At 45.3% G+C, this 144,179-nt stretch overlaps 1 protein-coding gene across 1 annotated transcript; it reads right to left on the minus strand.

Moving 5' to 3' along the window:
- Window positions 1-8,204: 8,204 nt before the first annotated feature.
- LOC311120240 (transient receptor potential cation channel subfamily A member 1-like) lies at window positions 8,205-89,220 on the minus strand (the record flags this gene model as incomplete). The annotated part of the gene is made up of 27 exons (XM_084194858.1): window positions 8,205-8,421; window positions 9,118-9,218; window positions 10,899-11,000; window positions 11,286-11,354; window positions 17,571-17,753; window positions 17,928-18,057; window positions 21,845-22,014; window positions 24,030-24,119; window positions 30,401-30,560; window positions 30,968-31,038; window positions 31,335-31,433; window positions 31,643-31,702; window positions 32,621-32,711; window positions 36,424-36,590; window positions 36,938-37,052; window positions 37,381-37,545; window positions 43,121-43,290; window positions 52,224-52,324; window positions 52,446-52,545; window positions 52,958-53,006; window positions 54,978-55,114; window positions 57,249-57,394; window positions 66,216-66,324; window positions 72,639-72,746; window positions 86,525-86,700; window positions 87,261-87,423; window positions 89,092-89,220. The coding sequence occupies 27 exons, from the start codon at window positions 89,218-89,220 to the stop codon at window positions 8,205-8,207; spliced, it is 3,378 nt and encodes a 1,125-aa protein (XP_084050984.1).
- Window positions 89,221-144,179: the final 54,959 nt, after the last annotated feature.

The raw sequence follows: 144,179 nt of genomic DNA on the forward strand, positions 1-144,179 counted from the left end.
CAGCTGGTGATAGCAGGCTACTGTCTTTGATATATACAGTTGAAGTCGGAAGTTTACATACACCTTAGCCAAATACATTTAAACTCCGTTTTTCACAATTCCTGACATTTAATCCTAGCAAAAATGCCCTGTTTTAGGTCAGTTAGGATCACCACTTTATTTTAAGAATTTGAAATGTCAGAATAATAGTAGAGAATGATTTATTTCAGCTTTTATTTCTTTCATCACGTTCAAAGTGGGTCAGAAGTTTACATACACTCAATTAGTATTTGGTAGCATTGCCTTTAAATTGTTTAACTTGGGTCAAACGTTTCGGGTAGCCTTCCACAAGCTTCCCACAATAAGTTGGGTGAATGTTGGCCCATTCCTCCTGAAAGAGCTGGTGTAACTGAGTCAGGTATGTAGGCCTCCTTGCTCGCACACACTTTTTCAGTTCTGCCCACAAATGTTCTATAGGACTGAGGACAGGGCTTTGTGATGGCCACTCCAACACCTTGACTTTGTTGTACTTAAGCCATTTTGCATCAACTTTGGAAGTATGCTTGGGGTCATTGTCCATTTGGAAGACCCATTTGCGACCAAGCTTTAACTTCCTGACTGATGTCTTGAGATGTTGCTTCAATATATCCACATAATTTTCCTTCCTCATGATGCCATCTATTTTGTGAAGTGCACCAGCCCCTCATGCAGCAAAGCACCACCACAGCATGATGCTGCCACCCCCGTGCTTCACGGTTGGGATGGTGTTCTTCGGCTTGCAAGTGACCCCCTTTTTCCTCCAAACATAACGATGGTCATTATGTCCAAACAGTTCTATTTTTGTTTAATCAGACCAGAGGACATTTCTCCAAAAAGTAAGATCTTTGTCCCCATGTGCAGTTGCAAACCGTAGTCTGGCTTTTTTATGGCGGTTTTGGAGCAGTGGCTTCTTCCTTGCTGAGCGGCCTTTCAGGTTATGTCGATATAGGACTCGTTTTACTGTGGATATAAATACTTTTGTACCTGTTTCCTCCAGCATCTTCACAAGGTCCTTTGCTGTTGTTCTGGGTTTGATTTGCACTTTTCGCACCAAAGTACGTTCATCTCTAGGAAACAGAACGTGTCTCCTTCCTGAGCGGTATGACGGCTGTGTGGTCCCATGGTGTTTACACTTGCGTACTATTGTTTGTACAGATGAACGTGGTACCTTCAGGCATTTGGAAATTGCTCCCAAGGATGAACCAGACTTGTGGAGGTCTACAAATTTTTTTCTGAGGTCTTGTCTGATTTATTTTCATTTTCTCATGATGTCAAGCAAAGAGGCACTGAGTTTGAAGGTAGGCCTTGAAATACCTCCAATTGACTAAAATGATGTCAATTAGCCTATCAAAAGCTTCTAAACCCATTACATCATTTTCTGGAGTTTTCCAAGCTGTTTAAAGGCACAGTCAACTTAGTGTATGTAAACTTCTGACCCACTGGAATTGTGATACAGTGAATTATAAGTGAAATAATCTGTCTGTAAACAATTGTTGGAAATATGACTTGTGTCATGCACAAAGTAGATGTCCTAACAGACTTGCCAAAACTATAGTTTGTTAACAAGAAATGTGTGGAGTGGTTGAAAAACGAGTTTTAATGACTCCAACCTAAGTGTATGTAAACTTCCGACTTCAACTGTAAAAATCTCCTATTCTATTTTGCCCTCACATTTGCACATTTCACTAATCAATTTGTGTAAGAAAAAATTGCTGACACCGTTGGTACAGATTCTTCAGATTGCACACTAGGAGAGATGCAATGGTTCTGTGGCATTTACTGTGACCTTCTGGAAAATGACCTTAACCAAAAAAAGGTTTCCCATAAATTCCTATTTGAGTGTTCCTCAAATCAGGAAGAATTGAGAACGGAGTGAATCCTTCCAACTAGGATTCTGGAAAACCTGGGAATTTTGTGGGAATGTTACAGGAATAGGGCGGCATATGGGATGCATCCTTGGGCCGCAAACTTTATGCTGGAATCCATCTAGATGATGTCAGAATGTTCTACAAACACGCTATCATTCCCACAGTGTGTTTCCTAGCCCAGGGCATAGAGAACCACCGTTCAGCTGAGAGAACCACTTTCGACTCTTCCTTCGGAAGCTAGTGTTGCGGACAAAATACAGAGAAAATATAAACTCTTTCAGACAAGAGCCCACATCTGTCTGTGATCTGTACGCAGCATCAGTCAGTTAATCACTACACCCTTTTACCCAGCCCTGGCTAGCCTTTCCCTGCACCAGCCTACTGTACCCCCCTTTCACCCAGCCCTGGCTGGCCTTTCCCTACACCAGGCTACTGTACCCCACTTTACCCAGCCCTGGCTAGCCTTTCACTACACCAGATTACTCTACTTTTGCTACACCAGCCCACACTCCCTGGCTCTTACCCAGCTCTGTTCTAAAACCAACAAGCTAACAGGCTAGCCTTTTGCTACACCAGCCCACACCCCCTGGCTCTTACCCAGCTCTGTTCTAAAACCAACAAGCTAACAGGCTAGCCTTTTGCTACACCAGCCCACACCCCCTGGCTCTTACCCAGCTCTGTTCTAAAACCAACAAGCTTACAGGCTAGCCTTTTGTAATGCTCAACAACTGTGTCAAGGATCTGGAATAACACCAGGGTTCTCACACGCACACACACCCAAAAACAAAAGTGACTTGCACACAAAATGGCAAATATGTGAAGATCCTTCTCAGTAAATTTTATTGGGGTTTCTTCTTGAAAACAGAGCGCAAGGGGAACAGGCTCACACAGACTTAATGGCTAACATCCCTCTACAGTGTCTAAGGCTGTCACGAATCCCCCCAGTACTGCTGCTCATTCCGTTCACCAGCTCCGGAGGTCAACGTCACCGGCCTTCTAGGCATCACTGACCTGGTTCATTACCACCAACCCCAGGACTGTCTTGTCTCACTACGCACACCTGGTTCCCATTCCCCCTGATTAGTACGTGTATACATGTGTGCCGTCTGTTCCCCATTGTCCATTTTTGTCCCATGTCCGTTGGTCTCGTGAGTACCGTGTATTGTGCTCTGGTAGTTTACGGGTCTCGTCCCGTGTATTGTGTAGAGGTTACACCTCGCTCTCTGTTTGGGTTACATCCCATTTGTATATATACACATGTTTGTGTTAGGTGGAGTAAATTAAACCCCTAATATGTATTCCTGCGCCTGTCTTCAAATCATTATACAACACGACAAAGTCTCAACCACTGTCTGTCCGTAGAGTATATAAGCAGGGTCTCCCTTGAACCAACCCGACCCTCAAACTCAGTGTCTGTCAACGGTGAACCAGGACCTTAACCAACTACACATATCATTGTCATGCATAATACTGGTCAAACGTGAGTCAGAGGAGTTTCCAAAAATGTTCTCCTTTACTGACTGCTGCTGCTGCAGGTGACCATGGGAACCAAGAGTCAGTTGGAGGAGTTGCTTAGGCAACCAAAGACTAGTTTACTATTGTAGTGTCGAGTCAATGTTGCTAATTATGCTGTAACAAAGGAGTCCGCTTATACCTAGCTTTGATCATAAGTTTTATTCATATCACAAGATTTCAGCATAAGTTTACAGATGTCATGATCACCCGGAGAGCAGTGTTTTCCAAATTACAATGGCCGCTCTAATGTTCTCTGTTCAAACCCAGTACTTATAATATTCCCCAAAATATGGGTGGCTCCCTCTACTGTCCAATCCCCTGTCTACAACACACACTCCCTCTGTTCTATGGGGCGTCACTCTAAAACAACTCCCTCTGAAACTGAATAAACATCCTCTCAGGTTCCACTTGAAAACATTAGCAAAGTCATAATTCTTAATACACTACACTATAACACCATGTTTCAGCAAGGAGCAACAAAGTTTAATCATGTCGTAAAGAGTCCATGTTACCGCAGGAAAGGTCAGCAGCTCCAAGTCAGCTGTTATTTCCATACAAACAAAATATGATATTTTTTGTAACGTTTATGCCATAAAAGTTGACTTAATGTTTAATGGATTTAATTTTTTTTGGGGGGGGGGATTTAAAAAATAAATAAATGTGACCCCTTGTAAAAGTACTAAACAACCTTATTACAAAACCTATCGACCTTACCAAGATATTTGATCCTTTTAGTTTAATGGTTTTGGAATGACAGTCACAGGGACCAGGGTTTGAGTCCTGGTCAGGGTAACCCCCTAATTAACTACATTGGTGTCAGGAGTTGGATAGCACCATTGAAAACCTGTCCTGGCTGAGTTTTAGGCACAGTTCATTTTTCAGAGGCAAAGCTTTACAATTTTTTTATAATTGATGTGCTGAAATATATATCAGTCTACTAAAGTAATCAGACCTATTCTTACTATAACTAACAAAATAAAAACGCTAAGTGTTTTCATCTTTCATGAGCTAAAATAAAATATCCCATAAATGTTGCATTAACACAAAATGTGTATTTATCTTAGGATTTTGTGCACACATTTGTTTACATCCCTGTTAGTGAGCATTTTTCCTTTGCCAAGATAATCCATCCACCTAACAGGTGTGGCATATCAAGAAGCTGATTAAACAGCATTATCTTTACATAGGTGCAACTTGTGCTGGGGCCAATAAATAGCCACTCTAAAATGTGCAATTTTGTCACACAACACAGATGTCTCAAGTTTTGTGGGAGCGTGCAATTGGCATGCTGACTGCATAATGTCCACCAGAGCTGTTGCCAGAGCATTGAATGTTCATTTCTCTACCAACGTCGTTTTATAGAATTTGGCAGTACGTTCAACCAGTCTCACAACTGCAGACCACGTGTAACCACGCCAGCCCAGGACCTTCACATCCGGCTTCTTCACCTGCGGGATCGTCTGAGACCAGCCACCCAGACATCTGATGAAACTGAGGAGTATTTGTGTCTGTAATAAAGCCCTTTTGTGTGGAAAAACTCATTCTGAAGTGGGTGGGCCTATGCCCTCCCAGGCCCACCCATGTCTGTGCCCCTGCCCAGTACTGTGAAATCCAGATTATGGCCTAATGAATTAATTTCAATTGACTGATTTCCTTATATGAACTGTAACTCAGTAAAATCGTTGAAATTGTTGCATGTTGCATTTATATTTGTGTTCAGTATAATTCAGTCATATTTATAGGTCTCTATAAAATCCAATAAATTTTTCTGAAAATTCTGTTGTGTTATTTTCCAAATTCCGTTTTCTCTGTTTTATTTTCTCAGGTTTCAGATTTGTCCAAATCCTTTCAGGTTTTCACTCTCAAATACACTTTTTTAAAATAGAATGACAACAACATTTGATGTTCTAAGTCCAAATTTTTGAGTTCTGGGAAAAATATTTTCAAAAATGTAAACTTTTTTGTAGTTCCCTTTAATTTAACTGTGCACTTAGCAAGGCCTTATTCATTTGGTTGGCCTTATTCATTTGGATGGCATTATGACTGTTATTTTATCCATAATCATTGGTTACATGATTTGACAGTAAATGTGGCAGCCCTACTCAATACACACATAACCTGTTCCCTTTGAGAAAGTATTTTGGGGTCTATAAGAACTGGGTTTATACCGACTAGGTTAGTGTTTATAGTTCGGTGTCACGTGGATAGACCCAAGTAGATGGTTTGTAGATGTTTAGTAGATGTTCAATAACTGTCAACAACATTTCAACTAACCCTAACCTAATCCTTATCCTAACCTTAACCCTTACCTTTACACTAACCCTAGCCCTAACCCTTACCCTAACCGGAACCTTAGCAAGCAGTTGCATATCAACCGATAGTTAGTTGATAGTTTGACCATCTGTAGATCATCTGTTGGGACTATCCAGACCATCTGTAGATCATCAGTTGGGACTATCCAGACCATCTGTAGATCATCAGTTGGGACTATCCAGACCATCTGTAAATCATCTGTTGGGACTATCCAGACCATCTGTAGATCATCAGTTGGGACTATCCAGACCATCTGTAGATCATCTGTTGAGACTATCCAGACCATCTGTAGATCATCAGTTGGGACTATCCAGACCATCTGTAGATCATCTGTTGGGACTATCCAGACCATCTGTAGATCATCTGTTGGGACTATCCAGACCATCTGTAGATCATCTGTTGGGACTATCCAGACCATCTGTAAATCATCAGTTGGGACTATCCAGACCATCTGTAAATCATCAGTTGGGACTATCCAGACCATCTGTAGATCATCAGTTGGGACTATCCAGACCATCTGTAGATCATCTGTTGAGTCTATCCAGACCATCTGTAGATCATCTGTTTGGACTATCCAGACCATCTGTAGAGGATCAGTTGGGACTATCCAGATAAAGTGGGACTAATTGTTCCATTGTGATTTCCCCCCACATACACAACCGTTCAACATTTTCGGGTCACTTAGAAATGTCCTTGTTTTTGAAGAAAAATACATTTTATTGTCCATTCAAATTACATCAAATTGATCAGAAATACAGTGTAGACATTGTTAATGTTGTAAATGGCTATTGTAGCTGGAAATGGCTGCTTTTTAATGGAATATCTACATAGGCGTACAGAGGCCCAATATCAGCAACCATCAGTCCTGTGTTCCAATGGCACGTTGTGTTTGCTAATCCAAGTTTATCATTTTAAAAGGCTAATTGATCATTAGAAAACCCTTTTGCAATTATGTTAGCACAGCCGAAAACTGTTGGGCTGATTAAATAAGAAACTGAAGATCTCGTACAACGCTGTGTACTACTCCCTTCACAGAACAGCGCAAACTGGCTCTAACCAGAATAGAAAGAGGAGTGGGAGGCCCCGGTGCACAACTGAGCAAGAGGACAAATACATTAAAGTGTCTAGTTTGAGAAACAGACACCTCACAGGTCCTCAACTGGCAGCTTCATTATATAGTACTTGCAAAACACCATCTCAACGTCAACAGTGAAGAGGTGACTCTGGGATTCTGACCTTCTAGGCAGAGTTGCAAAGAAAAAGCCATATCTCAGACTGGCCAATAAAAAGCCAAGATTAAGATGGGCAAAAGAACACAGACACTAGACAGAGGAAGATTGGAAAAAAAGTGTTATGGACAGACGAATCGAAGTTTTGAGGCATTCGGATCACAACGAAGAACATTTGTGAGACGCAGACCAAGTGAAAATATGCTGGAGGAGTGCTTGATGCCATCTGTCAAGCATGGTGGAGGCAATGTGATGGTCTGGGGGTGCTTTGGTGGTGGTAAAGTGGGAGATTTGTACAGGGTAAAAGGGATCTTGAAGAAGGAAGGCTATCACTCCATTTTGCAACGCCATGCCATACCGTGTGGACGGCGCTTGATTGGAGTCAATTTCCTCCTACAACAGGACAATGACCCTCCAAACTATGCACTAACTATTTAGGGAAGAAGCAGTCAGCTGGTATTCTGTCTATAATGGAGTGGCCAGCACAGTCACCAGATCTCAACCCTATTGATCTGTTGTGGGAGCAGCTTGACTGTATGGTACGTAAGAAGTGCCCATCAAGCCAATCCAACTTGTGGGAGGTGCTTCAGGAAGCATGGGGTGAAATCTCTTCAGATTACCTCAACAAATTGACAACTAGAATGCCAAAGGTCTGCAAGGCTGTAATTGCTGCAAATGGAGGATTATTTAACGAAAGCAAAGTTTGAAAGACACAATTATTATTTCAATTTAAAAAATCATTATTTCTAACCTTGTCAATGACTACATTTCCTATGCATTTTGCTATATTTCCTATTCAAACTGATTTCATGTATGTTTTCATGGAAAACAAGGACATTTCTAAGTGACCCCAAACGTTTGAACGGTAGTAACGGTAGTTGAGCATGATTTGGCACTTTTTATTAGTTCCATGAAAAATATTACCTTTCAGTTACAGACGGGTTAAAATATAAAAGATACGCACTATTTCAAATTATTTCAATCTTATGCAATCATTATTACATGCATACAAGCATACAGTAGGTATGACGTCACAGAGACAAGTATAGCATTTGCCGAGAGAGAGAGAGAAGAGATACAACAAGTATCCCTACTGATAGCTCATTCATGCTAATCATAGTATCCTACAAGAAGTTTGAAATCAGTTACATTATTGTATATATACAGATGATAATCTACTGTATTTTAAATCGGCTATAATAATATGGTTTAAGTTCACTAACGGTAATATCTTAGTTGTCATATAGTTGATGGTCACCAGTTAAGGTGAAGTACTCAAAACGTTTTTGCCCTTGATGGCCTTCATCAGCGGGATCCACTTAGAGCCCTTGGCCTGACCCCAGTTTGACCTCTGCCTGTCACCTTTGACCTCTGTGGGCCCGTCATGTTCGTCTGCCTCCGAGGTGATCTCCATCTTCTGGATCATCAGCTTTATCAGGTCGTGTTGCTTCTCCAGCACACTGGATATCTCCTTTAGTCTGTATAGGAACACATAGAAACATATATACTGGATATCTCCTTTAGTCTGTATGGGAACACATAGAAACATATATACTGGATATCTCCTTTAGTCTGTATAGGAAATGTGAGAGCGAGGGACACTGTTTTTACACACAAGACCACTAGAGGCTGCTCACACACCGTCCAACCCCTAGCACTCCTTCACACACCATCCAACCCCTAGCACTCCTTCACACCCCATCCAACCCCTAGCACTCCTTCACACACCATCCAACCCCTAGCACTCCTTTACACACCATACAACACATTTGAGTCATTTAGCAGACGCTCTTATCCAGAGCGACTTACAGTTAGTGCATACATTACGTATATATTTGTTTTCATACTGGCCCCCCGTGGGAATCGAACCCACAACCCTGACGTTGCAAACGCCATGCTCTACCAACTGAGCTACATCCCTGCCGACCACTTGTGCGCCGCCCCATGGGGCTCCCGGTCGCGGCCGGCTACGACAGAGCCTGGATTCGAACCAGGATCTCTAGTGGCACAGCTAGCACTGCGATGCAGTGCCTTAGACCACTGCGCCACCTAGCACCCCTTTACACACCATACAACACCATACAACACCTAGCACTCCTTTACACACCATACAACCCCTAGCACTCCTTTACACCATACAACCCCTAGCACTCCTTTCTGATCGTACGTGTCACCTGTACTTCTGTTTGCGTAGTTCAGCTTCGACAGGGGTTGAATTGGATGAGTTGGTCAATAGACGAGTTCGCACTTCGTTGGCCTCTCCTCGACTCCAGAACTTCAGTATAGAGGCCATTTGAACAAACAAAACAGGTAACCAGTGATTACTGCACAGCTCTTTAATTATTTAGCATAGAGATGGAGAAAGTCTAAGAAGATCATATATGTTGAATATATATATATACATACTGTATACAGTGTCCTGACTAAAACAGAGATCAATAGACACCTGCATACTGTTAGCCCATAACTAATCATAATTTTTTGCCTCTGCTATTGAACGCTTTCGTCGTTTTGTACACTCAGTGTATAATCTACATTTATCAACTATCTCTATATCATTTGCTATTGAAGACCTCAAAAGACAATCTAAATATTACAATAATATAATAATAATAATAATAATAATAATAATAATAATAATAATAATAATAATAATATGCCATTTAGCAGACGCTTTTATCCAAACCGACTTACAGTCACGTGTGCATACATTTTTACGTATGGGTGGTCCTTGGGATCGAACCCACTACCCTGGCATTACAGGCGCCGTGCTCTACCAATTGAACTACACCAGTCACCTGTTACAGGAGGGGGGGGTCGCAGTTCCGGAGCGACCCACTAGGTGTCATCCTCCGACAACCTTTAGGCACCTCCTCACGCACAGTCTGGACTAATCATTATCCTATTGGTGTCGCCTGGGTCTACCTGTTCACCTGTGTCTACCTGTTCACCTGTGTCTACCTGTTCACCTGTGTCTACCTGTTCACCTGTGTCTACCTGTTCACCTGTGTCTCCCTGTTCACCTGTGTCTACCTGTTCACCTGTGTCTACCTGTTCACCTGTGTCTACCTGTTCACCTGTGTCTACCTGTTCACCTGTGTCTACCTGTTCCCCTGTGTCTACCTGTTCACCTGTGTCTACCTGTTCACCTATGTCTCCCTGTTCACCTGTGTCTACCTGTTCACCTGTGTCTACCTGTTCACCTGTGTCTCCCTGTTCACCTGTGTCTCCCTGTTCACCTGTGTCTCCCTGTTCACCTGTGTCTACCTGTTCACCTGTGTCTACCTGTTCACCTGTGTCTACCTGTTCACCTGTGTGTTTATGCCCTCAGTTCCCTGTGTTCCCTTGCTCAGTTTTCTCTGCTAGTTTCACTATGCCAAGCAGTACTACTCGGTGTCTGATCGGAGACCTATGTACAGGTACTTGAGAAGTGTTCTCCCTGTTTAGTTATTATTTCAGTCACAGTATTTCATATTTTTGGCTGTCAGGCGGTTTTTGAAGTCTTATTTGCTCCAACTTTCTTTTATCGTGACAAGTCCGTTGTTTTGTATCCTGGCTTCGGGACCACCAGTAAAGATCCTTGTTTCACCATCTCTGCCTACTGCCTACTGTATATCCTGCACCGCACCTGGGTCACACCTCACACCAACCCTCACAGTCACCAATAACTCTACTTCTCCTTTTAAGTCATATTTTGCACATCTATCATTCCATTGTTAATACGAAATTGTAACTATTTTTCACTATGGCCTATTTATTGCCTTACCTCCATAACCTACTACATTCGCACACACTGTATATATATATATATTTTCTGTTTGTATTTTTGACTTTGTTTTGTTTTTAGGGCCATGTTTAAACAGCGTACTGGTCTACTATAGCATCCATTTTGTATTTTAGATTTTAATCCTACTCTGAGATGCTTTATGAATACAGGCCCAGGTACCACACCCACCCTGGAGCACTTGCGGTTGGGGTAGATGGTGATGGATGACTGGTCCACTCTCTTCAACAACCAGTACGGCATCTTCTCCTCCAGGTTGGTGTGGAGCTCAATCTGACATAGAAAAAAACATCAATGCCTTCAGTCAACAATATCCGCAAGTATGGCATTTCGTCATATTGAGTACGTTGAGAAGGGTTGACCTATATCTTGGTATACTAGTACAGTATGATGAGGAAGTGATGTTGACCCAATCAGAACAACTTTACAATGACACTAAAACAAGTGCCCATTAGCTGTTCAAAATGTGTAACATTCCTCAAAACACCTTAAATCACCCTAAAATAAAAATAAATAAAAAATCTTATCAAATGGACAGAGTGTTATCCAGCTCCGTACCTGCATGGCTATTCTCTTCAGAGCGGCACTTCTCTGTACCTCAGCGATGTCTCCGACCGCCAAACCAATCTACAGCACACCCAAAGGGACACCAATAGGAACCATCAATACTTCTCTGTACCTCAGCGATGTCTCCGACCGCCAAACCAATCTACAGCACACCCAAAGGGACACCAATAGGAACCATCAATATTTGGGTTTGGCAACTATCCATTGACAATTAGCATTGACCTCCCGTAGTCTCTTTCCTGTGAAAAAGTGGGGCTGCATTTCAATAGTCTGAAGCGGTTTCCCGTCCATGTCTCCTTCCATTCATCAATACAGATCTAAAGAAAGGAGACCAGAGAGGAAGCCACTTTAGATTGTTGAGATGGGATCCCTTAGATCGATGGTGTCAAACTCATTAATCTGCCAAAATGAAGATAAAATGCAATGCAGACATATCACTATTCAGCCTGGTCTCATTGACTACACGTAACATAGTAAAGTAAATCCAGGGCACCCAAATTAGAGTGAGTGAGAAAAGACGAGTGAATTCTACTAGATAAAATGCCAAAATGAGCCTAGCTAACGTTAGCATTAGCCACCTAGCTAATGTTAGTGACAACAAATTGTAATTCGTAACATATCAGAAGTTTTGTAAATTCGTAACATATTGTACAAATTGTAATTCGTAACATATCATACGAAATGTATGATGGACATCCACAAATTAATACATACCAAACAAAGCGTAACATATCATACTAATTGGAGTGTCCCGGATGTATGTTTACTATGTTAAATCTGAGTATGACAGTGACATTACCTCATTCGCTTCCCGCTTCCAGAGCATTGGCGTCCGAATACCGATACTAGCTAACTAAATAGTATGCTAAAAAATAACATTTTGTAGTACCTGTATGTGAAATGTTCAAAATAGTACTCCAAATGCGTTATTTACATTTTACATTTTAGTCATTTAGCAGACGCTCTTATCCAGAGCGACTTACAGTTAGTGAATACATATTTTTTTTATACTGGCCCCCCCGTGGGAATCGAACCCACAACCCTGGCGTTGCAAACGCCATGCTCTATCAACTGAGCTACATCCCTGCCGGCCATTCCCTCCCCTACCCTGGACAACGCTGGGCCAATTGTGCGTCGCCCATGAGTCTCCCGGTCGCGGCCGGCTGCGACAGAGCCTGGATTCGAACCAGGATCTCTAGTGGCACAGTTAGCACTGTGATGCAGTGCCTTAGACCACTGCGCCACTCAGGAGCCCCATCTAATGCGCGATTGGGTTGACTCCCGCCATTCATTCATTTTGTTACAGCATGTCAATTTATCTGATTATCATCTGTTGTCAAACAGGTGAGTGGGAAAAGACTAGTGAATTCAACTAGATAAAACACCAAAATGAGTATGCATTTTAAGTATGTAGTACGCTAGTATGGTTATTCAGACAAGGCCAGTGTCTTAAACAACACAGGAGGAGAGCACATGACCGCAGCGAACTGAAAACCATAAGTAGCCCAGCTTTAGAACAGGACATGTATTATTGGGAAAATGCTCTAAATAGCAAGTTGTTCAGTTCTGTTTATTTTCATACCAATAGATGAAACGAAAATTGAACTAGCCTACTGGTCGAATGAATGGAAATAGCAATTAGGCTACAACTATCAAAACCTATATTTTTATAGCAATAAAATTGCTTTTGGGTTTCAAATGGTCACCAAAAAACAAGGGCTCCCCCACCTCCCAATTCCCAATTAAATGAACCCCTGGCTATGACATAACAACAAGGCTTATGCCTACAAGGAAGAGTTCAAGCTGGCAGCTGCTCTCGCAACCAAATATTAACATTTAAAAGGAGATGTACAGTGCCTTCAGAAAGTACTCTTGTTTTATTACAGCCTCAATTCAAAACTGTTTAAATTGAGATTTGAAAATAGTTTTTCTTTCTCACCGATCTACACACAATTCCCCATAATGACAAAGTGAAAACATGTTGAGGGGTGTGACGTTTTCCACATTTTGTTGTGTTACGGAATGAATATAAAATTGATTAAATTGAGATTTGAGAACCCCTGAGTCAATACTTTGTAGAAGCACCTTTGGCAGTAATAACAGCTGTCTTTCTGGGTAAGTCTCTAAGAGCTTTCCACACCTGGATTGTGCAACATTTGCCCATTTATTATTTTCAGAATTCTTCAAGCTCTGTCAAATTGATTGTTGATCGTTGCTAGACAACCATTTCCAAGTCTTTCTATAGATTTTCACGTAGATTTAAGTCAAAACTGTAACTCAGCCAATAAGGAACAGTCACTGTCTTCTTGGTAAGCAACTCCAGTGTAGATGTGGCCTTGTGTTTTAGGTTATTGTCCTGCTCCCAGTGTCTGGTGGAAAGCAGACTGAACCAGGTTTTCCTCTAGGATTTTGCCTGTGCTTAGCTCCATTCAGTTTATGTTTCATGCTGAATAACTGCTCAGCCTTTATCGATTACAAGCATACCCATAACATGATGCAGCCACCACTATGCTTGTAAATATGGAGAGTGGTACTCAGTGATATGTTTGGGGCAAATCCAACACAACACTTTGTATTCAGGACAAAAAGTTAATTGCTTTGCCACATTTTTTGCAGTATTACTTTAGTGCCTTGTTGGAAACAGGATCCATGTTTTGGAATATTTTTATTCTATACAGGCTTCCTTCTTTGTACTCTGTCAATTAGGTTTGTATTTTGGAGTAACTACAATGTTGTTCATCCATCCTCAGTTTTCTCCTATCAGAGCCATTCCACTTTGTAACTGTTTTGAAGTCACCATTGGCCTCATGGTCAAATCCCTGAGTGGTTTCCTTCCTCTCCGGCAACTGAGTTACGAAGGACGACTGTATGTTTGTAGTGACTGGGTGTATTGATATATCATCCAAAGTGTAATTAATAACTTCACCATGCTCAAAGGGATATTCAATGTCTGCTTTTTTTTTTTACCCATCTACCAATAGGTGCCCTTCTTTGCGAGGCATTGGAAAAGCACCCTGGTCTTTGTGGTTGAATCTGTGCTTGAAATTCATTGCTCGACTGAGAGACCTTACAGATAATTGTATTTGTGGGGTACAGCGATGAGGTAGTCATTCAAAAATCAGGTTATACACTATTATTACACACAGACAGAGTTCATGCAACCTATAATGTGACTTGTTAAGCACATTTTTACTCCTGAACTTATTTAGGATTGACATAACAAAGGGGTTGAATACTTATTGACTCAATACATTTTAGCATGTCATGGGGTGTGAATACTTTCTGAAGACACTATCTACTGATTGGATAGTTCCATCTGAGCTACTGGTGTTAATCTCATCCTTTAACTTTTATTTTTGGTTGAGTTGGAGATTTGAATCAAACATATAATTTGTTAATCTGTCAACAAGGTAATAGGCTCTTTTTTTTATATTTTCAAAAGTGATATTGAATTGTGTTTGGTTGTCAATGAAACCAAATATCAACATTAAAATATATTAATATTATGCTTCCATTTGTGCCACTGACTTCTGGCTTAAATTCCAGTTTGTCTACATATTAATAATTGATATTTTGGATTCACGTCTCTATCTCAACCCAAAAATCTAAGTTAAAGAATGATTAAATCAAATCAAATGTACTTTACATTATTTCATTTAGTCCTATTGTTTAACTTTGATTTTTGTTTGAGATGGAGACGTGAATCCAACATATTGTATTAGTTTGTAGATAAACTGGAATTAAAGTCAGGCTACTGTAAGTCAAAGATGGAACTATCCAGGCAGAAGATACACCTCTTTTACATGTTGATATTTGGTTGTGTTGACAACCGAACACAATTCAATATCACTAAATATCATTACATTTGATATCAACCAGAGCTTGAAACCCTAGGCCTATTGTAAACTGTTTTTTTTTTTTTTTTTGAATTCTGGGTTGAATTGAACCAATAGCTGTTTATGGTTTTGCAAATGCTATATTGACATAAATAACATCATTGATTATATACAGTCGTGGTCAAAGGTTTTGAGAATGACACAAGTATTGGTCTTTACAAAGTTCGCTGCTTTAGTGTTATGAGATATTTTTGTCAGATGTTACTATGGTATACTGAAGTATAATTACAAGCATTCCATAAGTGTCAAAGGCTTTTATTGACAATTACATTAAGTTTGTGCAAAGAGTCAATATTTGCAGTGTTGACACTTCTTTTTCAAGACCTCTGCAATCTGCCCTGGCATGCTGTCAATTAACTTCTGGCCCACATCCTGACTGATGGCAGCCCATTCTTGCATAATCAATGCTTGGAGTTTGTCAGAATTTGTGGCTTTTTGTTTGTCCACCCGCCTCTTGAGGATTGACCACAAGTTCTAAATGGGATTAAGGTCTGAGGAGTTTCTTGGCCATGGACCCAAAATGTATTTTGCCTTATGGCAAGGTGCTCCATCATGCTGGAAAAGGCATTGTTCGTCACCAAACTGTTCTTGGATGGTTGGGAGAAGTTGCTCTCGGAGGATGTGTTGGTACCATTCTTTATTCATGGCTGTGTTCTTAGGCAAAATTGTGAGTGAGCCCACTCCCTTGGCTGAGAAGTAACCCCACACATGAATGGTCTCAGGATGCTTTACTGTTGGCATGACACAGGACTGATGGTAGCGCTCACCTTGTCTTCTCCGGACAAGCTTTTTTCCGGATGCCCCAAACAATCGGAAAGGGGATTCATCAGAGAAAATGACTTTACCCCAGTCCTCAGCAGTCTAATCCCTGTACCTTTTGCAGAATATCAGTCTGTCCCTGATGTTTTTCCTGGAGAGAAGTGGCTTCCTCGCTTCCCTTCTTGACACCAGGCCATCCTCCAAAAGTCTTCGCCTCACTGTGCGTGCAGATGCACTCACACCTGCCTGCTGCCATTCCTGAGCAAGCTCTGCACTGGTGGTGCCCCGATCCCGCAGCTGAATCAACTTTAGGAGACGGTCCTGGCGCTTGCTGGACTTTCTTGGGCGCCCTGACGCCTTCTTCACAACAATTGAACCTCTCTCCTTGAAGTTCTTGATGATCCGATAAATGGTTGATTTAGGTGCAATATCCTTGCCTGTGAATCCTTTTTGTGCTTAGCAATGATGACGGCACGTGTTTTCTTGCAGGTAACCATGGTTAACAGAGGAAGAACAATGATTTCAAGCACCACCCTCCTTTTAAAGCTTCCAGTCTGTTATTCTAACTCAATCAGCATGACAGAGTGATCTCCAGCCTTGTCCTCGTCAACACTCTCACCTGTGTTAACGAGAGAATCACCGACATGATGGCAGCTGGTCCTTTTGTGGCAGGGCTGAAATGCAGTGGAAATGTTTTTTGGGAGATTAAGTTCATTTTCCTAGCAAAGATGGACTTTGCAATTCATTGCAATTCATCTGATCACTCTTCATGACATTCTGGAGTATATGCAAATTGACATCATCAAAACTGAGGCAGCAGACTTTGTGAAAATTAGTATTTGTGTCATTCTCAAAACTTTTGACCACGACTGTACAAGTGATAAAGTATGGTCACATTATAATTTGCTCTGTTAAACCTACCCTTTGGAGTTACTCTGATAGCAACAGTAAATCTATTTAGTTTTTTTAATGGAGATCTCTCAACAATCATTCTCACGATAGCACATTGGTAATAGTCAGTGACAAATACCAATAAATACCAGAGATGGACTTGGACCCCTGGATGGGACAGGATAGCTGCAGATCAGGGAGGGGCAACTTTTGTAGGCCCGCCGATCAATTTCCAAAGTAAAAAAAAAAAAGTTATATTATTTTTTACTCAGTCAGGGTCTCAAATTACTGTTGAGAGTTAGAATAGTCGAATGCACAAGCTGAAATTTCGAAATGTGTTTGTGCATCAGCATTTTTTCTGTTGTTATGTCAGTCACTGACAGTCACTCAATTAGCCCATGACAGCTAACATTTTTTAGATTGGTAAATCGGCCAGCTCTCTAAAATTGCAGTAATCATGGTGAAATTACCGACCGGGGGGGGGCCCATTGATTTTGTGAGTCACTCTTAGATATCATACTAAAAATGGCAAACATTTCTCTCTTCCTTAATGGCAACAGAATTGCAGGAAATTAGCTGTAAAACTGCTAATTTTTCTCTCTTCCTTAATGGCAAAATGGGTAGAATTGCTTCTCTCCTCCCCATGGCAAAATGTGTAGATTTGAAGGAAATGTAAATTGGATGAGTTATTTTTTTGTGCAGGCCAGGACATCATCATGGAGAGGCTTACCATCATGTTCATCAGCAGGATGGGCATGAAGATGATAAACATCACCAACAAATAGAAGGTGAGGAAGGGAAATGGAAATTTGTTGTCTAGGTATATGTCCAGAAAGTTGCTTTGGTAATTCAGTTCTCCGACCATCATCACAAAGATCTGGATCACCGACAGGTCCAGTCGCTCAAACTCTTTCTAGAGAGCGAGAGAGAGCGAGCGAGAGCGAGCGCGAGAGAGAGAGAGAGATTTTAGTTCCATCATATCTCATATCTTCATTGATTTGAGGAAATTACAGATGACCTATGTAGGCCTTATACAAAACAATGTGTTGTTTAAAGTGGGACCAGTGTTTCTAATGTCTCTTCTCACCTGGTTGAGCATGAGAGCGTAAAAGCCCAAGGCGAAAGCCAGCATCAGAAAGCAGAACAGCAACAGGATTTTAAACAACGTCCTCGCAATCTCCTGAAACATCACCACGTAGATCCCAAAGTGCTCAAACCTGGAAAGAAAAAAATACAAGACCCATGAGCACCAACATGTGAAGTAAAAATGGTACATAGGACATAGGAGCATGTACATAGGAGCATGTCAAATTGGGTGTCAAATGAAAAGCGAAGAGTCTTATTTTGGAGAAATGAAGGCATAGATACTTTTTTTTTTAAAAACATTTTCCATTTGAATAATTAGGAACAAGTAATGGCTTTGATATCTGGTCAAAACAAATGGAAAAGGGGTCTTGGAAACCATATACCAGAAAAAGTCTTAAAAGGTATCAAATACATCAAAACCCAACTATATTGAAGTAAAAAGCCCCTCCAAATAATATATTATATATTTTATATATATAATACATCTTATATTTAGTTTTGGACAAATTATTTTCCTTGTAATTCCACTACCAAAAACCCACATATCTTTATGATATTTTTCAGATTTCTCTCCTTCATGAGGAGGGATAATGAACGTTAACTGAAGTCACAAGTAAAGGTAGACCTAACATTTAGTTCTAGTGTTCATGAATTATGAAGTGATTAAAAGTCGTAATTCTGTTACCAAAGTATGACAGAATTACAGAAAAATCTTTCACGGAATTACTGCAGGTGAATTGGCTACAATGGAAATCACAGTAGTCACAAACCACAGTGGGTCTCCTGCTACTGTCCTCCTGCTACTGTCCTCCTGCTACTGTCCTCCTGCTACTGTCATACTGTTATGTTCAGCTCATAGGGTCTCCTGCTACTGTCCTCCTTCCACTGGTATACTGTTATGTTCAGCTCATAGGGTCTCCTGCTACTGTCCTCCTTCCACTGGTATACTGTTATGTTCAGCTCATAGGGTCTCCTGCTACTGTCCTCCTTCCACTGGTATACTGTTATGTTCAGCTCATAGGGTCTCCTGCTACTGTCCTCCTTCCACTGGTATACTGTTATGTTCAGCTCATAGGGTCTCCTGCTACTGTCCTCCTTCCACTGGTATACTGTTATGTTCAGCTCATAGGGTCTCCTGCTACTGTCCTCCCTTCCACTGGTATACTGTTATGTTCAGCTCATAGGGTCTCCTGCTACTGTCCTCCTTCCACTGGTATACTGTTATGTTCAGCTCATAGGGTCTCCTGCTACTGTCCTCCTTCCACTGGTATACTGTTATGTTCAGCTCATAGGGTCTCCTGCTACTGTCCTCCTTCCACTGGTATACTGTTATGTTCAGCTCATAGGGTCTCCTGCTACTGTCCTCCTTCCACTGGTATACTGTTATGTTCAGCTCATAGGGTCTCCTGCTACTGTCCTCCTTCCACTGGTATACTGTTATGTTCAGCTCATAGGGTCTCCTGCTACTGTCCTCCTTCCACTGGTATACTGTTATATTCAGCTCATAGGGTCTCCTGCTACTGTCCTCCCTTCCACTGGTATACTGTTATATTCAGCTCATAGGGTCTCCTGCTACTGTCCTCCTGCTACTGTCATACTGTTATGTTCAGCTCATAACTGTTTTCTTTGTCTTTCTGTTGTCTGGTGGACAAAGCAAGAGGGTTAAAACAGTCTGGAAAACTCCTCCTTCTCTGTCTTTCTCTGTCTCTCTCTTCTCTATCTCCAGTTAAACGTTACCTCTCCCGGCTCTTACTGACGCCTACCCATGAGCCCCCTCTCTTTCCATTTACTGTAACCCGCAATTGACCCACTTAGCACCGACTGAGACCGGACGTCCATTACATTTGGTCTGTCCACCCTGGCTTTCATTTCAAAGTCTACAGACGTCATTTTTTGGTCCGGACCCGGCCTAGACTTCAACGTCTACAGACATTGATTTTTTTGGTCCGACCAAGACCGGCCTTGATTTGGCCCAAACATAGACGTCCGTGATTGGTGACCGGACCAAATCTGAAGCGATCATAAACGTCTTGGTTTCACAGGTTTGACAGCACAGTACAGTAATGAAAAGCAGAGCAGAGTATAGTACAGTAGAGTATAGTAGAGTAGAGTTCAGTACAGTAGAGTATAGTACAGTAGAGTATATTACAGTAGAGTATAGTACAGTAGAGTTCAGTACAGTAGAGTATAGTACAGTAGAGTATAGTACAGTAGATTATAGTAGAGTATAGTACAGTAGAGTATATTACAGTAGAGTATAGTACAGTAGAGTTCAGTACAGTAGAGTATAGTACAGTAGAGTATAGTACAGTAGAGTATAGTACAGTAGAGTTCAGTACAGTAGAGTATAGTACAGTAGAGTATAGTACAGTATAGTATAGTACAGTAGAGTTCAGTACAATAGAGTATAGTACAGTAGAGTATAGTACAGTAGAGTATAGTACAGTAGAGTTCAGTACAGTAGAGTATAGTACAGTAGAGTATAGTACAGTAGAGTTCAGTACAGTAGAGTTCAGTACAGTAGAGTATAGTACAGTAGAGTATAGTACAGTAGAGTTCAGTACAGTAGAGTTCAGTACAGTAGAGTTCAGTACAGTAGAGTATAGTACAGTAGAGTATAGTACAGTAGAGTATAGTACAGTAGAGTTCAGTACAGTAGAGTATAGTACAGTAGAGTATAGTACAGTAGAGTATAGTACAGTAGAGTTCAGTACAGTAGAGTATAGTACAGTAGAGTATAGTACAGTAGAGTATAGTACAGTAGAGTTCAGTACAGTAGAGTATAGTACAGTAGAGTATAGTACAGTAGAGTATAGTACAGTAGAGTTCAGTACAGTAGAGTATAGTACAGTAGAGTTCAGTACAGTAGAGTATAGTACAGTATAGTATAGTACAGTAGAGTATAGTACAGTAGAGTATAGTACAGTAGAGTATAGTACAGTAGAGTATAGTACAGTAGAGTTCAGTACAGTAGAGTATAGTACAGTAGAGTATAGTACAGTAGAGTATAGTACAGTAGAGTACAGTAGAGTATAGTACAGTAGAGTATAGTACAGTAGAGTATAGTACAGTAGAGTATAGTACAGTAGAGTACAGTAGAGTATAGTACAGTAGAGTATAGTACAGTAGAGTACAGTAGAGTATAGTACAGTAGAGTATAGTACAGTAGAGTATAGTACAATAGCGTTCAGTACAGTAGAGTATAGTACAGTAGAGTATAGTACAATAGCGTTCAGTACAGTAGAGTACATTAGAGTAGAGTACCGTATAATGTACTGTAATGTACTGAACTCTACTCTACTTTTCTACTGTATTGTACTTTATTGAACTCAGTACTGTGATGTACTGTGATGTCCAAACTTGTGAAACATAGATGTCTATGATTGGTTCATATTTGGTCCGGTCCAACCAAATTTGGTCTTGTTTGGGGGCGGAACTCATTACAATAATAACCAGTGTGTAGAATATATACATATTTCTACCTTTTGTGTTCCCATTCTCACCATGAAGAGCACGACATTCTTATCCATCATTATGTATTGCTGTATAGCACAGATCAGGGACCCATGATGAAATTCCGTTGCCGTAATTCCGTTATCGTGTGTAAATCCACTTCACTTACTGTAGTTCAATAACCAAAATAGATTTTTACAAAGCCAAGGTGTCATGTCATAGCTGTAAGTAGTCCTTGTGCATAGAGTTGTATGTTTTGTTAAACTTTGAAATCAATGTTTTTTGTTGAGTCTCAGCGTATTTCCGTTACCAATCAATCAGTCAGTCAGTCAATCAATCAAACAACTCCATTGATTTGTGCACTAACAATCATCATAAAAATTTACAATCTGTAAATGACAGTAAAACAACATTGTAATCTCGCTAGACAGAGACAAATCGGCTACATTGTTTGTTGGTAAATACCTTTGGAGATAGAGGAGGAAGTTAACCCATGACATGATAATGGCCAGCGCCCCAGCCTGCCAGTACCAGGACCCCTCAGCGTTGAGGAACAGGGCGATTACGAAGACAAGAGAGAAGATGATTGAGTACCAGTCCTGAATGTTGGAGATGTCCTTCAAGTAACTCAAACGCTATTGAGGGAAAACAAGAGAATGTTATTTACACTAGGCCAAAACTAGAACTTAGAGCTTCAGCACCCAATGGACTTCAATTCATGAGTTACAACACTTCTCTTTTGAGTGTTTTTCAAGTTAGGATAAGGCCTTCAAATTCTAAATTACCGTAGCTTTACTGAACACACCTTTCACTGATTTTGTATTACGAAACTCTGTTGAATGTCCTGACTGTAAGTCACTCTGGATAAGAGCGTCTGCTGTACGACTTAAATGTAAATGTAGCCCGAAAAGATCCAGAACGACATTCCAACCTTTCAAACAGATTTCCGTACAAACATCCTATCACAGAACGCTTTCATGGATTCGTCATGATGAGTGATGGTCTGCATGTGTCACGCCCTGACTCATGGGACTCTAGTATGTTGAGTCAGGGTGTGGATATTCTATGTTAGTATTTCTATGTTCTCATTCTAGGTGTTGTGTTTCTATGTCTGGCCGGGTGTGGTTCCCAATCAGAGGCGGCTGTCGCTCGTTGTCTCTGATTGGGGATCATACTTAGGCAGCCTGTTGGCACTCATTAGTTGTGGGATCTTGTTCCGTGTAGAGGCTTGTTTTGTGTTTAGTCTGAGGACTTCACGTTACGTTATTTTGTTAAATAAACATGTACGCGTTTCACGCTGCGCCTTGGTCTGACCCGTCCTTCAACGTCCGTGACAGCATGTCCTCCACCCGCTCATACTGTGTGAAGGTTTCACCACGCAACATATACAGTTGAAGTTTACGTACAACTCCAACTGACTAAAATGATGTCAATTAGCCTATCAGAAGCTTCTACAGCCATGACATCATTTTCTGGAATTTTCCAAGCTGTTGAAAGTCACAGTCAACTTAGCATATGTAAACTTCTGACCCACTGGAATTGTGATACAGTGAATTATAAGTGAAATAATCTGTCCGTAAAAACAACTGTTGGAAAAATTACTTGTGTCATGCACAAAGTAGATGTCCTAACCGACTTGCCAAAACTATAGTTTGTTAACAAGACATTTGTGGAGTGGTTGAAAAAAACGAGTTTTAATGACTCCAACCTAAGTGTATGTAAACTTCCGACTTCAACTGTATTTATGGATCTGGGCACTGTGATAAAGGCACATTACTGTACCGGCGTAGGACAATGTTTTTTCCCCCTAATGTGCCTGACTATGAAAAGCCAACTGACATTGACTCCTGAGTTGTTGAACTGTTGCACCCTCTATACCCATCATGGTTATTATCTGACCCTGCTGGTCATCTATGAATGTTTTGAATGATCAAAAACAATCTGGCCATAATGGCCATGTACTCTTAAATCTCCACCCGGCACAGCCAGAAGATGACTGGTCACCCCTCAGAGCCTGGTTCCTCTCTAGGTTTCTCTCTAGGTTTCTTCATCTTGTCAGATGTTTGAATACCTTGGGAGTATTCTAAAGCCAGATTGTCTCCATGTACCATATAACAATACATTCACATTTACATTTACATTTACATTTACGTCATTTAGCAGACGCTCTTATCCAGAGCGACTTACAAATACATCATTTAGCAGACACTCTTATCCAGAGTGACTTACAAATTGGTGCATTCAATTTATGGGAGTATTCTAAAGCCAGGCTGTATTCCATGTGTCCATAATTTTTTTTTAAATAAAACTCAGCACTCTTTATTTCTCAGGAGGAATGGAACAAATTGGCACAAGCTAATTCCAGTACTGCTCGGATTTAGAACACTCTCAAGGGTAAGAATAAAGTTTGATTTTAGATTGAAATGTCTTCCTAAGGTTAAGACTTCAGGAAGGTAAACTGATTCTAGATCAGTGCTTAGAGCAACATTGTCCTAATCTGGTATAGTAATGCACATGCAAGGTTAGGATTTTTTGGAAGGTAAACTGATTCTAGATCCGTGCTTAGAGCAACATTGTCCTACTCCAGTATATTAATTTGCATGCAATTTTAGGATTTTTTGAGGAAAGTAAGCTGATCCTAGATCAGTACCTGATGGTACATCTGCATCACTTCCTTCCCCATGGAGTAGATGTTCATCACTAGCACCATCACCATGCAACTGGACAGGAAGGAATCTTGCTGTGGGGCAAAGGAAAAAAAAAAAAAAAAAAAAAAAAGTTAGATTCAGATTGTGAATGTTGCTTCCATCAAAACGTAGTGTATGTTCAACCAGAGGATTGTGAATGTGTGCTTGGGGTTATTGTCTGGCTGGAAAATCAACTGGAAGATCAACTTGCGGCCAAGTTTCAGTCTCCTGGCAGAGGCAACCAGATTTTTGGCTAAAATGTCCTGGTACCTGGTAAAGTTCATGATGCTGTTGACCTTAACAAAGCTCCAGGACCAGTGGAAACAAAATAACCCCATGGGGCTATTTTGCTTCCACTGCCAGTTTCTGCAGAGCGTTAGGTGTGAGTGTCGTGATGAATCAATTCCAGTTCATAATGAAATCGAGTCGTTATGAGTCGTTTCCAGTTCATAATGAGAGGTGTGATCAATTGTTTCCAGTTCATAATGAAAAAGATTCATGATGAATCGTTTCCAGTTCATAGTGAAAGAGAGTCATGCTGAATCGTTTCCAGTTCATAATGAAAAAGAGCCGTGATGAATCGTTTGCAGTTCATAATGAGAGTGACTAAATGAAGTAATAGGACATCAGAATGGCGCCGGAGGAGAGGGCTGCCGTTTTACGGCCGCTTAACCAATTGTGCTATTGGGTGTTTCTAATCATTATTTGTAACTTATTTTGTACATAATGTTTCTGCCACCATCTCTTATGACCGAAAGAGCTTCTGGATATCAGGACTGTGATTATTCACCTCGTACTGGACAAAGATTTTCTATTTAACGAGTCGGACGCGAAGGATTTACTTCAGACACTCGACAAGGCCCAAATCCCCGTCATTCACATGAAGAAGACACAGTGATATCGGGGACGTAGGTCGGGGTGCCTTGTAAGGATCCGACAGCGAGTGGGTAATCTGCCTCTACCATCAGTCCTATTAGTCAACGTACAATCATTGGATAACAAAATGGATGAGCTCCGATCAAGAATATACTACCAACGGGAAATTAATAACTGTAATATCTTATGTTTCACCGAGTCGTGGCTGAACGACGACATGGACAACATACAGGTGGCAGGGTTTACGCTGCTTCGGCAAGATAGAACGGCTGCCTCCGGTAAGACAGGGGGTGGCGGTCTGTGTCTATTTGTAAATAACAGCTGGTCCGCCATTGGACTCTGGAGCAATCAATCACGCTTCACCATCTGGCAGTCCAACGGTCGAATCTGGGTTTGTCGGATGGCAGGAGAACACTATCTGCCCGAATGCATAGTGCCAACTGTAAAGGCTGTTTTTCATGGTTCGGGCTAGGCCCCTTAGTTCCAGTGAAGGGAAAACGTAACGCTACAGCATACAATGTACTTCCAACTTTGTGGAAACAGTTTGGGGAAGGCCCTTTCCTGTTTCAGCATGACAATGCCCCCATGCACAAAGCGAGGTCCATACAGAAATGGTTTGTTTAGATCCGTATGGAAGAACTTGACTGGCCTGCACAGAGCCCTGACTTCAACCCCATCGAACACCTTTGGGATGAACTGGAACGCCGACTGCGAGCCAGGCCTAATCTCCCAACATCAGTGCCTGACCTAGCTAATGCTCTTGTGGCTGAATGGAAAGCAAGTCCCCGCAGCAATGTTCCAACATCTAGTGGAAAGCCTTCCCAGAAGAGTGGAGGCTGTTATAGCAGCAAATGGGGGACCAACTCCATATTAACACCCATGATTTTGGAATGAGATGTTCGATGAGCAGGTGTCCACATACTTTTGTAAATGTAGATTAGGACCGTTTGAGCGGTTACACTTTTATATGATGTGTTAAATTGCTTACAACATAAAAATCATTGTGCTGCCTTATTTATAGACCTTTCGAAGGCCTTTGACATTGTTGACAATCACATTCTCATTCAAAGGTTGACTGAAATAGGCCTGGATCAGCCTTCTTGCAAGAGGTTTGAGAATTATCTGTCAGACAAGGACACAAGCTGTGATTTCTGATGGTGTCAAGTCAAGGTATCTCGATATCACTAAAGGTGTGCCACAGATGTTGACTTTGGGACCTGTCCTCTTTACTATTTATATCATTTAATATTGGTCTATATGCAAAAACTTGTGCCATTCATCTGTATGCTATTGCCCCTACGGCTAAACAGGCTATTTTGTCGCCTTCCAGAAAGTCCTTCTTGATTGAATATTGGTAGTTAATGCAGGAAAAACTAAATGTATGCTGTTTTCTAATTCTCTTAGAAATATTTCAGATGGCTTACACATTTATGCCTTGGATGGTTCTTTTCATTGAGCAGGTTCCCGCCTATAAATATCTCTGCTTTTGGATTGGACAAGGAATTCATGTTTAAAAAAAACATACTGATGAGCTAGTTAAAAAGCTACGATTTCAAGTGGGCTTCTTTTTTTTTTTTTTTTATAGATCTTGCGTCTTCCTAAACAGCAGGAAGCAGATTTTACAGTCAACTTCCCTGCCAGTTCTTGACTACGGTGACTCCATTAACCAGAATGCAGCAGCCACTACTCTTAAGCCTTTGGACCCCGTCTGCCATAGCGCCCTTCGCTTTATCACAGGAGACAGTTATAATACTTACCACTGCGTCCTGTATCAAAATGTTGGCTGGTCCTCATTAAAGTCCCCCTAGATCACTTCACTATTCCCTTTTTTTGTTAACAAAGCTCTACTACACAAGCGTCCAACTTACCTCACTATGTTGTTGAAGTATAAAAACATGAGATACCAAACCCCGTTCACGGGGTTGGTTAACTCCTGAGGTTCCTCGGGACTCCACCAAAATTACAATTAATCTGCTTTTAGTTTTTACCGCTGGAACAACTTGCAGAACTAATTACAATTAGATGTTCTCGGGCAGTTTAGAGTGTTAATTGAGGACATAGTAGTTGAGGACTGTAACGATTTTTTTCTTATATTTTTTATTTTATTTTACAGCGCATTGATCGCCGTTTTGTTTCATATTGTATTGTGTTGTTGTGTTATGAGACCCTGGTGTCAATTTGTTTCCCTGAATAAATAAAGAATAATAATAAATGCTTACCATTCAGCACGTTCTTACACATCATGAAATATATTGAGGCACAAATGACAGACAGTAACCCTAGAATTTAGCTAAATAGAATTCAATTGAATGAAAATATATAGGCCCTACGTAGCCTGTAATGTATTCATCTTTTGCAGTCATCTCGGTTTTCATTTGAAGCACAGTTTGATTCTTCGCTTGTTTGCAACAATTGCAAAGACATTGGTAACTTTGTATTTGTAGTAAACTTTCTTCTGAAGTTATCAGCGGTCACAGAGAGACGGATAAACCTCTTGATTCTGTGTTTAGCGGAGATCTTCTGTGTATAAAGTGGCCTGCACACAATACTCCATAATGTCAAAGTGGAATTATGTTTTTCAAAATTTTTACAAATTAATACAAAATCAAAAGCTGAAATGTCTTGAGTCAATACGTATTCAACCCCTTTGTTATGGCAAGCCTAAAAAATGTACTTAACAAGTTGCATGGACACACTATGTGTGCAATAACAGTGTTTAACATGATAATAATAATATGCCATTTAGCAGACTTTTTATGACTACCTCATCTCTGTACCCCACACATGCAATTATCTGTAACATCCCTCAGTCGAGCAGTGTATTTCAAACACATTTACGTCATTTAGCAGTCACTCTTATCCCGAGCGCCTTACAGTAGTGAGTGTATACCTTTTTATATTTGTTCGTACTGGTTTCCAGTGGGAATCGAACCCACAACCCTGGCGTTGCAAGTGCCATGCTCTACTAACTGAGCCACACAAGACATTATGGCTCAGAATCAACTGCAAAGACCAGGGAGGTTTTCCAATGACTCACAAAGAAGGGCACCTATTGGTAGCAGCCATTGACTATCCCTTTGAGCATGGTGAAGTTATTAATTACACTTTGGATGGTGTATCAATACACCCAGTCACTACAAAGATACAGGCGTCCTTCCTAACTCAGTTGCCGGAGAGAAAGGAAACCGCTCAGGGATTTCACCATGAGGCCAGTTACAGAGTTTAAATGCTGGGATAGGAGAAAACTGAGGATGGATCAACACCATTGTAGTTACTCCACAATACTAACCTAATTGGCAGAGGGAAAAGAAGGAAGCTTGTACAGAATAAAAATATAGCAAAAAATGCATCCTGTTTGCAACAAGGCACCAAAGCAACACTGCAAAAAAATGTGGCAAAGCAATTCACTTTTTTGTCCTGAATACAAAGTGTTATGTTTGGGGCAAATCCAACACAACACATCACTGATTACCACCCTTCATACTTGAAAGCATAGCGGTGGCTGCATCATGTTATGGGTATGGTTATAATCGTTAAGGACTGGGCAGTTTGTCAGGTTAAAAAATAAACAGAATGAAGCTAAGCACAGGCAAAATCCTAGAGGAAAACCTGGTTCAGTCTGCTTTCCACTAGACACTAGGAGATGAATTCACCTTTCAGCAGGACAATAACCTATAACACAAGTCCAAATATACACTGGTGTTGCATACCAAGAAGACAGTGAATGTTCCTGAGTGGCTCAGTTACAGTTTTGACTTAAATCAGCTTGAAAATCTATGGCAAGACCTGAAAATGGTTGTCTAGCAACGATCAACAACCAATTTGACCGAGCTTGAAGAATTCTGAAAAGAATAACGGGCAAATGTTGCACAATCCAGGTGTGGAAAGCTCTTAGAGACTTACCCAGAAAGACTCACAGCTGTAATCGCTGCCAAAGGTGCTTTTACAGAGTATTGACTCAAGGGTGTGAATACTTATGTAAATGAGATGTTTCTGTATTTCATTTTCAATAAATGTGCACAAAAAAAATGTCAACATGTTTGCACTTTGTCATTATGGAGTATTGTGTTTAGATGGGTGCGATTTTTATTTATTTTCGCATTTTGAACGCAGGCTGTAACACAACAAAATGTGAAATTAGTCGACAGGTATGAATACTTTCTGAAGGCGCTGTAGGTGGTTGTCGGGAGGCAGTCGGTAAATAAGAATTATTTTCAACTTTAGTAACAACGGTTTTGGGAAACAACTCGGCTACTAAAAATATATCATAAAATATGGTTCTAACGATGATCTTAACGCTACGAAGGCTCTGGGAAACGAGGCCCAACAGTGGGGGTCTTCCCTTCACCTTCTGGACAAGGGAGTAAGTTATTTTAGTTATCAGAGTTACACATTATCTCTGCCATGACGTCACCTACTGTGTCCCCCAAATGGCACCCTATTCCCTATATAGTGCACTACTTTTGACCAGAGAATGGCACCCTATTCCCTATATAGTGCACTACTTTTGACCAGAGAATGGCACCCTATTCCCTATATAGTGCACTACTTTTGACCAGAGAATGGCACCCTATTCCCTATATAGTGCACTACTTTTGACCAGAGAATGGCACCCTATTCCCTATATAGTGCACTACTTTTGACCAGAGAATGGCACCCTATTCCCTATATAGTGCACTACTTTTGACCAGAGAATGGCACCCTATTCCCTATATAGTGCACTACTTTTGACCAGAGAATGGCACCCTATTCCCTATATAGTGCACTACATTTGACCAGAGAATGGCACCCTATTCCCTATATAGTGCACTACTTTTGACCAGAGCCCGATGGGCCCTACATGGGAATATAGTACCCCTATAGTGTCTCCTGTCAGACCTCTGGGTGTCATCCTTCTTATATATCTACAGACAGTTGCAGTGTGTGTGTATGAATCGACTCGATAACCTGGTCCCTGGACTTTAGACACCTGTCTTTATATAGCAGCGTTTTTTCCCAAACTCGGCTCTCGGGACCTTAAGGTGTAAACACGTTGGTTTTAGCCCTATAGCACTACACAGCGTGTTCAAATGTTCAAAGCTTAATGATGAGCTGATTATTTGAATCCTCAGGACAGAGATGGTATCTATGGTAGTGTGTTGTTTAAATAAATGAAAATCCCCTCCATTAATCTGTTTGCCCACTAGACCTTGTACATAGTAACGATCATACGTTATTTTTAATCCCTCTTGTGTTATTCACTAGCCAATCCATGTAGCTCTCCTCCCATGCACTCACTTTATTTTTGTTGGTCAACACAAAGCATCTGCTCTTTTCACTACACACACACACACACACACACACACACACACACACACACACACACACACACACACACACACACACACACACACCATTACAGCTGAGTCCACAGCACCTGGCGGTTGACAGCCATGCAGCGGGTATCAGCGTGCAGTACCTCTCTGAAGGAAATGGGCACCATGGTGACAGCTGTGGTGTTGTCAGGGCCGGTGTAGTCCAGGCTGGGTCTCAGTCTCACTATGAGGTGGGTGAGAGGAAGCAGGCCAAGCAGGTACAATAACAGGTTCAGAAGGTGAGCAGCGCTCCCGTAGGCCACCCTGCAGTTGGGAACAGAAGAATCGTAACCGCTTCAATTAACAGAAGAAGAAAAAAAAAACATCCCACAGCAAGTGGAAAACCAACGTTCATCACTCTGATGTAGGGTGTTTCTGGTAATTTTCTCAAAATTCCTAGGTTTTCCAGAAATCTTGGTTGTAGAATTCCTGAAACTTTCCCCAAATTCCCAGATTTTCCAGAAATCTATGGTTGTAAAATTCCTGAAACTTTCCCCAACTTATTCCCTTCTTATTCCGCCGGGAATCTTTCAACCAGGATTTCTGGAAAACCTGGGAATTTGGGGAAGGTTTCAGGAATTTTGCAACCCTACTCTGAATACTAACCACTTCATAGAATAATTGTAATACATGTAGGGAATAGGGGACCATTTAGGATGCAGAATACTAACCACTTCATCTCCAGGTATTTCTTGCAGACGGGGTGTGTGAGGAGCGACATGCTGTTGTAGTTTACCATCGCCTCAGAGAGAGAACAACAACAGGTTGGTGATTATGTGGATCTTTGAGATCGGATAATAATCTCTGTCTGAATAGCAAGGGAAAAACCCCCAGCAAACTGGTTGGTCTTTGATGCTTCCAACAGTTTATGGATCTTTTGTACCCCAACGTTTCGTTCTCAATAGACCTTCACCAGACTGTTTATAGATCTGTCTGTCGCAGGGATCCCCGTTCTGTTACATGCATGCTTGCTCTTAACAATAGATCTACAATAGAAATCTAAGGAGAGAGCATTGTACTTGTATTGAAGCTACTTACATTCAGAGCGGCGAGTGGCTGGATCTTCACACTTTTGTCAATATTTGAGTGCTTCTTCAGTGCTATCGGTGCCTGAAGCCACTGGAAATTGTACTCAATCTACACAACAGAAAGAAACTGTATGAAAATGATAGCAAATACATCAATCCCTTTTTCTGTAATTATACAGTATTGAGTGTGTATCGTAGTGTAAGGCTGAGGATAAGAATGGAAACCTGGCAGGGACGCTGCGACTTCACGTTTCACAATAAAAGTCCCACACATTATGTTATCACAATAAAAAAAGTCTCACAGTAGAATTTACACACATGATAGTCAGGACTGTTGCTGTCATCGTCTGACTCTCTGATGCAGCGGTCCAGTAGGTGCTGAGCAGGTTACAGGGAGATAACAGGGGACATTATCATCAGGGAGATAACAGGGGACATTATCATCAGGGAGATAACAGGGGACATTATCATCTGGTTAATCATCTGGTTAGCGCTGCAAAATTCTAATAACATTCCATAAATTCCCAATTTTTCCAGAAATCCTGGTTGGAGGATTCCGGATTTCCTGCTGATTTCGGGAAACTTCCAACTGGGATTTCTAGAAAACCAGGGAGTTTTGGGAAAGTTTATGGGAATTGTATTTAAAAATAAATAAATAAAATATTATCCCAATTTCGAACTTGTCTCATCGCTGCAACTCCCCAACAGGCTCGGGAGAGGCGAAGGTCGAGTAATGCGTCCTCCGAAACATGACCCGCCTAACCACGCTTAACCCGGAAGCCAGCTGCACCAACGTGTCAGAGGACACACTGTTCAACTGACGACCGAAGTCAGCCTGCAGGCGCCCGGCCCGCCACAAGAGCGTGTTGAGCCAAGTAAAGCCTCCCCCTGGCCAAACCCTCCCCTAACCACGCTGGGCCAATTGTGCACCACCCCATGGGACACCCGGTCAGTAATGACACAGCCTGGGATTGAACCCCAGGCTGTAGTGACGCCGCAACTCTGCGATGCAGTGCCTTAGATCACTCCACGACTCGGGAGGCCCAAGTTACCAAAATGTTGCAATGCCACACACTGGTTAAATACTTTTCCTACACATTAATTTATAAAGGCAATGCCCAAGCACAAGCCTATCATCGCAAAACCTTATTTTATCAAGTCAGTTGACTGAGAACAACCCCAATGATGACTACATACAGTGGGCATATATAAGTATACACAGTTTCATTGCTACATGTTGCTATCATTTCACAATAACATACTGTATTGGAATTGTTCAGGTGTGAGAGGGCAAACCTTGAAAGACTCTGGGAGCAAGTCGACCAGGTCCAACACTGGACAACGTTGGCCAGCATCACATCTGAACGTCCTCAGGGTGTCACTACATCTGCAACGAAACAAACAAATATGCGTGGACACACCACTGTGTTTATCTGGAAGGATCCAAAAAACATTCAGAAGTCTTTGAAAGCAGCCAGACTACAGGGCCCAGAGTTTTTCCTGTCCTGATGACCTGACCTACTCGTGGCACAAAAGGGTCATCAGGACAGGAAAAACTCTGGGTTAGCGACACACTGGACTAGGGTTGTGAAATACCAGTAGCTTTCTCAAAATCTGTTCCAGAAATCTCGGTTGGAGGACTATAGATTACCTACCTACTCCCTCTTAATTCCGGGAAACTTCTAACCTGTCACTGTTGATGATGACCTGACCTAACCCTCTGGAATCTTCCAACCAGGAACCAAAACCTAAGGGATATGGGCAATCTGTTTGGAGCCGGAGAAGATGGCTGCCGTTTTACAGCCAACTAACCAATTGTACTATTATGTGTGTGTTTTTCTGCGTTATTTTGTAATTGATTTTGTACATAATGTTTCTGCCATCGTCTCTTATAACCAAAAAGAGCTTCTGGATATCAGGACAGCGATTACTCACCTCATATTTTTCCTTCATGAGGCGGCCGCGAAGGATATCCTACAGACACCTGACAAGGCCCAAATCCCCGTAATTCGCAGGAGAAAGATACGGAGATATCGTGGACGTATGTCGGGGTGCCTTGTAAGGATCCGACGGCGAGCGAGTAAACTGCCGCTCCCATCAATCATATTAGCCAATTTTCAATCATTGGAAAATAAATTGGATGACCTAAGATTACGGTTATCCTACCAAAGGGACATTAAAAACTGTAATATCTTATGTTTCACCGAGTTATGGCTGAACGACGACATGGAAAACATACAGCTAGCGGGCTATACGCTACATCGGCAGGATAGAACGGCTGACTCCGGTAAGACAAGGGGTGGCGGTCTGTGTATATTTGTAAACAACAGCTGGTGCACAAAATCAAATACTAAGGAAGTCTCAAGGTTTTGCTCGCCTGAGGTAGAGTACCTTATGATAAGCTGTAGACCACACTATTTACTAAGAGAGTTTTCATCTATATTTTTCATAGCTGTCTATTTACCACCACAAACCAATGCTGGCATTAAGATTGCACTCAATGAGCTGTATAAGGCCATAGCTAAACAGGAAAACGCTCATCCAGAGGCAGTGCTCTTAGTGGCCGGGGACTTTAATGAAGGGAAACTTAAATCCGTACTACCTAATTTCAACCAGCATGTTAAATGTGCAACCAGAGGGGAAAAAAACTCTAGACCACCTTTACTCCACACACATAGACGCATACAAAGCTCTCCCTCGCCCTCCATTTGGCAAATCTAACCATAACTCTATCCTCCTGATTCCTTCTTATGAGCTAAAGCAGGAAGCACCAGTGACTTGGTTAATAAAAAAGTGGTCAGATGACGCAGATGCTAAGCTACAGGACTGTTTCGCTAGCACAGACTGGAACATGTTCCGGGATTCTTCAGATAGCATTGAGGAGTACACCACATCAGTCACTGGCTTCATCATTAAGTGCGTCGATGACGTCGTACCCACAGTGACCGTACGGACATACGCCAACCAGAAGGCAACATCCGCACTGAGCTAAAGGGTAGAGCTGCCGCTTTCAAGGAGCGGGACTCTAACCCGGACGCTTATAAGAAATCCCGCTATGCCCTCAGACGAACCATCAAACAGGCAAAGAGTCAATACAGGACTAAGATTAAATCATACTACACCGGCTCTGATGCTCGTCGGATGTGGCAGGGCTTGAAAACTATTACAAACTACAAAGGGAAGCACAGCCACGAGCTGCCCATTGACACAAGCCTACCAGATGAGCTAAACCACTTCTATGCTCGCTTCGAGGCAAGCAACACTGAAGCATGCATGAGAGCACCAGCTGTTCCAGATGACTATGTGATCACGCTCTCCGTAGCCGATGTGAGCACGACTTTTAAGCAGGTCAACATTCACAAGGCCGCAGGGACAGATGGATTACCACGACGTGTACTCCGAGCATGTGCTGACCAACTGGCAAGTGTCTTCACCAACATTTTCAATATGTCCCTGACTGAGTCTGTAATACCAACATGTTTCAAGCAGACCACCATAGTCCCCGTGCCCAAGGACAATAAGGTAACCTGCCTAAATGACTACCGACCCGTAGCACTGATAGCCATGAAGTGCTTTGAAAGGCTGGTCATGGCTCACATCAACACCGTTATCCCAGAAACCCTAGACCCACTCCAATTTGCATACCGCCCCAACAGATCCACAGATGATGCAATCTCTATTGCACTCCACACTGCCCTTTCCCACCTGGACAAGAGGAACACCTACGTGAGAATGCTATTCATTGACTACAGCTCAGCGTTCAACACCATAGTGCCCTCAAAGCTCATCACTAAGCTAAGGATCCTGGGTCTAAATACCTCCCTCTGCAACTGGATCCTGGACTTCCTGACGGGCCGCCCCCAGGTGGTAAGGGTAGGTAACAACACATCTGCCACGCTGATCCTCAACACGGGGGCCCCTCAGGGGTGCGTGCTCAGTCCCCTCCTGTACTCCCTGTTCACCCATGACTGCATGGCCAGGCACGACTCCAAGACCATCATTAAGTTTGCCGACGACAAAACAGTGGTAGGCCTGATCACCGACAACCATGAGACAGCCTATAGGGAGGAGGTCAGAGACCTGGCCGTGTGGTGCCAGGATAACAACCTTTCCCTCAACGTGACCAAGACAAAGGAGATGATTGTGGACTACAGGAAAAAAAAGAGGACTGAGCACGCCCCCATTCTCATCGACGGGGCTGTAGTGGAACAGGTTGAGAGCTTCAAGTTCCTTGGTGTCCACATCACCAACTAACTATCATGGTCCAAACACACCAAGACAGTCGTGAAGAGGGCACGACAAAGCATATTCCCCCTCAGGAGACTGAAATGATTTGGCATGGGTCCTCAGATCCTCAAAAAGTTCTATAGCTGCACCATCGCGAGCATCCTGACTGGTTGCATCACCGCCTGGCATGGCAACTGCTCGGCCTCCGACCGCAAGGCACTACAGAGGGTAGTGCGTACGGCCCAGTACATCGCTGGGGCAAAGCTTCCGGCCATCCAGGACCTCTATACCAGGCGGTGTCAGAGGATGGCCCTCAAAATTGTCAAAGACTCCAGCCACCCTAGTCATAGACTGTTCTCTCTGCTACCGCATGGCAAGTGGTACCGGAGCGCCAAGTCTAGGTCCATAAGGCTTCTCAACAGCTTCTACCCCCAAGCCATAAGACTCATGAATAGCTAATCATGGCTACCCAGACTATTTGCACCCCCACCCCATTTTTTTTTTTACGCTGCTGCTACTCTGTTAATTATTTATGCATAGTCACTTTAACTCTACCCACATGTACATATTACCTCAACTATCTCAACTAGCCGGTGCCCCCGCACATTGACTCTGCACCGGTACCCCCCTGCATATAGCCTCCCTACTGTTATTTTATTTTACTTCTGCTCTTTTTTTCTCAACACTTTTTTGTTGTTGTTGTTGTTTCATTTTACTTTTTTATTAAGAACTAAATGCATTGTTGGTTAAGTGCTGTAAGTAAGCATTTCACGGTAAGGTCTACACCTGTTGTATTCGGCGCATGTGGCAAATACAATTTGATTTGATTTGATTTGAATTTCGCAACCCTCAGCCCACATGACTGATCAAACCTGTCACTGTCGATGATGGCGTTGACCACATCCTTCCTCCCATGTTGCAGTGCTTCGTGGAAGAAGGAGGCGTGGTTCTTGTTGAGGCTGATCTCCGCCCCTCTCCGCAGCAGCAGTCTTACTGCAGCTACATGGCCCTCCCTGGCTGCCACGTGCAGGGCAGAGCTCTGATCACAACAACAACACACATCATCACCTAATCAACACATCACGTGCAGCACAGAGCTCTGATCACAACAACAACAACACATTGTCACCTAATCAACACATCTCCAGGAATGTTTAATGATTCATTCATTCATTGAGAAGCCTCTGAAGAATAAAAGCATTTAAAAATAATTAATCTTGCTTCCAAAGGGGGTGCTTATTGCTGTTAGAATGTCTAGGTCGGCTACATATCATAGCATGGCAGCTAAAAACGGAATTGTCCTGAACTTAGCGAAAGACAGAATGAAACATAAAGGTTGTCTGTCTGAAACGTAAAGGTTGTCTGAAACATAAAGGTTGTCCGAACCCCATCCTCATCCAGCATGTCCAGTAGTTTGATGTTGGCGGCCAGGACGATCTTCACGGTCCGAGTGTACCCCTCCGCCGCCGCATGGTGTAGACAGGTCCACCCTTTGTAATCACTAAGGAAGAGAGAGTAGAGACACAGACAGCACCCGTGACAATAACACACCATCACATCCTCCATGTAGGGTTTCAAAATTCAGCTAACTTTCCCAGAAATCCCAGTTGAAGAATCCCAGATGACCTATTGATACCCTCCTGATTCTAGGAATCCGTGATTTCAGGATAACCAGGGACATTTACAGAAATGTTGGTGACCCTACTCCTACGCTAATATTTACAGATTGACTTTAAATACTGTTGCAAACCTTTAAAAGACAAGAATCAGTGCCACTGTCTTTCTCACTGTGAACAGTATGCCCAGTCATGTACAGATGTTGTTAGTACCAGTGGAAGAGAGCTCCTTTACGAAGCAGCAGCTCCACCACCTTGGTGTGTCCCCCTCCAGAGGCCAGGTGTAGCGGGGTCAAGCCTCTCTCGTCCCCCTCGTTCAGCAGGCGGGAGTCTGTGATGGTCTCCAGCAGACGCTGGCAGGTGTTAATACGACCATACCTGATGAGAGGAGAGGAGGGTTAGGGGTATACTTAGGGGCATACGTGGTGTTAATACGACCATACCTGATGAGAAGAGATTGAGACGCAGCCCATGCAACAAAAAAAAAACATATCTCCAGCTTAAACAGACAGATTTTTATGGGAATGTTTACAATATGCTAATTAGATTTGGGCAGGGGCACGGACATCGACTCTAGGGGGTTCTTTCATTTCACACCATCAGGAGCTCATGGTAATCAGCTAACATTGGCTAATGTTCCCTCATTTCACACCATCAGGAGCTCATGGTAATCAGCTAACATTGGCTAATGTTCCCTCATTTCACACCATCAGGAGCATTCCATTACATGTTCATTCATCAGTAACTGGATCACCATTGTGGTGAGCACTCCATTGTGTATAGATGACTAATCGATTGTTTAATGATCAAGGCATGCTCGTTAGCGTTCACCTAGCTGTAATGAATCAGCGATAAAGGAGGCGTCCCCAATGGCACCCTATTTTCTACATAGTGGTCAAAGTAGTGCACTACAAAGGGAATAGGGTACCATTTGGGATGCCACCAAGCTCTATGGGTGCAACTCAACAGTCTTAAGTGGCCTCCTCCCTCAATACCCTTCACCTGTGCTGATGGGAAAAGCCAGATCAAAGCGATGTGTTGGAAGCCTGTAGTGCACTACAAAGGGAATAGGGTACTTGCTGTCTTGTGTATTTTCTTTTAGATACATGAAGACGATGTCGTATATGAAGATTATGACGTTGTTAATGTTTTTAAGTGGAACCGAGAGGACGTTTATTTTAGTGTCAGAGGGAATGGTTTTAATGTGACACCCCGGATAGGACAGAGAAGTCTGTGTGTTGTAGACAGGTGATTGGACAGCAGAGGGAGCAACCCATATTTTTGCATTGTTTATAAGTATATGCTGGACGAAGAAGAGGTTAGAGCAGACATTACAATTCGAGGACACTGCTCTCCGGGTGTCATGACATCCGTCACTTATGCTGGAATCTTGTGATATTAATAAACTTATGATCAAAGGTTCAGTATGAGCGGACTCCTTTGTTTATCGGCAATAATTGCCAGCATTTACTCGATACTACAACGATTTAGCCACCAAAGAGAATCCCACGATGGTTCTGGATACTGTAACAAATACCTGATCGACTCCGTGCACAGACATTTGTTTGGAAAACGAAAATGGCTATTGAAGGCAGGTTTGACGGAAACCAGAGGCCTCATTTATAACCAGTGGGTAGATTTCACAGTAGATATCTGCGTGTGCCATTTCTGGAAAGAATACATACAGCAACAAAAAAAAGTGAAATGTATAAACTTGGCGCACCCGCATGTTTCCCTCTATAAATCCAACCTGTAGTAAAACTGTGTGTGGTTGGTGGCACCTTAATTGGGGAGGACAGGCTCATGTTAATGACTGGAACGGAATTAGTGGAATGGTTTCAAATACATCAAACACATGGTTTCCATGGTTTCCAGGTATTTGATGCCATTCCATGTACGCCGTTCCAGCCGTTATAATGAGCTGTCCTACCCTCAGCAGCTTCCACTGGTGTGAAGGACCATTAAAACTCAGCCCTGAATACGACCTCCATTCACCGTTCATTCACTGTACCATTTTGTGTTTGTAGAATGCGTGTGTCTGGAAAAGGACTGTCAGTTTCTGAAGGAGAACACGATGGTATACTGTCGTGGGCCTGTCAGCAGAAAGAACATTTGAATTCAACAATGTTTTTGCATCAGCTTTTCCCCCAAACTAGATATGATGGACTGCCCACCAGGGACAGACTGGGACACTAATTAATGCACTCGCCACCAACTATCTATATGTCTGCCTGCCTGTCTGCCTGCCTGCCTGCCTGCCTGCCTGTCTGTCTGCTTGTCTGTCTGCCTGTCTGTCTGCCTGCCTGCCTGCCTGCCTGTCTATATGTCTGCCTGCCTGCCTGCCTGCCTGCCTGCCTGCCTGTCTGTCTGTCTGCTTGTCTGTCTGCCTGTCTGTCTGTCTGTCTGCCTGCCTGCCTGCCTGCCTGCCTGCCTGCCTGTCTGTCTGCTTGTCTGTCTGCCTGTCTGCCTGCCTGCCTGCCTGCCTGCCTGCCTGCCTGCCTGCCTGTCTGTCTGCTTGTCTGTCTGCCTGTCTGTCTGCCTGCTTGTCTGCCTGCCTGTCTGCTTGTCTCCTTAAACCTTATACTTTATGAATACCAAGAGTTAGGCTATAGTGCCTGCCATACAGTGCCTTCAGAAAGTATTCACACCCCTTGACTTTTTCCACATTTTCTTGTGTTACAGCCTGAATTTAAAATTGATTACATTTAGATGTTGTGTCACTGATCTACACACAATGTCAAAGTGGAATTATGTTTTTGGAAATGTTTAAAAAGTAATACAAATGAAAAGCAGAAATGTCTTGAGTGAATACGTATTCAACCCCTTTGTTATAGCACACTTAAATCAATTCAGGAGTAAAAATCTGCTTAATTTAACAAGTCACATACTATAAGTTGCATGGACTCACTCTGTGTGCAATAATAGTGTTTAACATGATTTTTAACTGACTATCCCATCTCTGTACCCCACAAATACAATTATCTGTAAGGTCCCTCAGTCGAGCAGTGTCTCGCCCGGGCCTATAGAACTCTAGCTAGTTTGGTCAGGGTGTGAATATTATTTGTGTATTTCTAGGTTTGGCCGGGTGTGATTCCCAATCAGAGGTGGCTGTCGCTCGTTGTCTCTGATTGGGGATCATCCTTAGGCAGCCTGTGTTCCTGACTGGGTTGTGGGATCTTGTTTGTGCTCGGTGAGTTTGGGCTTGTTAGTGTACACAGCCTTCCGACGTCACGTTTCGTTGCCTTTTGTTGTTTTTTTGTGTGTTTATTCAGTTTAATAAACATGTATGCATTTCACGCTGCGCCTTGGTCTGACCCGTTCTTCAACGACCGTGACAAGCAGTGAATTTCAAGCACAGATTCAACCACAAAGAGCAGGAAGGTTTTCCAATGGTTCGCAAAGAAGATTGGTAGATGGGTAAAATAAAAAAAGGCAGACATTGAATAGCCATTTGAGCATGCCGCAGTTATGAATTACACTTTGGATGGTGTATCAATACACCTAGTCACTACAAAGATACAGGCGTCCTTCCTAACTCAGTTGCCGGAAAGGAAGGAAACCACTCAGGGATTTCACCATGAGGCCAACGGTGACTTTAAAACAGTTACAGGATTGAATGGATGTGATGGGAAAAAACTAAGGATGGATCAACAACATTGTAGTTACGCCACAATAGTAACCTTATTGACAGTGAAAAGAAGGAAGCCTGTACAGAATAAAAAATATTCCAAAACATGCATCCTGTTTGCAATAAGGCACTAAAGTAACATTGCAAAAAAAAAAAGGCAAATGAATTCACTTTTTGTCCTGAATATGAAACGTTATGTTTGGGGCAAATCCAACACATCACTGAGTACAACTCTTCATATTTTCAAGCATGGTGGCTGCATCATGTTATGGGTATGCTTGTCATCGGGAAGGAGTAGGGATAGAGCTAAGCACTGGCAAAATCGTAGAGGAAAACTTGGTTGAGTCTGCTTCCCAACAGGCACTGGGAGACAAATTCACCTTTGAGCAGGACAATTATAAAAATAAAAAAAAGGCAAAATGTACACTGGAGTTGCTCACCAAGAAGACATTTAACTTAAAAAGCTTGAAAAAGTATGGCAAGACTTGAAAATGGCTGTCTAGCAATTGTTAAAATAATATTCGGCAAATATTGTACAATTCAGGTGTGGAAAGCTCTTAGAGACTCATCCAGAAAGACTCACAGCTGTAATCTCTGCCAAAAGTGATTCTAAAATGTATTGACTCAGGGGGTTGAATACTTATCTAATCAATATATATATATATATATATATATATATATATATATATATTAGTGTTTTATTTTCCATAATAAAAAAATAAAAATGTTCTTCCACTTTTACATTTTGTGTAGATCGTTGACAAAAATGAATCCATTTTAATTCCACTTTGAAACACAACACAATGTGGAGAAGAAAAACGTCAATGGGTGTGAATGTACTGTGTATGTGTGTTCCCCTGTATCAACCGTAAGTGTCATTCACAGGGCTCCAGACTTACATGTTCCCTTGGTGTCACGGGCGCACTAACTAGTAAGGCTCATACACATAGCACCAAATGTGGATCTGACGTTTGTTTGCCAATCATTCAGTGAGTTTTAGGGACATCCCGCTGTAGACTGCCTACATTTTTTCACACTTTCACTGGATTCTACATGTAAAATCGGTTCCGCACTTGGTTCGCAAATTACGTTGGTTTGCAAATTAAGTTAAGAGGTGTTAAGTACTCTCGGGCCGGCAAAGGCTACTGGTGTGTCTGACCCTTACAGTTGGTGGCACCAGCCCATGATTTGGTCAGACCGAAATCATGAAATAATAATCTCATAAAGTCATTCATAGCGCTTTATTAAGAAGTGTAACAAATAGACTACTGAGGTATTCAATAAATAAGTTGTTTAGTCTAACATATTCAAGATATTTTGACTTAATCCAGAGATTGTCATGAATTTCGAGATCCCAATTAGACTATGGTTGTTATATTTTACTGTCAAGATAGGACTCCAGAATTAATTACATCTTTATGTGCACTAACTAATATCATAGGTTAATTACTTTAGTTTTCCAAGGGAAGTGGAAAGTGAAAACTCAAACCATGAACTAGGTCGCTAACTAAATATAATACCCATGTTTGTAGGCGTAACCGGTGTGAATTGGCTAGCTAGTTAGCGGGGGGGCATTTCAATCGTGACGTCACTCGCTCTTAGACCTTGATGTAGTTGTTTCCCCGTGCTCTGCAAGGTCGGCGGCTTTTGACGATGCATCGAGGGTGACTGTGGTTGATGTGTGCAGAGGGTCCCAGTTCAAGCCCAGGAGAGATGATAGAGGCAGTACTTTTACATAGGCACCCTATCCATTTGTTTCACTATCCACGATCTTGGCTGTCTAACTCATGACGGAGTCGGAGCAGGTCTCGTTTGACTTTGAATGTGAGTTTGCGTGACATCAGCTCAGCCTATCAGAAAACCGCGGCCTGGACAATGTTGATAGGGTGGCCTGCCGTTGGCCACTGATCAGCCAAAGGCTCAGTATAGATTAGAATAACAGAGAAATTGCAACAACAAAAACACACTCTTTACAAAGACAATCTACACACAGCGGTAGAATAGGTACTTCAAAGTGAAAGATCAACTGTCTTGATGTTGACCAGTTAAATATAAACTATAAACTGGGATCACATACAGCCTAATAGAGATACTCATTATAATTTGTTGTCTACTTGGGGAATATGAACCGGACAGAAAATATGATAACCGGTATAACCAGCATCACGAAAATAACTCACCTTTTAGCCAGGTAATTTTCTATGGCAACGAATCCTTCAGAACTAACCTGAGGGGTATCCTACAAATCAGGTTTGAGGAGTTAGCTAGGTAACTTTGGTCAACTCTGAGTTCAACGCATCCACCACTAGGCCTAACACCACTCACTGGGCAGCGAAGTGCAGCGCTGACTTCTTGTCCTTGGACTTGTGCTCCAGAGAGACCTGTAGAACCAGGATGTTGTTGACGGATTGGTGGATGCCCAGTCTGCAGGCGTAGTGGAGCGGAGTGCAGCCCTCGTTGTCCTCAGTACTCAACAGATTCTTCACACTGCTGTGCTGTAGGGGGGGGGGGGGGGGGGGGGGGGGGGGCAGGACACACACACACGTAAGTAAACAGATATAGTACGCACACACCGGGCACACACACACACACACACACACACACACACATACACACACACACAAACACACACAAACACACACTCTTCAACCCTGACTTCCCAAGAGCAGACAGACAGACAGACACTCTGTCCCTCCAAGAGCAGACAGACAGACAGACACTCTGTCCCTCCAAGAGCTGACAGACAGACACTCTGTCCCTCCAAGAGCTGACAGACAGACACTCTGTTCCTCCAAGAGAAGACAGACAGACAGACACTCTGTCCCTCCAAGAGCTGACAGACAGACAGACACTCTGTCCCTCCAAGAGCAGACAGACAGACAGACACTCTGTCCCTCCAAGAGAAGACAGACAGACAGACAGACACTCTGTCCCTCCAAGAGCTGACAGACAGACAGACAGACACTCTGTCCCTCCAAGAGAAGACAGACAAACAGACACTCTGTCCCTCCAAGAGAAGACAGACAGACAGACAGACACTCTGTCCCTCCAAGAGCTGACAGACAGACAGACACTCTCTCCCTCCAAGAGAAGACAGACAGACAGACACTCTGTCCCTCCCGAAGGGTCTACTAAAGTCTGTTAAGTCTGATTCATTCTGTACTGTAGCTAAAGGAGGCAACAGCAGAAGGCTGACGCTTTTGGCAAACCTCTAAATGTATCCACTCACTGACTGTAAGTCGCTGTGGATGAGAGCGTCTGTTAAATGACTAAAATGTAAATGTAATAAACTATCATTGGTCACAGAGAGATGGTAATGAAATTAATGAGCCGGCGTGTAGGAACAGACTCGGGACAAATGGTTCATGGAGATAGAGAGAACATTTAATTATCTTTAAAAATAGGCAGTGTATATTTAGCTGACAGAAAATGATTGACAGCAGAAGGCGTTATGCTAACCCAATGTTATTTTTTTCTGAGTTTCCCTTACCCTAAACTTAACATCACTGAAACTATACCTAACCATAACCTCACTGAAACTATACCTAACCATAACCTCTCTGAAACTATACCTAACCATAACCTCACTGAAACTATACCTAACCTTAACCTCACTAAAACTATACCTAACCTTAACCTCACTAAAACTATACCTAAACTTAACCCAACCCAAGTTCCTGAACCCAAACGTATCAGCATGGTGAAGTTATTAATTACACTTCGGATGGTGTATCAATACACCCAGTCACTACAAAGATACAGGCATCCTTCCTAACTCAGTTGCCAGAAAGAAGAGAAACCGCTCAGGGATTTCACCATGAAGCCAATGATGACTTTAAAACAGTTAAACAGAGTTTAATGAGGATAGATTAACAACATTGTAGTTACTCCACAATACTAATCTAAATGACAGAGTGAAAAGAAGGAAGCCTGTACAGAATAAAAATATTCCAAAACATGCATCCTGTTTGCAACAACATTTACATTTTACATTTTAGTCATTTAGCAGACGCTCTTATCCAGAGCGACTTACAGTTAGTGAGTGCATACATTTTTCATACCGGTATGTGCGGTGCGCAAATTTGGAGGAGATGGCGTTAATAAAAACTGTAGCCTACATTTTGCCTAGTGGCGCGCACTGTTGATTTGTGGCCGCATGAAAAAAAAAAAGTGACCATTTGCACAATCTAAAAATCTCATAAGAAATGCAGTAGTTGTCTTACAGTAACGTTACACTACGCTATTATATTCGATTCTGTTATGTACAATACTATCATAATGTGATGTTGCAGACATTGATTCAGCTTTGATCTAACTTTATTGAACAAGCACCGTTCACCATTCAGAGTAGCTTGTTCTCTACGAGTAGAGCAGAGACTGTGAGTAAGCAGAGAATCCCGCACATGCTCAGAAGCGTCGGGACCTTTAGCCCCTGGGATAAGGGGTCCAGAAAAGTCGTACCACTTTTTTTTAAACTAATGATTGTGTCCATGCTATCATCTAAACCTTCTAAGAGATTTTAGAGTGTCAATAAAAAGTCAAAACAAGGCACCAGTGGTGTGTATTCATGGATGCCAAGGGAGCCAGGCTTCCCCAAAAACATTCCCCAAGAAAAAAAGAAAAAACTAACAAAATAATGTATCTTTCGTCTCTCTGTGTTTCATAATGTTCCTTCAGTTTGCAAGAGGCTGAATGTATCTCACAGGAGAAAGCATCTGAGCGAGTGAAACAGCGCCCCCTCTGTCTCTCTATGTGTAGGCCATCTATCTGATGCTGTCTGGTCAAAAAGAGTATGACATTGTTGCCGCCCTAGCATTGGATGCAAGGGAAGCCATGGAGCATTTGGCCTCCCTTGATAATTAAACAAATATATAATAGCCAATCAGCGTTGAGCTAAACTGAGTGAGCTCACCTGTGAATGGTCCTGGCCCACCAAAAAAAAAAAGTGTCACGAGAAGCCATGTTGGATTGTTGATTCTGATCCAACCATAAATTCATACATTGTGCGCCTGGCCTGAGAGGATGGAAGCTCAACATGTAGCTAGATGTAGTAGGCTAATGTTAATTAGCTGGCTAATTGCTGGCCTGGCTCAGCATTGCCCATGAAAGGAAGCTAGGCTAGCCAGCTAGCATTTTAGCCAGGTAGCCTAGGACAACCAAAGCTAAAAGCGTGTACTGTATGACAGAGTCATAGGTAACATGAAAGAGGAGGATGGTATTGGCATTTCTCTACAAGTAGGGGGAGTCAACATGTATTTTCTACTTGCACCCACACCCACTCACACACACACACACACACACACACACACACACACACACACACACACACACACACACACACACACACACACACACACACACACACACACACAATCAGTAGGCTACCAAGGATAGCCACATAATATTTAGCTGACATTGATTGTCTAAATCGTTCTTGGTATCTTTTAGTTGTCCCTGTATTAGACTAAGCATAGCTGATTAGATGATGTTGAAATGTTGAAGTTGAAATGGTGCTGGAATAGTGGAGGAAGCTCCTGTTTTCTTTGCGACTTGCGTTGAACTCTCTGTGGTTTTAAATCAGTAGTTGTTTAGTAGTCCTAAAATGTCGGAAACATTAATTTGCTTGACCCCTGCTGTAGGTCGTGTAACTGTTTGTTACATGGAATATGTTTTGTGGACTTCACCGGACAGATGTTGCTCTCCAGTTTTGTGAGGAAACAGGTGTGGCTTTAGACCTACAGTGCATTCGGAAAGTATTCAGACCCCTTGACTTTTTCCACATTTTGTTACGTTACAGAATCATTCTAAAATGGATTCAAATGTTTTTTTCTTTCTTATCAATCTACACATAATACCCCATAATGACAAACCAAAAACAGGTTTGTAGAATAAGTAAAAAATATATATACAATTAAAAAACTGAAATATTATATTTACATAAGTATACAGACCTTTTACTCAGGTCTTTGTTGAAGCACCTTTGGCAGCGATTACAGCCTCGAGTCTTCTTGGGTATGACGCTACAAGTTTGGCACACCTGTATTTGGGGAGTTTCTCCCATTCTTTTCTGCAGAGCCTCTCATGTTCTATCAGGTTGGATGGGGAGCGTCGATTCACAGCTATTTTCGGGTCTCTCCAGAGATGTTAGATCGGCTTCAAGTCCGGGCTCTGGCTGGGCTACTCAAGGACATTCAAAGACTTGTCCCGAAGCCACTCCTGCGTTGTCTTGGCTGTGTGCTTAGGGTCGTTGTCCTGTTGGAAGGTGAACCTTCACCCCAGTCTGAGGTCCTGAGCACTCTGGAGAAGATTTTCATCAACGATCTCTTTGTACTTTGCTCCGTTCATCGTTCCCTCGATCCTGACTAGTCTCCCAGTCCCTGCCGCTGAAAAACATTTGTCTGGCCACCCTACCATAAATGCCTGATTGGTGGAGTGCTGCAAAGATGGTTGTCCTTCTGGAAGGTTCTCCCATCTCCACAGAGGAACTCTGATGCTCTGTCAGAGTGACCATTGGGTTCTTGGTCACCACCCTGACCAAGGCCTTTCTTCCCCGATTGCTCAGTTTGGCCTGGCGGCCAGCTCTAGGAGGAGTCTTGATGGTTCCAAACTTCTTCCATTTAAGCATGATGGAGCCCACTGAGTTTTCTGGGGACTTTCAATGCTGCAGACATTTTTTGGTACCCTTCCCCAGGTCTGTGCCTCGACACAATCCTGTCTCAGAGCTTTACGGACAATTCCTTCGACCTCATGGCTTAGTTTATTCTCTGACATGCACTGTCAACTGTGGGACTTTATATAGACAGGTGTGTGCCTTTCCAAATCATGTCCAATCAATTGAATTTACCACAGGTGGACTCCAATCAAGTTGTAGAAACATCTCAAGGATTACATTTGCTAACATTTCTAAAAACCTTTGTTTTTGCTATGTCATTATGGGGTATTGTGTGTTGATTGATGAATAACATTTTTTATTTAATCAATTTTAGAATAAGTGTCACGACTTCCTCTGAAGCTGCCACCCCTCCTTGTTCGGGCAGGCTTCGGCGTTCATCATCACTGGCCTTCTAGCCACTGCCGCTCCTCACCTCATCATTCCATTTGTATTGTCTTGTTTATTATACACACCTGGTTCACATCCCCTCATCAGTACCTGTATAAGTGTTCCCTCTGCCCCCTTATTTTTGTGTGTTATTGTTAATTGTGGAGGATAGTGAGCTCCGTGTATTTTGTATCTCCGGGATATTTCCCTGTGTGCCTTATATTTTCCAGTGTGCCTCTTTTGCGCACTGGACTGTTTTGACGCATTACTGCGTAACTCTGTATTGGTGGAATAAAGCCTGTTATTCTGTGATTTACCCTCCTGTGCCTGACTCCTTCGACATCACCTCATCAAAGAATCACACACCTGACATGGAGTCAGCAGAAGAGGAGCACATGCCTGGAATCGTGGCACGGGTCCGGAGCATTCGACGATGATAGCCAGCTTGGGAGAAGTGATGGATCGGGTTCTCCATGTTGTCCAACGCCTGGAGAGGAGAGGACCCGATCTTTCGGGACCAGTGAGCGACCGGATCCAGCCATCCACACCCCAGCACCCAGAGGGATTCATATATCCCGACCACGGGATTTCGACAGGACAGCTGCCCTCTGCCAGGGATTCCTCCTACAAGTGGAGTTATACTTATCAAAGCCCGGCTCCATCGGAGCAGAAAAAGGTGTCCGTCCTTGTCTCCTGCCTCTCGGGGAAAGCCCTGGAGTGGGCCAACTCAGTCTGGAGTGAAGGAGGAGCAGCGTTGGACAAGTACGGGGAGTTCGCTCGCCTCTTTTGGGCCGTCTTTGATCACCCGCCCGAAGGTAAAGAGGCGGGCGATCGACTAGACCACCTGAGGCAAGGGACGAGGACCGGGCAGGACTTCACCATGGAGTTTCGGACTCTAGCGGCTGGGTCCGGGTGGAACGAGCGGGCCCTCATCGACCTCTTCCGGCGCCACCTACGAGAGGACGTCCCTCTAGCCTGCCGGGACACCACGTTGTCCTTAATCAACTGGTGGACATGGCCACTCGGTTGGACAACCTGCTGGCTTCTAGAGGACATCCTGGAAGGGGCCTTCCCCCCATGAGATGATGGAGCTGGGTGGAGCAGCGATACGGGAGAGAGGAGGACAACAGCGCCAGTGTCACTCTTGTGGCACGAGAGGACATTCTCCTGCAAGCTGTCGTCTGCGTTCTTTGGGGTCTTGAGGCGGCAGGCAGGGCACTCTCGCATCACCCCAGGTATCAAACACTCACACTCGTTCAGAGCCCTCTGCTGCGCACTTTCACCCTACACATCCACTTTCCTGATTACACGGTAGTTCCCCGGTGTAAGGAGCTGGTAGATTCAGGCACAGCTGGGAACTTTATGGATAGGGCATTTGCACATAATCTAGGCATTTCATTGGTTCCCCTATCCATTCCAATCCCCATCAGAGCACTTGACATTCGACCATTAGGGTCCGGATTCGTTAGGGAATTTACAGCACCAGTCACTATGGTTACGCACAAGAACCACAGAGAGCAAGTCACCTTTTTTTATTATTGAGTTTCCTGATTTACCTGTTGTGTTAGGTCTTCCCTGGTTAGCACTACACAAGGTGGGGTTGTGTAGTGCTAACCAGGGAAGACCTAACACAACAGGTAAATCAGGAAGGTTCTCACGGGGTGGAAGGTGGTCGCGAGAGTGTCAGGGTAGATGTCTAGGTGTTTCCGTTGGTGCAACCACGGTGGAAAGTCCAGAAACTACCTCCACCGTGCGCATTCCCCCTGAATACCTCAATTTGGTGCATGTGTTTTCCAAAACGCAGGCGACCAAATTACCACCTCATCAGGAGGGGGATTGCGCGATAAACCTCCGGGTAGACGCTGTACCTCCCAGGAGTCATGTGTATCCCCTGTCACAGGCTGAAATGGAGGCGATGGAGACATACGTCTCCGAGTCCCTGCGCCAGGGGTTCATATGTCCCTCCACTTCGCCCGCCTCCTCAAGTTTCTTTTTTGTGAAGAAGAAAGACGGAGGTCTGCGCCCTCGCATTGATTACCGAGCACTGAACAAGGGGACAATACTTTATAGTTATCCTTTACCCCTCATTCCATCTGTGATCGAGTCAATGCATGGGGCGCGTTTCTTCATAAAATTAAATATCCGGAGTGCGTACAACCTGGTGCGTGTCCAAGAGGGGGATGAGTGGAAGACAGCATTTAGCACAACCACAGGGCATTCCGAATACCTGTTGATGCCATACGGTTTGATGAATGCTCCATCCGTCTTCCAATCCTTTGTGAACAAGGTGTTTCAAGACATGCTTGGTCATGATGTAGTGGTCTGCATCGATGACATTCTGGTGTATTCCGCTACGCGTGCCGAGCATGTGTCCCTGGTTCGCGAGGTGCTGACCCGACGTGCTGACCCAACTGTTGGAACATGACCTTAATGTCAAGGCAGAAAAGTGTCTGTTTTTACAGCAGTTTGTCTCCTTCCTCGGATACCCGAGCCCCGGCGTACTCCGTCCGTTCCATCCTGGATTTGAGGCGTCGGGTGGGGGACCTTCAGTACCTCGTGGAGTGAGGGGTATGGTCCGGAGGAGCGGTGCTGGGTTCTGGTGAGGGATATCCTCGATCCCTCCCTATTGTGGGAATTCCACCGTCGCCATCCGGCTCGCCCTGCTCCGCGTCCTCCTGGCCGTCCCGAGGCCGGTGTCGGCGCGCTGCTGGAGCTGCGCATCAAGGAGGGGGTACTGTCACGACTTCCTCCGAATCTGCCGCCTCTCCTTGTTCAGGCAGGCTTCGGCGTTCGTCGTCACCGGCCTTCAAGCCTATGCCGCTCCTCATCTCATCATTCCATTTGTTTTATCTTGTCAATTACACACACCTGGTTCATATGGTTCCTCTCATCAGTACCTGTATAAGTGTTCCCTCTGCCCCCTTATCTTTGTGTGTGATTGTTTATTGTGGAGGATTGTGAAGCTCGGTGGAGGTCTGTGTATTTTGCATCGCTGGGATATTTCCCTGTATGCCTTGTATTTTCCAGTGCGCCTGGAAACACTGGAGTGTTTTGAGGCATTACTGCGTAACTCTGTATTTGCAGAATAAAGCCTGTTATTCTGTGATTTACCCTCCTGCGCCTGACTCCTTCGACATCACCTCATCACAATAATAAATCTGGAAAAAGTCAAGGGGTCTGAATACTTTCCGAATGCACTGTATAAATCACGGTGTCAAGCCATATGAACTAACATGTTGTAGAGCAATTACAAACACATAGGTTGTAATATGGCTTTTTTCCCCTGGCTTGGCTTCCCCAGTGATTTTACCCACGCACCGCTACTGCAAGGCATTAAAGAAATACTGCAAAAATTGTGGCAAAGCAATTCACTTTTTTTTAACGAAAACAAATAGTTAAGTTTGGGGCAAATTCAGCAGAACACATCACTGAGTACCACACTCCATATTTTCAAGCATAGTGGTGGCTGCATCATGTTATGGGTATGCTTGTAATCCTTAAGGACTGAGGAGTTTTTCAGGATGTTGCTGCTTACCAAGAAGACAGTGAATGTTCCTGAGTGGCCGAGTTACAGTTTTGACTTAAATCTAGTTAAAAATCTATGACAAAGACCTGCAAATGGTTGTCTAGCAACGATCAACAACCAATTTAACAGAACTTGAAGAATTTTGAAAATAATAACGGGCAAATGTTGCACAATCCAGGTGTGGAAAGCTCATCGAGACTTACCCAGAAAGACTCACAGCTGTAATCGCTGCCAAAGATGCTTCTACAAAGTATTGACTCAGGGGTGTGAATACTAATGTTAGTGAGATATTTCTGTATTTCATTGTCAATACATTTGCTAACTTTGTCATTATGGGGTATTGTGTGTAGATGGGTGAGGATATTTTTTTTTTTAAGGAAGTCAATTTTGAATAAAGGCTGTAACACAACAGAATGCGGAATAAGAGTGGCGCAGTGGTCTAAGGCACTGCATCGCAGTGCTAGCTGTGCCACTAGAGATCCTGGTTCGAATCCAGGCTCTGTCATAGCCGGCCGCGACCGGGAGACCCATGGGGCGGCGCACAATTGGCCCAGCGTCGTCCAGGGTAGGGGAGGGAATGGCCGGCAGGGATGTAGCTCAGTTGGTAGAGCATGGCGTTTGCAATGCCAGGGTTGTGGGTTCGATTCCCGCGGGGGGCCAGTATGAAAAATAAAAAAATAATGCATGCACTCACTAACTGTAAGTCGCTCTGGATAAGAGCGTCTGCTAAATGACTAAAATGTAAATAAGTCAAGGGGTATGAATACTTTCTGAAGGCGCTGTAACTTTCCAAGCACTGCTACCATTGGATACCGTTTGTTATTGCTACCTGTTACATCTACTGTTATGTCATGTTGCGTTACCTGTAAGATGTCTCCTGTGAGGTTCTTCAGGCCTTTGGGCTGCAGGATGGTCAGGTGGAGGAAGGTACATCCTTTCCTGTCCTTTATGTTCACGTTGGCACCTGAAGACACGCACACACGCACACACGCACACACACACACACACACACACTCCACAACCTGAGTTCGTTCCAGAGATATGTTGCATTTGAATACATTGATTGATTTAGTGTAACCGCTGACCTTTTGACAACAGAAGAGCCACAGTTCTCCATGCGCCACAGCTGGTAGCCAGCAACAGGGGAGAAAGACCCTTACAGTCTATGTAGTCGATGTCTGCACCCTGTCAACACAGATACAAGACAAACGGCACTCTATTCCTTATATGGTACACTCATTTTTTTGGTAGGGAATAGGGTGCCATTTGGTCACACGGTATATTAGGATTCGGTAGCACATTATGTGAGACAGTTTATAGGGTATATTACTGTAGTGTGTTTACCCTTTGAAATGAGGTACTCCGCCAACTCTGATGTGTGTGTGTTTGTTTGTGTGTGTGTGTGTGCGTTTGTGCGTTCGTGTGTACTGTATTTACCTTTGAAATGAGGTACTCCGCCAACTCTGATGTGTGTGTGTTTGTTTGTGCGTTTGTGCGTTCGTGTGTACTGTATTTACCTTTGAAATGAGGTACTCCGCCAACTCTGATGTGTGTGTGTTTGTTTGTGCGTTTGTGCGTTCGTGCGTACTGTATTTACCTTTGAAATGAGGTACTCCGCCAACTCTGTGTGATCAAATATGGTTGCCCTGGAAAAAGAGAATAAACCACAGCTACAGCGCCTTCAGAAAGTATTCTCACCCCTTGACTTTTCCACATTTTTTGTGTTGCCTACCTGCATTTTAAAAGGATTCAAATTATATATCTTTTTTTTTCACTGGCCTACACACAATACCCCATAATGTCAAAGTGGAATTATGTTTGCTTTATTTTTTAAAAACAAATTAATATAAAATGAAAAGCTGAAATTTGTTGAGTCAATAAGTATTCAACCGCTTTGTTATGGCAAGCCTAAATACGTTCAGTAGTTAAAATGGGCTTAACAAGTCACATAATAAGTTGCATGGACTCACTCTCAACTGTGGGACCTTATAAAGACAGGTGTGTGCCTTTCCAAATCATGTCCAATCAATTGATTTTACCACAGGTGGACTCCAATCAAGTTGTAGAAACATCTCAAGGATGATCAATGGAAACAGGATGCACCTGAGCTCAATTTTGAGTCTAGGTAGTTCAGTTTTTTATTTTTAATACATTTGCAAAAAAAATCTAAAAACCTGTTTTCACTTTGTCATTATGGGGTATTATGTGTAGATTGATGAGGCCATTTATTTTATTTAGTTAATTTTAGAGTAAGGCTGTAACATAAACAAAATGTGGAAAAACTGAAGGGGTCTGAATACTTTCTGAATGCACTGTATATCTCCATTTGTATTGCATTCCAAATGGCACCCTATTCCCGACATAGTGCGCTACATTGGAACAGAGCCCATATCATCCAAAATGGCAGCCTATAGAGCCCTATGGGCATTGGTCAAAAGTAGTGCACAATATAGCGAATGAAGCGGCTTCATCCTCTCAACTCCTTTCCTTGATCTGTACTGATCTGTAGAACTAGACAGGTGACTGCCCAGGACACTAGCCTGGTAGAATTCCTTTCCTTGATCTGTACTGATCTGTAGAACTAGACAGGTGACCTGTGCTCATATCATTTGTAGACTTCCATTTGACTAATTGTATTTATATTGTACGGACTACACTACAGAATTATCTGTTCATTAGATTGTTTCATTTGGATATGAAGTGAAGTCAGGATGCACCGATGAACATCATGAAATAGGATAATGAGGTTTTTGATTTTCCTTCGACATCAGACAGCATTTGCTATGCATTCATAGCTGTTAGGCGTAGAATACAGTTTCAATAGCTAAATATAAAAAATTAAAAAAAGCTGTTCCTTTTCCATTGTGTCAGGACTTAATCTCTACTGCTTCCTGTGCCAACACATAGCTGTCATATACAGAGGAGATGTGAGACTGAGGCATATCCTTATGATCACAAATATTAAAAACCAGTCATGCCATGCTTTCCTAACCAAGCAGTAGAGCTTTTTTATGAGGGTAGTTATGATGTAGGTATTAGAAGGTGCAGCTAAGCCCTTAAACTCTTTACACAACACACACAGCTGTTGGATAGTTACCGTGGTTACTGGTCATAGAGACAAAGGGACTGGAAACACTACCAGGTCCTGCATCCTAAATGGTACCCTATAGGCTCTGGTCAAAAGTAGTGCACTATACAGGGAATAGGGTGCAATTTGGGACGCGGCCAAAGGTATAAGTCGTGAGGCCCTGTCTCTATCTATCTTTCTCTACAAATATTATTCAAGCTATTCGCCACCCTTTACGCTATGATTAATGGTTCCTTTTCAAACACAAGCTTTGTCACCAAGCAACCGTTACCCCCCGACTCCTGAACCACACCATAGAATAGAATGACGACGTCGTATTAGGATGGATCAGTTCATGACGTTAATAAATGTAGCAACAAAATAACATTCAAAGGAATTAATGGATAAACAAAAGATTGAATGGATGTATGACTGAATTAATTAATTAATTAATTAATTAATGGTTGAATGAATGAACAAATTAACGAACTAACGAACAAAGGAATTAATTTATGAAATAACAAATGAGTGAGTGAACAAACTCTCCCACCTGTGTAAAGGTGTCTGGCAGGCTCCATCGGGCAGGTTAATGATGCGGTCCAGTCTGCTGTAGGAGGACAGCATCAGTTTAACAGCTTCTGTAGCTCCCTGGGAACAGGCAAAGTGCAGCGCTGTGGACCGGTCCACCTGGAGTACAGTACAATACACACAGTGAGAACACACACTCTCAAAAAAACACACACACTCACACACACATGAACAAAAACACACACACAAACAAACAAACACACACACACACACACACACACACACACACACACACACACACAGTGACCAGGGCTCTGGTCTAAAGTAGTGCACTATATAGGGAATAGGGTGCCATTTGGGGCACACCCCTGGTGAGAGGGGGAAACGCAAGCCTGTCGCCCTTTCCTGCAGTCAAATGACCTAGTGGCCTCATGGGTGGAATGTTATTCATATTTTTCCATAATTAATAAAACATTTTTTTTTTCAAACTCTGAAAATCCTGTATTTCTATGTCAAACAATTGTGTTATATTTCAGTCTTCTGTGATGTATATAAAGTGTAATATTGGGATGCAATCTCAAAATGTAATGCATTTCAACTCTATATCTGACATGGTACAGGTGTCTTCTTTTTTATAAGCCCATAACCCTTAACCAAAGTAGATTTGTTTAAGACTATTATTAAACCCTTTGTGTGACCCTGATTTAGCCCACTGCAGTAAAAGGTTAAGGGGTTATAAGCATGAATGGCAGGAACAGAGCAGAGATCTCCCCACTCCACTCTGCTCCACACCACATATCATTCAGTACAGGAAGTGGAGGTCATTACAGGAAGTGGAGGTCATTACAGGAAGTGGAGGTCAATACAGGAAGTGGAGGTCAATACAGGAAGTGGAGGTCAATACAGGAAGTGGAGGTCAATACAGGAAGTGGAGGTCAATACAGGAAGTGGAGGTCATTACAGGAAGTGGAGGTCATTACAGTAAGTGGTCATTACAGGAAGTGGAGGTCATTACAGGAAGTGGTCATTACAGGAAGTGGAGGTCATTACAGGAAGTGGTCATTACAGGAAGTGGAGGTCATTACAGGAAGTGGAGGTCAATACAGGAAGTGGAGGTCATTACAGTAAGTGGTCATTACAGTAAGTGGAGGTCATTACAGGAAGTGGTCATTACAGGAAGTGGAGGTCATTACAGGAAGTGGAGGTCAGTACAGTAAGTGGAGGTCATTACAGTAAGTGGTCAATACAGGAAGTGGAGGTCATTACAGGAAGTGGAGGTCAGTACAGTAAGTGGAGGTCATTACAGGAAGTGGAGGTCATTACAGTAAGTGGAGGTCATTACAGTAAGTGGTCAATACAGGAAGTGGAGGTCATTACAGTAAGTGGTCATTACAGTAAGTGGAGGTCATTACAGTAAGTGGAGGTCATTACAGGAAGTGGAGGTCATTACAGTAAGTGGAGGTCATTACAGTAAGTGGTCAATACAGGAAGTGGAGGTCATTACAGGAAGTGGAGGTCATTACAGTAAGTGGTCATTACAGTACAGTAAATGGAGGTCAGTACGGTAAGTTGATGTCATTACAGTAAGTCGGGGTCATTACAGTAAGTAGAGGTCATTACAGTAAGTAGTCCCGTGTAGCTCAGTTGGTAGAGCATGGCGTTTGCAACGCCAGGGTTGTGGCTTCGATTCCCACGGGGGGCCAGTATGAAAAAAAAAATAATTATGCACTCACTAACTGTAAGTCGCTCTGGATAAGAGTGTCTGCTAAATTACTAAAATGTAAAGTACAGGAAGTGGAGGTCAATACAGTAAGTGCCATTTGGGGAGCAATCTTACAGATGGTGGGATCACTCCCAGACTCTACTACACCAGTGGAGTGGGTGTACAGATTATAAATGATTATTTGCCTGGAAGATCCTGAAGAGATCTTTACTTAAGCGTGTGATATTCCAGTGCAGTCCAATGAGCCCCTAATTTAAATGTATGAAAAAAGTAATTTCCTAGATTGGAGATACACAAAGTGAAACCTGATGTGATTGGCCGTGTGGTAGCTGGACATTGGAAAACGTTATAATAATTTACTGTGTTTAGACTTACTTACATCAGGCTACAGTATATTTATTCAAATAATAGTGGCTGAAACCATAGAATTACATACAGAAGAAATAGTGATTTGTAGGATTTCTGTTTCTGAACCAACCATATGATCCCTTCTGTTACCTGTTGCTGAACCAACCATATGATCCCTTCTGTTACCTGTTGCTGAACCAACCATATGATCCCTTCTGTTACCTGTTGCTGGTCAATCTTAGCTCCGTTCTGGATGCAGAACTTAATGACGTCCATGTTTCCTCCCCTGACCGCCATGTGGAGAGGACTGCTGCTCGACTTATCAAGGACGTTAATGTGTTCCTCTATGGAATGACCCATCTCCTCTCCTGGACAACACACAAACACAGGAGCATTCATCAGTGTGTGCCGGAATACATTATTTTATTTTATTTCGTAACCCAGCACCTGAAAGTCAGTGGATGTGTGTACACTGCATTTTAAACTAAACTCACACACAGAGGGTGCATCTCAATCGTAGGCGCTGTTGCGGCGACCGTATTATCGCCACACACCGGCAGTCATGAGTCATGATTGGAGTCTCCTGAGTGGCGCAGTGGTCTAAGGCACTGCATCGCAGTGCTAACTGTGCCACTAGAGATCCTGGTTCGAATCCAGGCTCTGTCGCAGCCGGCCGCGACCGGGAGACTCATGGGCGGCGCACAATTGGCCCAGCGTCGTCCAGGGTAGGGGAGGGAATGGCCGGCAGGGATGTAGCTCAGTTGATAGAGCATGGCGTTTGCAACGCCAGGGTTGTGGGTTCGATTCCCACGGGGGGCCAGTATAAAAGAATATATATATATATATGTAGTCGCTCTGGATAAGAGCGTCTGCTAAATGACTCAAATGTAAATGAGTCAAATAACACTCTCCTCTTCTCCACTCTGGAAATGCCTTGGTAGATCTCAACTTGCTAACGACCATCAGGTCGCTAATGGCCTACCAGCTGAGCTATATAGAGGCCATGCCATCGTGGAACGCTCTTCCACCGGAGGTTACTCAGGCAAGTAGCTTAGTGGTTAAGAGCGTTGTGCCAGTAAACGAAAGGTCGCTGGTTCTAATCCCCGAGCCGACTAGGTGAAAAATCTGTCGATGTGCCCTTGAGCAAGGTACTTAACCCTAATTGCTCCTGTAAGTCGCTCTGGATAAGAGCGTCTGCTAAATATGTAAAAATGTAAAAATGTAAAATGCAAGTTTACCTTAAAAAAAAACAGATAAAAAATAAACATCTTGTATCACAGCGCCTCTTACCTTTCTAAAGATCGAATTTAACTGTTACTGTACATAGGAATGTGAATATGTATAATATGAATAGTGTGTAAAGAGTATTGTTGTTGTCTCTTTGCTACGTACAACTCTTATTTATTATTATTATTATTATTATTAAATTATCTTATTTTAATGTTTTATTTGTGTTTAGTGTAATATCTTATGTTGTCTATAACTGTTCTGTACTTTCATGTATTTGTACTGTTTTTTTTTTTATGTGGACCCCAGGAAGAGTAGCTTCTGCATGTGCAGTAGCTAAAGGGGAATCCCAATACACTCAAGTAAACTAGGTGAAAGGGGAGGTGACAAGGAGAGGAGAGCCACTTTAGACTCTTGAAGCCAGAAACTGCATGGAAAGCTGTTCTGGATGAATAACTGCGAGGAACCGGTAAATTATAATAAATTATTTATATGAACAGCATTGCATGAAATGGATCTGTTAAATTATATGCTCAGGGCAGGGACAGACAGTCCATCTCAGTATGGAGTGCAGTTCACAATGCATGTAGACCTACAGTGGGGAGAACAAGTATTTGATACACTGCCGATTTTGCAGGTTTTCCTACTTACAAAGCATGTAGAGGTCTGTAATTTTTATCATAGGTACACTTCAACTGTGAGAGATGGAATCTAAAACAAAAATCCAGAAAATCACATTGTATGATTTTTAAGTGATTAATTTGCATTTTATTGCATGACATAGGTATTTGATCACCTACCAACCAGTAAGAATTCCGGCTCTCACAGACCTGTTAGTTTTTCTTTAAGAAGCCCTCCTGTTCTCCACTCATTACCTGTATTAACTGCACCTGTTTGAACTCGTTACCTGTATAAAAGACACCTGTCCACACACTCAATCAAACAGACTCCAACCTCTCCACAATGGCCAAGACCAGAGAGCTGTGTAAGGACATCAGGGATAAAATTGTAGACCTACACAAGGCTGGGATGGGCTACAGGACAATAGGCAAGCAGCTTGGTGAGAAGGCAACAACTGTTGGCGCAATTATTAGAAAATGGAAGAAGTTCAAGATGACGGTCAATCACACTCGGTCTGGGGCTCCATGCAAGATCTCATCTTGTGGGCCATCAATGATCATGAGTAAGGTGAGGGATCAGCCCAGAACTACACGGCAGGACCTGGTCAATGACCTGAAGAGAGCTGGGACCACAGTCTCAAAGAAAACCATTAGTAACACACTACGGCGTCATGGATTAAAATCCTGCAGCGCACGCAAGGTCCCCCTGCTCAAGCCAGCGCATGTCCAGGCCCGTCTGAAGTTTGCCAATGACCATCTGGATGATCCAGAGGAGGAATGGGAGAAGGTCATGTGGTCTGATGAGACAAAAATAGAGCTTTTTGGTCTAAACTCCACTCGCCGTGTTTGGAGGAAGAAGAAGGATGAGTACAACCCCAAGAACACCATCCCAACCGTGAAGCATGGAGGTGGAAACATTTCCTTGGGGATGCTTTTCTGCAAAGGGGACAGGACGACTGCGCCATATTGAGGGGAGGATGGATGGGGCCATGTATCGCGAGATCTTGGCCAACAACCTCCTTCCGTCAGTAAGAGCATTGAAGATGGGTCGTGGCTGGTCTTCCAGCATGACAACGACCTGAAACACACAGCCAGGGCAACTAAGGAGTGGCTCCGTAAGAAGCATCTCAAGGTCCTGGAGTGGCCTAGCCAGTCTCCAGACCTGAACCCAATAGAAAATCTTTGGAGGGAGCTGAAAGTCCGTATTGCCCAGCGACAGCCCCGAAACCTGAAGGATCTGGAGAAGGTCTGTATGGAGGAGTGGGCCAAAATCCCTGCTGCAGTGTGGGTTATGGATAATAAGCTTCTAACTTATAGCCTCTGTATCTTGTGCATTACGCAAACACGTGTGGCCTCTGCGCTGGCCTCTGCGCTGGCCTCCCAGCTGGCCTCCCAGCTGGCCTCTACCATGCAGAAAAAACTAGAATAGAATAGCTTGCTGGACATAATTGTTTTTGTGTTTCTTATATCAATAGACTACTCGAAGAGGGACGCAAACTCATTTTAAATACAGCAGCCAATAGAACTCAGGGGTAGTTTGAAAGAAGAGGGAACGCGCGATGGCGGTAGGTAGGCTATAGCAGTTATTTATTCAGACCCATAACCATTCAATCTTTGTGAAGAGGAGTGAAAGCCTTCTGCATCAAATTCTAGTGCAATATCATTCAAGGATGTCATTAGAATAATTAAGATTAGGACAACGAAACGTATTTCATTTAACTGTTGACTGTGAGGAAAGAATGAAGCAACAATAGAGAGAGAGGAGGTAGGCTAATAACATTAGGGGAAATATTATGAAATGTATTTATGTGTCAGCCTACTAATTATACAAATAGGCCCTATTATATTTCAAAATTAAAATCTAATTCGCTAACCTATACTGGTAACTTTGTAGGCCGCATGTGCTGCACCAGAATCACATGTTCTCTTCTGCTTTATCATGGTTTGAACGAGGTGCGTAATTCCAGTCCATATAATACAGTATAATACAATACAGTACAGTAATACAGTTCACACTCCAAAAGATTAGCCTACTGGAGCTAGTTTCATTTATTTACCCAAGAGAGCATATAGCTAGCTACATCTATGGGCTCTTATATAGCTAGCTACATCTATGGGCTCTTATATAGCTAGCTACATCTATGGGCTCTTATATAGCTAGCTACATCTATGGGCTTTATATAGCTAGCTACATCTATGGGCTCTCATATAGCTAGCTACATCTATGGGCTTTATATAGCTAGCTACATCTATGGGCTTTATATAGCTAGCTACATCTATGGCCTTTATATAGCTAGCTACATCTATGGGCTTTATATAGCTAGCTACATCTATGGGCTCTTATATAGCTAGCTACATCTATGGGCTTTATATAGCTAGCTACATCTATGGGCTCTCATATAGCTAGCTACATCTATGGGCTTTATATAGCTAGCTACATCTAAGGGCTCTTATATAGCTAGCTACATCTATGGGCTTTATATAGCTAGCTACATCTATGGGCTTTATATAGCTAGCTACATCTAAGGGCTCTTATATATCTAGCTACATCTAAGGGCTCTTATATAGCTAGCTACATCTAAGGGCTCTCATATAGCTAGCTACATCTAAGGGCTCTTATATAGCTAGCTACATCTATGGGCTCTTAAAATGTATTTAATATATGGCTCATCAGGTTCAGGTAGCATCAGGTTTGAATTTGCATGCTGATTAAAGCTCTAATCAAATCCAGACATGTGTATATGCTTTATAATGCTTTTGAATGACACTTCCGGTTTTGGCAGGAAATACAGGGGTTACCCGGTATGGGACCTTTGTAAAATACTGGAAAAATATTCCTAAGTGTCTTCCTGTCCTGTCCTTGGATCCTTCTCTTGCGTCAGTGCAGATGCCGGAGTGGAGAGGAGGACGCCATTTTAGACTGTTGAGGTCAGACACTGCTGTTCTGTTTATAGGAGATACACCGAGTTGAATTTCTAAGTTTTTAGGGTATATCCTGTTCAAGTTAACAACTCTGAACTGTGTTGTTTTTTTTTTCAGTGCAATGGAAACTAGGACGAACATCTGAGTCTTCCAACTCAACTCATTTTCCCTTAGTCATGCCATCTGTGGAGATCTGGCTAGGCCTTGCCTAAATAATGTGAATGTCAGAATCTGACAACGACAGAACCTTCACAAATATTTAGCTGTTGGACTAAACACATCCAGTGTCCTGTTAAGATGATGATTCAGCCGCAGACTCCCAGGTTGGGTAAACAGTGAGTCCGTGATGTGGTCTCTGGTTTTTGTGTGGCTCCTCGGATGAGCATTCTGACACAAAATGGCCGCAGTGTATCAGTCAGTGCAAGGAGGGACAACTTTGATGGGGGTGTGGGCCACGAAAAATGTCTGGGGCTGTTTTTCATGGTTCAGGCTAGGCCCTTTAGTTCCAGTGAAGGGAAATCTTAACGCTACAGCATACAATGACATTCTAGACGATTCTGTGCTTCCAACTTTGTGGCAACAGTTTGGGGGAAGGCCCTTTCCTGTTTCAGCATGACAATCCCCCCGTTCACAAAGCAAGGTCCACACAGAAATGGTTTGTCGAGATTGGTGTGGAATAACTTGACTGGCCTGCACAGAGCCTTAACCTTAACCCTACCGAACACCTTTGGGATGATTTGGAACGCCGACCTAATTGCCCAATAATAATAAAATAAAAAATTGTTGTTTCACCATAATAAAACTAGCCACATAGCAATTTTATGAAGTTGTCTTTAGCTAGCCCAGATAGGTTCCCAATCTCCTAACCTCATCACTAGCTACCAAGAAGCCATTTCAGGCTATCAATCAAGTTAGAGTAGCTAGCTTGTCTATCTATCTTAGTTGGCATGTCTGATGGCAAGTTTGGTAGACTTTAGAAAAGCAAGCAATTACTAAATGTACTGAATAAGACTCACATTCCTTTTAATATTTTACCCAGATTGTAGCAGAGCTGCAGAGAAGCCTATTTAGTTTCTATATAAAAAAAAGAACCACCAGTCAGGAGCAAGGAGGCCACGGCGCCCCTGAAATCTGATTGGCCACCCGGGTGGCCCCACCAGAAATGTTGAGATCTGATAGGTTGTCTCTGAATATGTTTATAATTTTGACCAAGACGCGCACCGACAGCAAGACTCATCCATTTCACCGAAATGCGCCCCTCTGTCTTAGCCCATGTTTCTGATGCTGTCTGGCCAAAAATAGTATGACATGTCATATTCTTTTTGGCCAGACAGCATCAAATACATTTGCTACAGATAGTTAGACAGAGGGGCGCTGTTTGCCTTGCTCGGATGCTTTCTCTGGTGAAAAAGATTCAGCCTCTTGCGAGTTGAAGGAAAATTATGAAACACAGATAGACACGAATGAGAAATCATTTTATACCAGGGGTTGGAACCAAAATTATTTTCCAATTGCTACCATAATTTTTTTCGTTCCATTCCACTTTTCCGAACAGCAAAATAATGTTCTGACCTGGTTCGAACCCCAAAAAAGTTCTGCTTTATACTATATATATATATATATATATATATATATATCTGTTACTTACTGTCCCTTTTTAAACCTCTGATTTTTTATTTATTTTTATGTTTAGCTCAACATGACTTCATTAATCATGCAGTGTGAATAGAGCAGCTCAGTGAGTTGTTTATATGCGTGATGAAAAGACAAGTGTCGGGCACGAGATGCTGAAATTTTGCAGTTGGAGAGAGATCGAGAGAGGGTGGAGAAGGAGGCTTGGCTTGAAACACCGGGCATCTTGTGATGACATGCATCATCTGAATTAGGTCCACAGAATTATACCTGTATACCTGTATACCTGTATACCTATATACCTGTATATAGGTATACTTCAGAGTTGGCCTACCGTTGGACCAGAGAAGTTAGCTAGCTAACAAGCTTGTGTGTGCAGAGCTGCACAAATTAAAAACAGCTATGCTTCTGAGGGGGAGGGGCTACAGCTATGCTTCTGAGGGGGAGGGGCTACAGCTATGCTTCTGAGGGGGAGGGGCTACAGCTTTGCTTCGGAGGGGGAGGGGCAGGTAACCTACACGCACGCACACTGATAAATAATATGCCATTTAGCAGACGCTTTTATCCAAAGCGACTTACAGTCATGTGTGCATACATTTTTGTGTATGGGTGGTCCCGGGGATTGAACCCACTACCTTGGCGTTACAAGCGCCGTGCTCTACCAGTTGAGCTACAGAGGACCACATAAAGATTTTCAGCTGTTAGCATTAGCGCTTTGTTGTGTTTTTGTGGGACTGGAAATAAAAGTCCCGGAAGGTAAAATACCGTTATTAACCCATGCTTTTAAAATAACGGTTCTGTTCCGGAACAATATAGATCACTTTCATTCCGGGTTCTGATTTTGTTCCTTGAAAAATGTCATTATTTTACGGTTTTCCGTTCCGACCCCAGTTTTATAAGTTTGTTTCCATTTTTATTGTAAATTTTTTTGGGGAAGCCTGGCTTCCGTTGGCGTCCATAAATACACACCACTTTGAAGGCTGAATGCCATTACACTGATGGTGTTTGTAATACATGTCAGTTTCTATTCAAATGGCGGATGCACGGTGCACTTTTCGGATGCTGGACTTTTGGAGTAGAACAATTTTGTGCAGGTAAGCTATTTAGCCTACTTTTTGAAGTGATTTGTTTGACAATCAGATGAAAAAACATCATGACTTGTGTTCATGACATTAAAATGTAATACATTTTACAGTTAAATGTCATGTCTTTACTATAAAGCCCATAACAAATAACCTTATATTAATTCCTGACCTTGAACGCAAACAAGACTTTTGGTATTGATTTATTATTTAGTAAAACATGGAAATACACCATACATAAGCTGAAGCATCATAATTATATTGAAAAAATCCGCCTTGCATCGATTCCAAATGTTATGGCCCCCCTACACTGGGTCTGTACCCCAAAATACTGTAAATAGATTTTCTATTGTGTTATTGACTGTATGTTTTTGTTTACCCCATATGTAACTCTGTGTTGTTGTTGTTTAAATCGCACTGCTTTGCTTTATCTTGGCCAGGTCGCAGTTGTAAATGAGAACTTGTTCTCAACTGGCTTACCTGGTTAAATAAAGGTGAAATAAAATAAATAAATTAAAATGTTCTGGACACACAGGAGGACACAGCTGTCTGTGTCAGGAGGACACAGACAGCTCAAGAGGTATTTTATTTATTTATTTTATTTCACCTTTATTTAACCAGGTAAGCCAGTTGAGAACAAGTTCTCATTTACAACTGCGACCTGGCCAAGATAAAGCAAAGCAGTGCGATAAAAACAACACAGAGTTACATATGGGGTAAAAAAACATAAAGTCAAAAATACAACAGAAAATATATATACAGTGTGTGCAAATGTAGCAAGTTATGGAGGTAAGGCAATAAATAGGCTATAGTGCAAAATAATTACAATAGTATTAACACTGGAATGCTAGATGTGCAAGAGATTATGTGCAAATAGAGATACTGGGGTGCAAAAGAGCAAATAAATAACAATATAGGGATGAGGTAGTTGGGTGGGCTAATTTCAGATGGGCTGTGTACAGGTGCAGTGATCGGTAAGGTGCTCTGACAACTGATGCTTAAAGTTAGTGAGGGAGATAAGAGTCTCCAGCTTCAGAGATTTTTGCAATTCGTTCCAGTCATTGGCAGCAGAGAACTGGAAGGAATGGCGGCCAAAGGAGGTGTTGGCTTTGGGAATGACCAGTGAGATATACCTGCTGGAGCGCAGACTACGGGTGGGTGCTGCTATGGTGACCAATGAGCTAAGATGAGGCAGGGATTTGCCTAGCAGTGATTTATAGATGGCCTGGAGCCAGTGGGTTTGACGACGAACATGTAGTGAGGACCAGCCAACAAGAGCATACAGGTCACAGTGGTGGGTAGTGTATGGGGCTTTGGAGACAAAACGGATGGCACTGTGATAGACTACATCCAGTTTGCTGAGTAGAGTGTTGGAGGCTATTTTGTATGCTTAGAAATGCTGAAAAATATTCGTTTTTAAAGGTCTAGTTTGCAGGAAAAAGCTATTTCAGTTTATTGAGAAATTCTAAATTCTCCAAATTCCGAACAGGACCACCCCCAGCTATCCTCATGTACTTTGTGCCCCCTCAGACTTTTGGGGTACATGGCGCCCCTGGATACACAATCAGATAGTAACTATACAATAGTAATGGGGGAGGGGACACATAGTAGTAGACCTAATGAAAAACGCTTTATAGATACCATACTTTATGATTATTCTTACAGTAGACCCATAGAAAAGTAGAAAACTCATCATAAAGACTTACCAGCTTTGAGGATGACCTCCATGGCTTTCTTTGCACCTGCGAAGGCAGCTGCGTGGATGGCAAAGTGGCCTAGCTTGTTCTGACTACAGAGCCTCGCCCCGTGCTTCAGCTACACGACAGGGAAGCGGTACAGAGATGCGTTAGGGAAGATAGCATTGATAGTCTTGTCATACAGTTGTCAATCGTAGAACTGTCTCTTTCTCGAGAAAAGCTATTGACTTTTATTATCTGCTGGTAAAAAAAAATAAAAAATAAAGATTGGTTATTAGGAAAAATATCACGTCTATAAACAAAGCGGGCCATACTTGCTAACATTACAAAAAGTTTAACGGTCCAATGCAGCCATTTTTATCTCATTATCAAATCATTTCTGGGTAACAATTAAGTGCCTTACTTACAATTAAAATGGTTAAAAAAAATAAAAAAATAATAGGTTCTTAGCAAAAAGCCAGAGTTAGCTAGGACTGTTTGGGAGTGGTCTGAGTGGGGAGGGGAACATGAAAACTAGCTGTTATTGGCAGAGAGGTTTGGAACTCTCTTTCCTATTGGTCTATTAACTAATTTACCACCTGGTGATGTCACCAGGCAGGCAAAAACTCCATCCCACCAACAGCTCTTACACTAAAAAGGGCATTATCATCATTTTCACAATTTCAGAGAATTATTCCAACCTCATAGTATGGAAATATATATATATATATATATATATATATATATATATATATATATATATATATATATATACATATATATATACTGTATATAACGCAGGAAAATCACATTTTTGACTGCACTGGGCCTTTAAGTTTTAGTTCAAGTTTAAGCATCAGCCAATTAAAATCGTCAGCATAGTTGCACGTGATCAAAGGCTACATGTTAGCTGTTCCCATTACATAACCTGGCACATTTAGCCCTATGCTAACCTCACCAGGTGGCAGTGATTATTTTGACCAAGACGCGCACCGACAGCAAGACTCATCCATCTCACCGAAGAAACCATCAGAGCGAGTGAAACAGCGCCCCTCTGTCTTAGTATGTGTAGCCCATGTATCTGATACTGTCTGGCCAAAAATAGTATGACATGTCATATGTCACACACAAACACGAATAAAGGAATCATTTCCATTAACAAATTCCATATCAGCCTATCAAATTCAAGGTTTACTTCTATTCCCCTTCACTTGGTCAGTCTCAAGTTTAGGGTGCCCATATTGCATGATCATTGCATTCTTGACTAGGCTACTTACTAACGTAATGTATGGACAAATATTATTTTCGCATACACGACAAAGTCCCACGTTTCTGCCTATCCATTTCACACACATTCGTGTGCTTTGACAGCAATAGAGATGTAGGAGGATTATACAACATAGAAGTTACATCGTAAAAAAAAAAAAAAAAGGTGAAATACCTGTAATTTAACTGCAGAAGAGCACACTATGTGAACTGAGTCAATCTAGCACCCACAGAATACATGTTGTGGGTATTTAATTCTGCTACATTGACTCAGATCATACAGTCAGCGGCTGAGTTATACTGTCGGTGGCGTTGAAGGAGGTGAATGAGGTGAGGCTGGAGCAGAGGTGAGGTCACAGGTGAGTTCTAGTAGCCAATGTGATGTGATGTCATCACCCCGAGACTTATAATAATAATAATATTCCATTTAGCGGACGCTTTTATCCAAAGCGACTTACGGTCATGTGTGCATACATTTTTACGTATGGGTGGTCCCGGGGATCGAACCCACTACCCTGGCGTTACAAGCGCCGTGCTCTACCAATTGAGCTACAGACTTGAAGTAGTGTCTCCTCCATGACTATTTACTAAGAGAGTTTTAATCTCATTATTTTTTGTAGCTGTCTATTTACCACCAAAACTGACGCTGGCACTAAGACCAAATTCAACGAGCTGTATAAGGCCATAAGCAAAAAAAGAAAATGCTCATCCAAAGGCGGTGCTCCTAGTGGCTGGTGATTTTAATGCAAGAAATCTGTCTTACCTCATTTCTACCAGCATGTCACTTGTGCAACTAAAAGGTGAAAAAAACTCTAGATCACCTTTACTCCACATGCGTACAAAGCTCTCCCTTCATTTGGCAAATCTGACCATAACTTTATCCTCCTGATTCCTGCTTACAAGCAAAAACTCAAACAGGAAGTACCGGTGAAGTGCTCAATACAGAAGTGGTCTGATGATGCGGAAGCTAAGCAAAACTGCTCCAGCTCCTTCAAGTTGGATGGGTTCCGCTGGTGTACAGCAATCTTTAAGTCATACCCAAGATTCTCATTTGGATTGAGGTCTGGGCTTTGACTAGGCCATTCCGAGATATTTAAATGTTTCCCCTTAAACCACTCGAGTGTGGTTTTAGCAGTATGCTTAAGGTCATTGTCCTGCTGGAAGGTGAACCTCCGTTCCAGTCTCAAATCTCTGGAAGACTGAAACAGGTTTCCCTCAAGAATTTCCCTGTCTTTAGCGCCATCCATCATTCCTTCAATTCTGACCAGTTTCCCAGTCCCTGCCCTTGAAAAATATCCCCACAGCATGATGCTGTCACCACAATGTTTCACTGTGGGGATGGTGTTCTCGGGGTGATGAGAGGTGTTGGGTTTGCGGCAGACATTTTCCTTGATGGCCAAAAAGCTCAATTTTGGACAGATACTCCAATCTCCGCTGTGGAGCTTTGCAGCTCCTTCAGGGTTATCTTTGGTCTCTGTTGCCTCTCTGATTAATGCCCTCCTTGCCTGGTCCATGAGTTTTGGTGGGCTGCCCTCTCTTGGCATGTTTGTTGTGGTGCCATATTCTTTCAATTTTTTAATAATAGATTAAATGGTACTCAATGGGATGTTCAAAGTTTCTGATATTTTTTTATAACCCAACCCTGATCTGTACTTCTCCACAACTTTTTCCCTGAGCTGTTTGGAGAGCTCCTTGGTCTTCATGTTGCCGCTTGCTTGGTGGTGCCCCTTGCTTAGTGGTGTTGCAGACTCTGGGGCCTTTCAGAACATGTGTATACAGTTGAAGTCAGAAGTTTACATACACTTAGGTTGGAGTCATTAAAACTTGTTTTTCAACCACTCCACAAGTTTCTTGTTAACAAACTATAGTTTTGGCAACTTGTGCATGACACAAGTAATTTTTCCAAGAATTGTTTACAGACAGATTATTTCACTTATAATTCACTGTATCACAATTCCAGTGGGTCAGAAGTTTATATACACTAAGGTGACTGTGACTTTCAACAGCTTGGAAAATTCCAGAAAATTATGTCATGGCTTTAGAAACTTCTGATAGGCTAATTGACATCATTTGAGTCAATTGGAGGTGTACCTGTGGATGTATTTCAAGGCCTACCTTCAAACTCAGTGCCTCTTTGCTTGACATCATGGGAAAATCTAAAGAAATCAGCCAAGACCTCAGAAAAATAGATGGCATCATGAGGAAGGAAAATGATGTGGATATATTGAAGCAACATCTCAAAACATCAGTTAAAGCTTGGTCGCAAATGGGTCTTCCAAATGGACAACGACCCCAAGCATACATCCAATGTTGTGGCAAAATGGCTTAAGGACAACAAAGTCAAGGTATTGGAGTGGTCATCACAAAGCCCTGACCTCAATCCTATAGAAAATGTGTGGGCAGAACTGAAAAAGTGTGTGCGAGCAAGGAGGCCTACAATCCTGACTCCGTTACACCAGCTCTGTCAGGAGGAATGGGCCAGAATTCACCCAACATATTTTGGGAAGCTTGTGGAAGGCTACCTGAAACGTTTGACCCAAGTTAAACAATTTAAAGGCAATGCTACCAAACACTAATTGAGTGTATGTAAACTTCTGACCCACTGGGAATGTGATGAAATAAATAAAAGCTGAAATAAATCATTCTCTCTACTATTATTCTGACATTTCACCTTCTTAAAATAAAGTGGTGATCCTAACTGACCTAAAACAGGTAATTTTTACTGGGATTAAATGTCAGGAATTGTGAAAAACAGAGTTTAAACGTATTTGGCTAAGGTGTATGTAAACTTCCGACTTCAACTGTATATACTGAGATCATGTGACAGATCATGTGACACTTAGATTGCACACAGGTGGACTTTATTTAACTAATTTTGTGACTTCTGAAGGTAATTGGTTGCACCAGATCTTATTTAGGTCTTCATAGCAAAGGGGGTGAATACATATGCACGCACCACTTTTCCGTAATTTTTTTTTTAGAATGTTTTGGAAGAAATTATGTTTTTCATTTCGCTTCACCAATTTGGACTATTTTGTGTATGTCCATTACATGAAATCCAAATAAAAATCAGTTTAAATTACAGGTTGCAATGCAACAACATAGGAAAAACGCCAAGGAGGATGAATACTTTTGCAAGGCACTGTATCTACCTCAATTACCTCGTATCCCTCCCTGCACATTGACTCAGTACTGGTACCCCCTGTATATAGCCAAGTTATCATGGACTCAGTACTGGTACCCCCTGTATATAGCCAAGTTATCATGGACTCAGTACTGGTACCCCCTGTATATAGCCAAGTTATCATGGACTCAGTACTGGTACCTCCTGTATATAGTCAAGTTATCATGGACTCAGTACTGGTACCCCCTGTATATAGCCAAGTTATCATGGACTCAGTACTGGTACCCTCTGTATATAGCCAAGTTATCGTTACTCATTGTGTATTTATTATAACTTGTATTATTATGTGTTTTACTTTTCTATTATTTCTCTATTTTCTTTCTCTCTGCGTTGTTGGGAAGGGCCCGTCAGTAAGCATTCCACTGTTGTTTACGAAGCATGTGACAAATAAAATGTGATTGTATCAATATTTTTATATTGTAAGCATCTCAGCTGTGGGAAGATCTCCTCTTGCAATGTTGTGCCGATTTGCTTCATTCTGCGACACTCACTGTCCTACTTCTTCTTCTGTGGTTAGCATGGCTACAGGTGTCATTTGATTAGGGTTTGCGTCCCGGCCCAGTCAGCCACACAGGGATATTAGGGTTTGCGTCCCGGCCGGCCAGCCATACAGGGATGGAACTCATACATTACAGAGCTACTTTGCAGCCCTGTAAAAGTGACACTTCACTTTGGTCACTTTCCAGGGATTCTTCTCTTGCCTCCATTATCCGTGCTCTACACTTTTGGCTACGGTGGATGTGAGATTATTTATGGCCCCATCACGCTAGCTCTGTGGTTATTTGCCGTGATAGCCAAATGTAACACTAGATCTGTGGTTATTTGCTATGCTAGCCAAATGTAACACTAGATCTGTGTTGTTATTTGCTGTGCTAGCCAAATGTACCACTAGATCTGTGGTTATTTGCTATGCTAGCAAAATGTACCACTAGCTCTGTGGTTATTTGCTATGCTAGCCAAATGTAACGCCACAAGAACAAACGGATGATAAACAGGAAATAAATGTTGTCTAATGATTGTATTTAGTGGAACTGGTAACAACAAGTCAATATAACTTGTTCCGTTTATTGGTTGGATCAAGAAATACGAACTTGTCATTTTGTGCTGGCTAGCCAGCTAACTAGCTAGCTAGCTAGCAATTATGGTGCGCTGCAGCGCTGGATGTTTACTCGGGGAACCTCTTGGTTGCGAATGCAGATAGAATGTGTTTTTGACAGTTGAAAGGTCTATGAAACCTTTTGTATCCCCCTTGGGGCAGGGTTTTCATTTGAGGAAAACACGCTCCACCGGTGGTCCTCGAGTCAAGTAGCGTAGCGCATATGTGACAAAGTAGATGATTATCAAAATGTATATAAAACGTTGTACAAGTACGTGTAGCTTACACGTCTATGTCATATAGCCTATAGTAGCGACAACTATTTATGTAGCAGTGCCAGTAGCCTGTGTGTCTGCAATAGAGACTCCAATAAGAAGCACCTCATTAAAATATATTTAAGGTTTTAAGGGTTATTTTCTCTTCACGACATGCTGACACAATAAATGTAATTCTACATTTCAAAGAAAAAAAAAAAAAACTGGGATTCAAACTTGCCGCAAACTGTGAAAACCATCAAGAGCCAGGCTCGCAATACTGAGGTAATCGTCCAGCTAAAAAAAATGATGCGCCGGTTGAGTAACTTTTGATTAGCAGACGGTGCTGTATGACTGCTGTTAAGAACGCGCTCATTGAAAAGTGTTCTATCGCGTCCAACTACGTAGACAAGTTTAATTTGCTGCTACAGAATTTGAACCGGATATAATCACGGCCACCTGGTGAAGTTAGCATAGGGCTAAATGTGCCAAGGTTATGTAATGGGAAAAGCTAACAATTTTAATTGGCTGACGGTTAAACTTAAACAAGTATGGCCCCAGCAAGTTTCAACTTGTAAAAATAATTATTTGTCATATTTACTGTATATTTGTACATGTACAGCCACTTACAGTATGTCACTGTGAATACTCACCAGTATGGAGAGAGCCTCGGTGTTATTGATAGAGCAGGCTAACGTGACGGGAGTGTTGCCCAGATCTCCTTCTATGTTAGACTCTGTCTTATAGTGGGACAACAGGAGCTACACACACACCCACACACACACACACACACACACACACACACACACACACACACACACACACACACACACACACACACACACATAAAGGAATAATGAAAACCTTATTAGATACAAATGAATTAATGAACAAATGAACAAATGAATGGATGGATTACATGTCAAGTCGCCAAGAGCAGCTGGGGAACAACAAGACAAAAACAGATAACGGAATAATGACGCCTTCTGTGACACATGAATACCTTTCCTTATCTCTCTCTGCTTCCTGCCACAGGGACAGCTGGTTTCCTTATCTCTCTCTGCTTCCTGCCACAGGGACAGCTGGTTTCCTTATCTCTCTCTGCTTCCTGCCACAGGGACAGCTGGTTTCCTTATCTCTCTCTGCTTCCTGCCACAGGGACAGCAGGTTTCCTTATCTCTCTCTGCTTCCTGCCACAGGGACAGCAAGTTTCCTTATCTCTCTCTGCTTCCTGCCACAGGGACAGCTGGTTTCCTTATCTCTCTCTGCTTCCTGCCACAGGGACAGCTGGTTTCCTTATCTCTCTCTGCTTCCTGCCACAGGGACAGCTGGTTTCCTTATCTCTCTCTGCTTCCTGCCACAGGGACAGCTGGTTTCCTTATCTCTCTCTGCTTCCTGCCACAGGGACAGCTGGTTTCCTTATCTCTCTCTTCTTCCTGCCACAGGGACAGCTGGTTTCCTTATCTCTCTCTGCTTCCTGCCACAGGGACAGCTGGTTTCCTTATCTCTCTCTGCTTCCTGCCACAGGGACAGCTGGTTTCCTTATCTCTCTCTTCTTCCTGCCACAGGGACAGCTGGTTTCCTTATCTCTCTCTGCTTCCTGCCACAGGGACAGCTGGTTTCCTTATCTCTCTCTGCTTCCTGCCACAGGGACAGCTGGTTTCCTTATCTCTCTCTGCTTCCTGCCACAGGGACAGCAGGTTTCCTTATCTCTCTCTTCTTCCTGCCACAGGGACAGCTGGTTTCCTTATCTCTCTCTTCTTCCTGCCACAGGGACAGCTGGTTTCCTTATCTCTCTCTGCTTCCTGCCACAGGGACAGCTGGTTTCCTTATCACGCTCTGCTTCCTGCCACAGGGACAGCTGGTTTCCTTATCACGCTCTGCTTCCTGCCACAGGGACAGCTGGTTTCCTTATCTCTCTCTGCTTCCTGCCACAGGGACAGCTGGTTTCCTTATCTCTCTCTGCTTCCTGCCACAGGGACAGCAGGTTTCCTTATCTCTCTCTGCTCTCTGCTTCCTGCCACAGGGACAGCTGGTGTTGTCCCCCCAGAACAGACAACAGAAAGGCTGACAAGATCCTAGAGTCAAGGGTTCTCAGGTTCAATAATCTTTAGCACCAGGCTTGGCTGTGGCTGAACCGTTTCTATTCAGGGTGCACCAGCCAGATGATCTAACCCTAGAGTGACTACATCATTTACACCCACACTCAGTCACCGACGTCCATCCACACCTCTGGGACACAACTGACACTCAGTCACCCACGTCCATCCACACCTCTGGGACACAACTGACACTCAGTCACCCACGTCCATCCACACCTCTGGGACACAACTGACTCTTAGCTTAAGGCTTAGGGTGACCAGGTTCTGTTCAAGATGCCTTCCCACTGGTCTCTCTGCAGGGTGATCCGATCGGTTACATTCATCCACCCATATCCATTCACATGGATCCATTCACGTCTTGGATCTATTGACCCTTGAGCCCTGGTAGCCACTGGGTTACCAGATGCCCCTGCCCCACCAGTTTCGGTTCAGAGGGACCTGGACACTCACCTCTACCAGACTGTTGAGTGTGTGGCTAACAGCCAGGTGTAGAGGAGACACAAGGACAGGTGCAGTAAAGTTGTGGGAAAGCAGTAGGTGTCTGGGAGGGTAAGGACAGCAGAGTAATAGTGTTTTCGGCTGGCGTTAAGCACGCAACGCACGCTCGTTTTGCATTTTTCGACCTGTTAAAGCCTTTTCAAACCCTAGCTTCGTATATGAGCTCCTTGTGCTGAGGTGGGAGGGGCAATATCTGAGGTGGGAGGGGTGGCAATATCTGAGGTGGGAGGGGTGGCAATATCTGAGGTGGGAGGGGTGGCAATATCTGAGGTGGGAGGAGTGGCAATATCTGAGGTGGGAGGGGCAATGTCTGAGGTGGGAGGGGTGGCAATATCTGAGGTGGGAGGGGTGGCAATATCTGAGGTGGGAGGGGTGGCAATATCTGAGGTGGGAGGGGCAATATCTGAGGTGGGAGGGGCAATGTCTGAGGTGGGAGGGGTGGCAATATCTGAGGTGGGAGGGGTGGCAATATCTGAGGTGGGAGGGGTGGCAATATCTGAGGTGGGAGGGGTGGCAATATCTGAGGTGGGAGGGGTGGAAATATCTGAGGTGGGAGGGGCAATGTCTGAGGTGGGAGGGGTGGCAATATCTGAGGTGGGAGGGGTGGCAATATCTGAGGTGGGAGGGGTGGAAATATCTGAGGTGGGAGGGGCAATGTCTGAGGTGGGAGGGGTGGAAATATCTGAGGTGGGAGGGGCAATATCTGAGGTGGGAGGGGTGGCAATATCTGAGGTGGGAGGGGTGGCAATATCTGAGGTGGGAGGGGTGGAAATATCTGAGGTGGGAGGGGCAATGTCTGAGGTGGGAGGGGTGGAAATATCTGAGGTGGGAGGGGTGGAAATATCTGAGGTGGGAGGGGCAATATCTGAGGTGGGAGGGGCAATATCTGAGGTGTGTCCTTAAAAACATGCGCCAAAGTGGCAATTTCAGGCAGTGCTGGTGGGGATAAAGTGCTGGTGGGGATATTTAAAGACAGACTGAAAGCTGAGCCCATATCCACAAAGCATCTCAGAGTAGAAAATTGATCGTAAGTAGGGCTGTTGTGGTGACCGTATTACCGCCACACGGGCAGTCATGTGACCGCAGTAAAATTCTCCTCTTACGCACTCTGGACATGCGTTGGTAGTATCCAACTGATAACGATCATCAGGTCGCTAATGGCCTGGTGCTCAGCGCTCTATTGTCCCTATAACCACTCTGACATCAATGCAAATCCAATCGAAAATCACATACAAACACTTATCATCAAAACAGTATCGTGCTTTTAAAACTCACCTCGCCGTGATTGATCAATTTGAAGAAAGAGAGTTCAACAACAGGTTGAAACTGAGTGTAAAACATGGTCTTTGTGGATGTTGTTTCAAAGTCTAACACAATGAAATGTACAGCACTTTCTAAGGTGATTATTAATTTAAAAAACACTAATGCATATGTATAGGCCTAATATATGAGCCTAAGCCAGAGACAAAATAACCTGAATTAAAATAATGATTGTGCCGTTTTACAATATATAGTGTCCTGCATATTACGCAATGCAGAAAAAACATCAAACAAAACTGATTTACATCATTGCAGCCTGGTCTCATAGACTAGACGTAACATAGTAAATGTCAATCTGGAACATCAAATTAGCATGATATGTTATGTTTGGTACGGTTCCATAAGACAGATTACTTAAGGCAACACCTGTAATAGAAAAATGCAGCGAGTCAGTGGTTCCTGCGCCTTATGCAATTGCTTTGGAGTTGCTAAAATCATGTTTGGATATTTCTATATGATCACTCAATAAATAATCTAGACAGTATCTATTGTCAAAATTCCGCTTTTAACAACCATCGTAATTGGTAACAAAAAAAAAAAAAAAAAAAAAAGGTAATGCATGCCAACATATTAGCCAATAACTAAGAGTAGGTAAAGTGATGGTGTCAGATGAAATTATATCAAAAGGTTTTACCATTGAAACATTTTATGTACAGTCACATTCACTGTGGTTGTCTGAAGCAACGCAGGCTAGAGGGTTCACAGCTGGCGATGCCTCATCGCGACTGGTTATTCCCCAATTTACAACAATGTCAATAAACATCATCACTATCTTTCCTTTACAGAACCTCAAACTGTCCTGATTACCAGCTGAGATATATTTTTATGAGTTGATTTTACTCCTGGCTCAGAGTTTGTCTGAGCAGTGTATTTATCATCATCCTAAAACCTACTCTGAGCTGGGAGTTTTTGTTGTTGTCTTGAAACAGGTTTTAAAAGGATTCCTAAGACCTTTTCAGAGATGCTTTGTGGATATGGGCCCTGGTCATATGGTGCTTTCAAGTCAACTGGGAACTCTGAAAAATACAAGGTCAAATCATGACGTCAGTGATCTTCAGGTCGGAAAGCTCTAGAAAGAGGCCCGGGTTGGAATTTCGAATTGGATGACCGTTCAAAACTATTTTTCCCAGTCGGAGCTCGTTTTTTCCCCGAGTTCCCAGTTGTCTTGAACGCACTGAAGTGGGAAGTCAGAGATTTCCAAGTTCCCAGTTCTGATTTCCCACTTGTTTGTTTTGAACATTATGCCTTGTTTACATCTTGATTTATTTCATCACGGAGGTGTAGTGTTTGTAAAGCAAAGATGGAGGACAGACTGTCTATGACATTTTCATTAAAGTCAGGATAAATATATTGTTTCAGGTGAAAAATAAAACATGTTTTGCTTAGTTACTTTTTCCTCAATTTGTTTCTCTAACTTTATAGCAAAGGCTAGGTTGAAGATATCATGGTAGCTATCAATCAATCAATCAATTTTATTTTATATAGCCCTTCTTACATCAGCTAATATCTCGAAGTGCTGTACAGAAACCCAGCCTAAAACCCCAAACAGCTAGTAATGCAGGTGTAGAAGCACGGTGGCTAGGAAAAACTCCCTAGAAAGGCAAAACCTAGGAAGAAACCTAGAGAGGAACCAGGCTATGAGGGGTGGCCAGTCCTCTTCTGGCTGTGCCGGGTGGAGATTATAACAGAACCATGCCAAGATGTTCAAAAATGTTCATAAGTGACAAGCATGGTCAAATAATAATCAGGAATAAATCTCAGTTGGCTTTTCATAGCCGATCATTAAGAGTTGAAAACAGCAGGTCTGGGACAGGTAGGGGTTCCATAACCGCAGGCAGAACAGTTGAAACTGGAATAGCAGCAAGGCCAGGCGGACTGGGGACAGCAAGGAGTCACCACGGCCGGTAGTCCCGACGTATGGTCCTAGGGCTCAGGTCTCTCAGTTGGCTTTTCATAGCCGATCATTAAGAGTTGAAAACAGCAGGTCTGGGACAGGTAGGGGTTTCGTAGCCGCAGGCAGAACAGTTGAAACTGGAATAGCAGCAAGGCCAGGCGGACTGGGGACAGCAAGGTGTCATCATGCCCGGTAGTCCTGACGTATGGTCCTAGGGCTCAGGTTCTCAGAGAGAAAGAGAGAACGAGAGAATTAGAGAGAGCATACTTAAATTCACACAGGACACTGGATAAGACAGGAGAAGTACTCCAGGTATAACCAACTAACCCCAGCCCCCCGACACATAAACTACTGCAGCATAAATACTGGAGGCTGAGACAGGAGCGGTCCGGAGACACTGTGGCCCCATCCGAAGAAACCCCCGGACAGGGCCAAACAGGAAGGATATAACCCCACCCACTCCGCCAAAGCACAGCCCCCGCACCACTAGAGGGATATCCCCAACCACCAACTTACAATCCTGAGACAAGGCCGAGTATAGCCCACAGAGGTCTCCACCACAGCACAAACCAAGGGGGGGGCGTCAACCCAGACAGGAAGATCACGTCAGTAACTCAACCCACTCAAGTGACGCACCCCTCCCAGGGACGGCATGAAAGAGCACCAGCAAGCCAGTGACTCAGCCCCTGCAACAGGGTTAGAGGCAGAGAACCCCAGTGGAGAGGGGAACCGGCCTGGCAGAGACAGCAAGGGCTGTTCGTTGCTCCAGCCTTTCCGTTCACCTTCACACTCCTGGGCCAGACTACACTCAATCATATGACCTACTGAAGAGATAAGTCTTCAGTAAAGACTTAAAGGTTGAGACCGAGTCTGCGTCTCTCACATGGGTAGGCAGACTGTTCCATAAAAATGGAGATCTATAGGAGAAAGCCCTGCCTCCCGCTGTTTGCTTAGAAATTCTAGGGACAATTAGGAGGCCTGCGTCTTGTGACCGTAGCGTACGTATTGGTATGTACGGCAGGACCAACTCGGAAAGATAGGTAGGAGCAAGCCCATGTAACGCTTTATAGGTTAACAGTAAAACCTTGAAATCAGCCCTTGCCTTAACAGGAAGCCAGTGTAGGGAAGCTAGCACTGGAGTAATATGATCAAATTTCTTGGTTCTAGTCAGGATTCTAGCAGCCGTATTTAGCACTAACTGAAGTTTATTTAGTGCTTTATCCGGGTAGCCGGAAAATAGAGCATTGCAGTAGTCTAACCTAGAAGTAACAAATGCATGGATTAATTTTTCTGCATCATTTTTGGACAGAAAATTTCTGATTTTTGCAATGTTACGTAGATGGAAAAAAGCTGTCCTTGAAACAGTCTTGATATGTTCGTCAAAAGAGAGATCAGGGTCAAGAGTAACGCCTAGGTCCTTCACAGTTTTATTTGAGACGACTTTACAACCATCAAGATTAATTGTCAGATTTAACAGAAGATCTCTTTGTTTCTTGGGACCTAGAACAAGCATCTCTGTTTTGTCCGAGTTTAAAAGTAAAAAGTTTTCAGCCATCCACTTCCTTATGTCTGAAACACAGGCTTCTAGCGAGGGCAATTTTGGGGCTTCACCATGCTTCTGTCACACCCTGGTTCTGGGACTCATTATTGTTGAGCCAGGGTGTGTGCAGTCTATGTGTTTATGTTCTATGTTGGGTGTCTAGGTTGTTGTTTTCTATGTTTGGTCAATGACTCCCAATCGGAGGTAACGAGTGTCAGCTGTCGGCTCGTTATCTCTGATTGGGAGCCATATTTATTCTGATTGTTTTCCTGTGGGTATTGTGGGTTTTTGTTTCCGTTTCGGTCAGTGTACCGTGGACTTCATGTGAGTCGTCTTTTGTTTTGTATTACGTGCTTTACTCTATTAAAGTCATGTTTCTTGGACACGCTGCGCCTTGGTCTTACTTAGACGACATCGACCCGCGTGACAGAAAAACCCACCTGAAAAGGACCAAGCGGCGTGTCAAGCGGCAACAGGAGCCACCTACACAGGATTTATATCCACCCATAAAGGATTCTTGGACATGGGAGGAGATTCTGGATGGTAAGGGGCCTTGGGCACAACCGGGAGAATATCGCCGTCCTCGTGAAGAGCTGGAGGCAGCTAAAGCCGAGAGGCGGCGATATGAGGAGGCAGCACGGAGGCAAGACTGGAAGCCTGTGGGTACTACCCAAGAATTTCTTGGGGGGGGGCTAAGAGGGAGTGTGGCGAAGTCAGGTAGGAGACCTGCGCCTACTCCCTGGACTGACCGTGGAGAGCGAGAGTACGGGCAGACACCGTGTTACGCAGTAGAGCGCATGGTGTCTCCTGTACGCAGGCATAGCCCGGTTCGGTACATTCCAGCTCCACGTATCGGCCGGGCTAGATTGAGCATTGAGCCGGATGTCATGAAGCCGGCCCCACGCATCAGTCCACCAGTGCGTCTTCTCGGGCCGGCGTACATGGCACCAGCCTTGCGCATGGTGTTCCCGGTTCGCCCACATAGGCCGGTGCGGGTTATTCCACCTCCCCGTACTGGTCGGGCGACGGGGAGCATCAAGCCGGGTAAGGTTGGGCAGGCTCAGTGCTCAAGGGGGCCAGTACGCCTGCACGGTCCGGTATTTCCGGCGCCACCTCCCCGCTCCAGCCCAGTACCACCAGTACCTACACCACGCACCAGGTTTCCAGTGCGTCTTCAGAGCCCTGTGTCTCCTCCACGCACTGGCTCTATGGTGCGTGTCTCCAGCCCTTTACCACCAGTGCAGACACCACGCACCAAGCCTCCTGTGTGTCCCCAGAGTCCTGTGCGTCCTGTTGTTGCTCTCCGCACTAGCCCTGAGATGCGTGTCCTCAGCCTGGTACCTCCAGTTCCGGCACCACGCATCAGGCCTACGGTGCGTCCCCAGGGCCAAGCATGCCCTGTTGCTGCTTCCCGCACTAGCCCTGAGATGCGTGTCCTCAGCCCGGTACCTCCAGTTCCGGCACCACGCATCAGGCCTACGGTGCGTCCCCAGGGCCAAGCATGCCCTGTTGCTTCTCCCCGCACTAGCCCTGAGATGCGTGTCCTCAGCCCGGTACCTCCTGTTCCGGCACCACGCACCAGGCCTACGATGCGCCTCAGACGGCCAGAGTCTGCCGTCTGCCCAACGGGGCCTGAACTGTCCGTCTGCCCAACGCCGTCTGAACTGTCCGTCTGCCCAACGGCGCCTGAACTGCCCGTCTGCCCAACGCCGTCTGAACTGTCCGTCTGCCAAGCGCCGCAGGAACTGCCCGTCTGTACTGAGCCTGCAAAGCCGCCCGTCTGCCATGAGCCTTCAGAGCCGTCCGCCAGACCGGAGCCGCTAGAGCTCTCCGCCAGACAGGAGCAGCCAGAGCCTTCCGCCAGACAGGAGCAGCCAGAGCCTTCCGCCAGACAGGATCAGCCAGAGCCTTCCGCCAGACAGGATCAGCCAGAGCCTTCCGCCAGACAGGATCAGCCAGAGCCCTCCGCCAGACAGGATCAGCCAGAGCCCTCCGCCAGACAGGATCAGCCAGAGCCTTCCGCCAGACAGGATCAGCCAGAGCCTTCTGCCAGACAGGATCAGCCAGAGCCTTCTGCCAGACAGGATCAGCCAGAGCCTTCTGCCAGACAGGATCAGCCAGAGCCTTCCGCCAGACAGGATCAGCCAGAGCCTTCCGCCAGACAGGATCAGCCAGAGCCTTCCGCCAGACAGGATCAGCCAGAGCCTTCCGCCAGACAGGATCAGCCAGAGCCTTCCGCCAGCCAGGATCCGCCAGAGCCGCCCAGCCAGGATCCGCCAGAGCCGTCCAGCCAGGATCCGCCATTCAGTCCGGTGCTGCCCCTCAGGCAGGTGCTGCCCCTTAGTCAGGTACTGTCCCTTAGTCCGGTGCTGCCCCTTTGTCCGGTGCTGCCCGTTAGTCCGGTGCCGCCCCTTAATCCAGTGGGGTTTAGTTGGGGGGTGGTCATATGGAAGAGGCTAGGGAAGCGGGTGGTGACTAAGGTGGGGTGGGGACCACGACCAGGGCCAGAACCACCACCGTGGACAGACGCCCACCCAGACCCTCCCCGAGACTGTATGCTGGTGCGCCCGGAGTGCGCGCCTTTAGGGGGGGGTACTGTCACACCCTGGTTCTGGGACTCATTATTGTTGAGCCAGGGTGTGTGCAGTCTATGTGTTTATGTTCTATGTTGGGTGTCTAGGTTGTTGTTTTCTATGTTTGGTCAATGACTCCCAATCGGAGGTAACGAGTGTCAGCTGTCGGCTCGTTATCTCTGATTGGGAGCCATATTTATTCTGATTGTTTTCCTGTGGGTATTGTGGGTTTTTGTTTCCGTTTCGGTCAGTGTACCGTGGACTTCATGTGAGTCGTCTTTTGTTTTGTATTACGTGCTTTACTCTATTAAAGTCATGTTTCTTGGACACGCTGCGCCTTGGTCTTACTTAGACGACATCGACCCGCGTGACAGCTTCATTGAAATGTACAGCTGTGTGTCATCCGCATAGCAGTGAAAGTTAACATTATGTTTTCGAATAACATCCCCAAGAGGTAAAATATATAGTGAAAACAATAGTGGTCCTAAAACGGAACCTTGAGGAACACCGAAATGTACAGTTGATTTGTCGGAGGACAGACCATTCACAGAGACAAACTGATATCTTTCCGACAGGTAGGATCTAAACCAGGCCAGAACTTGTCCGTGTAGACCAATTTGGGTTTCCAGTCTCTCCAAAAGAATGTGGTGATCGATGGTGTCAAAGGCAGCACTAAGGTCTAGTAGCACGAGGACAGATGCAGAGCCTCGGTCTGACGCCATTAAAAGGTAATTTACCACCTTCACAAGTGCAGTCTCAGTGCTATGATGGGGTCTAAAACCAGACTGAAGCATTTCGTATACATTGTTTGTCTTCAGAAAGGCAGTGAGTTGCTGCGCAACAGCTTTTTCTAAAATTTTTGAGAGGAATGGAAGATTCGATATAGGCCGATAGTTTTTTATATTTTCCGGGTCAAGGTTTGGCTTTTTCAAGAGAGGCTTTATCACTGCCACTTTTAGTGAGTTTGGTACACATCCGGTGGATAGAGAGCTGTTTATTATGTTCAACATAGGAGGGCCAAGCACAGGAAGCAGCTCCTTCAGCAGTTTAGTAGGAATAGGATCCAGTATGCAGCTTGAAGGTTTAGAGGCCATGATTATTTTCATCATTGTGTCAAGAGATATAGTACTAAAACACTTAAGTGTCTCTCCCGATCCCAGGCCCTCGCAGAGCTGTGCAGATCCAGGACAGCTAAGCCCTGGAGGAATACGCAGATTCAAAGAGGAGTCCGTAATTTGCTTTCTAATGGTCATGATCTTTTCCTCAAAGAAGTTCATGAATTTATCACTGCTGAAGTGAAAGCCATCCTCTCTTGGGGAATGCTGCTTTTTAGTTAGCTTTGCAACAGTATCAAAAAGAAATTTTGGATTGTTCTTATTTTCCTCGATTAAGTTGGAAAAGTAGGATGATCGAGCAGCAGTGAGGGCTCTTCGGTACTGCACGGTACTGTCTTTCCAAGCTAGTCGGAAGACTTCCAGTTTGGTGTGGCGCCATTTCCGTTCCAATTTCCTGGAAGCTTGCTTCAAAGCTCGGGTATTTTCTGTATACCAGGGAGCTAGTTTCTTATGACAAATGTTTTTCGTTTTTAGGGGTGCAACTGCATCTAGGGTATTGCGCAAGGTTAAATTGAGTTCCTCAGTTAAGTGGTTAACTGATTTTTGTCCTCTGACGTCCTTGGGTAGGCAGAAGGAGTCTGGAAGGGCATCAATGAATTTTTGTGTTGTCTGAGAATTTATAGCACGACTTTTGATGCTCCTTGGTTGGGGTCTGAGCAGATTATTTGTTGCGATTGCAAACGTAATAAAATGGTGGTCCGATAGTCCAGGATTTTGTGGAAAAACATTAAGATCTACAACATTTATTCCATGGGACAAAACTAGGTCCAGAGTATGACTGTGGCAGTGAGTAGGTCCAGAGACATGTTGGACAAAACCCACTGAGTCGATAATGGCTCCGAAAGACTTTTGGAGTGGGTCTGTGGACTTCTCCATGTGAATATTAAAATCACCAAAAATTAGAATATGATCTGCTATGACTACAAGGTCTGATAGGAATTCAGGAAACTCAGAGAGGAACGCTGTATATGACCCAGGAGGCCTGTAAACAGTAGCTATAAAAAGTGATTGAGTAGGCTGCATAGATTTCATGACTAGAAGCTCAAAAGATGAAAACGCCATTTTTTTTTTTGTAAATTGAAATTTGCTATCGTAAATGTTAGCAACACCTCCGCCTTTGCGGGATGCACGGGGAATATGGTCACTAGTGTAACCAGGAGGTGAGGCCTCATTTAACACAGCAAATTCATCAGGCTTAAGCCATGTTTCAGTCAGGCCAATCACATCAAGATTATGATCAGTGATTAGTTCATTGACTATGACTGCCTTTGAAGTGAGGGATCTAACATTAAGTAACCCTATTTTGAGATGTGAGGTATCACGATCTCTTTCAATAATGGCAGGAATGGAGGAGGTCTTTATCCTAATAAGATTGCTAGGGTGAACACCGCCATGTTTAGTTTTGCCCAACCTAGATCGAGGCACAGACACAGTCTCAATGGGTATGGCTGAGCTGACTACACTGACTGTGCTATTGGCAGACTCCACTAAGCTGGCAGGTTGGCTAACAGCCTGCTGCCTGGCCTGCACCCTATTTCACTGTGGGGCTAGAGGAGTTAGAGCCCTATCTATGTTGGTAGATAAGAGGAGAGCACCCCTCCAGCTAGGATGGAGTCCGTCACTCCTCAGCAGGTCAGGCTTGGTCCTGTTTGTGGGTGAGTCCCAGAAAGAGGGCCAATTATCCACAAATGTTATCTTTTGGGAGGGGCAGAAAACAGTTTTCAACCAGCGATTAAGTGCTGAGACTCTGCTGTAGAGCTCGTCACTTCCCCTAACTGGGAGGGGGCCAGAGACAATTACTCGATGCCGACACATCTTTCTAGCTGATTTACACGCTGAAGCTATGTTGCACTTGGTGACCTCTGACTGTTTCATCCTAACTATCGACCTCCATCTAATAATTATCATCAAAAACAAACATCATTATCATCACAATAAACTTAAATGGGAGGCAACAGCCAATGTGTATTATTTAACATTATTATTAAAATCAGTGGCGTGTATTCATGGATGCCAAGGGAAGCCAGGCTTCCTCCAAAAAAATGTCCCCCCCAAAAATAAAAACACATACAAATAATGGTCATTTCGTCTCTCTGTATTTCATACATTTCCTTCAATTTGCAAGAGGCTGAATGTGTCTCACCGGGGAAAGCATCCGAGCGAACGAAACAGCGCCCCCTTCTGTCTCAGTATGTGTAGCCCATCTGTTTGATTCAATAATAGCCAATCAGCGTTGAGCTAAACTGAGTGAGCGCAACTGTGAATGGTCGTGGTGCACCAATAAAAAGTGTCAAGGGAAGGCAATTTTGGATTTTGGATTCACTGCCATCATATTACATCAGAAGCCAAATGTCATTGACAGACATTTTTTTGAATTGTTGCATCTTGTTGTGTCATTGTCCTCCGGTGGCTAGCTAGCTAGCTAAAATGGCAATAGGGATTTGGACTTGGCCCCTGGCATGCACGCACACACAGACGCACACACAGACGCACACACGCACACACAGACACACAGACGCACACACACACAGACACACACACACACACACACACAGACACACACACACACACAGACACAAACACACACTCACACACACTCACACACACTCAGACACACACACACACACACACACACAGACACAAACACACACTCACACACACTCACACACACTCAGACACACACACACACACACACACACACACACACACACACACACACACACACACACACACACACACACACAGACACACAGAGACACAAACACACACTCACACACACTCAGACACACACACACACACACACACACACACACACACACACACACACACACACACACACACACACACTCTCACACACACACACACACACACACACACACACACTCACACACACACACACACACTCACACACACACACACACACACACAGAGCAATCAGTAGGCTACCAAGGACAGCACACATCACATTTCGCTAACGTTGATTGGACTAAATCATTTCTGGTATCTTTCACTTATCACTGTATTAGACTAAGCATAGCTGATTAGATGATGTTGAAATGTTGAACTTGAAATGGTGCTGGAATAGTGGAGGCAGCTCCTGTTTTTCTTTGCGACTTGCGGTAACTCTCTGTGTTTCTAAATCAGTAGTTGTTAAGTATTCCGAAAATGTCTCCAACAACCAGATGTAGGAGAGACCCAAGGCTGTTCAGGACAAGAGAGGGGTTACAGGGGGGAGCTAAGGGTCACGGTGTCTCACCTCGACCAGGTGGTTGTGTGAGAGACACAAGACACAAGGGCAGGTACAGTATGGGCCGTAGTAAAGCAGTATGGGCCGTAGTAAAGCAGTATGGGTCGTGGTAAAGCAGTATGGGTCGTGATAAAGCAGTATGGGTCGTGGTAAAGCAGTACGGGTCGTGATAAAGCAGTACGGGTCGTGGTAAAGCAGTAGGGTTTTGGTTGGGGTCGATAAGGGCCAAGTAAGGCTCACGGTGTCTCACCTCAACCAGGTGGTTGTGATGGTGGCTGACCGCCAGGTGTAGCGGAGACATCAGGGCCTTGTTGAGGACGTTGGGTTCGGCCCCCAGCTCTAACAGAGCCCTGCAGCTCTCTGACTGGTTCCTCTCCACAGCCCAGTGCAGCGGCATAGACCCCTCGTCATCGTACAGGCTCCCCTCTGGGGAGAGAAGACAGAGGAAGGACGTCATCGGACAAACAGACACACACAAACACACACGCACAATGACCGTTCACACACAAACACACACGTACAATGACCATGCACACACAAACACGCACGCACAATGACCGTGCACACACAAACACGCACGCACAATGACCGTGCACACACAAACACACACGCACAATGACCGTGCACACACAAACACACACGCACAATGACCGTGCACACACAAACACGCACGCACAATGACCGTGCACACACTAACACACACGCACAATGACCGTGCACACACACACACACACACACACACACACACACACACACACACACACACACACACACACACACAAACTCACACACACAAAAAAAAGTAAGCAGAGGAAAAGGATATGCAATATTATAAAAATACAAAATCTAAAAGAACTCATTTGAACAACCATGTTATAGGGTGAATCCTATGGGCCCTGGTCAAAAAGTAGTGCACTATATAGGGAACAGGGTGTCATTTGGGATGTAGACCTCTGGAATGACTTGGCGCTGAGCGGGAGCCTCACCACCTCTGTGTGTGTTGCTGCAGATGAACCTGATAACAGGGATGTTTCCTGCACCAGCAGCGTGGTGGAGCAGGGAGCCACCGGAGTCATCCTGTTCCCTCAGTACCGCTGGGTTCCTCCTCACCAACGCCTCCAGCTGGGGCACATCGCCCCCCCGGGCCAACTGGACATAGGGGACGGATGGGGACAGAGGTAAGGAAAGGGTTAATCCCATTTCCCTTTCAGTCAATTAAACTGAAAACATTTGTAAATACATTGACATCACATTGTATGTTACTGCACGTCTACCAATCAGATCCTAACCCCTCGTATAGACAGGCATTGAGGACAACAGGATATTGGAATGGAAAAGTTCAGTTTCCTTCCTGAATAGGCAGTGAACCTTGGAAAATACTGAGTAAAGCAAAACAGCAGAATAAAGAGATAACATAACCAACGTGGCCCGACCTTGTTCTGGGTCATGGGGGGGGTGTGGCCTGTGTATTCATGTTTAGTGAGGCTTGAGGGGATGGGGTTAAACTGTAGATGACCAATTATGTACAAACAGAGGTGATAGGGTTGTAGATGACGTATTATGTACAACCATTTCTGTTCTGTAAATGTTTAGAAACAGTGCCATCCTACTTTATCCCCTCACCCTCCCACTCCCCTAACCTCCCCCCCCCCCTCCTCTCCCACTCCCCTCCCACTCCCCTAACCTCCCCTTCCCCTCCCCTCCCCTCCCACTCCCCTAACCTCCCCCTCCCCTCCCCTCCCACTCCCCTAACCCCCCCCTCCCCTCCCCTCCCACTCCCCTAACCTCCCCTTCCCCTCCCCTCCCCTCCCACTCCCCTAACTTCCCCCTCCCCTATCCTCCCCCTCCCCCTCCCACTCCCCTAACCTCCCCTTCCCCTCCCCTCCCCTCCCACTCCCCTAACCTCCCCTTCCCCTCCTCTCCCACTCCCCCCCTCCTCTCCCCCTCCCCTCCCCTCCCACTCCCCTCCCCTCCTAACTCCCCCTCCCCTCCCCTCCCCTCCCCTCCCCTCCCCTCCCCTCCCCTCCCCTCCCCTCCCCCTCCCCTCCCTTCCCCCTCCCCTAACTTCCCCCTCCCCTAACCTCCCCTCCCACTCCCCTAACTTCCCCCTCCCCTAACCTCCCCCTCCCCTCCCCTCCCACTCCCCTAACTTCCCACTCCCCTAACCTCCCCTTCCCACTCCCCTAACCTCCCCCTCCCCTCCCCCTCCCACTCCCCTAACCTCCCCTTCCCCTCCCCTCCCACTCCCCTAACTTCCCCCTCCCCTAACCTCCCCCACCCACTCCCCTCCCACTCCCCTAACTTCCCCCTCCCCCCCTCCTCTCCACTCCCCTAACTTCCCCCTCCCCTAACCTCCCCCTCCCACTCCCCTAACCTCCCCCTCCCACTCCCCTAACCTCCCCCTCCCCTCCCCTCCCCTCCCACTCCCCCTAACCTCCCCTTCCCCTCCCCTCCCCTCCCACTCCCCTAACTTCCCCCTCCCCTAACCTCCCCCTCCCACTCCCCTAACCTCCCCCTCCCCTCCCCCTCCCACTCCCCTAACCTCCCCTTCCCCTCCCCTCCCACTCCCCTAACTTCCCCCTCCCCTAACCTCCCCCTCCCACTCCCCTCCCACTCCCCTAACTTCCCCCTCCCCCCCTCCTCTCCCACTCCCCTAACTTCCCCCTCCCCCCCTCCCCTCCCACTCCCCTAACTTCCCCCTCCCCCCCTCCTCTCCCACTCCCTCCCACTCCCCTCCCCTTTTGTGACCCTTGACAAGCCAAAGATACATTTCATATTTTAAATTGTCATTTAAATTAACAATAAACTTGTACTAACCTCAAACAGGTCAATAGACGCCAGCGTGATGTCTGTTTTTGCAGTGAGTTGGTGAGATCTTGTTGCGTCATCATCAATCACACACTTGTAGGAACTGTTCTGCCGTGCCGCTTCCTTGGTGAGCTGCATTGGGGGACCCTTTTAGAGGTTGCACAATCCAATGGCAGAAACAATCACTGAATGGAAGAAGGATAGAGTGACGTCAGCAACACACACACACACACATGTACGCACACCCAGGATAACACACATACACACACTCCTCCAGTAAGATTACCCTGCAACAGATTCCATAACAGACCTTAAAAGATCCCAATGTAATCCCCATAAAAATACACATTTCCCTCACACACAAAATATGTACATTCTTTGTGAAAGAAACAGCTTTTGTTGACAGCTTTTGTCCTGTGTTGACCCTTTAAGCCGGAAGGAGGAAGGATGCCCTCTAAGTCTCAATATGGGATGTGAATTGAAGGGATTGCTGGGACTTGCCCTTTGAAGACAGAGGGCATCTGGGTCCATGGAGGTTAAAGCTCCTCTGTTGAGGAAAGCAATTATGTTTTCCTCAGCTGAGGGGCAGCTTGCTGTGTGTGACTGTATGTCCCATGTGTCCCTCTAATTGTGCTGGGGTGAGGAGGGTTAGGAGAGGGGTGAGGAGAGGTGAGGGGAGGTGAGGAGGGGGTGATGTAGGGAGGAGAGGGGTGAGGAGAGGGTGAGGAGGGTTGATGTGGGGAGGAGAGGGTGAGGGGATGTGAGGAGGGGTGATGTGGGGAGGAGAGGGGTGAGGGGAGGTGAGGAGGGGTGATGTGGAGAGAGGGGGGGGGTGAGGGGAGGTGATGTGGGGAAGAGTGGGTGAGGGGAGGTGAGGAGGGGGTGGGAGAGGGTGAGGGGAGGTGATGTGGGGAAGAGAGGGAGAGGGGAGGTGAGGAGGGGTGGGGGAGGGTGAGGGGAGGTGAGGAGGGGTGGGTGAGGGTAAGGGGAGGTGAGGAGGGGTGATGTGGAGAGAGGGGGGGGTGAGGGGAGGTGATGTGGGGAAGAGAGGGTGAGGGGAGGTGAGGAGGGGGTGGGAGAGGGTGAGGGGAGGTGATGTGGGGAAGAGAGAGGGTGAGGGGAGGTGAGGAGGGGTGGGGGAGGGTGAGGGGAGGTGAGGAGGGGTGGGGGAGGGTGAGGGGAGGTGAGGAAGAGAGAGGGGTGGTGGAGGGAGGTGAGAAGGGGGTGATGAGGAGAGAGGGGAGGTGAGGAGGGGGTGGTGAGGAGAGAGGGGAGGTGAGGAGGGGGTGGTGAGGAGAGAGGGGAGGTGAGATGAGGAGGGGGTGGTGAGGAGAGAGGGGAGGTGAGGTGAGGAGGGGGTGGTGAGGGGAGGTGAGGAGGGGGTGGTGAGGAGAGAGGCCTTGTATTATCTCCTTGAATGTAATCCAAGACCAAGCTACTCTACTGGATTATATTGGTGAAGACTGGAGAGAGAGGCTGGCTGTTACCTCAGTCCTGGGTCGTGTTTACAAGAAAAGGAAAACAGAAATGAGCATTAACAAGTTCAGGTGCTAGCTAGCTAGCTAGGTATTTTTAACTCGTCCAGGACATTCTCCTTGATGCCATTAACAAGTTCAGGTGCTAGCTAGGTATTTTTAACTCTTCCAGGACATTGTCCTTGATGCCATTAAGAAGTTCAGGTGCTAGCTAGTGTAGTGTATTAAAGATTATGACTTGGCTAATGTTTTCAAGTGGAACCTGAGAGGATGTTTTTATTTAGTTTCAGAGGGAGTTGTTTTAGGGTGACACCCCATAGAAGAGAGGGAGTGTGTGTTGTAGACAGGGGATTGGACAGTAGAGGGAGCCACCCATATTTTGGGGAATATTATAAGTACTGGGTTTAAACAAAGAAGGGCAGAGCGGCCATTGCAATTTGGGAAACACTGCTCTCCGGGTGATCATGACATCTGTAAACTTATGCTGAAATCTTGTGATATGAATAAAACTTATGATCAAAGTTCAGTATAAGCGGACTCCTTTGTTACAGCATAATTAGCAACATTGACTCGACACTACACTAGCTAGCTAGGTATGTTTAACTCTTCCAGGACATTGTCCTTGATGCCATTAACAAGTTCGGGTGCTAGCTAGCTACGTATTTTTAACTCTTCCAGGACATTCTCCTTCATGCCTGGTTCACATTACCTCATGTAGAAAACAGAAACGGAAAGGACAGTTTATCATTGAACAAGTTAAGGGATGTATTCACTAGGAACCAAATGGAAGCAAATGGGCCCAATCGGAAAGGGGCTTGCTGAATTTGTCTAATAGAAACTCATAGAAAAAAACGCCTTCTGTTGCATAACGTTTTTGCGATGGTTTGCTACGGTGTGCACTAATGATAATGACCCTTGGTGGTACCACTTTCGTGTCAGTGTTTCTTCCTGGCTCTTTTCCGTGTTCTGTTTGGTGCCTAAAGAACATGACAGTGTTCTGGAAAGTTCTGGAAGTTAATAGTATGTAGTCATGGAGGCAGATGTGTTACTGTTTTTATCCAACACATTAAAATAACCTCAAACAACTATTCAGCATTACGTGACAATCCCACACTAACGTTTGTAGTATCTGTTGGAATTATGTGATGATAACATGCCCATATTCTTGATGTATAAGGTAAGGCTGTATGGACAGCCTGAGGGGAGCCTTTGTGTTTTCCAGTGAAGCCATAATGCGTGCATCAATGCCCTGGAGTTTGAAATCTACAAAAGGTTTGTGTCCCAAATAGCACCCTATGCCCTATACACTGAGTGCACAAACAATGAAGAACACCTTCCTAATATTGAGTTGCAATTATTCTTTAACCTGTCTCCTCCCCTTCATCTACACTGATTAACAAGGGATATCGATAAGGGATCAAAGCTTTCACCTGGATTCACCTGTTCAGTCTATGTCATGGAAAGAGCAGGTGTTCTTAATGTTTTGTACACTCAATGGATAGTGCACTACTTTTGACCAGAGTCCTATGGAACTTCAATTGCGTCCCAAATGGCACCCTATTTCCTATAGGGCGTTGGTCAAAAGTAGTGCACTATGTAGGGAATAGGGTGCCATTTGGGGGACACAGTCGAGTGCTCCATCCCTCCCTAATTGATGGGGATAAATATTGGACTTGGCCTCTCTATGGTCGTAGCTATCCGTTTAATTCTCTCTCCTGGCTTCAGTTCTCTTCAGATTAGAGAAGTATTGGCTTGATTTATGCGTATAGAAGTATGAAATAGGATTGTCCTGTCATGGGCCTCTCACTCCACCGGGTTACCACCTTAATTTTCTTCCACTCTGCTCACCACTCTCTCTACTCAGCTTAACTAGCTCCACCTGTCCCTGCTCTGCTCTGCTCTAATCACTCTGCCAGCTGCGCTGCATTACCCACTACCTCTCCCAGTATTTAAGGCCCTGTCTTTCAGCTCTCCGGTGTCAGATCGTCTGCAAAGCTCACACCCGGAACCTGTTTGCTCGCGCTTCTGGCTCACCCTGGTTTTGTGACCCCGGACCTGCCTGTTTTTTGGATACTCTTTTGCCTCAGGAGATCCAGACCTGCTTCTGCCATTACGACTCCTGACTACTCTTCTATCCCGGTAACTCTGACCAGCCTTCTGCCTTGCTACTACGTATTTTGGATTTCCCTTGAACTGTACTGCTGCCTGGTTTCATTCCGCCCTGTTGTGTCTGTGTCTCCCCCCCCCCAGGACTTCTGGACCACCCACCACCGGCTTCATAGGACGCATCGCTGCCACTGGGGGGGGCACAGACCCAGCGCATTGGACGGGACCCCTGTTACCCCTGGAGCCTTCATTCACTCCCTACTCCCCTTTTCCCTTAAGTTTAATAAACTTTCTGGTGTGACGCAATTGTGGTCCTCTGGTCGTCTGTCTGAACCGTGACAGTACGATCTGACCATTATGGACTCAGCGCACACTTTCCCCGACATGGAAACCGATGAGCATGAGCAGCAGTTCCAGCAGCAGCAACAACAACTCGCCATGATCATTCAACTCCTCACCAACCTTACCCCAGCCAGTCTGCCCACCAGCCCAGCCCCCGAGTTACCTGCCCCGGTCATTGCAGCCGCTGCTCCGGAACCCAAGATTGGAAACCCCGAGCGGTTCAACGGCGATTCAACCCAGGTCCGGCCATTCCTGACTAGCTGCCGACTTCAGTTCTCCTTGCAGCCAAGGACCTTCGCCACGGAGGGGGCTAAAGTTGGGTATGCCATCACTCACCTGACGGGCCGAGCTCGACTCTGGGGAACAGCAGAGTTCGAACGTCAAACCCCCGCATGTGCAACCTTCGACCTGTTTGCTGAGGAGATGCTGAAGGTGTTTGACCTGGATTCACCTACCGCAGAGGCGTCTCGTGAACTTTTCAGTATTCGACAAGGCAGACGTACAGTCGCAGACCATTCCATCGACTTCCGAACCCTGGCTAGACGAAGTTCTTGGAACACACCATCGTTGGTGGACGCGTTCTTCCATAGTTTGGCTGACTATATCAAGGACGAGTTGGTCTCCCATGAAATGCCTTCCACTCTTGATGAAGCCATCGCACTGACTGTCAGGATCGACAGAAGGATACAGACCCGTCGTCGTGAGAGGGGGCGCCAAGGTCCACCTACTACCGGCATTCGGAGAGATCCGACTGGGCTCCTGTCATCTACTGCCACTCACCCAGGTCAGCTTGATCAGTCTGAGCCTATGGAGATTGGGCGAGCCTCCCTCACTCCTGCAGAGCGCCAGCGCCGCTTCACCTCAAACCTCTGCCTCTATTGTGGAGGTGAGGGACATCGTGTGGTAACCTGCCCTTTAAAGGGCCGAAGCTCACCGGGCATAGGGGGAGTCCGGTTGAGTTCAATGACCATCCAGTCCTCCGACCGCAAACCCCTGCTGCAAGTTCACCTCCGCCTCTCTGACTCAACTCACACCCTGGCTGCTCTGGTGGATTCTGGCGCCGAAGCCAACATAATGGACATCAAGCTGGCACGCCAACTGGGACTGGAGAACCTCCGTTTGACACCTCCTATTCCTGCCCGGGCACTGGACGGACACTTACTCGGATCGGTCACTCATGTCACGGCCCCGGTCTCGATGGGTCTGTCCGGAAACCATCAAGAAACTATCCAGTTTCACCTGCTCCCCTCTCCAGGCCAACCCCTCATCCTGGGTTACCCATGGCTCCGCCGGCACAACCCTCAGCTCGACTGGGTGACCGGGGTGATCAGGGAGTGGGGAGAGGACTGCCACCGAACCTGCCTGCTTGCTGCCGCACTACCCCCTCGGCCAGTACCTACTAACTCCGCTCCTGACCTCTCCAATGTCCCAGAATGCTACCATGGTCTCAGAGAGGTGTTTAACAAAGCAAGAGCCACATCTCTGCCCCCTCACCGACCGTACGACTGTGCCATCGACCTCCTCCCTGGAACAGCTCCTCCAAAGGGTCGTCTTTATTCGTTGTCTGCTCCTGAAAGAAAGTCCATGGAGGACTACATCAATGGCTCTCTGTCCGCAGGATTAATCCGTTCATCTTCATCTCCTGCTGGTGCTGGCTTCTTCTTTGTGGGGAAGAAGGACGGATCTCTTCGCCCCTGCATCGACTACAGGGGACTCAACGACATCACAGTGAAGAACCGTTACCCTCTGCCTCTGCTCACCTCTGCTTTTGAGTTGCTCCAGGGAGCCACTGTTTTTACCAAGTTGGATCTCAGAAACGCTTACCACCTAGTGCGGATCCGGGAGGGAGATGAATGGAAAACCGCATTCAATACACCAACAGGCCACTACGAGTATCTGGTTATGCCTTTTGGCCTCACCAATGCTCCTGCTGTGTTCCAGGCTCTAGTGAATGATGTACTGCGGGACATGTTAAACAAGTTTGTCTTCGTTTACCTGGATGACATCTTAATCTACTCCAGAAACCTGTCTGAACACACCCGCCATGTCCAGCAAGTCCTTCATCGTCTTCTGGAGAATTCCCTCTACGCCAAGGCAGAGAAATGTGAGTTTCACGTCAAGACAGTGGCCTTCCTGGGGTACATAGTGGCAGAGGGAAGTATCCAAATGGATCCTGCCAAAGTATCAGCAGTCACTTCATGGCCTGTTCCGGAGAACAGAAAGAAGCTGCAACAGTTTCTGGGGTTTGCTAACTTCTACAGGAAGTTTATCCGGAACTACAGTACCGTTGCTGCCCCTCTCACTGCTCTAACCAGCACCAAGCAACCCTTCACCTGGACCCCAGCAGCCGACAAGGCCTTCAGTACCCTCAAGGTGAGGTTCACCTCCGCTCCCATCCTCCAGATGCCTGATGTGGACCGGCAATTCATTGTGGAGGTGGACGCCTCGGATGTGGGAGTTGGTGCTGTGATTTCTCAGTGGGCTGCGGAGGATAGGAAGCTCCATCCCTGTGCCTTTTTCTCACGTCGGTTGTCCCCCTCTGAGTGCAATTACGACATAGGGAACCGTGAGCTGCTGGCTGTGAAGCTTGCCTTGGAGGAGTGGCGTCACTGGCTGGAGGGGTCCACCATTCCATTTCTCGTTTGGACCGATCATAAGAACTTGGAGTACATCCGCACGGCCAAACGGTTGAACTCCAGACAGTCCCGCTGGGCCCTGTTCTTCACCAGGTTTAATTTCACTCTGTCATACCGGCCTGGATCACGCAACACCAAGCCAGACGCCCTCTCCCGTCAATTCCAGAAGGATGACACCCCCTCCAAGGACCCTGTGTCGATTCTGCCAAGTCCCTGCATCGTTGCAGCTCTGACCTGGGCTGTTGAGGAACAGGTGCTGGAGGCTCTCCGTAACCAGCCAGGTCCCAGCACTTGCCCAGCTGACCGCCTTTTTGTCCCCGAAGACCTGAGGTCCCAGGTCGTTCAGTGGGGACATGACTCCCGCCTAGCTTGTCACCCTGGCTCCACCCGCACTTACAACCTGCTCGCCCAGAGGTTCTGGTGGCCCTCTCTGAGGAAGGATGTACGGGAATTCGTCCAAGCCTGCCCCATCTGCAACCAACACAAGTCGTCCTGCCAGCCCCCAGCCGGATTGCTGCAGCCCCTGCCTGTGCCCAGACGTCCCTGGTCTCACATCGCCCTTGACTTTGTCACGGGGCTGCCCCCTTCAAGTGGCATGACCGTCATTCTCACCATCGTTGACCGTTTCAGCAAGATGGCACACTTCATTCCCCTCCCCAAGCTCCCAACCGCCAAGGAGACTGCCCAGGTGGTCCTGGAACACGTCTTCCGGATCCACGGACTGCCAAAGGATGTAGTTTCTGACCGTGGTCCACAATTCTCCTCCGCTTTTTGGAAGGAGTTCTGTCACCTGCTGGGAGCCACAGTCAGTCTGACTTCCGGATTCCATCCCCAATCCAATGGGCAGTCAGAGCGGGCTAATCAGGAGCTCGAGAAGGCACTGCGATGCATGACTTCACGCAACCCCCACTCCTGGTCGCAGCAATTGACATGGGTGGAGTACGCACACAATTCTCTGACCTGCTCTGCCATCGGTATGTCCCCTTTCCAATGTGTTTATGGATACCAGCCTCCTCTATTTGCCAGCCAGGAAGAGGAGGTTACTTGCCCATCTGCACTTGCTTTTGCCCGTCGATGTCGCCGCACCTGGTCACAAGCCCGAGCCACACTCCTCAGATCCGTTGCCAGCTACACTACCGGGGCCAACCGTCGGAGAATTCCTGCTCCCACCTACCATGTTGGTCAAAGGGTGTGGTTGTCATCGAGGAACCTGCCACTCAGGGTGGAGTCGCAGAAGCTGGCACCTCGGTTCATTGGCCCATTCCCTATCATAAGAGTGATTAGCCCAACTGCTGTCCGGCTCCAACTGCCTAATTCCCTGAGGGTGCACCCCACTTTCCATGTGTCTAAGATTAAGCCCATCCATGAGAGTCCGCTGGTCCCTGCTGCGCCTGGTCCTCCTCCTCCACGGCTCGTCGATGGTGGTCTGGTTTACACCGTCCGCCGCCTGCTTCGGTCCAGACGGAGGGGTAGGGGTCTCCAGTACCTCATTGACTGGGAGGGCTATGGACCTGAGGAGAGGACCTGGGTGCCAGCTAGTCGGATTGTGGATAGGACTCTCATCACCGCTTTCCACCAACGGCATCCTGATCAACCTGCAATCCGTAGGGGCCGCCCCAGAGGGGTCCCTAACCGTCCGGCCCGCTCGGCTTCCTGTCCTGTGCCTGATCCTGTCTCGGGACCTGTCCCATCTCCCGACCACGGCCCTCCGGCTTCCTCCGAGGATGAGGACGTTCACTCGGACCGTTCGGAGGAGTTCTAGCCCTCCTCCGGCTCCCCTCCTCCCGCCCGGCGTGGTGTTGCTCTTGGGACTTCTGGGGCCGTCCCTTGGGGGGGGGGTTCTGTCATGGGCCTCTCACTCCACCGGGTTACCACCTTAATTTTCTTCCACTCTGCTCACCACTCTCTCTACTCAGCTTAACTAGCTCCACCTGTCCCTGCTCTGCTCTGCTCTAATCACTCTGCCAGCTGCGCTGCATTACCCACTACCTCTCCCAGTATTTAAGGCCCTGTCTTTCAGCTCTCCGGTGTCAGATCGTCTGCAAAGCTCACACCCGGAACCTGTTTGCTCGCGCTTCTGGCTCACCCTGGTTTTGTGACCCCGGACCTGCCTGTTTTTTGGATACTCTTTTGCCTCAGGAGATCCAGACCTGCTTCTGCCATTACGACTCCTGACTACTCTTCTATCCCGGTAACTCTGACCAGCCTTCTGCCTTGCTACTACGTATTTTGGATTTCCCTTGAACTGTACTGCTGCCTGGTTTCATTCCGCCCTGTTGTGTCTGTGTCTCCCCCCCCCCAGGACTTCTGGACCACCCACCACCGGCTTCATAGGACGCATCGCTGCCACTGGGGGGGGCACAGACCCAGCGCATTGGACGGGACCCCTGTTACCCCTGGAGCCTTCATTCACTCCCTACTCCCCTTTTCCCTTAAGTTTAATAAACTTTCTGGTGTGACGCAATTGTGGTCCTCTGGTCGTCTGTCTGAACCGTGACATGTCCTCGGGCAAGTGCACTGCCATGGAGCCGTATTAAAATAGCACGTTTCTGACTAAGTGTCTACGAGAGGTGAACTACTGAGTGTGAACTTGGATTCAATCAGAGGTGTTGAAAGAGTAAATATATTGTAGTCGTCGTTGGCTGTTTCTCTGCTTCCTGCACTGAGCTGAAATGGGTTACAGAAGGTTCCAGGGTTGGGGTCAATACCATTTCAATTCCTGTCAATACAGGAAGTACACTGAAATTTCAATTCCAATTATTATTAATGCATTTAATGGGGAACATTTGGAATCGAAAGTGGAATTGGAATTTGGTTTACTTTCAACGCATAGCATTCCGTTCCAGCCATTTCAATGAGCCTGGCCTCCTATACATCCCCCCACCAGCCTCCTCTGATATACTTAATTGGTTTCCACCACTGCTTTAACCTGTTAAATGGAATGTCAAAATGTAGATTTCCTCCTAAATAGACATACCAAAAAGTAATTATTTATCATGAGAGGACCATGAACAATACCTGCTGCAGTAATGCTTATACTGACAGAAAGATTACAATCTCACTTTTTTGGTCAAAATAGTTATAAATTGCTGAGGTGTAGTCAATTTTTTGAGGACAAAAGCTGAAGTACACAGTACAAATATGATAAAACTATAAATGAATACATATATACAGTGGGGAAAAAAAAGTATTTAGTCAGCCACCAATTGTGCAAGTTCTCCCACTTAAAAAGACGAGAGAGGCCTGTAATTGTCATCATAGGTACACGTCAACTATGACAGACACAATGAGAAAAAAAAAAACAGAAAATCACATTGTAGGATTTTTAATGAATTTATTTGTAAATTATGGTGGAAAAAAAGTATTTGGTCAATAACAAATGTTTCTCAATACTTTGTTATATACCCTTTGTTGCCAATGATGCAGTTCAAACGTTTTCTGTAAGTCTTCACAAGGTTTTCACACACTGTTGCTGGTATTTTGGCCCATTCCTCCATGCAGATCTCCTCTAGAGCAGTGATGTTTTGGGGCTGTCGCTGGGCAACACAGACTTTCAACTCCCTCCAAAGATTTTCTATGGGGTTGAGATCTGGAGACTGGCTAGGCCACTCCAGGACCTTGAAATGCTTCTTACGAAGCCACTCCTTCGTTGCCCGGGCGGTGTGTTTGGGATCATTGTCATGCTGAATGACCCAGCCACGTTTCATCTTCAATGCCCTTGCTGATGGAAGGAGGTTTTCACTCAAAATCTCACGATACATGGCCCCATTCATTCTTTCCTTTACACGGATCAGTCGTCCTGGTCCCTTTGCAGAAAAACAGCCCCAAAGCATGATGTTTCCACCCCCATGCTTCACAGTAGGTATGGTGTTCTTTGGATGCAACTCAGCATTCTTTGTCCTCCAAACACGACGAGTTGAGTTTTTACCAAAAAGTTCTATTTTGGTTTCATCTGACCATGTGACATCCTCCCAATCCTCTTCTGGATCATCCAAATGCACTCTAGCAATCTTCAGACGGGCCTGGACATGTACTGGCTTAAGCAGGGGGACACGTCTGGCACTACAGGATTTGAGTCCCTGGCGTCGTAGTGTGTTACTGATGGTAGGCTTTGTTACTTTGGTCCCAGTTCTCTGCAGGTCATTCACTAGGTCCCCCCGTGTGGTTCTGGGATTTTTGCTCACCGTTCTTGTGATCATTTTGACCCCACGGGGTGAGATCTTGCATGGAGCCCCAGATCGAGGGAGATTATCAGTGGTCTTGTATGTCTTCCATTTCCTAATAATTGCTCCCACAGTTGATTTCTTCAAACCAAGCTGCTTACCTATTGCAGATTCAGTCTTCCCAGCCTGGTGCAGGTCTACAATTTTGTTTCTGGTGTCCTTTGACAGCTCTTTGGTCTTGGCCATAGTGGAGTTTGGAGTGTGACTGTTTGAGGTGTCTTTTATACTGATAACAAGTTCAAACAGGTGCCATTAATACAGGTAACAAGTGGAGGACAGGGGAGCCTCTTAAAGAAGAAGTTACAGGTCTGTGAGAGCCAGAAATCTTGCTTGTTTGTAGGTGACCAAATACTTATTTTCCACCATAATTTGCAAATAAATTCATTAAAAATCCTAGAATGTGATTTTCTGGAATTTTTTTCCTCAATTTGTCTATTATAGTTGACGTGTACCTATGATGAAAATTACAGTCCTCTCTCATTATATATACACTAGCAGTCAAAAGTTTGGACACACCTACTCATTCAAGGGTTTTTCTTTATTTTTTATATATATTTTTTTATTAGAATAATAGTGAAGACATCAAAACTGTGAAATAACACATATGGAATCATGTAGTAACCAAAAAAGTGTTAAACAAATCAACATATATTTTATATTTGAGATTCTTCAAATCACCACTCTTTGACTTGATGACAGCTTTGCACACTCTTGGCATTCTCTCAACCAGCTTCATGAGGTAGTCACCTGGAATGCATTTCAATTAACAGGTACGCCTTCTTAAAAGGTAATTTGTGGAATTTCTTTCCTTCTTAATGTGTTTTGTTGTGACAAGGTGGGGGGGGGGGGGGGGGGGGGGGGGTATACAGAAGAAATCCCTATTTATTAAAAGATCAAGTCCATATTATGGCAAGAACAGCTCAAATAAGCAAAGAAAAACGACAGTCCTTCATTACTTTAAGACATGAAGGTCAGTCAATCCGGAACATTTCAAGAACTTTGAAAATGTCTTCAAATGCAGTCGCAATAACCATCAAGCGCTATGATGAAACTGTCTCTCATGAGGACCGCCACAGGAATGGAAGACCCAGAGTTACCTCTGCTGTAGAGGATAAGTTCATTAGAGTTACCAGCCTCAGAAATTGCAGCCCAAATAAATGCTTCACAGAGTTCAAGTAACAGACACATCTCAACATCAACTGTTCAGAGGAGACTGTGTGAATCAGGCCTTCATGGTTAAATTGCTGCAAAGGAACCACTACTAAAGGACACCAATAAGAAGAAAAGACTTGCTTGGGCCAAGAAACACGAGCAATGGACATTAGACCGGTGGAACTGTGTCCTTTGGTCTGGAGTCCAAATTGGAGATTTTTGGTGTCTTTGTGAGACGCGGTGTGGGATGAGTCGAACCGCAGAGTGAAGGAAAAGAAGCCAACAAGTGCTCAGCATATGTGGGAACTCCTTCAAGACTGTTGAAAAAGCATTCCAGGTGAAGCTGGTTGAGAGAATACCAAGAGAGTGCAAAGCTGTCATCAAGGCAAAGGGTGGCTATTTGAAGAATCTCAAATATAAAATATATTTTAATTTGTTCAACACTTGTTTGGTTACTACACGATTCCATATGTGTTATTTCATAGTTTTGATGTCTTCACTATTGTTCTACAATGTAAAACATAGTTAAACTAAAGAAAAACCCTTGAATGAGTAGTTGTGTCCAAACTTTTGACTGGTAGGGTATATAGTTGAAGTCGGATGTTTACAAACACCTTAGCCAAATACATTTAAACTCAGTTTTTCACAATTCCTGACAATCAATCCTAGTAAAAAATCACCACTTTATGTGAAATGTCAGAATAATAGTAGAGAGAATTATTAAATATGTCTTCTGTGTTGCGTCCCAAATGGCACCCTATTCCCTATATAGTGCACTAGAACCCTATGGGCCCTGTTGAAAAGTAGTGTACCATAGGGAATAGGGTGTGATTTGGGAGTCAGCCTGCCAAACTATTGCTTATATAATAGAACACAGAAGTGTGTTTCCAATAAAACAATGAGTTACACCGACCACAGTCATCTACATAGAAACCTACAGGTCAGTGATCCAAATGGCACCATGTTCCCTATAAAGTTGAAGTCGTAAGTTTACATACACCTTAGCCAAATACATTTAAACTCTGTTTTTCACAATTCCTGACATTTAATCCTAGTAAAAATTCCCTGTCTTAGGTCAGTTAGGATCACCACTTTATTTTAAGAATGTGAAATGTCAGAATAATAGTAGAGAGAATTGTTTATTTCAGCTTTTATTTATTTCATCACATTCCCAGTGGGTCAGAAGTTTACATACACTCAATTAGTATTTGGTAGCATTGCCTTTCAATTGTTTAACTTGGGTCAAATGTTTTGGCTAGCCTTCCACAAGCTTCCCACAATAAGTTGGGTGAATTTTGGCCCATTCCTCCTGACAGAGCTGGTGTAACTGAGTCAGGTTTGTAGGCCTCCTTGCTCGCACACGCTTTTTCAGTTCTGCCCACACATTTTCTATAGGTTTGAGGTCAGGGCTTTGTGATGGCCACTCCAATACCTTGACTTTGTTGTCCTTAAGCCATTTTGCCACAACTTTGGAAGTATGCTTGGGGTCTTTGTCCATTTGGAAAACCCATTTGCGACCAAGCTGTAACTTCCTGACTGATGTCTTGAGATGTTGCTTCAATATATCCACATAATTTTCATTCCTCATGATGCCATCTATTTTGTGAAGTGCACCAGTCCCTCCTGCAGCAAAGCACCCCCACAGCATGATGCTGCTACCCCCGTGCTTCACGGTTGGGATGGTGTTCTTCGGCTTGCAAGTAACCCCCTTTTTCCTCCAAACATAACGATGGTCATTACGTCCAAACAGCTCTATTTTTGTTTCATCAGACCAGAGGACATTTCTCCAAAAAGTACAATCTTTGTCCCCATGTGCAGTTGCAAACAGTAGTCTGGCTTTTTTTATGGCAGTTTTGGAGCAGTGACTTCTTCTTTGCTGAGCGGCCTTTCAGGTTATGTCGATATAGGACTCGTTTTACTGTGGATATAGACACTTTTGTACCCGTTTCCTCCAGGATCTTCACAAGGTCCTTTGCTGTTGTTCTGGGATTGATTTGCACTTTTCGCACCAAAGTACAGAACACGTCTCCTTCCTGAGCGGTATGACAGCTGCGTGGTCCCATGGTGTTTATAATTACGTACTATTGTTTGTACAGATGAACGTGGTGCCTTCAGGCATTTGGAAATTGCTCCCAAGGATGAACCAGACTAGTGTAGGTCTACAATGTTTTTTCTGATTTCTTGGCTGATTTCTTTTGATTTTCCCATGATGTCAAGCAAAGAGGCACTGAGTTTGAAGGTGGGCCTTGAAATACATCCACAGGTACACCTCCAATTGACTAAAATTATGTCAATTAGCCTATCAGAAGCTTCTAAAGCCATGACATCATTTTCTGGAATTTTCCAAGCAGTTTAAAGGCACAGTCAACTTAGTGTATGTAAACTTCTGACCCACTGGAATTGTGATACAGTGAATTATAAGTTAAATAATCTGTCTGTAAACAATTGTTGGAAAAATTACTTGTGTCATACACAAAGTAGATGTCCTAACCAACTTGCCAAAACTTTAGTTTGTTAACAAGAAATGTGTAAAGTGGTTGAAAAACAAGTTTTAATGACTCCAACCTAAGTGTATGTAAACTTCCGACTTCAACTGTATATATGTTTTATTCAACAAAAGTGGGGGAAAAGGGCTTGAATTATTGAAATGCTTTCTACACTGAACAAAACTATAAATGCAACATGAAGCAATTCAGAAGATTTTACTGAGTTACAGTTCATATAAGAAAATCAGTCAATTCAAAATAAATTCCTTAGGCCCAAATTTATGGATATCACTTGATTGGGAATACAGATATGTATCTGTTGGTCATAGATACCCCCCCCCCCCCCCCCCCAAAAAAAAAAAGTAGGGGTGTGGATCAGAAAACCAGTCAGTATCTGGTGTGACCACCATTTGCCTCATGCAGCGGGACACATCTCCTTCACATAGAGTTGATCAGGCTGTTGATTGTGGCCTGTGGAATGTTGTCCCGCTCCTCTTCAATGGCTGTGCGAAGTTGCTGGATATTGGCGGGAACTGGAACACACTGCCTAACATGTCAATCCAGAGCATCGCGAACTTGCTCAATTAAATTATGCCTGCCAATACCATAACCCCACCGCCACCATGGGGCACTCTGTTCACAACGTTGTCATCAGCAAACCTCTCGCCCACACAATGCCATACACGCTGTCTGCCATCTGCCCGGTACAGTTAAAACTAGGATTCATTTGTGAAGAGCAAACTTCTCCAGCGTGCCAGTGGCCCATGGTAGCGGTGAGCATTTGCCCACTGAAATCAGTTAAGACGCCAAACTGCAGTCAGGTCAAGACCTTGGTGAGGACGACGAGCACGCAGATGAGCTTCCATGAGACGTTTTTTGACAGTTTGTGCAGAAATACTTCGGTTGTGCAAACCAACAGTTTAATCAGCTGTCCGGGTGGCTGGTGTCAGACGGTCCCACAGGTGAAGAAGCTGGATGAGGAGGTCCTGGGCTGACGTGGTTACACGTGGTCTGCGGTTGTGAGGCCAGTTGGACGTACTGCCAAATTCTATAAAATGACGTTGGAGGCGGCTTATGGTAGAGAAATTAACATTAAATTCTCCGACAACAGCTCTGGTGGACATTCCTGCAGTCAGCATGTCAATTGTACGCTTCCTCAAAACTTGAAACATCTGTGGCATTGTGTTGTGTGACAAAACTGCACATTTTAGATTGGCCTTTAATTGTCCCCAGCAAAAGGTGCATCTGTGTAATGATCGTGCTGTTTAATCAGCTTCATGATATACCACACCTGTCAGGTGGATGGATTATCTTGGCAAAGGAGAAATGCTCAATAACAGTGATGTAAACAAATATGTGCACCAATTTAAGGGAGGGTTGTTGTTTTTCCTTTGGGGAGTGTGGTTTTTATTTGGCACAGGGGAGGGTAGTGTGTTTTTATTGGGCACAGGGGAGGGTAGTGTGTTTTTATTGGGCACAGGGAAGGGTAGTGTGTTTTTATTGGGCACAGGGGAGGGTAGTGTGTTTTTATTGGGCACAGGGGAGGGTAGTGTGTTTTTATTGGGCACAGGGAAGGGTAGTGTGTTTTTATTGGGCACAGGGAAGGGTAGTGTGTTTTTATTGGGCACAGGGAAGGGTAGTGTGTTTTTATTGGGCACAGGGAAGGGTAGTGTGTTTTTATTGGGCACAGGGGAGGGTAGTGTGTTTTTATTTGGCACAGGGGAGGGTAGTGTGTTTTTATTGGGCACAGGGGAGGGTAGTGTGTTTTTATTGGGCATGGAGGGTAGTGTGTTTTTATTGGGCACAGGGAAGGGTAGTGTGTTTTTATTGGGCATGGAGGGTAGTGTGTTTTTATTGGGCACAGGGAAGGGTAATGTGTTTTTATTGGGCACAGGGGAGGGTAGTGTGTTTTTATTGGGCATGGAGGGTAGTGTGTTTTTATTGGGCACAGGGAAGGGTAATGTGTTTTTATTGGGCACAGGGGAGGGTAGTGTGTTTTTATTGGGCATGGAGGGTAGTGTGTTTTTATTGGGCACAGGGGAGGGTAGTGTGTTTTTATTGGGCACAGGGAAGGGTAGTGTGTTTTTATTGGGCACAGGGGAGGGTAGTGTGTTTTTATTGGGCACAGGGAAGGGTAGTGTGTTTTTATTGGGCACAGGGGAGGGTAGTGTGTTTTTATTGGGCACAGGGGAGGGTAGTGTGTTTTTATTGGGCACAGGGGAGGGTAGTGTGTTTTTATTGGGCACAGGGAAGGGTAGTGTGTTTTTATTGGCCACAGGGAAGGGTAGTGTGTTTTTATTGGGCACAGGGAAGGGTAGTGTGTTTTTTCCATAGTTTACATTTGCCCTTTTGCAGGTTTTACTATATAATTTATAACATCCTAGACAAATGTCCTCCCCTATATCAATTGAGACATGGATTGTGTATGTGTGACATTCAGAGGGTGATTGGGCAAGACAAAATATTGAAGTGCCTTTGAACGGAGTATGGTAGCAGGTAACAGGCGCACCGGTTTGAGTGTGTCAAGAACTGCAACTCTGCTGCGTTTTTCACGCTCAACAGTTTTCCGTGTGTATCAAGAATGGTCCACTACCCAAAGGACATCCAGCCAACGGCAGGCAGTGGTCGAAAACGGGTAATTGATGAACAAGGACAAAGGAGGCTGACACGAATTGTACAGCGCAACAGACAGGCTACAGTTAGTCAACTGACAGTCCAGTAGAGCAATGGTGCCCAAAGACCCACAAAATGAATGCACAACTCGTCGTAACTGGGGAGCCTATGAACTTACAGAGTTCCACTTCTTTCAGCAAAAAAAACAAGAAATTGCGGATGCAGTGGGAAGAAACACTGGACACTGGAGAATTTTGAAAACATTGCCTGGTCTGATGAATCCCGGGTTCCTGCTGATTCATGCGGATGGGAGAACTAGGGTGGTGGTGTGATGGAGTGATGGGTGTGTTTTCATGGCACACAATGGTCCCTTCATAAAGGTGGAGCAACGTTTGAATGCCACAGGATATCTGAACATCATTGCCAATCAGCTGTATCCCTGCATGGCAGCAGTGTTTCTATCTGCAAATAATTTTTTTCTGCAGGATAATGCCCCATGCCACAAGGCTAGGATTGTCCAGGAATGGTTCCACGAACATGACAGTGAATTCAGCTTACTGCAGTGGCCTGCCCAGTCACCAGATCTCAATCCAATTGAGCATCTGTGGGATGAGATGGAATGAGCGATTCAGAGTAGAGATTCACTACCAGCCAACTTGACACAACTGTGAGAAGCATTGGAGTCAACATGGGCCAGCATACCTGTGGATCGCTTTCAACACTTTGTAGAGTCAATGCCCAGATGAATTGAGGCTGTTCTGAAGGCAAAAGGGGGTACAAGTCAATATTAGGAAGGTGTTCTTAATTATTTGTACACTCAGTGTAGTCTACCAGTCTAACTGTCGGTCCTGCCCTAGATCCACAATTTATAGTGACAATAGTGGTAGGTGAATCATTTGTCCAGATCTGGAATATGCTAACAAGCAATCATACCACACATAAAATCATTCAAAGCTGCACCAATGCTCAATATAAGCTGAGGCCAGGTGCATCATGAAAAAACAGTGAAGACATGAGACACGCAACTCCAAAAGCTCCAAAATCTCCAAAAGACTCCAAAAACTCCAAAAGACTCCAAAAGCTCCAAAAGCTTCCAAAAGACTCCAAAAGCTCCAAAAGCTCCAAAAGTTCAGAAAGACTCAAAAAGCTCAGAAAGACTCCAAAAAGCTCCAAAAGCTCCAAAAGACTCCAAAAGACTCCCTAATGATCTTGTTTATACAATTATCCTACCTATACTAGCCTACAACACATTGCAATGAATAATTGCATTATTGATTTCAAGTGAGTACAAAAGGGGTGAAACGTTTTGGTTCTTGCCCAAGCACTACATAGCTGATTCAAATAATCAAAGCTTGACGATGAGGTCATGATTTGAATCAGCTAGGGCAAAAAACAAAACGTTCACCCCTTTGGGGTCCCCAGGACCGAGTTTGGGGAATGCTGCTCTACGCTGTAAACTGCAGTGAAAATGTCATTTGAATAACAGCGCAAAAGCCCTGTGATTTTACATTTACATTTACATTTTTAGTCATTTAGCAGACGCTCTTATCCAGAGCGACTTATTTTAATATTTCATTCCATTTGGATCAGATGTGGGTCTACTCTGGTCCTCTGTAGCTCAGCTGGTAGAGCACGGCGCTTGTAACGCCAAGGTAGTGGGTTCGATCCCCGGGACCACCCATACACAAAAAAAAAAAATATGCACGCATGACTGTAAGTCGCTTTGGATAAAAGCGTCTGCTAAATGGCATATTATTATTACTCTGGACAGTTTACGCGGTCTAGAAGGGCACAGTAGCAGGCCAGTCTGGCTGATACTGAGATGCGCTGTCTGTTGCAGATCGTCATTCTCCCAAGACGTCCTATAATAATATAGCCACACATGTTCGCAGCAGGTCAAAGTCATTCAGGAAAGCTTAAAGCGGCTCTTCCTCCTCTCTGATCCTCGCGCATCTAGAACCTAACACATCAATATAGACTAAATATTTGTCATTTAACTTTTTAAATGTTTGACCTTTTATTTGCTTTTTTTAATTTTTTTATGACACCTCAATCCTTTGTCTGGATAGGCCAGAAAATGTGACATGTCGCTCCCTACGCAAATGAGCTGTCAGATTTCACATACTGCATCTCAGATGAGAGCGTAGAGCCGCATGTGATGAGGAACAACCAGAACGGATGTGTACAGCGATTTGACGTTGCACCGTTCACAGAGCGCTCTGTACGCAAACATTCCAGACGGAACCGGTCCAGAACCGCTCAAAGTCCCCTAAATAGTGGGGGACTTAACAGTCTACTCAGATCAGAAGAAGGGTAGGTGAGGAAAGAGAAGCTTATTGAGAAGAGATAATAGACAACCAGTTTATCAACATGTCTAAATATTTGCATGGACGTTTCAATGGCTGTTATTACACTGTTGATGTTGTCTGTCCGTCCCAGTCAGGCTAGGTCCTAAATGGCAGCTAATTCCCTACATAGTGCACTACTTTTGACCAGAGCCCTGTGGGGGGCCCTACTAGGGTGCCATTTGGAACAGACCCTGAGTCAGTGGTGTCACTGATCTGGAACGAGCGTGCTGTTTCTGTGTGACCCTTGAACAGACAGGCAGGCAGGCAGGCAGGCAGGCAGGCAGACAGACAGACAGACAGACAGACAGACAGACATATGATATATATAATGAAGAGCTGCCTGGATGGAACATAATTTGCATCATGTAAAGTCAACCCTCCTGTCCTATGCACCTGTCCTGTACAGGCAGGTAGCCTAGCCATTAAGAGAGTTGAGCCAGTAACAGAGAGGTCGCTTGTTCGACTCCCCGGGCCGACTAGGTGAACATTCTGCCGATGTGCCCTTCAGCAAGGCACTTAACCCTAATTGCTCCTGTAAGTTGCTCTGGATAAGAGTGTCTGCTAAATGACCTTGAAGCTAATGGTTGGGTAGTCTGTATTATAGGGACAGGTGTTTTTCACATGGGACCCTAATCGTGATGATCAAGACTTTTGAGTCCAGGCTGTGACTGAAAACTTTGCTTCCTTCGTCCTTGTTTCCTCAATTCCTCTCCAAGCCATTGGAAGAGAGGATTCCAAGGTCCCTCTCTCAGACCTCCTCCTCCAATGAGCTTTGAGAGGAATTGGACCTCCTCCTCCAAATGAGCTTGGACAGGAATTGGACCTACTTCTCCAAATGTGCTTTGAGATTAATTGGACCTACTCCTCCAATGAGTTTGAGGAATTGTAGACTAGATAGGACCTAATAGAACCCTAGAAATGGACAAAGATACTTTATCTACTAACGCTGTCATAAAATAACATCTAATTTTTCCACTTTTAACTGTGATTCAGATCAGTGTTATTGACAGTACAGTGGCAGACAGGCAGAAACTGTTTCCCAAAAGGCACTCTATTCCCTTTATATAGCTACTGTATACAATGAGTGTACCAAACATTAAGAACACCTTCCTAATATTGAGTTGCACACCATATTTGCCCTCAGAACAGCCTCGGGGCATGGACTCTACAAGGTGTTGAAAGCGTTCTACAGGGATGCTGGCCCCCATGTTGACTCACAGTTGCGTCATGTTGGGTGGATGTCCTTTGGGTGGTGGACCATTCTTGACGCACACGGGAAACTGTTGAGCTTGAAAAACCCAGCAGCGTTGCAGTTCTTGACACACTCAAACTAGTGCGCCTGGCACCTACTACCATACCCTGTTCAAAGGCACTTAAATATTTTGTCTTGCCCATTCACCCTCTGAGTGGCCCACATACACAATCCATGTCTCAATCGTCTCAAGGCTTAAAAATCCTTCTTTAACCTGTCTCCTCCCCCTTCATCTACACTGATTGAAGTGGATTTAACAGGTGACATCAATAAGGAATGAAAGCTTTCACCTGGATTCACCTGGTCAGTCTATGTCACGGAAAGAGCAGGTGTTCATAATGTTTTGTATATAATCACTGCAAAGGACATGACCGTTCTGCCTCCATGCAATGTGTTACCTTTAACACCTTTAATAGTTTACTGCATGGCTTGTACTGTGTGTGTGTGTGTGTGTGTGTGTGTGTGTGTGTGTGTGTGTGTGTGTGTGTGTGTGTGTGTGTGTGTGTGTGTGTGTGCATGCGTGTGTGCGTGTGTGTGTGTGTGTGTGTGTGTGTGAAAGAGGATGTTTAGCTGTGTGTCTTGTATTCTGTCCTGATAATTGGTTTGGTAATGATCAAACAGCCAATGATCTCAGCATGTCTCCAAGAATAATTGTGCTTTATGACTTCAGAATACTATATTACACAGTAATATGAAACATATAATGCAATCGATGCAATCGTACATCACTCACTCTGTTTGCCTTTCCTGACCACAGATTTTAAGTCTAGAACAGATCAGTTAGAATGAGAAATGTTAAATGCACACAGAACATAGAAAGATATCTTGAAGATAATCTCTAAGATAATCTTGAAGATATCTTGAAGATAATCTCTGAAGCTGGAGACTCTTATCTCCCTCACTAACTTTAAGCATCAGTTGTCAGAGTACCTTACCGATCACTGCACCTGTACACAGCCCATCTGAAATTAGCCCGCCCAACTACCTCATCCCTATATTGTTATTTATTTTGCTCTTTTGCACCCCAGTATCTCTATTTGCACATCATCTCTTGCACATCTATCATTCCAGTGTTAATACTAATTGTAATTATTTTGCATTATAGCCTATTTATTGCCTTACCTCCATAACTTGCTACATTTGCACACACTGTATAGATATTTTTCTGTTGTATTTTTGACTTTGTTTTGTTTTAGCCCATATGTAACTCTGTGTTGTTGTTTTTATCGCACTGCTTTGCTTTATCTTGGCCAGGTCGCAGTTGTAAATGAGAACTTGTTCTCAACTGGCTTACCTGGTTAAATAAAGGTGAAAAAAAAAAATTATATATATATATAGAGGAAACAGTGAAGTATGCGATGGAGCGCAGGTCAGCGATTTAGGATGTTCTAGTTATCGTCAATAAACATAACTGTATAAACAACTTGTTGCGTGCGGATCAGAATTCAAGAATCAAAAGTTAACACTGCCACGGCACAATCAATTTAACAAGCATGAACAAATGAAACTTTAAAAAATTGAGTAGGAAAAGCTTAGAATTGGCTAGGTTAAATAAATCTTGATTTATTAAATCAAAAAACCCTATTTCCCACAACCCTGTGTCTGTTATCAGTACATAAGAAAGTAACAGAAAGCCATAAAAAAAAGAAGGGTTTATGCCTACTTACCTATTTGGTGGTTAGGATGGTTGGCTGGCTGGCTGGATGAATGCTGACTGTTTCAGCCTGCTGCGGTCTGGTCTGTCTCCCAGTATGAGTGGAGTGCTGGTTTATGTACTGTAGTGCAGTGGTCACAGTTCAGAGACATCCCGTTCAAGCCTAGGTTCAAATAGTATTCAAAACCTTTCAAACACTTTCAGCGTCTGTTCTAGTCTGCCTGGAGTGCCAGGTGGGCGGGGTTTGCACTGCTTGTGACTACTCTATTAGTTCCACTGTGCCAGGCAAACTCAATCAAACCCAGATAAAAGTATTTCAAATTATTTTAAATAGTATTTGAACCCAGGCTTGATCCCATTACAATAGCTCCTAGATGCCTCAAACTCAACTTTTCATTGTTCCCCTGTACTCAGAGACTGATTTAGACCTGGGACACCAGGTGTGTGCAATTAATGATCAGGTAGAAGAGAAAAGTAGCAAGCTCTGGACCTTGTGGGGTCAGAGTTCAATAACCCTAGTCCTAGAGGGTCAGAGATACACAGTAGATTGAGTGGAGTACAGTGGAATGGAATGGCATCAAACACAAGGAAACCATGGAAACCATGGAAACCATGGAAACCATGTGTCTGATGCATTTGAAACCATTCCACTATTCTGCTCCAGACATTACCCTAAGTCCGTCCTCCCCGATTATGGTGCCACCAACCTCCTGTGGTAGAGTAAGAGCAAGCCCCCGAGAGAGTAAGGGTGCAACCCAAATCACACTCTATTCCATAGTGCACTACTTTTGATAGGTCTCTGGTCACAAGTAGTGCACTGTATAGGGAATAGGGTGTCATTTGGGATGCAACTTGGTTTCTCTCCCTCTGACCCAATCACACCAACCCAATGTGTAATTGGCTAAGCATCTTCTCACCCCTTCTAGAATGTTGCAGTCATACAATGGCCTTGAGTTTTGTGTTTTTACATTTATTCCTGTGATAACCAGCACCTTATTTTATTGGCCTTTATATTCTGTTTTTACCATATATAAAGCAGCCAGTGGTTAGCTAGCTAGCTACATGGCCAGTGTTGTATATAACACAGTCAGCTAGCTATCTACACGGCCAGTGTTGTATATAACACAGTCAGCTAGCTATCTACACGGCCAGTGTTGTATATAACACAGTCAGCTAGCTATCTACACGGCCAGTGTTGTATATAACACTGTCAGCTAGCTAGCTACACGGCCAGTGTTGTATATAACACAGTCAGCTAGCTATCTACACGGCCAGTGTTGTATATAACACAGTCAGCTAGCTATCTACACGGCCAGTGTTGTATATAACACAGTCAGCTAGCTATCTACACGGCCAGTGTTGTATATAACACAGTCAGCTAGCTATCTACACGGCCAGTGTTGTATATAACACTGTCAGCTAGCTAGCTACACGGCCAGTGTTGTATATAACACAGCCAGCTAGCTATCTACACGGCCAGTGTTGTATATAACACAGTCAGCTAGCTATCTACACGGCCAGTGTTGTATATAACACAGTCAGCTAGCTAGCTACACGGCCAGTGTTGTATATAACACTGTCAGCTAGCTAGCTACACGGCCAGTGTTGTATATAACACAGTCAGCTAGCTATCTACACGGCCAGTGTTGTATATAACACAGTCAGCTAGCTATCTACACGGCCAGTGTTGTATATAACACAGTCAGCTAGCTATCTACACGGCCAGTGTTGTATATAACACAGTCAGCTAGCTAGCTACACGGCCAGTGTTGTATATAACACAGTCAGCTAGCTATCTACACGGCCAGTGTTGTATATAACACAGTCAGCTAGCTATCTACACGGCCAGTGTTGTATATAACACAGCCAGCTAGCTATCTACACGGCCAGTGTTGTATATAACACAGTCAGCTAGCTATCTACACGGCCAGTGTTGTATATAACACAGTCAGCTAGCTATCTACATGGCCAGTGTTGTATATAACACAGTCAGCTAGCTATCTACATGGCCAGTGTTGTATATAACACAGTCAGCTAGCTATCTACACGGCCAGTGTTGTATATAACACAGTCAGCTAGCTATCTACACGGCCAGTGTTGTATATAACACAGTCAGCTAGCTAGCTACACGGCCAGTGTTGTATATAACACAGTCAGCTAGCTATCTACACGGCCAGTGTTGTATATAACACAGTCAGCTAGCTATCTACACGGCCAGTGTTGTATATAACACAGTCAGCTAGCTATCTACACGGCCAGTGTTGTATATAACACAGCCAGCTAGCTATCTACACGGCCAGTGTTGTATATAACACTGTCAGCTAGCTATCTACACGGCCAGTGTTGTATATAACACAGTCAGCTAGCTAGCTACACGGCCAGTGTTGTATATAACACAGTCAGCTAGCTATCTACACGGCCAGTGTTGTATATAACACAGTCAGCTAGCTATCTACACGGCCAGTGTTGTATATAACACAGCCAGCTAGCTATCTACACGGCCAGTGTTGTATATAACACAGCCAGCTAGCTATCTACACGGCCAGTGTTGTATGTAACATAGGTCAGCTAGCTATCTACACGGCCAGTGTTGTATATAACACAGTCAGCTAGCTATCTACACAGCCAGTGTTGTATATAACACAGTCAGCTAGCTAGCTACACGGCCAGTGTTGTATATAACACAGCCAGCTAGCTATCTACACGGCCAGTGTTGTATATAACACAGTCAGCTAGCTATCTACACGGCCAGTGTTGTATATAACACTGTCAGCTAGCTATCTACACGGCCAGTGTTGTATATAACACAGTCAGCTAGCTAGCTACACGGCCAGTGTTGTATATAACACAGTCAGCTAGCTATCTACATGGCCAGTGTTGTATATAACACAGTCAGCTAGCTAGCTACACGGCCAGTGTTGTATATAACACAGTCAGCTAGCTAGCTACACGGCCAGTATTGTATATAACACAGTCAGCTAGCTATCTACACGGCCAGTGTTGTATATAACACAGTCAGCTAGCTATCTACACGGCCAGTGTTGTATATAACACAGCCAGCTAGCTATCTACACGGCCAGTGTTGTATATAACACAGTCAGCTAGCTATCTACACGGCCAGTGTTGTATATAACACAGTCAGCTAGCTATCTACACGGCCAGTGTTGTATATAACACAGCCAGCTAGCTATCTACACGGCCAGTGTTGTATATAACACAGTCAGCTAGCTATCTACACGGCCAGTGTTGTATATAACACAGTCAGCTAGCTATCTACACGGCCAGTGTTGTATATAACACAGTCAGCTAGCTATCTACACGGCCAGTGTTGTATATAACAGTCAGCTAGCTATCTACACAGCCAGTGTTGTATATAACACAGTCAGCTAGCTATCTACACGGCCAGTGTTGTATATAACACAGTCAGCTAGCTATCTACACGGCCAGTGTTGTATATAACACAGTCAGCTAGCTATCTACACGGCCAGTGTTGTATATAACACAGTCAGCTAGCTAGCTACACGGCCAGTGTTGTATATAACACAGTCAGCTAGCTAGCTACACGGCCAGTGTTGTATATAACACAGTCAGCTAGCTATCTACACGGCCAGTGTTGTATGTAACACAGTCAGCTAGCTATCTACACGGCCAGTGTTGTATATAACACAGTCAGCTAGCTATCTACACGGCCAGTGTTGTATGTAACACAGTCAGCTAGCTATCTACACGGCCAGTGTTGTATATAACACAGTCAGCTAGCTATCTACACGGCCAGTGTTGTATATAACACAGCCAGCTAGCTATCTACACGGCCAGTGTTGTATATAACACTGTCAGCTAGCTATCTACACGGCCAGTGTTGTATATAACACAGTCAGCTAGCTAGCTACACGGCCAGTGTTGTATATAACACAGTCAGCTAGCTATCTACACGGCCAGTGTTGTATATAACACAGTCAGCTAGCTATCTACACGGCCAGTGTTGTATATAACACTGTCAGCTAGCTAGCTACACGGCCAGTGTTGTATATAACACAGCCAGCTAGCTATCTACACGGCCAGTGTTGTATATAACACAGCCAGCTAGCTATCTACACGGCCAGTGTTGTATGTAACACAGTCAGCTAGCTATCTACACGGCCAGTGTTGTATATAACACAGTCAGCTAGCTATCTACACGGCCAGTGTTGTATATAACACAGTCAGCTAGCTAGCTACACGGCCAGTGTTGTATATAACACAGCCAGCTAGCTATCTACACGGCCAGTGTTGTATATAACACAGTCAGCTAGCTATCTACACGGCCAGTGTTGTATATAACACTGTCAGCTAGCTATCTACACGGCCAGTGTTGTATATAACACAGTCAGCTAGCTAGCTACATGGCCAGTGTTGTATATAACACAGTCAGCTAGCTATCTCCACGGCCAGTGTTGTATATAACACAGTCAGCTAGCTATCTACACGGCCAGTGTTGTATATAACACAGTCAGCTAGCTAGCTACACGGCCAGTATTGTATATAACACAGTCAGCTAGCTATCTACACGGCCAGTGTTGTATATAACACAGTCAGCTAGCTATCTACACGGCCAGTGTTGTATATGACACAGCCAGCTAGCTATCTACACGGCCAGTGTTGTATCTAACACAGTCAGCTAGCTATCTACACGGCCAGTGTTGTATATAACACAGTCAGCTAGCTATCTACACGGCCAGTGTTGTATATAACACAGCCAGCTAGCTATCTACACGGCCAGTGTTGTATATAACACAGTCAGCTAGCTATCTACACGGCCAGTGTTGTATATAACACAGTCAGCTAGCTATCTACACGGCCAGTGTTGTATATAACACAGTCAGCTAGCTATCTACACGGCCAGTGTTGTATATAACAGTCAGCTAGCTATCTACACAGCCAGTGTTGTATATAACACAGTCAGCTAGCTATCTACACGGCCAGTGTTGTATATAACACAGTCAGCTATCTATCTACACGGCCAGTGTTGTATATAACACAGTCAGCTAGCTATCTACACGGCCAGTGTTGTATATAACACAGTCAGCTAGCTAGCTACACGGCCAGTGTTGTATATAACACAGTCAGCTAGCTAGCTACACGGCCAGTGTTGTATATAACACAGTAAGCTAGCTATCTACACGGCCAGTGTTGTATATAACACAGTCAGCTAGCTATCTACACGGCCAGTGTTGTATGTAACACAGTCAGCTAGCTATCTACACGGCCAGTGTTGTATATAACACAGTCAGCTAGCTATCTACACGGCCAGTGTTGTATATAACACAGTCAGCTAGCTATCTACACGGCCAGTGTTGTATATAACACAGCCAGCTAGCTATCTACACGGCCAGTGTTGTATATAACACAGTCAGCTAGCTATCTACACGGCCAGTGTTGTATATAACACAGCCAGCTAGCTATCTACACGGCCAGTGTTGTATATAACACAGTCAGCTAGCTATCTATCTACACGGCCAGTGTTGTATGTAACACAGTCAGCTAGCTATCTACACGGCCAGTGTTGTATATAACACTGTCAGCTAGCTAGCTACACGGCCAGTGTTGTATATAACACAGCCAAATAGCTATCTACACGGCCAGTGTTGTATATAACACAGTCAGCTAGCTAGCTACACGGCCAGTGTTGTATATAACACAGCCAAATAGCTATCTACACGGCCAGTGTTGTATATAACACAGTCAGCTAGCTATCTACACGGCCAGTGTTGTATATAACACAGTCAGCTAGCTATCTACACGGCCAGTGTTGTATATAACACAGTCAGCTAGCTATCTACACGGCCAGTGTTGTATATAACACAGTCAGCTAGCTATCTACACGGCCAGTGTTGTATATAACACAGTCAGCTAGCTATCTACACGGCCAGTGTTGTATATAACACCGTTACCTAGCTATCTACACGGCCAGTGTTGTATATAACACAGTCAGCTAGCTATCTACACGGCCAGTGTTGCATTATAAAGCAAGACAGTGGTTAGCTAGCTATAGCTACAAAATGGGATGAATATGACCTCCTCCCCTCCATGTTGATGGTAGATGGGATTAGAGAATATTCCTCTCGGGAATAAGAGAGGGATGGAATTACAATTGCTGGGCATCTACTGTTTATCAGGTGAGATTATCAGATAAAGTACTGTATTTTACTAGTGATTAAATTGTATTAACAAGGCAAAGGGAAGCATCTGAGATTGTGGATGTGTTTGTTTATAACTGTAAGACTCTGGCCGTACTGTTAATTGTTTATGTTGAGATTGCAGGTGTATTTATAGAAGCTTCTTGATTAATATAAAAAGTTTTCATTACGTTTATGTATGATGTAAACAGGTATCTGAGAAGTACTTAGATGAAAAACGACTGTAGCAGTTTGACTTGCTATGAATGCGTTAGTTCAAAGGCTTGTCCGCCTGTAAACCCACAAATACCCCCTCCACAAAAAAACGTCAACATTTACATTACACAGCAGTCATTTCAACCATCAATTAACTTATATTGTATAAAATTCACGGTACTGTATATGTATCACAAGCACATGCTTTAGACTAGACGCTAAATCCATTGAGGTGTCATGGGATGCATTCCAAAATGGCACCCTATCCCCTATATACTCATATGGGACCTGATCAAAAGTAGTGCACTACAGGAAATGTGGTGCATTTGGGACACAGGCATGGAGTTTACTGCACTCAGTGCTGACTGAACGTTCAGACCCAGGGTGATGCAGCTGCACCTGTCCAGCTGAGGTTTACTCTGTGGTTTATTACCATTAGCAAATATTTGCATGGTTATTGAGCCCCTGCTAGAGTCAGGATTAATCAGTTTTATTGTTCCCCCGTACAGGCCACATCCCAAATGGCAAATGGCACTAAGCCAGAGCTTGTGTCCCAAATGGCACCCTATTCCCTATGTAGTGCACTACTTTTAAACCAGAACCCTATGCAATAAATGGGGAATAGGGTACCATTTGAGGCTCACATATGCACTCAGGATTTAGCTACTGCTACTGCCACTAAGCCAGTTCAATTTGGGACATATCCGGTATAATGTTTTCAGGGCTTCCTGATAGATGGCTCCTAAAAGGTGATATTAGCATCATTATACACCAAAGCAGCTCAAGTTGCATTAGTAAAAAAGGATTCCAAAAACGGTTATTCGGCTGTCCCCATAGGAGAACCCTTTTTGATTCCAGGTAGAACATTTTTGGGTTCCAGGTAGAACCCTTTTGGGTTCCATGTAGAACCCTCTGTGGAAAGAGTTCTACCTAGAACCAAAAAGGGTTCTATAAAGGGTTATCCTATAGGGACAGCAGAAGAATCCTTTTAGGTTTTAGATAGCACCCTTTTTTTCTAAGAGTGTACTAAGTGTTTGAGGCGAGGCAGAGTGATGTACTGTAGAGTACTGTACTGTATTGTATGTAGAGTACTGTACTGTATGTAGAGTACTGTACTGTATGTAGAGTACTGTGCTGTACTGTATCTAGAGTACTGTACTGTATGTAGAGTACTGTACTGTATGTAGAGTACTGCATGTAGAGTACTGCACTGTATGTAGAGTACTGTATTTAGAGTACTGTACTGTATGTAGAGTACTGTACTCTATGTAGAGTACTGCATGTAGAGTACTGCACTGTATGTAGAGTACTGTATTTAGAGTACTGTACTGTATGTAGAGTAATGTATGTAGAGTACTCTACCGCTCCAGCGGGTATATCTCACTGGTCATCCCCAAAGCCAACACCTCCTTTGGCCGCAATTCCTTCCAGTTCTCTGCTGCCAATGACTGGAACAAATTGCAAAAATCTCTGAAGCTGGAGACACTTATCTCCCTCACTAACTTTAAGCATCAGTTGTCAGAGCACCTTACCGATCACTGCACCTGTACACAGCCCATCTGAAATTAGCCCGCCCAACTACCTCATCCCTATATTGTTATTTATTTTGCTCATTTGTACCCCAGTATCTCTATTTGCACATCATCTCTTGCACATCATTCCAGTGTTAATACTAAATTGTAATTATTTTGCACTATAGCCTATTTTATTGCCTTACCTCCATAACTTGCTAAATTTGCACACTGTATATTATATGTATTTCTGTTGTATTTTTGACTTTGTTTTGTTTTACCCCATATGTAACTCTGTGTTGTTGTTTTTATCGCACTGCTTTGCTTTATCTTGGCCAGGTCGCAGTTGTAAATGAGAACTTGTTCTCAACTGGTTTACCTGGTTAAATAAAGGTGAAATAAATAAATAAATAAAACTGTATGTAGAGTACTGCACTGTATGTAGAGTACTGCACTGTATGTAGAGTACTGTATCTAGAGTACTGTACTGTATGTAGAGTACTGCACTGTATGTAGAGTACTGCACTGTATGTAGAGTACTGTACTGTATGTAGAGTACTGTATGTAGAGTACTGTATGTAGAGTACTGCACTGTATGTAGAGTACTGTACTGTATGTAGAGTACTGTATGTAGAGTACTGTACTGTATGTAGAGTACTGAATGTAGAGTACTGTATGTAGAGTTCTGCACTGTAGAGTACAGTATGTAGAGTACTGTACTGTATGTTGAGTGCATTAACTACGATCTGTCAATCAAACACACTGCGGCAGGCAGGGCTGTTCTAAGTGCAGATCCTGAGGGAGGGGGGAGCAGTTAGGATACGTCCCAAAGGGCACCCTTTTCCCTATATAGTGCACTGCTGTTGACCACAGCCCATTGGACCCATATACCATATTATATAAGAAGTAGGGTGCCATTTGAGACAGAGCCTTAGTGAACCCTGTGTTATGACTTATTGATGCCCACCTCTCAGGACTTCCTGGTCTCAACAGAAGGTCAAGATGCAGGCGTTTCTATTCTGACACATTGGCCGTGTCTGAAATGGCACCCTATTCCCTATGTAGTGCACTACTTTTGACCAGGGTCCATAAGGTCCATGTAGTACACTGCATATCGAATAGGTTGCCATTTGGGACGTGGGCACTTAGACTGGAGAGGTTTTTCTGATTGGGAAACACTGTCCTCTACTGAACATGTATAGCTACTCTGATGACAGATACGATTGGATTGTGCTTTAAATACCAAAGTGATTGAGTAGACTAATTGTTTATGATAATGGGTTTCTGAGGGCTTTAGCATGACTGTCAGCACTTGGGAGGTCAGTGGATTTGGACGTGAGTGAAAAAAAAAAAGTATACATATGTTTTCTTTTGTTATAATATGCCATTTAGCAGACGCTTTTATCCAAAGCGACTTACAGTCACGTGTGCATACATGTTTACGTATGGGTGGGATCGAACCCACTACCCTGGCGTTACAGGCGCCGTGCTCTACCAGCTGAGCTACAGAGGACCGTGTTATAGACTTGAGATACAAATTTAAAGACTCAAATCACCATCCATGAAACCATGAAAAGTAGCTAACCTGAAATCTGGTGTTTAGAGGGTGTTTAAATGTAAACCCCAATGTAAGTGTGATGATACACAGAAAGTGTTTTAAAACAGAATAGAAGTACTCTGAAACACCCAAAGTGGTTCTTCAATCTGAATATTCGTGTTTTTAAGTGTTGTGAAAAAAACATTTTTGGGGGTTTCAGGAGGCAGCATCAACACACTAAAACAAGGTTTGTTTTGCATGCTGTGTCTCATACAATCAAATGGGTAAGAAATGCAAATGGGCTATAGCCTAAATATTGATTGATGGTGGGGCCTGTGGAGAATATGGTTTGTGGAATTCCATTTCAATGCTTTATTTAGAGGAGATAGAGAAAGAGTGAAAGGAGGAAGCAGGAGTTGAATCCCCAACTTCTGGGGCAGTAGGATGGTACACATCATTGGCATTTTACACACTCAACCACACAGCCACACTGTAAAAAAATATATATTATGTGGTGAATTGAAATAAGAAAAATGTATGCAAGTCGTTTCAAAGTTTTGTTTCATTTTACCAAAACATGTAAGGAATAAATGCAACTTAGTATGTTGCTCAACATGAATGTACACTGTACAGAATATAAGCGCAAAAGGTAGTTTTGTTCCCTTGTTTCATGAGCTGGAATAAAAGATCCCAGAAATGTTCCATACGCACAAAAAGCTTATTTCTTTGAAATGTTGTGCACAAATGTGTTTACATCCCTGTTAGTGAGCATTTCTCCTTTGCCAAGAGAATCCATCCACCTGACAGGTTTGGCATATCAAGAAGCTGATTAAACAGCATGATCACTAAACAGGTGCAGCTTGTGCTGTGGACAATAAAAAGCTAATGTATGTTTTGCCACACAACACAATGCCACAGATGTCTCAAGTTTTGAGGAAGCGTACAATTGGCATGCTGACTGCAGGAAAGTCCACCAGAGCTGTTAGAGAATTGAATGTTAATTTCTCTACCATAACCCGCCTCTAATGTCGTTTTATAGAATTTGGCAGTACGTTCAACCAGCCTCACAACCGCAGACCACGTGTAACCACGCCAGCCCAGGACCTCCACATCCGGCTTCTTCACCTGCGGGATCGTCTGAGACCTGCCAGCTGGACAACTTGATGAAACTGAGGAGTATTTTTGTCTGTAATAAAGCCCTTTTGTAAGGAAAAACTAATTCTGATTGGCTGGGCCTGGCTCCACAGTGGGCGGGCCTGGCTCCCAAGTGGGTGGGCCTATGCCCTCCCAGGCCCACCCATGGCTGCGCACCTGCCCAATCATGTGAAATCCATAGATTAGGGCCTAATTAATTTATTTCAATTGACTGTTTTCCTCATATGAACTGTAACTCAGTAAAATCATTGAAATTGTTGCATGCTGCGTTTATATTTTTGTTCAGTGTATATACAGTGGGGGAAAAAAGTATTTAGTCAGCCACCAATTGTGCAAGTTTTCCCACTTAAAAAGATGAGAGAGGCCTGTAATTTTCATCGTAGGTACACGTCAACTATGACAGACAAAATGAGATTTTTTTTCTCCAGAAAATCACATTGTAGGATTTTTAATGAATTTATTTGCAAATTATGGTGGAAAATAAGTATTTGGTCAATAACAAAAGTTTCTCAATACTTTGTTATATACCCTTTGTTGGCAATGACACAGGTCAAACGTTTTCTGTAAGTCTTCACAAGGTTTTCACACACTGTTGCTGGTATTTTGGCCCATTCCTCCATGCAGATCTCCTCTAGAGCAGTGATGTTTTGGGGCTGTCGCTGGGCAACACGGACTTTCAACTCCCTCCAAAGATTTTCTATGGGGTTGAGATCTGGAGACTGGCTAGGCCACTCCAGGACCTTGAAATGCTTCTTACGAAGCCACTCCTTCGTTGCCCGGGCGGTGTGTTTGGGATCATTGTCATGCTGAAAGACCCAGCCACGTTTCATCTTCAATGCCCTTGCTGATGGAAGGAGGTTTTCACTCAAAATCTCACGATACATGGCCCCATTCATTCTTTCCTTTACACGGATCAGTCGTCCTGGTCCCTTTGCAGAAAAACAGCCCCAAAGCATGATGTTTCCACCCCCATGCTTCACAGTAGGTATGGTGTTCTTTGGATGCAACTCAGCATTCTTTGTCCTCCAAACACGACGAGTTGAGTTTTTACCAAAAAGTTCTATTTTGGTTTCATCTGACCATATGACATTCTCCCAATCCTCTTCTGGATCATCCAAATGCACTCTAGCAAACTTCAGACGGGCCTGGACATGTACTGGCTTAAGCTGGGGGACACGTCTCGCACTGCAGGATTTGAGTCCCTGGCGGCGTAGTGTGTTACTGATGGTAGGCTTTGTTACTTTGGTCCCAGCTCTCTGCAGGTCATTCACTAGGTCCCCCCATGTGGTTCTGGGATTCCTGCTCACCGTTCTTGTGATCATTTTGACCCCACGGGGTGAGATCTTGCGTGGAGCCCCAGATCGAGGGAGATTATCAGTGGTCTTGTATGTCTTCCATTTCCTAATAATTGCTCCCACAGTTGATTTCTTCAAACCAAGCTGCTTACCTATTGCAGATTCAGTCTTCCCAGCCTGGTGCAGGTCTACAATTTTGTTTCTGGTGTCCTTTGACAGCTCTTTGGTCATAGTGGAGTTTGGAGTGTGACTGTTTGAGGTTGTGGACAGGTGTCTTTTATACTGATAACAAGTTCAAACAGGTGCCATTAATACAGGTAACGAGTGGAGGACAGAGGAGCCTCTTAAAGAAGAAGTTACAGGTCTGTGAGAGCCAGAAATCTTGCTTGTTTGTAGGTGACCAAATACTTGTTTTCCACCATAATTTGCAAATAAATTCATAAAAAATCCTACAATGTGATTTTCTGGATTATTTTTCCTCAATTTGTCTGTCATAGTTGATGTGTACCTATGATGAAAATTACAGGCCTCTCTCATCTTTTTAAGTGGGAGAACTTACACAACAGCTTCTACCCCCAAGCCATAAGACTCCTGAACAGCTAATCATGGCTACCCGGACTATTTGCACTGCCCCCCCACCCCATCCTTTTTACGCTGCTGCTACTCTGTTAAGTATTTATGCATAGTCACTTTAACTCTACCCACATGTACATATTACCTCAACTACCTCAACTAGCCGGTGCCCCCGCACATTGACTCTGCAACGGTACCCCCCTGTATATACAGCCTCCCTACTGTCACTTTATTTTACTTCTGCTCTTTTTTTCTCAACACTTTTTTTGTTGTTGTTTTATTCTTACTTTTTTTGTTTAAAATAAATGCACTGTTGGTTAAGGGCTGTAAGTAAGCATTTCACTGTAATGTCTGCACCTGTTGTATTTGGCGCATGTGACCAATACAATTTGATTTGATTTGATTTGATTTGACTAAATACTTTCTTCCCCCACTATATTATGAGGATAACCAAATATAGAGAAAATGTAGTGATTGAACATTGGAAGTTTTAATGTCCTTGCACTTCCTATCTTGCCATAGTCGTTCAGTTTTTAGAGGATTGTGGGTTTTTCTTTCTTTTTTTTTTACTATATGATAACTTTACACAATGTTGTATGCATGTTTGAAGAAAGAAAAGTATACTTCTATATTAGTATTAAGCAGCTGGTTGTGCCATGAGGTGTACTAGATCAATATGAACCAATAAAAAAAACATCAGGCAAAATTACGTTCAATGATGATACAACCCATTCCCACATTTCTGACTGTTAATTGTAGAGGCATGTACAGTATCCTACAATACTTGCTTTAAAACATCTAGTTATTGCTTGTGGATTGAGCACTGTGCTCAACAATGCCTGCCAAAATGTTACAAAACATCTCAGGGTTATGTATTTCAATAATTTGCTACTCCTGTCTGTCTCTACCCTGCTACTCCTGTCTGTCTCTCTACCCTGCTACTCCTGTCTGTCTCTCTACCCTGCTACTCCTGTCTGTCTCTACCCTGCTACTCCTGTCTGTCTCTCTACCCTGCTACTCCTGTCTGTCTCTACCCTGCTACTCCTGTCTGTCTCTCTACCCTGCTACTCCTGTCTGTCTCTCTACCCTGCTACTCCTGTCTGTCTCTCTACCCTGCTACTCCTGTCTGTCTCTAACCTGCTACTCCTGTCTGTCTCTACCCTGCTACTCCTGTCTGTCTCTCTACCCTGCTACTCCTGTCTGTCTCTACCCTGCTACTCCTGTCTGTCTCTCTACCCTGCTACTCCTGTCTGTCTCTACCCTGCTACTCCTGTCTGTCTCTCTACCCTGCTACTCCTGTCTGTCTCTCTACCCTGCTACTCCTGTCTGTCTCTCTACCCTGCTATTCCTGTCTGTCTCTCTACCCTGCTACTCCTGTCTGTCTCTCTACCCTGCTACTCCTGTCTGTCTCTACCCTGCTACTCCTGTCTGTCTCTACCCTGCTACTCCTGTCTGTCTCTACCCTGCTACTCCTGTCTGTCTCTACCCTGCTACTCCTCTCTGTCTCTCTACCCTGCTACTCCTGTCTGTCTCTCTACCCTGCTACTCCTGTCTGTCTCTACCCTGCTACTCCTGTCTGTCTCTTCCCTGCTACTCCTGTCTGTCTCTACCCTGCTACTCCTGTCTGTCTCTCTACCCTGCTACTCCTGTCTGTCTCTACCCTGCTACTCCTGTCTGTCTCTCTACCCTGCTACTCCTGTCTGTCTCTACCCTGCTACTCCTGTCTGTCTCTCTACCCTGCTACTCCTGTCTGTCTCTACCCTGCTACTCCTGTCTGTCTCTTCCCTGCTACTCCTGTCTGTCTCTCTACCCTGCTACTCCTGTCTGTCTCTCTACCCTGCTACTCCTGTCTGTCTCTCTACCCTGCTACTCCTGTCTGTCTCTCTACCCTGCTACTCCTGTCTGTCTCTCTACCCTGCTACTCCTGTCTGTCTCTACCCTGCTACTCCTGTCTGTCTCTACCCTGCTACTCCTGTCTGTCTCTACCCTGCTACTCCTGTCTGTCTCTCTACCCTGCTACTCCTGTCTGTCTCTCTACCCTGCTACTCCTGTCTGTCTCTACCCTGCTACTCCTGTCTGTCTCTCTACCCTGCTACTCCTGTCGGTCTCTCTAACCTGTTACTCCTGTCTGTCTCTCTAACCTGCTACTCCTGTCTGTCTCTACCCTGCTACTCCTGTCTGTCTCTCTACCCTGCTACTCCTGTCTGTCTCTCTACCCTGCTACTCCTGTCTGTCTCTACACTGCTACTCCTGTCTGTCTCTACCATGCTACTCCTGTCTGTCTCTACCCTGCTACTCCTGTCTGTCTCTCTACCCTGCTACTCCTGTCTGTCTCTCTACCCTGCTACTCCTGTCTGTCTCCACCCTGCTACACCTGTCTGTCTCTACCCTGCTACTCCTGTCTGTCTCTCTACCCTGCTACTCCTGTCTGTCTCTCTACCCTGCTACTCCTGTCTGTCTCTACCCTGCTACTCCTGTCTGTCTCTCTACCCTGCTACTCCTGTCTGTCTCTCTACCCTGCTACTCCTGTCTGTCTCTACCCTGCTACTCCTGTCTGTCTCTCTACCCTGCTACTCCTGTCTGTCTCTCTACCCTGCTACTCCTGTCTGTCTCTCTACCCTGCTACTCCTGTCTGTCTCTACCATGCTACTCCTGTCTGTCTCTCTTCCCTGCTACTCCTGTCTGTCTCTCTACCCTGCTACTCCTGTCTGTCTCTCTACCCTGCTACTCCTGTCTGTCTCTCTACCCTGCTACTCCTGTCTGTCTCTCTACCCTGGTACTCCTGTCTGTCTCTCTACCCTGCTACTCCTGTCTGTCTCTCTACCCTGCTACTCCTGTCTGTCTCTACCCTGCTACTCCTGTCTGTCTCTACCCTGCTACTCCTGTCTGTCTCTCTACCCTGCTACTCCTGTCTGTCTCTCTACCCTGCTACTCCTGTCTGTCTCTACCCTGCTACTCCTGTCTGTCTCTACCCTGCTACTCCTGTCTGTCTCTACCCTGCTACTCCTGTCTGTCTCTCTACCCTGCTACTCCTGTCTGTCTCTACCCTGCTACTCCTGTCTGTCTTTCTACCCTGCTACTCCTGTCTGTCTCTCTACCCTGCTACTCCTGTCTGTCTCTACCCTGCTACTCCTGTCTGTCTCTCTACCCTGCTACTCCTGTCTGTCTCTCTACCCTGCTACTCCTGTCTGTCTCTCTACCCTGCTACTCCTGTCTGTCTCTAACCTGCTACTCCTGTCTGTCTCTCTACCCTGCTACTCCTGTCTGTCTCTCTACCCTGCTACTCCTGTCTGTCTCTAACCTGCTACTCCTGTCTGTCTCTCTACCCTGCTACTCCTGTCTGTCTCTCTACCCTGCTACTCCTGTCTGTCTCTAACCTGCTACTCCTGTCTGTCTCTCTACCCTGCTACCCCTGTCTGTCTCTAACCTGCTACTCCTGTCTGTCTCTCTACCCTGCTACTCCTGTCTGTCTCTTTACCCTGCTACTCCTGTCTGTCTCTACCCTGCTACTCCTGTCTGTCTCTACCCTGCTACTCCTGTCTGTCTCTCTACCCTGCTACTCCTGTCTGTCTCTAACCTGCTACTCCTGTCTGTCTCTACCCTGCTACTCCTGTCTGTCTCTACCCTGCTACTCCTGTCTGTCTCTCTACCCTGCTACTCCTGTCTGTCTCTCTACCCTGCTACTCCTGTCTGTCTCTACCCTGCTACTCCTGTCTGTCTCTACCCTGCTACTCCTGTCTGTCTCTACCCTGCTACTCCTGTCTGTCTCTCTACCCTGCTACTCCTGTCTGTCTCTCTACCCTGCTACTCCTGTCGGTCTCTCTAACCTGTTACTCCTGTCTGTCTCTCTAACCTGCTACTCCTGTCTGTCTCTACCCTGCTACTCCTGTCTGTCTCTCTACCCTGCTACTCCTGTCTGTCTCTCTACCCTGCTACTCCTGTCTGTCTCTACACTGCTACTCCTGTCTGTCTCTACCCTGCTACTCCTGTCTGTCTCTACCCTGCTACTCCTGTCTGTCTCTCTACCCTGCTACTCCTGTCTGTCTCTCTACCCTGCTACTCCTGTCTGTCTCCACCCTGCTACACCTGTCTGTCTCTACCCTGCTACTCCTGTCTGTCTCTCTACCCTGCTACTCCTGTCTGTCTCTCTACCCTGCTACTCCTGTCTGTCTCTACCCTGCTACTCCTGTCTGTCTCTCTACCCTGCTACTCCTGTCTGTCTCTCTACCCTGCTACTCCTGTCTGTCTCTACCCTGCTACTCCTGTCTGTCTCTCTACCCTGCTACTCCTGTCTGTCTCTCTACCCTGCTACTCCTGTCTGTCTCTCTACCCTGCTACTCCTGTCTGTCTCTACCATGCTACTCCTGTCTGTCTCTCTTCCCTGCTACTCCTGTCTGTCTCTCTACCCTGCTACTCCTGTCTGTCTCTCTACCCTGCTACTCCTGTCTGTCTCTCTACCCTGCTACTCCTGTCTGTCTCTCTACCCTGGTACTCCTGTCTGTCTCTCTACCCTGCTACTCCTGTCTGTCTCTCTACCCTGCTACTCCTGTCTGTCTCTACCCTGCTACTCCTGTCTGTCTCTACCCTGCTACTCCTGTCTGTCTCTCTACCCTGCTACTCCTGTCTGTCTCTCTACCCTGCTACTCCTGTCTGTCTCTACCCTGCTACTCCTGTCTGTCTCTACCCTGCTACTCCTGTCTGTCTCTACCCTGCTACTCCTGTCTGTCTCTCTACCCTGCTACTCCTGTCTGTCTCTACCCTGCTACTCCTGTCTGTCTTTCTACCCTGCTACTCCTGTCTGTCTCTCTACCCTGCTACTCCTGTCTGTCTCTACCCTGCTACTCCTGTCTGTCTCTCTACCCTGCTACTCCTGTCTGTCTCTCTACCCTGCTACTCCTGTCTGTCTCTCTACCCTGCTACTCCTGTCTGTCTCTCTACCCTGCTACTCCTGTCTGTCTCTCTACCCTGCTACTCCTGTCTGTCTCTCTACCCTGCTACTCCTGTCTGTCTCTACCCTGCTACTCCTGTCTGTCTCTCTACCCTGCTACTCCTGTCTGTCTCTCTACCCTGCTACTCCTGTATGTCTCTAACCTGCTACTCCTGTCTGTCTCTCTACCCTGCTACTCCTGTCTGTCTCTAACCTGCTACTCCTGTCTGTCTCTCTACCCTGCTACTCCTGTCTGTCTCTTTACCCTGCTACTCCTGTCTGTCTCTACCCTGCTACTCCTGTCTGTCTCTACCCTGCTACTCCTGTCTGTCTCTCTACCCTGCTACTACTGTCTGTCTCTAACCTGCTACTCCTGTCTGTCTCTACCCTGCTACTCCTGTCTGTCTCTACCCTGCTACTCCTGTCTGTCTCTCTACCCTGCTACTCCTGTCTGTCTCTACCCTGCTACTCCTGTCTGTCTCTTCCCTGCTACTCCTGTCTGTCTCTCTTCCCTGCTACTCCTGTCTGTCTCTCTACCCTGCTACTCCTGTCTGTCTCTACCCTGCTACTCCTGTCTGTCTCTACCCTGCTACTCCTGTCTGTCTCTCTACCCTGCTACTCCTGTCTGTCTCTACCTTGCTACTCCTGTCTGTCTCTACCCTGCTACTCCTGTCTGTCTCTCTACCCTGCTACTCCTGTCTGTCTCTCTACCCTGCTACTCCTGTCTGTCTCTCTATCCTGCTACTCCTGTCTGTCTCTACCCTGCTACTCCTGTCTGTCTCTCTACCCTGCTACTCCTGTCTGTCTCTCTACCCTGCTACTCCTGTCTGTCTCTCTACCCTGCTACTCCTGTCTGTCTCTCTTCCCTGCTACTCCTGTCTGTCTCTACCCTGCTACTCCTGTCTGTCTCTCTACCCTGCTACTCCGGTCTGTCTCTACCCTGCTACTCCTGTCTGTCTCTACCCTGCTACTCCTGTCTGTCTCTACCCTGCTACTCCTGTCTGTCTCTCTACCCTGCTACTCCTGTCTGTCTCTAACCTGCTACTCCTGTCGGTCTCAACCCTGCTACTCCTGTCTGTCTCTACCCTGCTACTCCTGTCTGTCTCTACCCTGCTACTCCTGTCTGTCTCTCTACCCTGCTACTCCTGTCTGTCTCTACCCTGCTACTCCTGTCTGTCTCTCTACCCTGCTACTCCTGTCTGTCTCTACCCTGCTACTCCTGTCTGTCTCTCTACCCTGCTACTCCTGTCTGTCTCTACCCTGCTACTCCTGTCTGTCTCTACCCTGCTACTCCTGTCTGTCTCTCTACCCTGCTACTCCTGTCTGTCTCTACCCTGCTACTCCTGTCTGTCTCTACCCTGCTAGTCCTGTCTGTCTTTACCCTGCTACTCCTCTCTGTCTCTACCCTGCTACTCCTGTCTGTCTCTCTACCCTGCTACTCCTGTCTGTCTCTACCCTGCTACTCCTGTCTGTCTCTACCCTGCTACTCCTGTCTGTCTCTCTACCCTGCTACTCCTGTCTGTCTCTACCCTGCTACTCCTGTCTGTCTCTCTACCCTGCTACTCCTGTCTGTCTCTACCCTGCTACTCCTGTCTGTCTCTCTTCCCTGCTACTCCTGTCTGTCTCTACCCTGCTACTCCTGTCTGTCTCTACCCTGCTACTCCTGTCTGTCTCTCTACCCTGCTACTCCTGTCTGTCTCTACCCTGCTACTCCTGTTTGTCTCTCTTCCCTGCTACTCCTGTCTGTCTCTACCCTGCTACTCCTGTCTGTCTCTAACCTGCTACTCCTGTCTGTCTCTACCCTGCTACTCCTGTCTGTCTCTACCCTGCTACTCCTGTCTGTCTCTCTACCCTGCTACTCCTGTCTGTCTCTCTACCCTGCTACTCCTGTCTGTCTCTACCCTGCTACTCCTGTCTGTCTCTACCCTGCTACTCCTGTCTGTCTCTCTACCCTGCTACTCCTGTCTGTCTCTAACCTGCTACTCCTGTCTGTCTCTCTACCCTGCTACTCCTGTCTGTCTCTACCCTGCTACTCCTGTCTGTCTCTCTACCCTGCTACTCCTGTCTGTCTCTCTACCCTGCTACGCCTGTCTGTCTCTACCCTGCTACTCCTGTCTGTCTCTCTACCCTGCTACTCCTGTCTGTCTCTCTACCCTGCTACTCCTGTCTGTCTTTCTACCCTGCTACTCCTGTCTGTCTCTACCCTGCTACTCCTGTCTGTCTCTCTACCCTGCTACTCCTGTCTGTCTCTCTACCCTGCTACTCCTGTCTGTCTCTACCCTGCTACTCCTGTCTGTCTCTCTACCCTGCTACTCCTGTCTGTCTCTCTACCCACCTACTCCTGTCTGTCTCTCTTCCCTGCTACTCCTGTCTGTCTCTACACTGCTACTCCTGTCTCTCTACCCTGCTACTCCTGTCTGTCTCTCTTCCCTGCTACTCCTGTCTGTCTCTAACCTGCTACTCCTGTCTGTCTCTCTTCCCTGCTACTCCTGTCTGTTTCTCTTCCCTGCTACTCCTGTCTGTCTCTCTACCCTGCTACTCCTGTCTGTCTCTCTTCCCTGCTACTCCTGTCTGTCTCTACCCTGCTACTCCTTACTGTCTCTACCCTGCTACTCCTGTCTGTCTCTCTACCCTGCTACTCCTGTCTGTCTCTCTACCCTGCTACTCCTGTCTGTCTCTCTACCCTGCTACTCCTGTCTGTCTCTACCCTGCTACTCCTGTCTGTCTCTACCCTGCTACTCCTGTCTGTCTCTACCCTGCTACTCCTGTCTGTCTCTCTACCCTGCTACTCCTGTCTGTCTCTACCCTGCTACTCCTGTCTGTCTTTCTACCCTGCTACTCCTGTCTGTCTCTTCCCTGCTACTCCTGTCTGTCTCTCTACCCTGCTACTCCTGTCTGTCTCTACCCTGCTACTCCTGTCTGTCTCTCTACCCTGCTACTCCTGTCTGTCTCTACCCTGCTACTCCTGTCTGTCTCTCTTCCCTGCTACTCCTGTCTGTCTCTACCCTGCTACTCCTGTCTGTCTCTCTACCCTGCTACTCCTGTCTGTCTCTCTACCCTGCTACTCCTGTCTGTCTCTCTACCCTGCTATTCCTGTCTGTCTCTACCCTGCTACTCCTGTCTGTCTCTACCCTGCTACTCCTGTCTGTCTCTCTACCCTGCTACACCTGTCTGTCTCTCTACCCTGCTACTCCTGTCGGTCTCTCTACCCTGCTACTCCTGTCTGTCTCTACCCTGCTACTCCTGTCTGTCTCTACCCTGCTTCTCCTGTCTGTCTCTACCCTGCTACTCCTGTCTGTCTCTCTACCCAGCTACTCCTGTCTGTCTCTCTACCCTGCTACTCCTGTCTGTCTCTACCCTGCTACTCCTGTCTGTCTCTACCCTGCTACTCCTGTCTGTCTCTCTTCCCTGCTACTCCTGTCTGTCTCTACCCTGCTACTCCTGTCTGTCTCTACCCTGCTACTCCTGTCTGTCTCTCTACCCTGCTACTCCTGTCTGTCTCTACCCTGCTACTCCTGTCTGTCTCTACCCTGCTACTCCTGTCTGTCTCTCTACCCTGCTACTCCTGTCTGTCTCTCTTCCCTGCTACTCCTGTCTGTCTCTACCCTGCTACTCCTTACTGTCTCTCTACCCTGCTACTCCTGTCTGTCTCTCTACCCTGCTACTCCTGTCTGTCTCTCTACCCTGCTACTCCTGTCTGTCTCTCTACCCTGCTACTCCTGTCTGTCTCTACCCTGCTACTCCTGTCTGTCTCTACCCTGCTACTCCTGTCTGTCTCTCTACCCTGCTACTCCTGTCTGTCTCTCTAACCTGCTACTCCTTACTGTCTCTCTACCCTGCTACTCCTGTCTGTCTCTCTACCCTGCTACTCCTGTCTGTCTCTCTACCCTGCTACTCCTGTCTGTCTCTCTACCCTGCTACTCCTGTCTGTCTCTACCCTGCTACTCCTGTCTGTCTCTACCCTGCTACTCCTGTCTGTCTCTACCCTGCTACTCCTGTCTGTCTCTCTACCCTGCTACTCCTGTCTGTCTCTACCCTGCTACTCCTGTCTGTCTTTCTACCCTGCTACTCCTGTCTGTCTCTTCCCTGCTACTCCTGTCTGTCTCTCTACCCTGCTACTCCTGTCTGTCTCTACCCTGCTACTCCTGTCTGTCTCTCTACCCTGCTACTCCTGTCTGTCTCTACCCTGCTACTCCTGTCTGTCTCTCTTCCCTGCTACTCCTGTCTGTCTCTACCCTGCTACTCCTGTCTGTCTCTCTACCCTGCTACTCCTGTCTGTCTCTCTACCCTGCTACTCCTGTCTGTCTCTCTACCCTGCTATTCCTGTCTGTCTCTACCCTGCTACTCCTGTCTGTCTCTACCCTGCTACTCCTGTCTGTCTCTCTACCCTGCTACACCTGTCTGTCTCTCTACCCTGCTACTCCTGTCGGTCTCTCTACCCTGCTACTCCTGTCTGTCTCTACCCTGCTACTCCTGTCTGTCTCTACCCTGCTTCTCCTGTCTGTCTCTACCCTGCTACTCCTGTCTGTCTCTCTACCCAGCTACTCCTGTCTGTCTCTCTACCCTGCTACTCCTGTCTGTCTCTACCCTGCTACTCCTGTCTGTCTCTACCCTGCTACTCCTGTCTGTCTCTACCCTGCTACTCCTGTCTGTCTCTCTACCCTGCTACTCCTGTCTGTCTCTCTTCCCTGCTACTCCTGTCTGTCTCTACCCTGCTACTCCTGTCTGTCTCTACCCTGCTACTCCTGTCTGTCTCTCTAACCTGCTACTCCTGTCTGTCTCTCTAACCTGCTACTCCTGTCTGTCTCTCTACCCTGCTACTCCTGTCTGTCTCTACCCTGCTACTCCTGTCTGTCTCTACCCTGCTACTCCTGTCTGTCTCTCTACCCTGCTACTCCTGTCTGTCTCTACCCTGCTACTCCTGTCTGTCTCTCTACCCTGCTACTCCTGTCTGTCTCTCTTCCCTGCTACTCCTGTCTGTCTCTCTACCCTGCTACTCCTGTCTCTCTACCCTGCTACTCCTGTCTGTCTCTACCCTGCTACTCCTGTCTGTCTCTACCCTGCTACTCCTGTCTGTCTCTACCCTGCTACTCCTGTCTGTCTCTACCCTGCTACTCCTGTCTGTCTCTACCCTGCTACTCCTGTCTGTCTCTCTACCCTGCTACTCCTGTCGGTCTCTACCCTGCTACTCCTGTCTGTCTCTACCCTGCTACTCCTGTCTGTCTCTATACCCTGCTACTCCTGTCTGTCTCTACCCTGCTACTCCTGTCTGTCTCTACCCTGCTACTCCTGTCTGTCTCTACCCTGCTACTCCTGTCTGTCTCTACCCTGCTACTCCTGTCTGTCTCTACCCTGCTACTCCTGTCGGTCTCTACCCTGCTACTCCTGTCTGTCTCTACCCTGCTACTCCTGTCTGTCTCTACCCTGCTACTCCTGTCTGTCTCTACCCTGCTACTCCTGTCTGTCTCTCTACCCTGCTACTCCTGTCTGTCTCTACCCTGCTACTCCTGTCTGTCTCTCTACCCTGCTACTCCTGTCTGTCTCTACCCTGCTACTCCTGTCTGTCTCTCTACCCTGCTACTCCTGTCTGTCTCTACCCTGCTACTCCTGTCTGTCTCTACCCTGCTACTCCTGTCTGTCTCTCTACCCTGCTACTCCTGTCTGTCTCTACCCTGCTACTCCTGTCTGTCTCTCTACCCTGCTACTCCTGTCTGTCTCTACCCTGCTACTCCTGTCTGTCTCTCTACCCTGCTTCTCCTGTCTGTCTCTACCCTGCTACTCCTGTCTGTCTCTACCCTGCTACTCCTGTCTGTCTCTACCCTGCTACTCCTGTCTGTCTCTACCCTGCTACTCCTGTCTGTCTCTCTACCCTGCTACTCCTGTCTGTCTCTACCCTGCTACTCCTGTCTGTCTCTACCCTGCTACTCCTGTCTGTCTCTCTACCCTGCTACTCCTGTCTGTCTCTACCCTGCTACTCCTGTCTGTCTCTCTACCCTGCTACTCCTGTCTGTCTCTCTACCCTGCTACTCCTGTCTGTCTCTACCCTGCTACTCCTGTCTGTCTCTACCCTGCTACTCCTGTCTGTCTCTCTACCTTGCTACTCCTGTCTGTCTCTCTACCCTGCTACTCCTGTCTGTCTCTACCCTGCTACTCCTGTCTGTCTCTACCCTGCTACTCCTGTTTGTCTCTACCCTGCTACTCCTGTCTGTCTCTCTACCCTGCTACTCCTGTCTGTCTCTCTACCCTGCTACTCCTGTCTGTCTCTACCCTGCTACTCCTGTCTGTCTCTACCCTGCTACTCCTGTCTGTCTCTAACCTGCTACTCCTGTCTGTCTCTACCCTGCTACTCCTGTCTGTCTCTACCCTGCTACTCCTGTCTGTCTCTTCCCTGCTACTCCTGTCTGTCTCTCTACCCTGCTACTCCTGTCGGTCTCTACCCTGCTACTCCTGTCTGTCTCTCTACCCTGCTACTCCTGTCGGTCTCTACCCTGCTACTCCTGTCTGTCTATCTACCCTGCTACTCCTGTCTGTCTCTACCCTGCTACTCCTGTCTGTCTCTACCCTGCTACTCCTGTCTGTCTCTACCCTGCTACTCCTGTCTGTCTCTCTACCCTGCTACTCCTGTCTGTCTCTCTACCCTGCTACTCCTGTCTGTCTCTCTACCCTGCTACTCCTGTCTGTCTCTACCCTGCTACTCCTGTCTGTCTATCTACCCTGCTACTCCTGTCTGTCTCTGCCCTGCTACTCCTGTCTGTCTCTACCCTGCTACTCCTGTCGGTCTCTACCCTGCTACTCCTGTCTGTCTCTCTACCCTGCTACTCCTGTCTGTCTCTACCCTGCTACTCCTGTCTATCTACCCTGCTACTCCTGTCTGTCTCTCTACCCTGCTACTCCTGTCAGTCTCTCTACCCTGCTACTCCTGTCTGTCTCTACCCTGCTACTCCTGTCTGTCTCTACCCTGCTACTCCTGTCTGTCTCTACCCTGCTACTCCTGTCTGTCTCTCTTCCCTGCTACTCCTGTCTGTCTCTACCCTGCTACTCCTGTCTGTCTCTCTACCCTGCTACTCCTGTCTGTCTCTTCCCTGCTACTCCTGTATGTCTCTACCCTGCTACTCCTGTCTGTCTCTACCCTGCTACTCCTGTCTGTCTCTACCCTGCTACTCCTGTCTGTCTCTCTTCCCTGCTACTCCTGTCTGTCTCTACCCTGCTACTCCTGTCTGTCTCTCTACCCTGCTACTCCTGTCTGTCTCTTCCCTGCTACTCCTGTATGTCTCTTCCCTGCTACTCCTGTCTGTCTCTTCCCTGCTACTCCTGTCTGTCTCTTCCCTGCTACTCCTGTCTGTCTCTACCCTGCTAATCCTGTCTGTCTCTCTACCCTGCTACTCCTGTCTGTCTCTCTACCCTGCTACTCCTGTCTGTCTCTCTAACCTGCTACTCCTGTCTGTCTCTCTAACCTGCTACTCCTGTGTTTCTCTCTACCCTGCTACTCCTGTCTGTCTCTTCCCTGCTACTCCTGTCTGTCTCTTCCCTGCTACTCCTGTCTGTCTCTACCCTGCTACTCCTGTCTGTCTCTCTACCCTGCTACTCCTGTCTGTCTCTCTACCCTGCTACTCCTGTCTGTCTCTCTACCCTGCTACTCCTGTCTGTCTCTCTAACCTGCTACTCCTGTCTGTCTCTCTAACCTGCTACTCCTGTGTTTCTCTCTACCCTGCTACTCCTTTCTGTCTCTCTACCCTGCTACTCCTGTCTGTTTCTCTACCGTGCTACTCCTGTCTGTCTCTACCCTGCTACTCCTGTCTGTCTCTACCCTGCTACTCCTGTCTGTCTCTCTACCCTGCTACTCCTGTCTGTCTCTACCCTGCTACTCCTGTCTGTCTCTACCCTGCTACTCCTGTCTGTCTCTACCCTGCTACTCCTGTCTGTCTCTACCCTGCTACTCCTGTCTGTCTCTCTACCCTGCTACTCCTGTCTGTCTCTCTACCCTGCTATTCCTGTCTGTCTCTACCCTGCTACTCCTGTCTGTCTCTACCCTGCTACTCCTGTCTGTCTCTCTACCCTGCTACTCCTGTCTGTCTCTACCCTGCTACTCCTGTCTGTCTCTCTACCCTGCTACTCCTGTCTGTCTCTCTACCCTGCTACTCCTGTCTGTCTCTCTAACCTGTTACTCCTGTCTGTCTCTCTAACCTGCTACTCCTGTGTTTCTCTCTACCCTGCTACTCCTGTCTGTCTCTACCCTGCTACTCCTGTCTGTCTCTCTACCCTGCTACTCCTGTCTGTCTCTACCCTGCTACTCCTGTCTGTCTCTCTACCCTGCTACTCCTGTCTGTCTCTCTACCCTGCTACTCCTGTCTGTCTCTCTACCCTACTACTCCTGTCTGTCTCTCTACCCTGCTACTCCTGTCTGTCTCTCTACCCTGCTACTCCTGTCTGTCTCTACCCTGCTACTCCTGTCTGTCTCTACCCTGCTACTCCTGTCTGTCTCTCTACCCTGCTACTCCTGTCTGTCTCTACCCTGCTACTCCTGTCTGTCTCTACCCTGCTACTCCTGTCTGTCTCTACCCTGCTACTCCTGTCTGTCTCTCTACCCTGCTACTCCTGTCTGTCTCTACCCTGCTACTCCTGTCTGTCTCTACCCTGCTACTCCTGTCTGTCTCTACCCTGCTACTCCTGTCTGTCTCTAACCTGCTACTCCTGTCTGTCTCTACCCTGCTACTCCTGTCTGTCTCTCTACCCTGCTACACCTGTCTGTCTCTCTACCCTGCTACTCCTGTCTGTCTCTAACCTGCTACTCCTGTCTGTCTCTACCCTGCTACTCCTGTCTGTCTCTCCACCCTGCTACTCCTGTCTGTCTCTACCCTGCTACTCCTGTCTGTCTCTCTACCCTGCTACTCCTGTCTGTCTCTCTACCCTGCTACTCCTGTCTGTCTCTCTACCCTGCTACTCCTGTCTGTCTCTACCCTGCTACTCCTGTCTGTCTCTCTACCCTGCTACTCCTGTCTGTCTCTCTACCCTGCTACTCCTGTCTGTCTCTACCCTGCTACTCCTGTCTGTCTCTACCCTGCTACTCCTGTCTGTCTCTACCCTGCTACTCCTGTCTGTCTCTAACCTGCTACTCCTGTCTGTCTCTACCCTGCTACTCCTGTCTGTCTCTCTACCCTGCTACACCTGTCTGTCTCTCTACCCTGCTACTCCTGTCTGTCTCTAACCTGCTACTCCTGTCTGTCTCTACCCTGCTACTCCTGTCTGTCTCTCCACCCTGCTACTCCTGTCTGTCTCTACCCTGCTACTCCTGTCTGTCTCTCTACCCTGCTACTCCTGTCTGTCTCTCTACCCTGCTACTCCTGTCTGTCTCTCTACCCTGCTACTCCTGTCTGTCTCTCTACCCTGCTACTCCTGTCTGTCTCTACCCTGCTACTCCTGTCTGTCTCTACCCTGCTACTCTTGTCTGTCTCTACCCTGCTACTCCTGTCTGTCTCTACCCTGCTACTCCTGTCTGTCTCTACCTGCTACTCCTGTCTGTCTCTCTACCCTGCTACTCCTGTCTGTCTCTACCCTGCTACTCCTGTCTGTCTCTACCCTGCTACTCCTGTCTGTCTCTACCCTGCTACTCCTGTCTGTCTCTCTACCCTGCTACTCCTGTCCGTCTCTCTACCCTGCTACTCCTGTCTGTCTCTACCCTGCTACTCCTGTCTGTCTCTCTACCCTGCTACTCCTGTCTGTCTCTACCCTGCTACTCCTGTCTGTCTCTACCCTGCTACTCCTGTCTGTCTCTACCCTGCTACTCCTGTCTGTCTCTACCCTGCTACTCCTGTCTGTCTCTCTACCCTGCTACTCCTGTCTGTCTCTCTACCCTGCTACTCCTGTCTGTCTCTTCCCTGCTACTCCTGTGTCTCATTATAACATAATCACAGCCATCGCCGTCTGTGAAACCACTGTGTGTCTCAAATGTCACCCTATTCCCCATATGTAGTGCACTAGTTTTGACCAGAGCTATAGGCCCTGATGAATGGTAGTGCGCTGTATTGGTAGTGTGGTGCTCTTTGTGATGCAGACAGTGTGTTTTTCTACCATGTAAATCTCTTTAGTCACACCGAGGATTATCTTCTCTTCACCATGTAATTAAAGGACGCTGCTGCTTCGGCTTTTGTAGCTTTACTTTACATTTACGTAATGTTAGGATGCGTCCCAAACGACACCTTATTCCTTTTATAGTATGTTATTCTTATTATGTTATTTATAATTTTATACTACTTTTGACTTTGGTGAAATAAGGCACCATTTTGGATGTAACCAATCTTTTTTGAGAAACAGAAATGTTTAATTCACAAGGTTATCTCTCTCTCTCCCTTTCAACACATTTTGCCCCGGGGGCCGTATTCGGCCTTCATCAAGGTCTGGAGGACCGCACTGAAAATGTGTTATATTTTCTTGCCGTCAAAATGTGCCAAACATAGTTATTTATTCATTGTTTTCTGGAATTTTCTATGCTTCCTGACTGTCTAGTGACTATTTTGCGAGCTGGACACTCAAAAAACTGTACCAATGTAGGTCCATTGACTGTGCACAGGGGTTATTAGCGAGCTGGACAGTCAAGAAACTGTATGGGTCCATTATCATTTCCACACAGTTTCGATTTGGTCATCTTAAAGTATATTGAGTTCATTTTGTTTTTACTCAAACCTCCTGCGGGCCGGATCGGACCCCCTCCATACTATGCTATACTTCAGAAATTAGGGTTGCAAAATTCTGATTAGAACATTTCTTAAAATCCTACAACTCCCACTATACCCATGTTAATAAACATATTTCATATTTTGTACATGAAGTTCATAGTGCAATGTCAACGTATGATATAACTATCAATAAATAATGACAACTTGACTTGTCAATATTTGAACACGGTTCTCTTTCGTCTGAAACCTACCCTTATACGACTAGTAGCAGTGTAGACTACACTACAGTACTTCATACCTCAGAGCGGACCTCATACCTCAGAGCGGACCTCATACCTCAGAGCGAACCGCATACCTCAGAGCGGACCTCATACCTCAGAGCGGACCTCATACCTCAGAGCGGACCTCATACCTCAGAGCGAACCTCATACCTCAGAACGGACCTCATACCTCAGAGCGGACCTCATACCTCAGAGCGAACCTCATACCTCAGAGCGGACCTTATACCTCAGAGCGGACCTCATACCTCAGAGCGGACCTCATACCTCAGAGCGGACCTCATACCTCAGAGCGGACCTCATACCTCAGAGCGGACCTCATACCTCAGAGCGGACCTCATACCTCAGAGCGGACCTCATACCTCAGAGCGAACCTCATACCTCAGAGCGGACCTCATACCTCAGAGCGGACCTCATACCTCAGAGCGGACCTCATACCTCAGAGCGGACCTCATACCTCAGAGCGAACCTCAGAGCGAACCTCATACCTCAGAACGGACCTCATACCTCAGAGCGGACCTCATACCTCAGAGCGAACCGCATACCTCAGAGCGGACCTCATACCTCAGAGCGGACCTCATACCTCAGAGCGGACCTCATACCTCAGAGCGGACCTCATACCTCAGAGCGAACCTCATACCTCAGAGCGGACCTCATACCTCAGAGCGGACCTCATACCTCAGAGCGGACCTCATACCTCAGAGCGGACCTCATACCTCAGAGCGGACCTCATACCTCAGAGCGAACCTCATACCTCAGAGCGGACCTCATACCTCAGAGCGGACCTCATACCTCAGAGCGGACCTCATACCTCAGAGCGGACCTCATACCTCAGAGCGGACCTCATACCTCAGAGCGGACCTCATACCTCAGAACGGACCTCATACCTCAGAGCGAACCTCATACCTCAGAACGGACCTCATACCTCAGAGCGGACCTCATACCTCAGCACGAACCTCATACCTCAGAGCGAACCTCATACCTCAGAACGGACCTCATACCTCAGAGCGAACCTCATACCTCAGAGCGGACCTCATACCTCAGAGCGGACCTCATACCTCAGAGCGAACCTCATACCTCAGAACGGACCTCATACCTCAGAGCGGACCTCATACCTCAGAGCGGACCTCATACCTCAGAGCGGACCTCATACCTCAGAGCGGACCTCATACCTCAGAGCGAACCTCAGAGCGAACCTCATACCTCAGAGCGGACCGCATACCTCAGAGCGGACCTCATACCTCAGAGCGGACCTCATACCTCAGAGCGGACCTCATACCTCAGAGTGAACCTCATACCTCAGAGCGGACCTCATACCTCAGAGCGGACCTCATACCTCAGAGCGGACCTCATACCTCAGAGCGGACCTCATACCTCAGCACGAACCTCATACATCAGAGCGGACCTCATACCTCAGAGCGGACCTCATACCTCAGAGCGAACCTCATACCTCAGAGCGGACCTCATACCTCAGAACGGACCTCATACCTCAGAGCGAACCTCATACCTCAGAGCGGACCTCATACCTCAGAGCGGACCTCATACCTCAGAGCGGACCTCATACCTCAGAGCGAACCTCATACCTCAGAGCGAACCTCATACCTCAGAGTGGACCTCATACCTCAGAGCGAACCTCAGAGCGAACCTCATACCTCAGCACGAACCTCATACCTCAGAGCGGACCTCATACCACAGAGTGAACCTCAGAGCGAACCTCATACCTCAGCACGAACCTCATACCTCAGAGCGGACCTCAGAGCGAACCTCATACCTCAGCACGAACCTCATACCTCAGAGCGGACCTCATACCTCAGAGCGAACCTCAGAGCGAACCTCATACCTCAGCACGAACCTCATACCTCAGAGCGGACCTCACACCTGAGAATTGCTAATTTTCTATCTTGCTTTGTTTCAACTCCCTCTATAGCCTGCAGGGCAGTACAGAGAGAATGAATCACATCACGGATAATTGAATCTGTATTTAAATGCCATCTTCTGGTCCACTCAAGTGATCCTTTACTGTTCGCTCACAGCTGAGCCTCTTCAGGGTGATGTTACAAGAGGATGGGAGGGAGGTGACAGATGGCAGCAGCATTGTTACTGCGTCTCAAATGGCATCCTATTCTCTGTCTACTGCACACATTTTGACCAGAGCCCTGTGGGTAGCATCTAACCATCCTAAGTAGTGCACTACATAGGGAACAGGGTTCCATTGGGGATTGCTTCTCTCTCTGTGTAAACAGCTGATCTGTGTAAAAGCCTGGTTTAAGAGGAGACGCTTAATCAAAGAGAAGTGCCTCGTCATCTGGGCTAATTTTACTGACTGGTGCTCGTGTCTCGTCTCTCTGGGGAAGAAGGTTCACACTTCAAGGGATTCCATGGTATAGATTAAGGCTGCATAAAGTGAATAATCATAAAATAAATAATAAAGTATAAACACGAAAGTATATCTCTTATACGGAAAAACAAGAAGACGCGTTCACATTTTAGTAGACCCTCTTATCCAGAGAGACTTACAGGAGCGTGTACGGTTTAGTGCCTTCCTTGATCAAGGGCATATCAACAGATGTTTCACCTAGTCGGCTTGGGGATTCGAACCAACAACCTTTACTAGCCCAACGCTCTGAACCACTAGGCTCCCTGCTGCCCACGTTATACATCTTGCATATCCACATGTGCTATTTGGCATAGTAGGCACAGCTGATTTGTCCTATTGGTTTCTCTCTCTCTCTCTGGCCCAGCTGATTGATCCTATTGGTCTTTCTCTCTCTCTCTGGCCCAGCTGATTTGTCCTATTGGTCTCTCTCTCTCTCTCTCTCTCTCTGGCCCAGCTGATTGATCCTATTGGTTCTCTCTCTCTCTCTCTCTCTCTCTCTCTCTCTCTCTCTCTTTCTCTGGCCCAGCTGATTGGTAATATTGGTCTCTCTCTCTCTGCTACTACTGGCTGCTCAGGTCAAAAAGTGAATCTTTCTAGATACTACTGCTTGGCCACCTGCTCAATTGTAACACTGTGTGTTCTATTGTATTGTGGAGCTTCATATCGGGAAAAGACTTTGTGTAGCCATAACTCTCTTCTGTAAAATTATGAACGGCAGTGGGGGCTGGTGGGCAGACAACGTGTTTGATACTGTTCCATTCATTCTATTCCAGACATTACAATGAGCCTGTCTTCTGATTTAAAGGGACACCAGCCTCCACTGATGGAAGGTAACTGTATGACTTTATATACACTGCTCAAAAAAAATAAAGGGAACACTTAAACAACACAATGTAACTCCAAGTCAATAACACTTCTGTGAAATCAAACTGTCCACTTAGGAAGCAACACTGATTGACAATAAATGTCACATGCTGGTGTGCAAATGGAATAGACAACAGGTGGAAATTATAGGCAATTAGCAAGACACCCCCAATAAAGGACTGGTTTTGCAGGTGGTGACCACAGACCACTTCTCAGTTCCTATGCTTCCTGGCTGATGTTTTGGTCAGTTTTGAATGCTGGCGGTGCTGTCACTCTAGTGGTAGCATGAGACAGAGTATACAACCCACACAAGTGGCTCAGGTAGTGCAGCTCATCCAGGATAGCACATCAATGCGAGCTGTGGCAAGAAGGTTTGTTGTGTCTGTCAGCGTAGTGTCCAGAGCATGGAGGCGCTACCAGGATACAGGCCAGTACATCAGGAGACGTGGAGGAGGCCGTAGGAGGGCAACAACCCAGCAGCAGGACTGCTACCTCCGCCTTTGTGCAAGGAGGAGCAGGAGGAGCACTGCCAGAGCCCTGCAAAATGACCTCCAGCAGGCCACAAATGTGCATGTGTCTGCTCAAACGGTCAGAAACAGACTCCATGAGGGTGGTATGAGGGCCCGACGTCCACAGGTGGGGGTTGTGCTTACAGCCCAACACCATGCAGGACGTTTGGCATTTGCCAGAGAACACCAAGTTTGGCAAATTCGCCACTGGCGCCCTGTGCTCTTCACAGATGAAAGCAGGTTCACACTGAGCACATGTGACAGTCTGGAGACACCGTGGAGAATGATCTGCTGCCTGCAACATCCTCCAGCATTACCGGTTTGGCGGTGGGTCAGTCATGGTGTGGGGTGGCATTTCTTTGGGGGGCCGCACAGCCCTCCATGTGCTCGCCAGAGGTAGCCTGACTGCCATTAGGTACCGAGATGAGATCCTCAGACCCCTTGTGAGACCATATGCTGGTGCGGTTGACCCTGGGTTCCTCCTAATGCAAGACAATGCTAGACCTCATGTGGCTGGAGTGTGTCAGCAGTTCCTGCAAGAGGAAGGCATTGATGCTATGGACTGGCCCGCCCGTTCCCCAGACCTGAATCCAATTGAGCACATCTGGGACATCATGTCTCGCTCCATCCACCAACGCCACGTTGCACCACAGACTGTCCAGGAGTTGGCAGATGCTTTAGTCCAGGTCTGGGAGGAGATCCCTCAGGAGACCATCCACCACCTCATCAGGAGCATGCCC

The sequence above is a fragment of the Coregonus lavaretus genome (assembly GCF_964263955.1).
Source record: "Coregonus lavaretus genome assembly, contig: HAP1_SCAFFOLD_667, whole genome shotgun sequence".
Taxonomy (NCBI): Eukaryota; Metazoa; Chordata; class Actinopteri; order Salmoniformes; family Salmonidae; genus Coregonus; species Coregonus lavaretus.